Below are 143,455 nucleotides of genomic sequence, written 5' to 3'. Positions count from 1 at the left end.
ACCTTGGATCGACGCTCGGAAAAGATTCTTACCAGACCTGGATTCAACCCAGATTCATTCCGAAAAATACAAAATGATAATCAAAAACTAGATCAACCTCATTAAGAATATTTTTGCTTGCTCTTGGATGAAATTAGCATTGAAAAAGACTTGGTATACCGAGTAGGTACTGGCGATATAGTAGGGTATACACATCTTAACTCGGTTCAGGAAGATTTGAATGATTTGGAGGTGGAAAATTATAAAGAAAAGTCAGTGGCGACACACGTACTTCAATTCATGATACGGGGTATCACATCAGGGTTTAAATACCCTTTTGCTCATTTTGCAACCCATGCTCTTTCAGCTGAAAAGTTAGATTCGCTAATATGGGAAGCCATTATGAAATTAGAAATATGCGGTATTAAAGTTTTGTGCGTAGTTGGAGACGGTGCCGCAACGAATAGAAAATGTTTCGTGATGAATGCTGGAGAAGCTTCCTTTAAGTGTAAAAATCCCCTATTCTGGAAATTAAGAGAGATATTTATTTTTCCTTTTTGACGCACCTCATCTCTTGAAAACAGTTCGTAACTGCCTTGCCAATAGTTCGGTAGGTTGCAAGTATCGCTTAATGCAGCTGAATGACGAATACCTAGTTTGGGACACTATACGGTTATTATATAACAAAGACGTGGATGAGAGTGGAAATCTGAAAAAATTACACAAATTAACATCGAGTCACATTAATCTGCAAAATCGTATGAATGTTAAACTGGCCACACAAATGCTAAACCAGTCTGCAAATGCTCTCAGATGTAAGTTCGGAGACTCCTACCCTGAAACTGTGCGGTTCATTGAAATTTTTAATCGATGGTTTGACATTTTCAATGTTGGCCACCCATTTACTGGATTTTTTACTTCTAATCCAAATGTGGAACCTTTTCGTTCAACAGATGATTGGCGACTAACTGTAAGCTTAATGTGTTACTCATTCTGACTTGAAAATAATGTTTGTTTTCTTTCATAAGTGGCTAAAGGATGTTTTTCTCAAGTATTTGGATGAATGGGAAGCTTACGTAGAAGCAAAGCCAGGAAGGAGAGAAGATAAAAAAAAATGTTACTGAGTCAGAATCTCTTTAGATATTAAATTTCCAGGCAGTCCAGTGGTCATAAAGTTCCTATATTGTCTGTAATTTCATGAAATGTCCTATAATGTCCTGTAAATTTTAATTAGTTTGAGAAATATTTATTTAATTGAATTCGTGACATAATTATCCTATTCGTATGCTGACCACTCTCATTTCGTCTTACATCGGGCGCCTTTATTTTCTCAATATCTGTAGAACACGTCATCTGCTTGCACATCATCACATTTTTCTTAGCAGTTTGCCCAAATTTGCTCTAATATCCTATATTTCTTAAATTTTCGACTTATTATACTATACATTTTACAAAAGTGTTATTTTTCCTATAAGGAATTTACGTTTTTGACTGAGCTCCCCGAATTTTAGAGAAAGCATTCTTTAACATATTTCATTGTACTAACAGCGAAGGCGTTGCCGGAGATCATTGATCAAAAAGGAGCTTAGTTTGTACTAACTGTTCATGTGAACCAAGACCCACTTGAACAGCTGTTTAGTAAACATCGTCAAGCCTGTGAAGCTGGTCATCAACCCAAAGCTATCTCTTACGCATTTAATAACCAAAAAATTGCATCGCTAGATGAAGGAATAATCTTTTTAATACTTCCGCCACGGGTGTCCCCACCCCTGTCCCCACGTATCCCCCCGTTGGCGTGGCCGTTACACTTATCTCACCCTGATAAATCAGTTATTGTGTGCTGGTGTCTAAGGCCTCAGGTCGACACCGATTTGTGTATCTCAAAAAAAAATACGCGTGCCACGGGCCTCGCACCGGCTTTTGAAACTGTCAAATTCCACCGCTTTACCGAACCTTCGCTCACGTAAAGCCACATTGGAGTCCTCTTCAGTATCTGTTCGTCAACCAGGAAAACGAGAGATCGTTAAATCGAACCTTATCACATCGGCCAGCGACGTTAATGATCTACCCAATCCTCCTGGCGATTCTTCAGAACTTTTGGAGGTTTCAACTTTGAATAGTTCATTGATGAGGGTGATAATCATACCCTTAAGTTATGTTTGAGGGCACGGCGCCCATCTCCCGGCCTTTTGGGGTTCCACCGGGATATCCGGTGCCAGCTGTGCCGGGTTATGCGGTCTGCTGTGTGCCCGCCGTTCCCCTTTAGGCGCTCTTTCCCAAGGGCTTGGCTCTCTACCTTTCTAGGTAGGGTGTCGGCTGGCGTTGCCAGAGCATCCGCTCTTATTCCCACTGCTGTGTGCGAAGTGGCGAGTTGGTCGGCCCATTGCTGCACCTTCTGCTGGGTTGAGCGGCTTGCGTCAAAGGTGCGACCATCAGTAGTAGGGTTCTGCTACCCATGCTGGTTTTGTCACCTGTCCGGGCGTGTGGACGCTGGCGTAGGGCATTTGATGATGGACCTCCGGTGGTGTGGTTTCAATCTTACCGGTACACCGGGCTATAAATCTGATGCATGTCCAGACGGGAAAACCCTAAGTGTTTCTGGACTCAAGTGAACCATTTTCGTGCTGCTAGGGTCCCAGTCTCAGAGCTTAAAAAGCCTGGTGGTTCTGTTACTGCTTCGTTGTCCGAAGCGGCTTCAGTCCTTAACGATTTTTTTGCTTCAACTGTTTGTTCTACTGTTCCTTCTGTAGTTCCGAACCCTTCTCTCGTTGTGTTTACCCCCATTGGTTCTGTAGTCCCTATAGATACTCTTAGGACTTTCACGTGTGAGCCTGCCGATATTGTCTTCTTGTTGGGTAAACTTAAGACTTGTAAATCTCCCACGCCTGATGGAATTCACCCACTTTTGCTTAAATCTCTATCTAGCAGTGGTGGGCATTTTCTCTGTAACCTCACTTTCGAATATTCACTTCAAAAGAAGCAAACATTTATTAAGAACAATTTGACGTTACACTTCAGTAAGACATGCTAAAGGCGCCTTCTCCATCAAGTTTTTTCCCCTAAAAAATAGCGCTTTTGCCTCAAAAGCAAACGCACGAAGCTTCTTCTTCGGCTTTATCGCCCGTGCGAGAACCAGATCTCGAATGGATTTTAGATAGGCTTCTTTTGGTTCTAGAAGTGTGTTAAAAAAGCGAAAATGGAAAGTCCGAAAGAAGGTTTTTTTTACATTAGTCCCATTTAAGTTCGCGCCTGTGTTACAACGCGTTCGATGAGGTACAGTAATTAAATTAAAAACTACCTGTGTTTTATTGGAAAAAAAACTTCCATTCTTGCCATGAAAATATTTGCACTTTGTACAATGACATATTTCATTTACGTGAATTTGATTTCTGAGTACTCTTTAGGCGCGTCATGCTGAAATTAATCGCCAAGTGAAGCGCAAATAAAATCTTTAACCGAATGCTTCAGGCTCATGCGCTTCTGTAGACTTTATTAAAAAGTGAGTGTTTTGAAGAAAACACCTTTTAGAAGTACAAAAATCCGCTCGTTACTTATCGCCTAGTCGCCGAGAGGTAGCGCTTTGTCTCGTCGAAGTTGTTTATAGTATTATCATAAGTAACATAATACCAAAAACGGCGCCCCTGTCAGATCTGTGGCGGCAACGCAAAATATACAAATGCACCAACCAGAAACAAAATTTCGCGCGCCCACGATTCGATGAAACTACGAGTGTTTAACAATTTTTGTTCAGTCGAAATGATAAATATAAAATATTAACGATATAAAATTCAGACTCCAGCCTTTTCCTCTACAGGGTGCTGCGAGGCCCTTTTGCGCCAGCCTGTGCTTTACCGCAATGCTCTTACTACTCAGTCGTCGTTGGCATGATGCCAGCTAAGTCGCTCGCTTTACACTCACTATTGAATCGCAACACCCGGTATAATTTGAAAGTTTTTAACCCTTTTCTTCGAGGGATACCGGATTGGTAGAAATTTAAATTAGCAAAAAGAGACCTACAAAGAAAACCATTCCGGGTTGTGGAGTTTAAGTATGGCTGTGCATTATTTATTCGTACTTTTGAAATTGCGTATTTCAGAAATCTTATACGTTTTTTTTAAATATTAGGGTCTTTTTCATAATTTTTAAAATAAGAGGGGTCAAATTTGAAATGAAATTCTGAATAAAACCATTCTCCTATTTTATTTGTGTTTTTTTTCTGTATTTAAAGATTGCTTTATAAACAAGCAATCGTCTGATGTGTGATCTGTTTGTGATATCCAAGATGTAAGGCATGAAAATGTGAAAAACATTATTTCCGTGGAAAACAAATTTTTAAAGACAAACGTAATTTTTATTCAGCTAGATATTAAAAGACAATTACTTGACCTGAAATAAGGCCTGTGCATTATCTATGCATACTTTTGCTATTTTAAGCTTGTCAGCCTTCCTTTGAGATGAAGATTGTATATTTTCCTTAGTTGGTGGTGGTAAAATGCACAAAATACAATTCAAAGGAACGAAACATACGTCTTTTTGCGAAGGCCAATAAATTTCACCATTATTTTTGTTGCATGTCGAGAATCTTAAAAGGAAATCATTTTCTTCTTTGATCTTTTCCACTACTAAGCTGTGCCGTATTTCCGCCTAGGCCAACCTAGGCCGTGGCCTAGGGGGCCTCCAGTGACCGTTATTACTGTATTCGAAGGTACAAATCTATAATATCAATCGTAATTTATATTGGAGAAATTGCTAGATAGAAGATTTTTTTTTTAAATTACCAAAATTTCTGCCTGACAGTTTACGGACGCAGCCTTAAATCGCACTGTTCCATAATTAACGCATATTTAGTCGACATTTGTTAAGAGCTGTTATTAAGTAATATAACCGTAGTGCTCAGACTTCTGCACTGAATCAGGGAAATTCAGGCACAGCCTAGTTCCAGGGATAAGGGTAAATGCAGCGCGTTAAAAGGGGGCCAGACTCCTTATATGCCTATGGGCCCAGGATCTTTAAGTCCAGCCCTGCTACTAAGGCGACATACCAATCCTGACAGCCACATAATCACCAACTGATATTGTTTCAAATGTAAGTCTGTCCTCAGTTTCCGTGGTTCGATCCATGTATTGCGACCTCTACTTTGGTGCTGTAAAGATCTAATGATACTCTTAACATTTTTAAACTGAAAAATATTTATGGTGGCTTTGGGTGCCAGCAACTATGCAAGCTTTTGAAAGACGTGTTTCAAGAGAAATTAAGTGTGATTTAACACTCTCATTCTAAATGTAAATAAATTTAATTCCTTTAATGTTTTTGTCTGACCATTCTCAAAATACGAAAATCATTAAAATCGGAGAATGACCTTTTTCAGAATTTCCTTTCAAATTTGACCCCCAAGTTTTCACAATTTTGAAAATATCCTTATTTTTGAAAAACCGTTAAAGTTAGACAATTTTCGTGACCATTTCTGAAATCTGCACTTTGAAGTACTTTTGTTTTGAACCTTTCATTACATTAGTCATAGATGTATAAAATATATTGGCCATAATGCTTGGGGGTAAGATTATTGCACAATCGACACTCTAAAGACGTGGGGTATTTTCAAATGGCTCTAGTTTCGGAACCTCTTGATATTTTCAGCTGGCCCTCAAGGGGTCGGAGTGTGCAATAACTGGTGGCTTTACCGGGGAGTTAGGGTCCGGCTCATGTAACCCATACGGGCGGTGGCGCACTGGGAGATATTAGCTCCGTCCAAATGGTCATATCTCCAACCTCCGACTTCGGTCAGGTTTGGGCTGGATAAAGGGCTTCGGCTCGGGCTAATGGAGAGGGGCCGGGCAAACTGGCCGACTCGGAGGATTGAGTAGCCCGCTGTGGGGCTGCGTGCCTCCGTATGAGGGCACGGCGGACCCATCTCCCGGCCTTTTGAAGTTACACCGGGATATACGGTGCCAGCTGTGCCGGGTTATGTGGGCTGTCGGGTGCCCGCCGTTCCCCTTTAGGAGCTCTTTCCTAAGGGCTTGACTCTCTGCCTTTGTAGGTAGGGTGTCGGCTGGAGTTGCTATAGCATCCACTCTTACTCCCACTGCTGTGTGCGAAGTGGGAATTGGTCCGCCCGTTGCTGCACCTTCTGCTGGGTTGAGTGGCTCGCGTCAAAGGTGCGACCATCAGTAGTGGGGTTCTGCTACCCATGCTGGATTTGTCACCTGTCCGGGCTTGTGGACGATGGCGTAGGGCACTATGATGATAGACCTCCGGTGGTATGGTCTCTGTTACTAGGTACACCGGGCTATAAATTCTGATACACTGATATTTTCATCAAATAGCCACAATGTATAGTATGTAAAATTTTATTACAATCGGTTGACCCAGGGTGGCATGAGTATTCGAACCGAATATAGTAAAGGCTAGAAGTGCCATACTTAATATTAATTGAGTTAAATTTGGTAACAAGTTGTGAAAGGGAATTTAGTTCGTCAATTGCCTGAAATTTTGTTTAAATTCTGCACCGCAGTTATCATTACCCTCTACATATCAAAATAGAAGTAGCCGAAACAATGCTTGTCCCTTTTTTTTAAGAAACGCGCCCAAAATACCGATGACGGCCAAAGCATTGAAGTTCTATTACTCTATACACTAAGGTTAAGCGAAGCAAGGGATACTGAACAGAATGTAATATTCTAACGTAAATAAAAATATAGTTACCTTATGCACCTATAATATAGAAAAACTAGTTATTGCGTACGCTTCTTTTTTGGATTTTAGGTTCAAGTGTGCTAAGACTTAAAGTTTAACCCCACGTTCGTCGTCCCGAAGTTCTGACACGAATGAATGAAATATTAGGTCGGAAAAAATTAAGAAATTTTGTGTGTTTTTATTATTTGTGACAATTGTTCTTTCTTCATAAAAATACGTCATTAACTTAGCCTTTTTTTAAACTGAATTATATTTTAACTGTAATTGCTATTTTTTCGTCTTCTCAAATCCTTATAATTTAATCAAGCGTTACTGAACTAATACGCCTCTATTAAGCGCTATCGTGTTGGTAACGATAATAACTTGCTTCACTTTTTGGAAAATTTTTAGTGAACGTAATTAAAAATGGTTATGAAGTGTTTTAAAGGTCGTACATGGTGATCGAGTAGATATCTGACACGGATGGAGGTCCCCCAACGTTTTTTTATTTGAATAACCCAAATTGTTTTAGCGGAAGAACAAATCTTGCCTGTAACCGAGATGTGTTTTATTTAACGAAGCAGTTCTCAATTTCTGAACACGATCTGGTGATCAACCAGAGCGCTTTCCGTATTTTCCCTTCGCACTTCGCGAAGTGAAGAACTAAAAATGCTTCGCGTACACTTCGTTGTGAAGCATTGTGAAAAATGCCCACCACTGCTATCTAGTGTATTAGCTTTTCCCCTTTACCTCCTTATTTCTCGCTCTTTTTCCCTTTGTGCGCTTCCCCCCACCTGGAAGGAGGCGAACATAACGCCAATTCATAAGAAGGGTTCTCGCTTAGATCCTTCCACCTATAGCCCTATCAGCAATCTTAATCAGGTCCCTAAACTAAGCGAATATTTAATGTTTGACCAAATAACGTCCTTCATACATCGCACTAAGTTTTTCTCTAAATTTACTAAAAAAGTAATCCCGGTTGAATCCCGCCCAGTATAAAATTTTAATTTTAATTAAAATAATTGAGACGAAACAATCGAGTTTAATTTATTCAGAATAATATAAATTAAGTAGTTACAACAGTGAGTTAGACGTACTAAAACAATGCACAATTGAATTTAACACTCTTTACAAAACAAGTTTATCAGTTAAATATAATACGAAGCCAATTTTAATCAAAGAAATATCTACAGATGGTATTTGTATTTTTCTCGCTTACGAAATACTTGCCGCATATCTAACGCTCATTTTATTTCAACACTCGTAGACTTCCAGTTGACGTTGTGACACGTACCACATGAAAAAGACGAATACCATCCAATTTCCAATATCATATAATGACTGCGTTAGAAATCGTAGATATCCAAATATATTTACAAGAAGCAAAAACCTTACCATCAACAAAGCACAGAGAGCCACTTGACTAACCGACAGCTCTTAAAGCTACTACTCGGAAAATATAATTTTAATTAACATGCTGTTTTATATGTTAAATTAAAATTTTGTAAAAATACATAAGAAATTAAACGGTTAAAGGAGTTTGCAACTTTCTATGTAAGCTAATTCTCTTAATGAATTTATAAAACAGACATGTACTAAATTATATCTATCCAAGTCTGCACTTATTATTTTAAACTTCTGGTTTAAAGTAGAATTAAACATCAGAATATAAATTTGGCATGCATCATGAAAATCTGAAGATCCTCACAAGTCAAGTACCCGCTGGTAGTAAAAAAGAGTAACCAACGCTAAAATATCGGAATGACGGCGTTTAAGAAGGACCGCGTCCGACATTTTAATTTGGATTAATTAAGTTATGACGCAGTCAATCGGATTCAAATTAACGTCAATGATACTTCAATTAGTGTTCCATCGATTGCTATAAAATTTAGAAATGCACCTCCTACAGCAGAAGGGATATTAAGGTTCAAACCAACGCTAAAATATCGGAATGACGGCGTTTAAGAAGGACCGCGTCCGACATTTTAATTTGGATTAATTAAGTTATGACGCGGTGAATCTGATTCAAATTAACGTCAATGATATTTCAATAAGTGTTCCATCGATTGCTATAAAATTTAGAAATGCACCTCCTACAGCAGAAGGGATATTAAGGTTCAAACCAACGCTAAAATATCGGAATGACGGCGTTTAAGAAGGACCGCGTCCGACATTTTAATTTGGATTAATTAAGTTATGACGCGGTAAATCTGATTAAAAGGTACGTCAATGATACAACAATACGTGTTCCATCGATTGCTTTAAAATTTAGAAATGCACCTCCTACAGCAGAAGGGATATTAAGGTTCAAACCAACGCTAAAATATCGGAATGACGGCGTTTAAGAAGGACCGCGTCCGACATTTTAATTTGGATTAATTAAGTTATGACGCGGTGAATCTGATTCAAATTAACGTCAATGATATTTCAATAAGTGTTCCATCGATTGCTATAAAATTTAGAAATGCACCTCCTACAGCAGAAGGGATATTAAGGTTCAAACCAACGCTAAAATATCGGAATGACGGCGTTTAAGAAGGACCGCGTCCGACATTTTAATTTGGATTAATTAAGTTATGACGCGGTAAATCTGATTAAAAGGTACGTCAATGATACAACAATACGTGTTCCATCGATTGCTTTAAAATTTAGAAATGCACCTCCTACAGCAGAAGGGATATTAAGGTTCAAACCAACGCTAAAATATCGGAATGACGGCGTTTAAGAAGGACCGCGTCCGACATTTTAATTTGGATTAATTAAGTTATGACGCGGTAAATCTGATTAAAAGGTACGTCAATGATACAACAATACGTGTTCCATCGATTGCTTTAAAATTTAGAAATGCACCTCCTACAGCAGAAGGGATATTAAGGTTCAAACCAACGCTAAAATATCGGAATGACGGCGTTTAAGAAGGACCGCGTCCGACATTTTAATTTGGATTAATTAAGTTATGACGCGGTAAATCTGATTAAAAGGTACGTCAATGATACAACAATACGTGTTCCATCGATTGCTTTAAAATTTAGAAATGCACCTCCTACAGCAGAAGGGATATTAAGGTTCAAACCAACGCTAAAATATCGGAATGACGGCGTTTAAGAAGGACCGCGTCCGACATTTTAATTTGGATTAATTAAGTTATGACGCGGTAAATCTGATTAAAAGGTACGTCAATGATACAACAATACGTGTTCCATCGATTGCTTTAAAATTTAGAAATGCACCTCCTACAGCAGAAGGGATATTAAGGTTCAAACCAACGCTAAAATATCGGAATGACGGCGTTTAAGAAGGACCGCGTCCGACATTTTAATTTGGATTAATTAAGTTATGACGCGGTAAATCTGATTAAAAGGTACGTCAATGATACAACAATACGTGTTCCATCGATTGCTTTAAAATTTAGAAATGCACCTCCTACAGCAGAAGGGATATTAAGGTTCAAACCAACGCTAAAATATCGGAATGACGGCGTTTAAGAAGGACCGCGTCCGACATTTTAATTTGGATTAATTAAGTTATGACGCGGTAAATCTGATTAAAAGGTACGTCAATGATACAACAATACGTGTTCCATCGATTGCTTTAAAATTTAGAAATGCACCTCCTACAGCAGAAGGGATATTAAGGTTCAAACCAACGCTAAAATATCGGAATGACGGCGTTTAAGAAGGACCGCGTCCGACATTTTAATTTGGATTAATTAAGTTATGACGCGGTAAATCTGATTAAAAGGTACGTCAATGATACAACAATACGTGTTCCATCGATTGCTTTAAAATTTAGAAATGCACCTCCTACAGCAGAAGGGATATTAAGGTTCAAACCAACGCTAAAATATCGGAATGACGGCGTTTAAGAAGGACCGCGTCCGACATTTTAATTTGGATTAATTAAGTTATGACGCGGTAAATCTGATTAAAAGGTACGTCAATGATACAACAATACGTGTTCCATCGATTGCTTTAAAATTTAGAAATGCACCTCCTACAGCAGAAGGGATATTAAGGTTCAAACCAACGCTAAAATATCGGAATGACGGCGTTTAAGAAGGACCGCGTCCGACATTTTAATTTGGATTAATTAAGTTATGACGCGGTAAATCTGATTAAAAGGTACGTCAATGATACAACAATACGTGTTCCATCGATTGCTTTAAAATTTAGAAATGCACCTCCTACAGCAGAAGGGATATTAAGGTTCAAACCAACGCTAAAATATCGGAATGACGGCGTTTAAGAAGGACCGCGTCCGACATTTTAATTTGGATTAATTAAGTTATGACGCGGTAAATCTGATTAAAAGGTACGTCAATGATACAACAATACGTGTTCCATCGATTGCTTTAAAATTTAGAAATGCACCTCCTACAGCAGAAGGGATATTAAGGTTCAAACCAACGCTAAAATATCGGAATGACGGCGTTTAAGAAGGACCGCGTCCGACATTTTAATTTGGATTAATTAAGTTATGACGCGGTAAATCTGATTAAAAGGTACGTCAATGATACAACAATACGTGTTCCATCGATTGCTTTAAAATTTAGAAATGCACCTCCTACAGCAGAAGGGATATTAAGGTTCAAACCAACGCTAAAATATCGGAATGACGGCGTTTAAGAAGGACCGCGTCCGACATTTTAATTTGGATTAATTAAGTTATGACGCGGTAAATCTGATTAAAAGGTACGTCAATGATACAACAATACGTGTTCCATCGATTGCTTTAAAATTTAGAAATGCACCTCCTACAGCAGAAGGGATATTAAGGTTCAAACCAACGCTAAAATATCGGAATGACGGCGTTTAAGAAGGACCGCGTCCGACATTTTAATTTGGATTAATTAAGTTATGACGCGGTAAATCTGATTAAAAGGTACGTCAATGATACAACAATACGTGTTCCATCGATTGCTTTAAAATTTAGAAATGCACCTCCTACAGCAGAAGGGATATTAAGGTTCAAACCAACGCTAAAATATCGGAATGACGGCGTTTAAGAAGGACCGCGTCCGACATTTTAATTTGGATTAATTAAGTTATGACGCGGTAAATCTGATTAAAAGGTACGTCAATGATACAACAATACGTGTTCCATCGATTGCTTTAAAATTTAGAAATGCACCTCCTACAGCAGAAGGGATATTAAGGTTCAAACCAACGCTAAAAAAAAGTGGTTCTTGCTCAAGTAAGGAATGAAAATGAACGAAAAGTTCACGAAATGCCCATCTCTGTTTAAGGGTCGCTCTTGAACGGGAAATATCGTTTAAGGCTTATGATTATATTACCATTTAAATAATTTTATCGCCTTCTTGGCGAACTTGTTAAATTTAAGATAATTTTTAACTTTTCACTAGTTTTACCAATCATTTTGTAAAAATCATTTCCAAAAATGAGTAAACCTTGGATTAACTAAACACCTTGGATCGACGCTCGGAAAAGATTCTTACCAGACCTGGATTCAACCCAGATTCATTCCGAAAAATACAAAATGATAATCAAAAACTAGATCAACCTCATTAAGAATATTTTTGCTTGCTCTTGGATGAAATTAGCATTGAAAAAGACTTGGTATACCGAGTAGGTACTGGCGATATAGTAGGGTATACACATCTTAACTCGGTTCAGGAAGATTTGAATGATTTGGAGGTGGAAAATTATAAAGAAAAGTCAGTGGCGACACACGTACTTCAATTCATGATACGGGGTATCACATCAGGGTTTAAATACCCTTTTGCTCATTTTGCAACCCATGCTCTTTCAGCTGAAAAGTTAGATTCGCTAATATGGGAAGCCATTATGAAATTAGAAATATGCGGTATTAAAGTTTTGTGCGTAGTTGGAGACGGTGCCGCAACGAATAGAAAATGTTTCGTGATGAATGCTGGAGAAGCTTCCTTTAAGTGTAAAAATCCCCTATTCTGGAAATTAAGAGAGATATTTATTTTTCCTTTTTGACGCACCTCATCTCTTGAAAACAGTTCGTAACTGCCTTGCCAATAGTTCGGTAGGTTGCAAGTATCGCTTAATGCAGCTGAATGACGAATACCTAGTTTGGGACACTATACGGTTATTATATAACAAAGACGTGGATGAGAGTGGAAATCTGAAAAAATTACACAAATTAACATCGAGTCACATTAATCTGCAAAATCGTATGAATGTTAAACTGGCCACACAAATGCTAAACCAGTCTGCAAATGCTCTCAGATGTAAGTTCGGAGACTCCTACCCTGAAACTGTGCGGTTCATTGAAATTTTTAATCGATGGTTTGACATTTTCAATGTTGGCCACCCATTTACTGGATTTTTTACTTCTAATCCAAATGTGGAACCTTTTCGTTCAACAGATGATTGGCGACTAACTGTAAGCTTAATGTGTTACTCATTCTGACTTGAAAATAATGTTTGTTTTCTTTCATAAGTGGCTAAAGGATGTTTTTCTCAAGTATTTGGATGAATGGGAAGCTTACGTAGAAGCAAAGCCAGGAAGGAGAGAAGATAAAAAAAAATGTTACTGAGTCAGAATCTCTTTAGATATTAAATTTCCAGGCAGTCCAGTGGTCATAAAGTTCCTATATTGTCTGTAATTTCATGAAATGTCCTATAATGTCCTGTAAATTTTAATTAGTTTGAGAAATATTTATTTAATTGAATTCGTGACATAATTATCCTATTCGTATGCTGACCACTCTCATTTCGTCTTACATCGGGCGCCTTTATTTTCTCAATATCTGTAGAACACGTCATCTGCTTGCACATCATCACATTTTTCTTAGCAGTTTGCCCAAATTTGCTCTAATATCCTATATTTCTTAAATTTTCGACTTATTATACTATACATTTTACAAAAGTGTTATTTTTCCTATAAGGAATTTACGTTTTTGACTGAGCTCCCCGAATTTTAGAGAAAGCATTCTTTAACATATTTCATTGTACTAACAGCGAAGGCGTTGCCGGAGATCATTGATCAAAAAGGAGCTTAGTTTGTACTAACTGTTCATGTGAACCAAGACCCACTTGAACAGCTGTTTAGTAAACATCGTCAAGCCTGTGAAGCTGGTCATCAACCCAAAGCTATCTCTTACGCATTTAATAACCAAAAAATTGCATCGCTAGATGAAGGAATAATCTTTTTAATACTTCCGCCACGGGTGTCCCCACCCCTGTCCCCACGTATCCCCCCGTTGGCGTGGCCGTTACACTTATCTCACCCTGATAAATCAGTTATTGTGTGCTGGTGTCTAAGGCCTCAGGTCGACACCGATTTGTGTATCTCAAAAAAAAATACGCGTGCCACGGGCCTCGCACCGGCTTTTGAAACTGTCAAATTCCACCGCTTTACCGAACCTTCGCTCACGTAAAGCCACATTGGAGTCCTCTTCAGTATCTGTTCGTCAACCAGGAAAACGAGAGATCGTTAAATCGAACCTTATCACATCGGCCAGCGACGTTAATGATCTACCCAATCCTCCTGGCGATTCTTCAGAACTTTTGGAGGTTTCAACTTTGAATAGTTCATTGATGAGGGTGATAATCATACCCTTAAGTTATGTTTGAGGGCACGGCGCCCATCTCCCGGCCTTTTGGGGTTCCACCGGGATATCCGGTGCCAGCTGTGCCGGGTTATGCGGTCTGCTGTGTGCCCGCCGTTCCCCTTTAGGCGCTCTTTCCCAAGGGCTTGGCTCTCTACCTTTCTAGGTAGGGTGTCGGCTGGCGTTGCCAGAGCATCCGCTCTTATTCCCACTGCTGTGTGCGAAGTGGCGAGTTGGTCGGCCCATTGCTGCACCTTCTGCTGGGTTGAGCGGCTTGCGTCAAAGGTGCGACCATCAGTAGTAGGGTTCTGCTACCCATGCTGGTTTTGTCACCTGTCCGGGCGTGTGGACGCTGGCGTAGGGCATTTGATGATGGACCTCCGGTGGTGTGGTTTCAATCTTACCGGTACACCGGGCTATAAATCTGATGCATGTCCAGACGGGAAAACCCTAAGTGTTTCTGGACTCAAGTGAACCATTTTCGTGCTGCTAGGGTCCCAGTCTCAGAGCTTAAAAAGCCTGGTGGTTCTGTTACTGCTTCGTTGTCCGAAGCGGCTTCAGTCCTTAACGATTTTTTTGCTTCAACTGTTTGTTCTACTGTTCCTTCTGTAGTTCCGAACCCTTCTCTCGTTGTGTTTACCCCCATTGGTTCTGTAGTCCCTATAGATACTCTTAGGACTTTCACGTGTGAGCCTGCCGATATTGTCTTCTTGTTGGGTAAACTTAAGACTTGTAAATCTCCCACGCCTGATGGAATTCACCCACTTTTGCTTAAATCTCTATCTAGCAGTGGTGGGCATTTTCTCTGTAACCTCACTTTCGAATATTCACTTCAAAAGAAGCAAACATTTATTAAGAACAATTTGACGTTACACTTCAGTAAGACATGCTAAAGGCGCCTTCTCCATCAAGTTTTTTCCCCTAAAAAATAGCGCTTTTGCCTCAAAAGCAAACGCACGAAGCTTCTTCTTCGGCTTTATCGCCCGTGCGAGAACCAGATCTCGAATGGATTTTAGATAGGCTTCTTTTGGTTCTAGAAGTGTGTTAAAAAAGCGAAAATGGAAAGTCCGAAAGAAGGTTTTTTTTACATTAGTCCCATTTAAGTTCGCGCCTGTGTTACAACGCGTTCGATGAGGTACAGTAATTAAATTAAAAACTACCTGTGTTTTATTGGAAAAAAAACTTCCATTCTTGCCATGAAAATATTTGCACTTTGTACAATGACATATTTCATTTACGTGAATTTGATTTCTGAGTACTCTTTAGGCGCGTCATGCTGAAATTAATCGCCAAGTGAAGCGCAAATAAAATCTTTAACCGAATGCTTCAGGCTCATGCGCTTCTGTAGACTTTATTAAAAAGTGAGTGTTTTGAAGAAAACACCTTTTAGAAGTACAAAAATCCGCTCGTTACTTATCGCCTAGTCGCCGAGAGGTAGCGCTTTGTCTCGTCGAAGTTGTTTATAGTATTATCATAAGTAACATAATACCAAAAACGGCGCCCCTGTCAGATCTGTGGCGGCAACGCAAAATATACAAATGCACCAACCAGAAACAAAATTTCGCGCGCCCACGATTCGATGAAACTACGAGTGTTTAACAATTTTTGTTCAGTCGAAATGATAAATATAAAATATTAACGATATAAAATTCAGACTCCAGCCTTTTCCTCTACAGGGTGCTGCGAGGCCCTTTTGCGCCAGCCTGTGCTTTACCGCAATGCTCTTACTACTCAGTCGTCGTTGGCATGATGCCAGCTAAGTCGCTCGCTTTACACTCACTATTGAATCGCAACACCCGGTATAATTTGAAAGTTTTTAACCCTTTTCTTCGAGGGATACCGGATTGGTAGAAATTTAAATTAGCAAAAAGAGACCTACAAAGAAAACCATTCCGGGTTGTGGAGTTTAAGTATGGCTGTGCATTATTTATTCGTACTTTTGAAATTGCGTATTTCAGAAATCTTATACGTTTTTTTTAAATATTAGGGTCTTTTTCATAATTTTTAAAATAAGAGGGGTCAAATTTGAAATGAAATTCTGAATAAAACCATTCTCCTATTTTATTTGTGTTTTTTTTTCTGTATTTAAAGATTGCTTTATAAACAAGCAATCGTCTGATGTGTGATCTGTTTGTGATATCCAAGATGTAAGGCATGAAAATGTGAAAAACATTATTTCCGTGGAAAACAAATTTTTAAAGACAAACGTAATTTTTATTCAGCTAGATATTAAAAGACAATTACTTGACCTGAAATAAGGCCTGTGCATTATCTATGCATACTTTTGCTATTTTAAGCTTGTCAGCCTTCCTTTGAGATGAAGATTGTATATTTTCCTTAGTTGGTGGTGGTAAAATGCACAAAATACAATTCAAAGGAACGAAACATACGTCTTTTTGCGAAGGCCAATAAATTTCACCATTATTTTTGTTGCATGTCGAGAATCTTAAAAGGAAATCATTTTCTTCTTTGATCTTTTCCACTACTAAGCTGTGCCGTATTTCCGCCTAGGCCAACCTAGGCCGTGGCCTAGGGGGCCTCCAGTGACCGTTATTACTGTATTCGAAGGTACAAATCTATAATATCAATCGTAATTTATATTGGAGAAATTGCTAGATAGAAGATTTTTTTTTTAAATTACCAAAATTTCTGCCTGACAGTTTACGGACGCAGCCTTAAATCGCACTGTTCCATAATTAACGCATATTTAGTCGACATTTGTTAAGAGCTGTTATTAAGTAATATAACCGTAGTGCTCAGACTTCTGCACTGAATCAGGGAAATTCAGGCACAGCCTAGTTCCAGGGATAAGGGTAAATGCAGCGCGTTAAAAGGGGGCCAGACTCCTTATATGCCTATGGGCCCAGGATCTTTAAGTCCAGCCCTGCTACTAAGGCGACATACCAATCCTGACAGCCACATAATCACCAACTGATATTGTTTCAAATGTAAGTCTGTCCTCAGTTTCCGTGGTTCGATCCATGTATTGCGACCTCTACTTTGGTGCTGTAAAGATCTAATGATACTCTTAACATTTTTAAACTGAAAAATATTTATGGTGGCTTTGGGTGCCAGCAACTATGCAAGCTTTTGAAAGACGTGTTTCAAGAGAAATTAAGTGTGATTTAACACTCTCATTCTAAATGTAAATAAATTTAATTCCTTTAATGTTTTTGTCTGACCATTCTCAAAATACGAAAATCATTAAAATCGGAGAATGACCTTTTTCAGAATTTCCTTTCAAATTTGACCCCCAAGTTTTCACAATTTTGAAAATATCCTTATTTTTGAAAAACCGTTAAAGTTAGACAATTTTCGTGACCATTTCTGAAATCTGCACTTTGAAGTACTTTTGTTTTGAACCTTTCATTACATTAGTCATAGATGTATAAAATATATTGGCCATAATGCTTGGGGGTAAGATTATTGCACAATCGACACTCTAAAGACGTGGGGTATTTTCAAATGGCTCTAGTTTCGGAACCTCTTGATATTTTCAGCTGGCCCTCAAGGGGTCGGAGTGTGCAATAACTGGTGGCTTTACCGGGGAGTTAGGGTCCGGCTCATGTAACCCATACGGGCGGTGGCGCACTGGGAGATATTAGCTCCGTCCAAATGGTCATATCTCCAACCTCCGACTTCGGTCAGGTTTGGGCTGGATAAAGGGCTTCGGCTCGGGCTAATGGAGAGGGGCCGGGCAAACTGGCCGACTCGGAGGATTGAGTAGCCCGCTGTGGGGCTGCGTGCCTCCGTATGAGGGCACGGCGGACCCATCTCCCGGCCTTTTGAAGTTACACCGGGATATACGGTGCCAGCTGTGCCGGGTTATGTGGGCTGTCGGGTGCCCGCCGTTCCCCTTTAGGAGCTCTTTCCTAAGGGCTTGACTCTCTGCCTTTGTAGGTAGGGTGTCGGCTGGAGTTGCTATAGCATCCACTCTTACTCCCACTGCTGTGTGCGAAGTGGGAATTGGTCCGCCCGTTGCTGCACCTTCTGCTGGGTTGAGTGGCTCGCGTCAAAGGTGCGACCATCAGTAGTGGGGTTCTGCTACCCATGCTGGATTTGTCACCTGTCCGGGCTTGTGGACGATGGCGTAGGGCACTATGATGATAGACCTCCGGTGGTATGGTCTCTGTTACTAGGTACACCGGGCTATAAATTCTGATACACTGATATTTTCATCAAATAGCCACAATGTATAGTATGTAAAATTTTATTACAATCGGTTGACCCAGGGTGGCATGAGTATTCGAACCGAATATAGTAAAGGCTAGAAGTGCCATACTTAATATTAATTGAGTTAAATTTGGTAACAAGTTGTGAAAGGGAATTTAGTTCGTCAATTGCCTGAAATTTTGTTTAAATTCTGCACCGCAGTTATCATTACCCTCTACATATCAAAATAGAAGTAGCCGAAACAATGCTTGTCCCTTTTTTTTAAGAAACGCGCCCAAAATACCGATGACGGCCAAAGCATTGAAGTTCTATTACTCTATACACTAAGGTTAAGCGAAGCAAGGGATACTGAACAGAATGTAATATTCTAACGTAAATAAAAATATAGTTACCTTATGCACCTATAATATAGAAAAACTAGTTATTGCGTACGCTTCTTTTTTGGATTTTAGGTTCAAGTGTGCTAAGACTTAAAGTTTAACCCCACGTTCGTCGTCCCGAAGTTCTGACACGAATGAATGAAATATTAGGTCGGAAAAAATTAAGAAATTTTGTGTGTTTTTATTATTTGTGACAATTGTTCTTTCTTCATAAAAATACGTCATTAACTTAGCCTTTTTTTAAACTGAATTATATTTTAACTGTAATTGCTATTTTTTCGTCTTCTCAAATCCTTATAATTTAATCAAGCGTTACTGAACTAATACGCCTCTATTAAGCGCTATCGTGTTGGTAACGATAATAACTTGCTTCACTTTTTGGAAAATTTTTAGTGAACGTAATTAAAAATGGTTATGAAGTGTTTTAAAGGTCGTACATGGTGATCGAGTAGATATCTGACACGGATGGAGGTCCCCCAACGTTTTTTTATTTGAATAACCCAAATTGTTTTAGCGGAAGAACAAATCTTGCCTGTAACCGAGATGTGTTTTATTTAACGAAGCAGTTCTCAATTTCTGAACACGATCTGGTGATCAACCAGAGCGCTTTCCGTATTTTCCCTTCGCACTTCGCGAAGTGAAGAACTAAAAATGCTTCGCGTACACTTCGTTGTGAAGCATTGTGAAAAATGCCCACCACTGCTATCTAGTGTATTAGCTTTTCCCCTTTACCTCCTTATTTCTCGCTCTTTTTCCCTTTGTGCGCTTCCCCCCACCTGGAAGGAGGCGAACATAACGCCAATTCATAAGAAGGGTTCTCGCTTAGATCCTTCCACCTATAGCCCTATCAGCAATCTTAATCAGGTCCCTAAACTAAGCGAATATTTAATGTTTGACCAAATAACGTCCTTCATACATCGCACTAAGTTTTTCTCTAAATTTACTAAAAAAGTAATCCCGGTTGAATCCCGCCCAGTATAAAATTTTAATTTTAATTAAAATAATTGAGACGAAACAATCGAGTTTAATTTATTCAGAATAATATAAATTAAGTAGTTACAACAGTGAGTTAGACGTACTAAAACAATGCACAATTGAATTTAACACTCTTTACAAAACAAGTTTATCAGTTAAATATAATACGAAGCCAATTTTAATCAAAGAAATATCTACAGATGGTATTTGTATTTTTCTCGCTTACGAAATACTTGCCGCATATCTAACGCTCATTTTATTTCAACACTCGTAGACTTCCAGTTGACGTTGTGACACGTACCACATGAAAAAGACGAATACCATCCAATTTCCAATATCATATAATGACTGCGTTAGAAATCGTAGATATCCAAATATATTTACAAGAAGCAAAAACCTTACCATCAACAAAGCACAGAGAGCCACTTGACTAACCGACAGCTCTTAAAGCTACTACTCGGAAAATATAATTTTAATTAACATGCTGTTTTATATGTTAAATTAAAATTTTGTAAAAATACATAAGAAATTAAACGGTTAAAGGAGTTTGCAACTTTCTATGTAAGCTAATTCTCTTAATGAATTTATAAAACAGACATGTACTAAATTATATCTATCCAAGTCTGCACTTATTATTTTAAACTTCTGGTTTAAAGTAGAATTAAACATCAGAATATAAATTTGGCATGCATCATGAAAATCTGAAGATCCTCACAAGTCAAGTACCCGCTGGTAGTAAAAAAGAGTAACATTTAGAGTTACATTAAAATGACCACATTTATTTCTAGAAAGGACTGATAAAATGTGTGCAGTTACACTGCAGTAGCCTGTTTGAAATGTTTAAGGGACTTTCAAGAAAGACCTAGTCGAATTGAAATAAGTCATTCAGTCGTAACTTTGGGTTTACAATGTACGGAAACTGAATTACGAATTTTAAATTGACTAGAGGGTCTCTTGGAAGTCTTTTTAATAAAAGAAAATTCATGACTTATCTTTTCTAAGCTAAAGGACAAGACACATGGCTCTCCTTGCACTTGCATGCTCTCTCTATAGGAAGAGACTATCATCTGTTGTTCGTGAAAATAGAAGCTATAATTACATCAAAATTTCCTCTGTTAACTTGAACAGTCTTGATTAAATTTATTGCAAATCCCTTTTATTGATGACTTTTTTACTAGTTTAGTTTCTATAATGAGTTTCAGCAATTTAAATGTTGTAATTTTACACGTAATCCTTTACAATTTAAAATTTTCTCAGTTTACTGTTACAGTTTCAAGGCTCAAATTTAAGGAAAGGGTTTTAAAATCTATAAAAGGTGAGGAAAATCGATGGAAATTATTTTAGAAATATATTTTGCTTTTTAAAATAATTCCAAAAAATAACTCTTTAATTCTAAAACATTTCCAATATCTGTGCCTTCATAGATCCCAACTACCCCTTAAATCAACCTTCCAACTGCTTTGATTAAAGCATTTTTTATTTAATATCTGTCTCTTTGCTCTGCCTCAGGGCATATTTTTCCTAAAATTAATAATTTAAAATAAAAGCCATAAGTTCGAAAATAAATGGGTTTAATGTTAAATATATTTTGAACAGAAATTTTAATATTATTGAATGTAATTTAATATATTGAACATTATTTTAAATATTTTACTTAACATTGGGAAATAATGATGATAATTGGTTATGTTAAATTGAGTTTTAATTTCCCATTAAGACTTAGATAACAAGATAATAGGTGTATAACTGGTTCTAGTAAGCAAGTGCAATATGCTAATTTTGGTAAAACTTTCAATAAAAAACAGACCTTTGATGAGATAGTGTTTATTGGTAGCATAGCATGATTTGTGAAGAGCTTTTAATCGTTTACTTTTATCTCAATCATGTATCAAGAGTTTCCAACTCTGCCGAGCTTTCAAATTAAAAACCAACCATGATGAGTCTCCAGCCCTGTTCTGGCTGTACTACCTTACAACGGTATGGCTCGTACACTACTGATGATAACTGATCCTCCAGCCCTGTTCTGGCTGTACTACCTTACAACGGTATGGCTCGTACACTACTGATGATAACTGATCCTCAAATAACAATAATTTCAGTCTACTCACTTGTTAAGCTTCTGAATAATTAAGACGCCTTTACATAGAGGATTAAGTTGGAATGCCCAGAATGCTCATTGTTATGAAAAATTATTCAAATATTTACCATACTTCATTACTGTAATTAAAATTCCCAAAATTATTTTCACAATGCTAAATTAAAATTTAATTATTCTTTTTTTTGTAAAATCAGCTTGTTAAAAAAACTTATGGAAGAGATAAAACAAAATTAACTTTAAACTAAATTTCACTTTCCACAAAATTCTTTCTGGTACTACTAAATTATCTAAATACGTTATTTTTTACCTAGAATATATGATCGGGTAATTCGGGTTCTACGGGCTAATTTTCCCTACGAAGCAAAGGCTTAACGGTTAAATGTTAATTACTATTGCACTGCAATTAAATTAATTACGATAATGATAATTTTTAGTTAAAAAATACTTAATTACGTATAAATAATGAGATTTAAATAAAGTTCCCATAAGAAATGGTTTATTATTTCTTGAGTAAATTGCGAAAAACAACGTTAGCTCGAAGACGGCCAAAATTTGATTTTTGCATTTTTCCGGGAAACTGGATACGAGCTGATCAGTTGGCCTTCCATGTCAAAAATGAGACAGTACGAAGGTTCTTATCTACAGTCGACTACCTTTCGTTAAATGACGGGATTCCAATACGTTACTCGCTGAAGTTGACAGTAAGAATAACCCCGCTAGGCATCCACAATACTGAATCTTGGGCATGAAAATCGCTTAAAATAAAGTCTGAAAATTTTTAGCGACCAGACTATTGATTCTCCTGCGCTTGGCTGTAATAATTTTAGCCATAGGAAATCGCGCTGACCCCTTAAATAAGAATGGCCTACCGGCCATTCTTAAGACCTTTTCACACGAGCCAACTTTTTAAATCAAAATGCTGAGTCAGCAAAAATGGATCAGTGATCCATTTTTTTCTCACGTACATTTTTGGTGGATCAACTCTTCGAACTTTTATTCACACGAACCAACTAGTTGACTCAACTCAAAGTTGACTCATCTAGTTGGATCAAAAAGTTGGCTCGTGTGAAAAGGCCTTTAATATCTCCGCAATTTAGAGTTATTTGTTAAAAATGTTATCCCAGTTCTATCCCGCCCTGTTAAAATTTTAATTATAATTAAAATAATTGAGACGAAACGACCAATTTTAATTTATTCAGAATATCATTAGTTAAGTAGTTACAACAGTGAGTTAGACGTACTATAACAATGCACAATTGAATTAAACCTTTTTTTACAGTACAAGTTTGTCAGTTGAATATAATACAAAGTTAATGAAAGAAATATCTACAGAGAGTATTATAACGACCGTTCGCTTTTTGGTTTATAATTTTAACGGAATCGGGCCGATTTTAATTAAACGTTAGTTTATCTAAATTTTGTTAAAAGAATATTCTCTAAGGCCGCGCGATAAATTTACGATAATAATTACCCCTCGCCGTTATATCGAAAATTTAGTTGATTCGGGATTGCCAGAACTGTAATGTTGTGGGCGAGTGATTAGAAAACAAAATGGCAACCAGAATTATGCAAAATTATAAATGTTTATTTTATTCAGAACAGTCTATGGAACGTTCTAGATTTAACTTTCATCAATAACCCAACAATATATATCCCTCCTACGTAATTGTACAGAACTGGTACTCAAGTGTCTAAGACTAGATTTGTCTTAGTTCATCGTGATTGAAAAATAAACCAAAACATACTTACACTTAAGTAAATATCATAAATTATACTGAGTAATTTTAACTAAATTCAAACTACCTTACTATAAACTCTTGCCTTAATTAACAGCGGAGAGCTGTTCGCTACAAATTACTCCCAATCTACTTAATTAGCCTCACAGGTTGAGTTGATAATTTCAAGGGTATAATTAGGTTATTCCAATTCAAAAAATAAAAACAATCAATTTTATCTTACAGCTGACTTGAGTTAGTTCACAATTACTTTAACACTTTCAGTCTTAAACACGCACTGTTCATACACTTAAGTCCATTCGCTCACGTGTCAAACGCGAAACACAATTTAACTCTTTTCTTGACCGAAGACCGAACATACTAATTAAAACCGCAAAGTTACCTCATAACTTTTGACCGACACCAGGACCCTGTCCTGTAGTAGTTCGTCTGACAGCCAAGAACTAAGAAAGACTAAATCTTCTTTATTGCCGGCAACGGCTTTATATACGTTAATTTGGCGTTTTTTAGACCCGTCAAGATTTGACTAAAGTTCGAAAAATTGAAGAGATTATATTTTTTACCCGGTTTGATTGATAGTTCTCCACACGGTGGCGCTATATTATTACTTTGATATAGTTTTCGCGGGAGTTTTGAATAATTATCATTCAATAAACAATATATACAGATATTGTATTAATCCGTTTAGTTCATAATCATAATTGTTCCTTTACTTGAATATTTTCCCTAAGGAAGTCAAATACTAAATATTTAATTAAATATAAAATTAATATAATCTATAAATATTTAATTAAATATAAGATTAATATAATTTATAAATATTTAATTAAATATAAGATTAATATAATTTATAAATATTTAATTAAATATAAGATTAATATGATTTATAAATATTTAATTAAATATAAGATTAATATAATTTATAAATATTTAATTAAATATAAGATTAATATAATTTATAAATATTTAATTAAATATAAGATTAATATAATTTATAAATATTTAATTAAATATAAGATTATTATAATTTATAAATATTTAATTAAATATAAGATTATTATAATTTATAAATATTTAATTAAATATAAGATTATTATAATTTATAAATATTTAATTAAATATAAGATTATTATAATTTATAAATATTTAATTAAATATAAGATTATTGTAATTTATAAATATTTAATTAAATATAAGATTATTATAATTTATAAATATTTAAAATGATGTATAATAAATTATAGTACCTAACGTTATAACTTTGTAAAGGACATTCCCCAAAGCTGTTTTTTAGAAAAACATCTTAACTTAACAAGCGTTGGTGGCTGAGTGGTTAGAATAAATCTACTAAATCTCTTGCACGAGGCAGACCCGGGTTCGATTGCCGGCCGGCGCCAATTAATCGCAAATTGATACTAAGACTAATACCGTGTACAATTGGTGGAAACCCTGCCATTGGACGTTGAGAGGTTGCATAACACTCAGCACTCGATCCGTCCCAAAGTCATTAAGAAGAAGTTGGAGATAAAACGGCCGGTCAAACAAAACAGACTCAACATCCACAACCATTATAACACAACAAACTCAACACCCACAACCGTCATGACACGAACTCAACATCCACAACCATCATAACACAAACACAACAAACTCAACACCCACAACCATCATAACACGAACTCAACATTCACACCCTACACATAAACATTACAATAACGAAATACCCAATCAAACTGAGTTAAAACCGTCGCGACGGTGAGCGTTAACGAAAAAACACCATCCAAACCGAGGGGCAGTTCACTCCTTTGTAGAGTGCAGAAGTAATCAATGTTAAAAATTTAATTTGGATTAAATTTAATACAGCCAAAGCTACAGACATTAGATTTAATCGGATTAAATTTAATACAGCCTAAGCTACAGACATCAAATTTAATCAGATTTAATCAACCAAGAGTGCAGATTTAATCATGGGAGTGAACTGTCCCTCAATCCAAACCAAACCCAACCGCAAAATAATCCGTTAACGCTCACCGTCACACGGTGGTTTTGCCAACCCTACGAGAAACTGCGAATGCAGAGATTTCGAGAAATTGCGTACGCAATAATTAACCTTTGCACGGAAAATGCGAACGCGTTCGCTGGACAGACAGACAGACAGACACACAGACACGGTGATTGTATAACCCCTCCTAGGTTACTTTGTCCCCTCGGAAAGGTAATAAATTTATTGAAATTTTCTCAATTTTAACCAAACTTGATGAATTTCACCCAAAATAGTTCAAATTTAGCATTTTAGTTGAGATTTGATTTTTTTAAATTGTTTCACAGTACCCTGTGAAACCGAGAAAATCCCATACTTTTTTAAAATGTAGATTTTTTTATTTTAAGTTGTCAAAAACATTTTCGGTTGCCATAGCAAAACGGAAGCCCAAGTTTAATCAAAATCGGTGATTAACACCTCGGGTACACTCCTCCTAAGTGTTGCGAATTTCGTTAAAATATATTTATCTAAAAAGGAAATATTTCAAAGCCGACACCCTACCTACGTAAGTAAAGAGCCAAACCCTTTGGAGAGAGCTCCTAAAGGGGAACGACTTTCCGACTAGAGGTATGTCAGCTTCCGGAATTTTCAAGAGTAATTTGTGGTGGAACGGACCGACTTGGTTGAAATTGGGAAAAAACGTATTGGCCCAATAATATCGCCACTCCAAAGGACACCCATTAAAATGACATTCAAGTGAACTAAAAAAGACAGTTGTCAGAGTGAGAGTGGAAGATAAATAGAGATTTCAAGATTTAGTTAATCCAACCCGCTACAGTACAATGTACAAACTTCTAGCAGTCACTGCTTATATCTATCGATATATCGATCACGTCATGAAAAATAGTCGAACAGGACCACTCAGCGCTGAAGAACTACGTAATGCGGAAAAAATTTGGATGAAGGCAATTCAACTTTAAGATTACGAGAAGGAGATGTAGCTTTAAAAGAAAACACTGATGAAAATAACCCAGCGCCGAGATTGGAAATTCCAATGTTAATTAAGAAATATTCTAACATTGCTACCTTGAAACCATTTCTCGACGAAGAGGGAATTTTGCGTGCTGAAGGCAGATTGGAAAAACACCCGGACATGACATACGAAGAAATATTTCCCATCATTATTGGTAAAAAACGGAGTTTTGCGGAATTATTAGTGTTAGAAAGCCACGAGCGAGTATATCACGGAGGATTACTAGCTACATTCACCCAACTGAGATCAAGATTTTGGATTACTGCCGGAAGGCAATTAATACGGTCGCAACTGCAAAAATGTAGTTAATGCAAGAAGTTTAAAAGCAAACCTCTGGGATGTTCCCAGGGGCGGATCCATAGGGGGTGCGATGGGGGCGATCGCCCCCCCCCTTAGAATACTTGAAAAAACATAACAACTTTTGAAGTTATTGAAATATATTTATAGAGACTAGAGTATACTAGACTTTCTAGTTGTAGAAAGTACTTCGTTTAAGCAAACGAAAATGAGAGCTCCACGTTACATTTTCACGCTCCATATAGGCTTCGAGCTTAGAAACGATAGCGCCATCTACTTTAATACCTGCCAACTAAATTTGTGAAGAAATAGCAGACGACTTTTGAATGCCCATGATCGCCCCTCCTTACTTGATGGCCTGGATCCGCTCCTGGACGTTCCAAACTTCCAATGGCCCTCTACCTAAGGAGAGAATTACCGAAGTACCTCCCTTCCATTCGGTACCACTCTACCCAAGGGGAGCGCATTCGCTAGCTCTCTTTCTACCGCGCGAGTGACGTAGCTGGTTGACGGTTTTCCCGTAGACACGGAGAGTAGGGTGTCTTATAAGTACCGTGTAGTTTGTCTGTCATGGGTAAAAAAATCTTGGCAAAAATGTGGTGAAATTGCATAATCTTGGGATAATGTGAAAGAATATAAATACGTTGAAATTTTTTTTGAGATTTTCAATTATTGTGGTCGGACGTGGTCAGAAGAAAGAACTATATTTTTTAATAAAACTTTTATTAAAATAAAGAAATAGGAACATTTTAATATTGAAAAGCACATTTTGAAATTCATTAAAAAAGGAACATTTTGTTCCGTTTAAATCTGTCAACTGAACCACGGCCAACTTAGATCCACTGCTACTCGCACTAGAAGGCCCCCCAGCTTTATTTTCTTCCCATGTTAACTACCGTATGAGGAAAAGCCGATTTACGCGGGAAAATTCCGCTTGGCACGCTAGGAACCGGGACAACCCTTCTAATGTTATCCTACGGGGAAAATTTTTCGAAACAGTCCCACTTTTAGGAACCTTTTCCCTTATCTTTGCAATATTGTTCAACGCTGAGATTTTAATATGATTTGAAGTAAGGTTTTAGCTTTATTTTAAGACTATGTTTGTAATTTTCTGATCTTTGGTTCGCGTACAATCTTCTTTTAAAATCGACCAAAATTTTAAGGCGAGGAATTGACTCCGTATCGAAAATAAGCCTCGGCGTCATCTTGCGCGCCTAATTGAAAACTAAACATAAATTCCACTAGTAAGTATTTCAAACTCTGTATTAAATTTTAAAAACTTGTCTTATATTAAATTTCATAGTTTTACAAATTGAATTTCTTGTAACAAATTTCACGTGAAATATAAAAGTGTTTTAGATAAAATTTAAAGTTTCAAAACTTTTCGACTAACTGGTTTGTATTGTAGGTGTTTAACTTTTTAAAATTTTTGAGAAATATTGTGTATCAAATGGTCCAGAAGAGGAGGAACTAAGCGATTCTTAATGGTTTTATCCAATTTCTCAGTGTGTTGTTGATTGTCCCAATCACAAATTAATACAAAACACTGTATTAGCTTAGGTTGTATCAGAGACAGCAAACTTTAACCATTTGAAATAATGTTTTGAACAGTTTAATAATAATAAAACGTAAAAATTTAAGTAATAAAATATTAACTAAAGTAAAAAATAGAACCCAAGTTGTATTTCAGATAATCTGAGATATTTTATTTTGTGTTCTTAGCTTTACATTTTTTAATCTCGCGCCGCGCAAGAGGACGCCGAGGCTTATTTTCGATACGGAGTCAATTCCTCGCCTTAAAATTTTGGTCGATTTTAAAAGAAGATTGTACGCGAACCAAAGATCGGAAAATTACAAACATAGTCTTAAAATGAGGCTAAAACCTTACTTCAAATCATATTAAAATCTCAGCGTTGAACAATATTGCAAAGATAAGGGAAAAGGTTCCTAAAAGTGGGACTGTTTCGAAAAATTTTCCCCGTAGGATAACATTAGAAGGGTTGTCCCGGTTCCTAGCGTGCCAAGCGGAATTTTCCCGCGTAAATCGGCTTTTCCTCATACGGTCGTTAACATGGGAGGAATATAAAGCTGGGGGGCCTTCTAGTGCGAGTAGCAGTGGATCTAATAAGTTGGCCGTGACTGAACAAAAAGGCGGCTTATTTTTAAAACTAACTACTTATTTTTTTAGTTTTCTTATCTTTTTTCCTGTCTTGGGCCTCAGTAATAGTTTTTGAATTTAAATATTTAATTCTAGTTCTCATTTTTAAATAACAAAAAACAATCTCTCTTGGATATTTTGAAAATAATGGCATACGTTCATTAGTTAGGTTATAGATAAAAATTTAAATCTTAATTTCCTTTCCAACTTTACCTTAAAACTATCACTTTTACAATTTCACTATTAATTTAATAATTTATAATAATATTAGGCCTAGGCCCTATGCTAAGGCTTATGGAATCTAACTTATTAAATAAGCTTATAAAAGTTCTGGGTTTAAAGTCAGCTAATACTGGAAGTTTTAATAATTTAGAGAATATAATACTTACAGAAATTTATATGAAGTGCCAAAAACTAGTGTAAAATTGAAGCGAAAACGACCGCACGTATTTATTTTCTATACCGCATTTTTTCTGGTTTCTTTTATTAGGAATTCGACTGATTTCTCTAGTCTCTCTCTCTACGCGCTCTACTACCCTCCCCGCGGCTTGTTCCTGGTTTCCTGTCAACCAGCGACGTCACTCTACAGACCCCGTCGAAAGAGCTAACCTTATTATACGCAGTATTTTACCAAGAATGTATTTATTTATACTCAGGGAGAATGAATATGTCGAGATTATTTTTAGCGTTTCTCCAATTCTAGCCATTGGGCCCCCGGTATGCTCCTCCGCTTTAATAAAATCAAATAATACTGCAATCTCATTGGTTCTTAAAAATTACGTTTTTCGACGCGATTAACGCTGCTGCGAGGACGCAAAAAATAAGACCGCCTCCTTTTTTCCTCCCCCCCCCCCTTAGCGTGACGGGGTAGGGGCTCAACGTATCCGTCGATAGTCTCGACATATTCATTCTCCCTGAGTATAAATAAATACATTCTTGTTTTACCAACATTGCACTCTACCTAGAAGACAAAACCGCTCAAAAGGCTTAAGCCCCATTTTCATGCTCGCTGGTAGCGGGTAAAAATCGACAAAATCCGCTTCCGCTACACACTTTTTCACTTTCCGCGTCGATCTGTTTCAAACAGATATTTTAGCTTTATTTTCACCTAAGACCATGGTCTTAGCATTTATATATATATATACAGAGTTACAAGATAACGTTAAAGCTAAGACCATTTACCCCAACGCCACCATCGTTATTTAGAGGCAACTCTCGTCCACAAGGGACTGAAAAAACGCGTTCACTTCGCGCTCCTTTCGTTCATAGCGTCGCCCTCCTCTCCCGACATTTAACGGTCGCCCCGCGAGTCGTGACCAATTTTATTTACGGCGTCAAGGCTTAAAACACATGGTAAAGTTTATTGAAATTCCACCTAAAACGTTTTGGGAATTTATTGAAGGTATGTTTAATTATGAATTTTCGAATTTTTTAAGGAAATGTTTTTTAATCATTTTTATTATGGTGTTAGATTCAGTGATGGGCGCGCTCGTATCTTTGGATACTTTTAGGATACGAGATGATACTTTATCCGAAAAATAAAAATAAAAATATACGATTTTGATATGATCTTCTACATTGCAAAATGAATTTTGAAGAAAAAAACTCGGCAGCGAACTATATTTGAAAAGATTCTTCTCTTACCTAGCCTAGCGAAAAAAAGAACGGAATAGAGCTAGTGCTTCCATTTGTTGTATTAGAAATTACACGATAGATTTTTTCTGGTTTCTCTTCAATTTTGTTCGTATTTGAGAGGAAATATTTTAACGCCATCTAGATATGCCGATATACAATTATTTGAGCGGCGAACGTCTCTCACGTGATACCGAAATATAGCCAAACCCGAAACACTGTTAAGTGATAGAAGGGAGAGGTGCGGTCAACGGTCGCGCAGTTTTTCTGCTGGGGGAGAGGGGGATCATTCGCTGGAGACGCTGAATAACGTGGAAACTGAATAGCGTGGAAACTGAATAACGTGGAAACTGAATAACGTGGAAACTGAATAACGAGGAAACTGAATAACGTGGAAACTGAATAGCGTGGAAACTAAATAGCGTGGAAACTGAATAGCGTGGAAACTGAATAACGTGGAAACTGAATAACGTGGAAATGTTTCCCCTTGTCGTTGCTAAAAGTCGCCACTGACTGAATTTTAAAGGCGTCGTTTTCCATTTAAACAAGTTGGGCAAAATCATACAAATTGTTTCACTTGCTGAATTATTTAGTGAAAAATGTATTATTGCTTATTCTCTTTTCTCGAAATTCTTTTTATTCAATAAATATTTGGCCTATTTATGCATTGCACCGAAAAGACGATTTTGTATAAATAAAAGGGTGGCAGATTTTTTGGCGGCAAAAGTATAAAGACGGCCCTGACTATAGTTTTAAAACAAAAATAAATACATTTTATAAAATAGTAAGATTTTATAAAACGAAAATTTCTAAAAAAAGGTTAATTAACAAATAAATATAAATTAAATATTATTATTATATTAATTATCTAAGAACGAGTGACACTAAATTTTAGACTAGAAATGAAGTTTATGAGTAACCTGGTGGAACAATATTTATCGAAGGAAATTGCGTTATAGCCAATTAGATTTAAAAATTCACTATACGAGGTAAAATTTATGTAGTCGCAGATTTTTACCTCTCCGAGGGGACAAAGTCCCCTAGGAGGGGTTATACAACGACCGTGTCTGTCTGTGGGTCTGTGGGTGGGTCTGTCTGTCTGTCAGGACTGCGAACGCGTTCGCATTTTCGGTGCAAAGTGTAATCACTGCGTACGCAGTTTCTCAAAGGGTTGGCAAAACCACCGTGTGACGGTGAGCATTAACGGATGCATTTGCGGTTCGGTTTGGATGGTGTTTTTTCGCTCACCGTCGTGACGGTTTGGTGTATTACGTTTTTGTAATGTTTATGCGTAGGTTGTGAGTGTTGAATTTGTTGTGTTTGTGTTCTGATGGTTGTGCCTGTTGAGTCTGTTGTGTTTATATGGGCGTTTTCTCTCCAACTTCTTCTTAATGACTTTGGGACGGACCGAGTGCTGAGTGTAATGCTACCTCTCAACGTCCAATGGCAGGGTTTCCACCAGTTGTACACGGTATTCGTCTTAGTATCAATTTGCGATCGCATCGGGCGGGATTTGAACCCGAGACCTCCTGATTGACAGGCGGACGTTCTACCACAGAACCACCGACACTTGTTACGCCTTATTGAAAATTAGACCTTCAGCTTTATCGGAAGCGTATTTAATAGAGTAGGAAATTTTGGTTTAATTGAAATAGAATTGAAATTGAAATTATTGCATCGAAGAAATTCTAATTTAGCGTTTCTCTATTGATTAAAAACAAATGCGCCACCCAGGTTTCGAACCCAGACCATTCGGCTTGGCAGTCGAGCGCTCTACCACAGAACCACCGATAGCTGCTTAGATTCACGGAAATTAAGACAGGCATCGTAAGCATAATAGGTAATAAAGTCTTTTTTTATTAATGAATTTATGAAGGCCTAATCTGATATTTTTTAAAGGTTAAATCTTGTTTTAGCGCAGTCAGCCGAGATTAGAGGGTTAAAGGGTAGACCCTGTGGGTGGTCCACTTTCTTAACGACCTATATATAGTTCTGTTAATTCAAAGGAGACAATTTAACGTTAATTGCTTTAAAAGCTGGCGGTTAGTCAAGTGGCTCTCTGTGCTTTGTTGATGGTAAGGTTTTTGCTTCTTGTAAATACATTTGGTGTGGATATTTGGATATCTACGATTTCTAACGCAGTCAATGATTTCTTGGGTGTGCGAGTCATTATATGATATTGGAAATTGGACGGAATTGGTCTTTTTCATGTGGTATGCGTCACAACGTCAACAGGAAGTGAACGAGTCGTCCACTACCAGATATCTACGGTATCTTCATCAAGGGCGAGTGTTGAAATAAAATGAGCGTTAAAGATGCGGCAAGTATTTCGTAAGCGAGTAATTCCAAAAAGCCTCTGTAGATATTTCTTTCATTAAAATTTGCTTCGTATTATATTTAACTGATAAACTTGTTCTGTAAAAGGGTTTAATTCAATTGTGCATTGTTATAGTACGTCTAACTTACTGTTGTAACTACTTAACTTATGATATTCTGAATAAATTAAAATTGGTCGTTTCGTCTCAATTATTTTAATTATAATTAAAATTTTATACCGGGCGGGATAGAAATGGGTTAATATTTTTAACAAATAACTCTAAATTGCGGAGATATATCTTTAAGGGTTATCTCGAGAAATTAATACCACTAGGGACAATTCTTCCGAGGAGAGGTGTATTTTGGCTTGCCAACTTGTTTTAATGAAATTTAAAGAATTATAGTAAAGTTGGACTTGGAAAATCCATGACTTGAGCTATGGTCTGCAAGTGAGCGGGAGTGGTCAGCGAATGAGCGAAGAGTTCTGCATGTGTTTGGAAAATCATTTTGCATCTTACCAAAACTCAATCGCAAGATAACCTCACTGTTTTACCAAATAACTATGGTCTTTCTCTCGACAATATATAATTTTTAAAAAACAGATACTAAATTACTGAAATAAAAAAACAGTCTCACAATCATTAAAATAATATTTTATTTTATAAATCTGATCAGGAATTTGAGAAAAGTTCGAGGTCGGAACTCGTTGTAGAAGCGGCTTATTAGACTCGGAGTCGGACTTGTTCTCCCTCCCAAATAATATTTTATTATATAAATCTGATCAGGAATTTGAGAAAAGTTCGAGGTCGGAACTCGTTGTAGAAGCGGCTTATTAGACTCGGAGTCGGACTTGTTCTCCCTCCCAAATAATATTTTATTATATAAATCTGATCAGGAATTTGAGAAAAGTTCGGGGTCGGAAATTATAGCGTCGTGGCTGGACGGAAACGGTTGGCGGAGGAGGCTGCAGGACGGAAATAGCTGGCGGCGGCTGGACGGGAACGGTTGGCGGCGCTTTCGATGGACGGAAATGGTAGGCGGCGGTGCAGGCTGGACGGGAACAGATGGCGGTGGTGGCGGCTGGACGGAAATAGCTGGCGGTGGCGGGACGGGAACGGTTGGCGGCGGTGGCGGCTGGACGGGAACGGACCCGCTGGCGGCGGTTGCAGCTAGACGGGAGCGGCTGGCGGCATCAGAACTCGTTGTAGAAGCGGCTTATTAGACTCGGAGTCGGACTCGTTCTCCCTCCCAAATAATATTTTATTATATAATTCTGATCAGGAATTTGAGAAAAGTTCGGGGTCCGAAATTATAACGTCGTGGCTGGACGGGAACGGTTGGCGGTGGAGGCTGCAGGACGGAAATAGCTAGCGGCGGCTGGACGGGAACGGTTGGCGGCGCTTTCGATGGACGGAAATGGTAGGCGGCGGTGCAGGCTGGACGGGAACAGTTGGCGGTGGTGGAGGCTGGACGGAAATAGCTGGCGGTGGCTGGACGGGAACGGTTGGTGGTGGTGGCGGCTGGACGGAAATAGCTGGCGGCGGCAGAACTCGTTGTAGAAGCGGCTTATTAGACTCGGAGTCGGACTCGTTCTCCCTCCCAAATAATATTTTATTATATAAATCTGATCAGGAATTTGAGAAAAGTTCGGGGTCCGAAATTATAACGTCGTGGCTGGACGGGAACGGTTGGCGGTGGAGGCTGCAGGACGGAAATAGCTGGCGGCGGCTGGACGGGAACGGTTGGCGGCGCTTTCGATGGACGGAAATGGTAGGCGGCGGTGCAGGCTGGACGGGAACAGTTGGCGGTGGTGGAGGCTGGACGGAAATAGCTGGCGGTGGCTGGACGGGAACGGTTGGTGGTGGTGGCGGCTGGACGGAAATAGCTGGCGGCGGCAGAACTCGTTGTAGAAGCGGCTTATTAGACTCGGAGTCGGACTCGTTCTCCCTCCCAAATAATATTTTATTATATAAATCTGATCAGGAATTTGAGAAAAGTTCGGGGTCCGAAATTATAACGTCGTGGCTGGACGGGAACGGTTGGCGGTGGAGGCTGCAGGACGGAAATAGCTAGCGGCGGCTGGACGGGAACGGTTGGCGGCGCTTTCGATGGACGGAAATGGTAGGCGGCGGTGCAGGCTGGACGGGAACAGTTGGCGGTGGTGGAGGCTGGACGGAAATAGCTGGCGGTGGCTGGACGGGAACGGTTGGTGGTGGTGGCGGCTGGACGGAAATAGCTGGCGGCGGCAGAACTCGTTGTAGAAGCGGCTTATTAGACTCGGAGTCGGACTCGTTCTCCCTCCCAAATAATATTTTATTATATAAATCTGATCAGGAATTTGAGAAAAGTTCGGGGTCCGAAATTATAACGTCGTGGCTGGACGGGAACGGTTGGCGGTGGAGGCTGCAGGACGGAAATAGCTGGCGGCGGCTGGACGGGAACGGTTGGCGGCGCTTTCGATGGACGGAAATGGTAGGCGGCGGTGCAGGCTGGACGGGAACAGTTGGCGGTGGTGGAGGCTGGACGGAAATAGCTGGCGGTGGCTGGACGGGAACGGTTGGTGGTGGTGGCGGCTGGACGGAAATAGCTGGCGGCGGCAGAACTCGTTGTAGAAGCGGCTTATTAGACTCGGAGTCGGACTCGTTCTCCCTCCCAAATAATATTTTATTATATAAATCTGATCAGGAATTTGAGAAAAGTTCGGGGTCCGAAATTATAACGTCGTGGCTGGACGGGAACGGTTGGCGGTGGAGGCTGCAGGACGGAAATAGCTGGCGGCGGCTGGACGGGAACGGTTGGCGGCGCTTTCGATGGACGGAAATGGTAGGCGGCGGTGCAGGCTGGACGGGAACAGTTGGCGGTGGTGGAGGCTGGACGGAAATAGCTGGCGGTGGCTGGACGGGAACGGTTGGTGGTGGTGGCGGCTGGACGGAAATAGCTGGCGGCGGCAGAACTCGTTGTAGAAGCGGCTTATTAGACTCGGAGTCGGACTCGTTCTCCCTCCCAAATAATATTTTATTATATAAATCTGATCAGGAATTTGAGAAAAGTTCGGGGTCCGAAATTATAACGTCGTGGCTGGACGGGAACGGTTGGCGGTGGAGGCTGCAGGACGGAAATAGCTGGCGGCGGCTGGACGGGAACGGTTGGCGGCGCTTTCGATGGACGGAAATGGTAGGCGGCGGTGCAGGCTGGATGGGAACAGTTGGCGGTGGTGGAGGCTGGACGGAAATAGATGGCGGTGGCTGGACGGGAACGGTTGGCGGCGGTGGCGGCTGGACGGAAATAGCTGGTGGCGGCTGGACGGGAACGGTTGGCGGCGCTTTCGATGGACGGAAATGGTTGGCGGTGGTGCAGGCTGGACGGGAACAGTTGGCGGTGGTGGCGGCTGGACGGGAACAGTTGGCGGTGGTGGCGGCTGGACGGAAATAGCTGGCGGTGGCTGGACGGGAACGGTTTGCGGCGGTGGCGGCTGGACGGAAATAGCTGGTGGTGGCTGGACGGGAACGGAACAGTTGGCGGCGGTGGCGGCTGTACGGGAATGGCTGGCGGCGTCAGAACTCGTTGTAGAAGTGGCTTATTAGAATCGGAGTCGGACTCGTTCTCCCTCCCAAATAATATTTTATTATATAAATCTGATCAGGAATTTGAGAAGAGTTCGGGGTCGGAAATTATAGCGTCGTGGCTGGACGGAAACGGTTGGCGGAGGAGGCTGCAGGACGGGAACGGTTGGCGGCGCTTTCGATGGACGGAAATGGTAGGCGGCGGTGCAGGCTGGACGGGAACAGTTGGCGGTGGTGGAGGCTGGACGGAAATAGCTGGCGGTGGCTGGACGGGAACGGTTGGTGGTGGTGGCGGCTGGACGGAAATAGCTGGCGGCGGCAGAACTCGTTGTAGAAGCGGCTTATTAGACTCGGAGTCGGACTCGTTCTCCCTCCCAAATAATATTTTATTATATAAATCTGATCAGGAATTTGAGAAAAGTTCGGGGTCCGAAATTATAACGTCGTGGCTGGACGGGAACGGTTGGCGGTGGAGGCTGCAGGACGGAAATAGCTAGCGGCGGCTGGACGGGAACGGTTGGCGGCGCTTTCGATGGACGGAAATGGTAGGCGGCGGTGCAGGCTGGACGGGAACAGTTGGCGGTGGTGGAGGCTGGACGGAAATAGCTGGCGGTGGCTGGACGGGAACGGTTGGTGGTGGTGGCGGCTGGACGGAAATAGCTGGCGGCGGCAGAACTCGTTGTAGAAGCGGCTTATTAGACTCGGAGTCGGACTCGTTCTCCCTCCCAAATAATATTTTATTATATAAATCTGATCAGGAATTTGAGAAAAGTTCGGGGTCCGAAATTATAACGTCGTGGCTGGACGGGAACGGTTGGCGGTGGAGGCTGCAGGACGGAAATAGCTGGCGGCGGCTGGACGGGAACGGTTGGCGGCGCTTTCGATGGACGGAAATGGTAGGCGGCGGTGCAGGCTGGACGGGAACAGTTGGCGGTGGTGGAGGCTGGACGGAAATAGCTGGCGGTGGCTGGACGGGAACGGTTGGTGGTGGTGGCGGCTGGACGGAAATAGCTGGCGGCGGCAGAACTCGTTGTAGAAGCGGCTTATTAGACTCGGAGTCGGACTCGTTCTCCCTCCCAAATAATATTTTATTATATAAATCTGATCAGGAATTTGAGAAAAGTTCGGGGTCCGAAATTATAACGTCGTGGCTGGACGGGAACGGTTGGCGGTGGAGGCTGCAGGACGGAAATAGCTGGCGGCGGCTGGACGGGAACGGTTGGCGGCGCTTTCGATGGACGGAAATGGTAGGCGGCGGTGCAGGCTGGACGGGAACAGTTGGCGGTGGTGGAGGCTGGACGGAAATAGCTGGCGGTGGCTGGACGGGAACGGTTGGTGGTGGTGGCGGCTGGACGGAAATAGCTGGCGGCGGCAGAACTCGTTGTAGAAGCGGCTTATTAGACTCGGAGTCGGACTCGTTCTCCCTCCCAAATAATATTTTATTATATAAATCTGATCAGGAATTTGAGAAAAGTTCGGGGTCCGAAATTATAACGTCGTGGCTGGACGGGAACGGTTGGCGGTGGAGGCTGCAGGACGGAAATAGCTGGCGGCGGCTGGACGGGAACGGTTGGCGGCGCTTTCGATGGACGGAAATGGTAGGCGGCGGTGCAGGCTGGATGGGAACAGTTGGCGGTGGTGGAGGCTGGACGGAAATAGATGGCGGTGGCTGGACGGGAACGGTTGGCGGCGGTGGCGGCTGGACGGAAATAGCTGGTGGCGGCTGGACGGGAACGGTTGGCGGCGCTTTCGATGGACGGAAATGGTTGGCGGTGGTGCAGGCTGGACGGGAACAGTTGGCGGTGGTGGCGGCTGGACGGGAACAGTTGGCGGTGGTGGCGGCTGGACGGAAATAGCTGGCGGTGGCTGGACGGGAACGGTTTGCGGCGGTGGCGGCTGGACGGAAATAGCTGGTGGTGGCTGGACGGGAACGGAACAGTTGGCGGCGGTGGCGGCTGTACGGGAATGGCTGGCGGCGTCAGAACTCGTTGTAGAAGTGGCTTATTAGAATCGGAGTCGGACTCGTTCTCCCTCCCAAATAATATTTTATTATATAAATCTGATCAGGAATTTGAGAAGAGTTCGGGGTCGGAAATTATAGCGTCGTGGCTGGACGGAAACGGTTGGCGGAGGAGGCTGCAGGACGGGAACGGTTGGCGGCGCTTTCGATGGACGGAAATGGTAGGCGGCGGTGCAGGCTGGACGGGAACAGATGGCGGTGGTGGCGGCTGGACGGAAATAGCTGGCGGTGGTGGCGGCTGGACGGAAATTGCTGGCGGTGGCTGGACGGAAATAGCTGGCGGTGGCGGGACGGGAACGGTTGGCGGCGGTGGCGGCTGGACGGAAATAGGTGGTGGTGGCCGCTGGACAGAAATAGCTGGTGGGGGCTGGACGGGAACGGAACCGCTGGCGGCGGTTGCAGCTAGACGGGAGCGGCTGGCGGCATCAGAACTCGTTGTAGAAGCGGCTTATTAGACTCGGAGTCGAACTCGTTCTCCCTCCCAAATAATATTTTATTATATAAATTTGATCAGGAATTTGAGAAAAGTTCGGGGTCCGAAATTATAACGTCGTGGCTGGACGGGAACGGTTGGCGGTGGAGGCTGCAGGACGGAAATAGCTGGCGGCGGCTGGACGAGAACGGTTGGCGGCGCTTTCGATGGACAGAAATGGTAGGCGGCGGTGCAGGCTGGACGGGAACAGTTGGCGGTGGTGGAGGCTGGACGGAAATAGCTGGCGGTGGCTTGACGGGAACGGTTGGTGGTGGTGGCGGCTGGACGGAAATAGCTGGCGGTGGCTGGACGGGAACGGTTGGCGGCGGTGGCGGCTGGACGGAAATAGCTGGCGGTGGCTGGACGGGAACGGTTGGCGGCGCTTTCGATGGACGGAAATGGTTGGCGGCGGTGCAGGCTGGACGGAAATAGCTGGCGGTGGCTGGACGGGAACGGTTGGCGGTGGTGGTGGCTGGATGGAAATAGCTGGTGGCGGCTGGACGGGAACGGTTGGCGGCGCTTTCGATGGACGGAAATGGTTGGCGGCGGTGCAGGCTGGACGGGAACAGTTGGCGGTGGTGGCGGCTGGACGGAAATAGCTGGTGCTGGCTGGACGGGAACGGTTGGCGGCGGTGCAGGCTGGACGGGAACAGTTGGCGGTGGTGGCGGCTGGACGGAAATAGCTGGCGGCGGCAGAACTCGTTGTAGAAGTGGCTTATTAGACTCGGAGTCGGACTCGTTCTCCCTCCCAAATAATATTTTATTATAATAATCTGATCAGGAATTTGAGAAAAGTTCGGGGTCGGAAATTATAGCGTCGTGGCTGGACGGGAACGGTTGGCGGTGGAGGCTGCAGGACGGAAATAGCTGGCGGCGGCTGGACGGGAACGGTTGGCGGCGCTTTCGATGGACGGAAATGGTAGGCGGCGGTGCAGGCTGGACGGGAACAGTTGGCGGTGGTGGAGGCTGGACGGAAATAGCTGGCGGTGGCTGGACGGGAACGGTTGGCGGTGGTGGCAGCTGGACGGAAATAGCTGGCGGTGGCTGGACGGGAATGGTTGGTGGTGGTGGCGGCTGGACGGAAATAGCTGGCGGTGGCTGGACGGGAACGGTTGGCGGTGGTGGCGGCTGGACGGAAATAGCTGGCGGTGGCGGGACGGGGACGGTTGGTGGTGGTGGCGGCTGGACGGAAAAAGCTGGCGGTGGCTAGACGGGAACGGTTGGCGGCGGTGGCGGCTGGACGGAAATAGCTGGCGGTGGCTGGACGGGAACGGTTGGCGGAGGAGGCTGCAGGACGGAAATAGCTGGCGGCGGATGGACGGGAACGGTTGGCGGCGCTTTCGATGGACGGAAATGGTTGGCGGCGGTGCAGGCTGGACGGGAACAGTTGGCGGTGGTGGCGACTGTACGGCAACGGCTGGCGGCAACTGTGGACGGAACTCATTAATTCATGATGCTCAGTACGGCTTTTGCCACGGCAAGTTGACTACGCAGGCTATTAATATCATTCAAAACAGTGCCACCTGTGACGAGTACGTCTCGGTCATTTGTCTGGATATCAAAGGTGCGTTTGACCATGCTTGGGTGCCAGCGATCCTCCAAGCTCTCAAGCAATTCCACTGCCCGGCTAACATCTATGGGTGTTTTGCCAGCTTTTTGTCCCACCGTTCTGCCCAAATCACTACAGCTCAGGGCGTTGTTAAGCATAAGATATCAAAGGGTGTCCCTCAGGGATCGTGTGCTGGCCCTGTCTTATGGAATCTTATTATGGACTCCTTTCTTCGCCTCCAACTGCCGGCTGCTTGTGAGTCCCAGGCCTTTGCTGACGACTCGAGTTTAGTAGTGCGTGCCGTTTCCTGACGCCTTTTGGAAATTAAGGGTAACGAGGCCCTTGGTATTATTGACACTTTGAGCAAAGCCTATCTACAAACTGGGGGAGGTTCGCCTCTCTCATACCACCACGTTTAAGTACTTGGGTGTTGTTATCGACAACCACCTCAATTGGATTCCGTATTTGAATTCTGTCAGACATAAAGTTGCTGTCCTGTCCCAAAATATCGCCCAGTATGCTCACGAGACCTGGGACATTTAGGGGGCAGCCTTGCGTAACATCTACAAAAGGGGAATAGAGCGTATCATCGTCTATGCCGCCGGAGCCTGGTGGCGTGAATCAGGTAATGTCAAGATGGTTCAAAAACTCCGAAGTATCCAACGCATTTTTGCTCTCCGAATTACAAAGTCATACCGCACGGTGTCTACTGACGCCCTGCTTGTCTTGGCTCGTCTGACTCCTGTTGACCTTATTGCTAGTCAGGAGGCGGCTGTCTTTCGGCTGTTCTCTATTGGTATTCCCGCTACCCATCTGCACGACCGTCTACTACCAACCAATTTGTTGAGACCGCACTATATTTGGTACGAGCATCCTGCTTGCCGGTTTGCCTACCCATGCCCGACCACCGAGCCCAGGGGTCTGTGGTATGAAATTTTTACCGATGGTTCAAAGAATGCTGCCGGCACTGACTGTGCCTTCGTAGTGTTTTGGCAAGGACATGAGGTCCATCACGAACAATTTCATTTGAACCAAGAGGCCGACATTTTCCAGGCCAAGCTTCTGGCGATTTTTTACGCACTTCTCTGGGTCAGGGAGCAACAGGTTGCTTCCCCCACTATACTCTTTACGGATAGTCTGTCCTCAGTTCAGACTTTAAGAAATCCCAATGCCACTAATGCTACGGGCTTTCGTATAAAAACCCTACTATCCGACATTGGTCCGGATTTGATAAATGTATCGTGGGTCAGGGCCCACGCAGGTACTCCTGAAAACGAGCGCGCCGACGCTCTTGCAAAGGAAGCAGCACTTGGAGTTGGAAAGGTGCTCCGCTTGCCCATTACTAAGACTCACATTAAGAGTCGCCTTAGTACCTCTAGCTACAATTCGTGGCAAATTCAATGGACCACTTCAGATAAGGGTCGACACACGTTCTCCCTTATTCCCAATATAGGCAATTTTCACGCTGACGTAGATTATTTTTCCTCCCAAATGCTCTATGGCCACGGCAAGTTCCCGGCCTATCTTTTCCGGCTTGGTCACTGTACCGAGCCCTCTTGTATATGCAGCTCCCCTAATGCGGACGCCGCGCATTACTTGTCTGACTGCCCACTTACACAGAGATTTCGGCACTCTCTCTTGAACGACGCTGGCACCGTTGTAGTAAACACCACCAATATGGCTACCTTTTCTAAGTTAATGAAGTACTTAGTTTTTAATTTTGAGTATGTTGTGTCCATGCACTTGCGCCCTGCTGTTGATCACACTACCTTACCAAGCGACCAGGATGATTCGCTTGTGTAAGCTACTGCACTTTTTCTTGCGATAAGTATGCAGTCTAAATTTCCCACTCAACATCCGTTTCACTCGTGATTTTTTACTTGTTCTGCTTCTGTACACTCCAGTACCTTCGTATTTTGCACTACCTTTGCCCGTTGGGCTTCCGTCTGCTCACCCCTGGGGTCGCCTGTACTTGCGTACAGCCTCCCTTTTGTGACTTCGGTCACGTTGATTGATTCTCACTCACCACTTCTCCTATTATGGTAACAATCCAGCTTTCAATTTTTGCACTGCCTTCCTGCCCCATGCTTTTTGCTCTTCCCCGTTTGTACCTCCTCCAGTTGACGAGGACTTTCTTGTCGTATGTTTGCGCCCCTGTAGTATGAGCCTTGCTCGTGGAACAGGGGCTTTAATAAATATAACACAAACTGGCGGCGTAAAGACAGGGACGTACGACGGCGACAGAACTCGTTGTAATTATTTTTTGATTTCTTGTATACTTCTGGTAACAGTGTTTATATCATAGATAAATACTAGCTAAAGTATTTAAAATTAAAACTAACTTTTATTCTAAATAAATTTCGAGCGATACATAAGAATTAAATATAATTTATACAGATCATAGAATCAGTGCTTCCCTAGCTTTTTAAGTCCAAGTAGTAATTATTTTGAGAGTTTTAATTGTCACTTGGTGTAATTTATTTATAATGAACTAATAGTCATCCAGGGAAGTTCCCGGTGGGAAGGTGGCATTACCTCGTTGAACTACGACGGTGAAGCGCTGGATTAAGTAGGAAACTGATAGCGTTTTCCATTGGGAACCTCAGAGTGTGATCCGGATTTGATGAATGACGTCACTGCTCTCTGTAGGAGGCGCCCTAGTAGCTCCCAATGAAATACGAAACGTTTTCGGAACACTCTTTTGTTTCCCTCCGACTCTTGAGTTGGGGAAGCTGGGAGCACTCCGGGAGGGAGTACCTTGGTCAATGGAAGACGATCCTCCCTCTCGGAGTTGCCCCTTTTTTCCCAATGGAATACGATTTTGATTTTGGAGCACTCCGGGAGTGCTCGGAGGTTCCCAATGGAAAACGCTTTTAGTGACGGATCGAATCCTACGACCTATAGCGTTGGTCAGTTCCAAACCGAAGGAGCCAAGAGTTTCGATGGCCACTGCTTTAAACATATAGTGTTACTCAAGCACCAAGTATTTGGATCTCTTCTTCGTTTCAGCCTGGGTAGCGGCCCGGAAAGGGGCTGTTGAAAAATTAAGATTCCCACTGATTTAGATGAAGTCAGTTATATAATTATCTTAGTATTCATTAATTCCTTAAGAATATGTATTGGTAATTTATATTCCCTTTTATAACATATCCAAAACGAATTGAATTTAATAAAACTACGGCACGTTAAGTCAAGAAACTCTACAACATCTAAAAAGTGCTGAATGTATGAAGTATTTTGAAGAAGCAAAACTTCAAATAGAAACGTTTGCCCGAGAAAAGGAAGTGTTAAAAAATTAAGGCCGGAGGAACCGAGAGAAAATTTTGAAGAAAACTTAAATCTGAGGGGCAGGTCACTTCCTTGATTAACGACGCATCCCTCGAAAGATTAAATCCGATTTGTTGTAGATCAAAATAGATGTTTTGTTTATGTAGATAAAAAAACACTTTATCTCGTTAGATAAGATTAGAAGTTGTATATAAAGGGAAATCGTGATATGGGAGGCACATGGTTAAATAACCACGTATGATTGTAAATAAACCTTTTACCAAACAAATCCACCTTCTTGTCACTGCTGATTACCTACCTGGAGACACGACAAAATGGCGACGGGATATAACCAACGAACCCAGTGAAGTACTCGGCAATACTCAACCATCGCATCCGCATTCCTTGGCAACGACGATCCTGATAGACTACCAGCTTAGAGAATCATGACATCGCTTGGGAATATTGGGCCTTTCGATGAAACAACTGAATCATGGTCACAGTATGCCGAAAAGTTGGATCAGTACCTTTTGGCGAATGGAGTCAGAGAAGAAGTAAAACGACCTACTTTCTTGACGGTAATTGGCAAACAAACATATGGGTTATTAACGAACATTTTAAAACCAGGAAAACCAACCGACAAGTCGTATGAGGACTTGGTAAAAGCCTTGCAAGATCACTTGAGCCCGAAACCATCCGAGATCATGGAAACATACAGATTCCATAAACGTGATCAACAACAAGGGGAGTCCATAGCCACGTACATTGCAGAACTCCGCAAAATGTCCGAGCACTGCAATTTTAGTGAGTCACTAGAAAGAGCATTACGTGACAGATTTGTTTGCGGAATAAGATGTGACACCACACAGAAGCGCCTTCTCACTGAAGAAACGTTGACGTTGAAAACAGCTCTGTCTATAGCTCAGTCAATGGAGGCAGCTACAAGAAACGCAAATGACTTGAAAGATCAAGGCGTATCAGTATCAAACCCTGTGAACCAAATTCGTCATCACAGGCGTGGTGGAGCAAAGAAACCGGCAAAATCTGAGACGCAAAAAGACAGCTCAACAACCCAAAACGCCAGATGCTATAGATGTTCATCCACGGAACACAGGTCGGACGCTTGTAAATTTATTAAATCGGAGTGCCATTTCTGCAAGAAGTCGGGAGATATAGCCAAAGCCTGTAAACAAAGGGCTAGAACCACCAAAAATGTAAGCTCGAGACATAACACCGTTCATAACATCATTCCAGTTTCAAGTATTCCGACAGAAGGCGCAAACTTCCAGGCGGAATACGCGCTTTTTCACGTTCAGCACGGAGATCTTTTTCAGCAACGTGGAGGACTGGAACCAATCCACGTTCATATATCGATTGACGGACACGCAACACGTATGGAGTTAGACTCAGGTTCAGCGTTCTCTTTAATGCCGGCAGGAGCCTACTCAAGCATTGGGGATTTGACGTCCGTCAAACCGTTCGATAAAAACTTAACCTCTTTCTCTGGTCACCAAGTGAAAATTGTGGGATATGTACAAGTAACCGTAAAATTTAAAAACACTAAAGATACTCTTCCATTATTAGTTTATGACGGCAAAGGGCCGACTTTGTGCGGACGCCAGTGGATCTTCTCAAAACTGAAGCTCATGAGCAAATTCGGGAAATTCACCAACTTTCCGTACACTATGTGGAGAAAAACAGCAACTCCTTGGCGTCAATCTTGGAAAAGAACCGGGAATTGTTCACCCCCGGAATTGGCCTTCTCAAGGATGTAAAGGTTCACCTGCATGTGAAACCCGATGCAGTACCACGTTTCTGTAAGGCACGACCCGTACCATACGCCTTCAAAGACAAGGTTGACAAAGAGTTGAAGCGCTTACAAGACGCCGGAATTTTAACCAGCGTCCCACATTCAGAATATGCCGCATCGATTGTCACCGCAGCAAAACCAAATGGCGGAATACGTCTATGCGGGGATTTTTCCATTACGGCAAATCTCGCCATTGATGTCGAAAAGTATATAACTGCCGAAGACTGAAGATATCTTCGCCAATCTGGCCGGATGTCGATATTTTCCGAAAATCGATCTAAGAGAGGCTTATTCTCAACTCGAACTCGATGAGGAATCAAAAAAACTTGTCGTTATAAATACTCATAAAGGTCTTTTTAAACCTAACAGATTACCATACGGAGTATCGTCCGCTTCCGCTGTTTTCCAACGTCACATTGATATGGTCGTCCAAGGTATAGATGGTACAGCAGCTTTCCAAGACGATCTACTAATCGGTGGCAAAACCAGTAAAGAACATTTACAGCGATTGGATGAAGTACTTACGGCGCTTCGACGAGCGGGTTTAAAATTACGTAAGGAAAAGTGCGAATTCCTTAAAGAAGCACTGGAGTATCTGGGATACAAAATCGACGCTAAAGGACTTCACCCACTCCAAGATAAAATGCAAGCCATAACCAATGCTCCAGAACCGCAGAACCTAGACCAACTACGATCTTTCATTGGCCTGCTAAACTACTACGGACGTTTCCTTCCAAACAACTCAACTACGCTCGCACCTTTGTATCAGTTATTACAGAAGGAAAAGGCCTGGGAATGGACGGATGTACAGTGAACAGCGTTCAAAAAGGCGAAACTAGCGCTAAAAAACTCAAATTTGTTAGTACATTATGATCAGTTGAAACCTGTCACACTAGCATGCGACGCCTCACCTTACGGCATCGGAGCCGTACTGTCGCATGAAGGAGAGCAGGGAAACGAGCGGCCAATCGCGTTTGTATCTAGAACGCTCTTCAAAGCTGAAAAAAATTACCCACAGATTGAGCGAGAAGCGCTAGCCATCGTCTACGGAGTGACCGAATTCAGAAATTATCTGCTGGGCAGAAAATTCAAGTTAGTAACTGACCATAAACCACTAGTCACCATCTTTTCAGAAAATAAAGCCATTCCAGCTATGGCGGCATCCAGAATGCAGCGTTGGGCTTTAACGTTGTCTTCATACCAATATACCATTCATTACAAACAAGGCAGGCTACATTCAAATGCCGACGCCCTCAGCAGACTTCCGTTGACGTCGGACGACTTCGAAACTCCAGAACCGGAAGAGCACGTTTTCAGCATATCGGAGGTGCATTCGTCTTTCCACGTAACGTTAAAAATGTTACAACAAGAGACACAACAAGATCCAACCCTCCATAAGGTCCTGAAATTCACTGTGGACGGGTGGCCAACGTCAGATCCGAAGCGATACCTAACCACGACCTTACCATTCTTTCGACGCAAGAACGAATTATCAAGTACATGTAGTAGAGGCGTCATCTATGGAACAACATAGTCGTCGTACCCCTGAAGTTTCAAAGGAACATCCTCGATGAACTTCACAGTACGCACCAGGGGATGACTCAACTAAAAGCACTCGCTAGATCCAAGGTATGGTGGCCACGAATGGATGCCCAGATAGAAGAGAAAGTCCGAAGAGTAACGCACCCATGCCACGAAAAGACTATTCAACTTGGCCGGAATCAACAGCTCCGTGGTCGAGAATCCACATGGATTTCGCGGGACCCTTAGAAGGGAAGTATCTATTAATAATTGCTGATTCCTATTCTAAATGGCTAGAGGTCGAAGTCAAAAATACCACATCCACGGCAGCCGTTGTCACATCGCTGAGGCAGATCTTCGCACGATTTTTTTACCACAAACACTTGTCTCTGACAATGCAACTTGCTTCAGTAGCCAAGAATTCCAAAATTTCCTGTCCAACAACGATGTAAAACATCTCTTCGTCGCACCATATCATCCGGAGTCAAATGGGTTGGCCGAAAGGAACGTACAAACGGTGAAGAGTTCCCTCAAAAAGATCTCGGGAGGAATATCCAAATTAACGGAACTGGTCGATGGTGGTCTAAAAGAACACACTGGCGGATCTCTCGAGACGAGAATCGCACGGTTTCTCATCAACCATCGGCGTACTCCAAATTCTACTGGACAATCACCTAGCGAACGCATGCTGGGGAGATCTATCCGTACCAGGCTTGACATCTTTCATCCTGGCGATCACAACCCAGACTCCATAACACTTAATAAAGAAAGTAAGAACACGTTACATCAAATTAACGATTTTGTCTTTGCAAGAAATTTCGGCAAAGGACCCAAATGGTTCAAAGGAGGAATCACACAGCACATTGGAAACGCAATGTACACCGTACGGACTCTGGACGGTTCAACCATCAGGCGACACAGAGATCAAATTCGGAGGAGGAACAATAACAATGGAGAAGAAATGAACAAGAACAACGTAGAAGTATCAGACGATTGGTTTCCGAACTGTCCGAAAAATGCGGAAACTGTCAGCTCGAATATAAATCCTAAAACGTCAACAACAACGCCACACAGTGAATCAATAACGACGCCACACAGCGAAATCGTCCAACCTAGCACTTCCGCGACAAGCCAGCTGACGAGCAGCTCTGAACTACTTCCTTCAGTGGACACCCGGACGCAACCCGTTATATCAACAAAAAACTGTAGAGCCCAGCGAACCAACACGCAGATCAACGAGAAGTACCAAGGTACCAGAAAGACTCATTCTTCAATACCAAAGACCTATTTAGCATACCTAAGCCATCCAATTTAAACGGAAAGGTATTGTTGTAGATCAAAATAGATGTTTTGTTTATGTAGATAAAAAAACACTTTATCTCGTTAGATAAGATTAGAAGTTGTATATAAAGGGAAATCGTGATATGGAGAGGCACTTCTCTCCGAATGTTAAATAACCATGTATGACTGTAAATAAACCTTTTACCAAACAAATCCACCTTCTTGTCACTGCTGATTACCTACCTGGAGACACAACACGATTCAATCGTGATTATTTTGATTAAATTCAATTAAATCACGATTCTGTTGATTAAAACACGTTTAATCATGATTAGAATGTTTAAATCTTATTTAATCATGATTAAATGGAAAAATCTGCTTAAAATAATTAAATCCCGATTGAAACGATTTAATAATGATTAGTATGATTAAATCGCGATTAGAAATTTGATGGAGAATCAGAATGATTATATTGGTGAATGGAATGATTACAATTATGCGTGATTAGAACGAGCGGATCGGAATAATGTTACATGAAAAAAAGTCGTTTTATTACAATGTTACCTTAATTACTAAGCGGTGATAACTCGTGTAACAAAGCTGTGATGTTTTCGGATGTTTTAAATAAAATGCGATAAGTTATTTTTTATCATTTCAATCAAATACATTTACGAAAGAACCATCAATAATTAATATTAAATTATCGTACTTTAGTGTTGATTTTAATTATAAAATCTCGATTCGATCTGGTTAAATGATTTAATCCGGATTAAAAATTATATCCTGATTAGAATGATGAAATCTTGTTTAAATTATGATTAGATTTTCTAATCTTGATTACCCTGATTTAATCACGATTACCCTGATTTAATCATTATACTATGATTAAGACGCACCCAAAATGGAAGTGACCTGCCCCTCGTCTAAGCGTGGAAAAAGAGGAGCTACATGTAATTAACTTCAGAGTATGAGGAAAAAGAACGATGAAGGATTAAAGTGCAAGAATTGTTAAGACTGGATTTGTTTCACTTGTTTGAAACCAAGTGAAGGAAACTGTGAATAATTACCTAATGAAGTGCCGAAGTATTTCTGCAAATACTGTTTACCAGAAGAATAAATATTTCTATTTTATAAAATAACACTATAAACACTTATTAAAATTTTTCATATCTAAATATTTAGATTCTGTTTTTAATTGTTTCTATGATCTGATATATATCGCTCGAAATTTATATGGGGTTAAAGATTATTTAAATTTTTATTACTCTTAAACCACAAGGGCTAGTTTTTATCTATTAGGGGTTGAAATTTCAAGTCTGACGTATTGAACATTCGAATTACATGTAATTAATTATTACTAATGTGCTAAACATTACTCCTTATACGCGACAACAAGATGGTCAAGAGCAGGTTTTTCTATATGTCAGGGGAATTTATATATTATAATCGTTGGTGTAGGTCAAGAGTATATAATATTAACACTAATGGCAAAAGTATACAAGAAAAAAAAATTAGTACGTTCCTGTCTTGACAGCGCCAGCCGTTCCGTCCAGCCGCAGCCGTAGCCAGCCGTTCCTGTCCTGCCGCAGCCGTAAACAGCCGTTCCCGTCCAGCCACGACGCTCTAACTTCCGACCTCGAACTTTTCTCTAATTCCTGATCAGATTTATAAGAGAAATATTATTTGGGAGGGAGAATGAGTCCGACTTCGAGTCTAATAAGCCGCTTCTACAACGAGTTCTGACGCCGCCAGCCGCTCCCGTCCAGCCACCGCCAGCCATTTCCGTCCTCCCGCCACCGCCGTTCCCGTCCAGCTGCAGCCAAAGCTGCCGTTCCATCCAGCCACCGCCAGCTATTTCCGTCCTGCAGCCTCCTCCGCCAACCGTTCCCGTCCAGCCACGACGCTTTAACTTCCGACCCCGAACTATTCTCAAATTCCTGATCAGATTTATATAATAAAATATTATTTGGGAGGGAGAACGAGTCCGACTCCGAGTCTAATAAGCCGCTTCTACAACGAGTTCTGCCGCCGCCAGCCATTTCCGTCCTCCCGCCACCGCTGTCATGTTGTCAGAATTTATAGCCCGCTGTACCGGTAAAATCAAGAAACCACACCAGCGGAGGCCTATCATCAGAATGCCCTACGCCAGCGTCCACAAGCCCGGACAGGTGACAAAACCAGCACGGGTAGCAGAACCCCACTACTGATGGTCGCACCCTCGACGCAAGCCGCTCAACCCAGCAGAAGGCGCAACAATGGGACGACCAGCCCACCACCTCGCACACAGCAGTGGGATAGAGAACGGATGCTCTAGCAACTCCGGCCGACACCCCACCTACAAAGGCAGGGAGCCAAGCCCTTTGGAGAGAGCGCCTAAAGGGGAACGGCAGGCACGCAGCAGCCCGCATAACCCGGCACAGCTGGCACCGGAGATCCCGGTGGGATCCAAAAGGCCGGGAGATGGGTCCGCCGCGCCCTCATACGGAGGCCCGCAGCCCCACAGCAGGCAACCCAATCCGCCGAGGCGGCCAGTTTGCCCGGCCCCTCTCCATTAGCCTGGGCCGAAGCCCAGTATCCAGCCCACACCTGACCGAAGTCGGAGGTTGGAGATAGGACCCTTTGGACGGAGCTAACATCTCCCAGTGCGCCACCGCCCTTACGGGTTACAAGAGCCGGACCCCGACTCCCTGGTAAAGCCACCAGTTATTGCACACTCCGACCCCTTGAGGGCCCGCCACCGCCGTCAGCCGTCAGCCGTTCCCGTCCAGCCGCAGCCAAAGCTGCCGTTCCATCCAGCCACCGCCAGCTATTTCCGTCCTGCAGCCTCCTCCGCCAACCGTTCCCGTCCAGCCACCGCCAGCTATTTCCGTCCTGCCTGCCGCCTTCTCCGCCAACCGTTCCCGTCCAGTCACGACGCTATAACTTCCGACCTCGAACTTTTCTCTAATTCCTGATCAGATTTATAAGAGAAATATTATTTGGGAGGGATAGGGGGCTGTTCACAAATTACGTAACGTGGTAGGGGGGGTGGCAAGCGTTACGAAATGTTACGTGGGGGGAGGGAGGGTTAACTGAAATGTTATGTAACACATCTTATTTTTAATATCGTAAAATAAAATTTTCTCCATTTTCAGAAACAGTCACAATTATTAAAAACATTTGTATTTTCATTGGTTTACTCACGTTTAAAAGAATTTCATACCCATGGGTATAAAGCGTTGCGTAAATACAGTTGTAATTTCAAATGATAATTACAAACAATAAAATTTAGTACCTGATCTTATTGTACTTTATTACCAGCATATTAGTTGTTACGTACTATAATAATTTAAGGGGGGGGGGGGTTCGATATTTGTTACGTAATTTAAGAAGAGGGGTCTTTCCATTTGTTACTCTTTGTTACGAGGGGGGGGGAGTCCAAAAAGTGGTTTTTCTGCGTTACGTAATTTGTGAACAGCCCCTAATGAGTCCGACTTCGAGTCTAATAAGCCGCTTCTTCGACGAGTTCTGACGCCGCCAGCCATTCCCGTCCATCCGCAACCGCAGCCCGCCGTTCTATCCAGTCGCAGCCACCGCCAGCCGTAGTCACAGCCGGCCGTTGCCGTCCAGCTGCAGGCATGTGGTCAGAATTTATAGACCGGTTCTCCAAGCCGAAACCAGCCGTTCCGTCCAGCCGCAGCCGCAATCAGCCGTTCCCGTCCAGCCACAGCCAGGTAGTCAGTGTGTCATAATTTATAGCCCGGTGTACCTAGTAACAGAGACCATACCACCGGAGGCCTATCATCATAGTGGCCTACGCCAACGACCCCCTAGCCCGGACAGGTGACAAATCCAGCATGGGTAGCAGAACCCCACTACTGATGGTCGCACCTTTGACGCAAGCCACTCAACCAAGCAGAAGGTGCAGCAATGGGTGGACCAATCCCCACTTCGCACACAGCAGTGGGATTAAGAATGGATGCTGTAGCAACTCCAGCCGACACCCTACCTACACAGGTAAGGAGTCAAACCCTTTGGAGAGAGCTCCTAAAGGGGAACGACGAGCACACAGCAGTCCAAGTAACCCGGCACAGCCGGCACCGGAGATCCCAGTGTTGTTCCAAAAGGCCGGGAAACAGGACCGCCGTGCCCGCATATGGAGGCCCGCCGCCCCACAGCAGACTACCCAATCCGCCGAGGCGGCCAGTTTGCACGGACCCTCTCCGTTAGCCCTCTCATTCTCTACATACCCAGTGTGTGACTTTATCCAAGTAAACGTGACCGGCGTCACCATCCGTTGCAACATCTTACGCATTTTATGGCATAAGCCATGATTGTTTTTATGATTGCTTATTGCGTTAATAGCAAAAATACAATCCGTAAAAACCGTTTTAACATCACCTGGACGTTGACCTTGCGTCCTTAACCAGCAAATACTTTCATGTATTGCTAAGAACTCCAGATAAAACGCATCTACATTTTCATTAATGCAACTGACCACGTTATAGACCTCTACACCGTTCTTTTACACAACAAAAGCCCCGCTGGCACCCCTTCTGGACAACGAACCGTCATTAAACACCTCTACCCTATTGGTAGTTGCTCTTTGATGTTTATAATTCCCTTGACCGCTGGGTGGTCCTCCCGTGGGTCACCTGGGTAGAGGTAGTTACCACCTTGTAACTCCATCTTGCTGTCTTCTCTGAAACATAAGGACCTGAATACAGCAGCTTCCTGACTCACCAGCAGGTCTAACGTTTGTATACCAGCAAGGGCCCTTAGCGCATCGCTCGAGACAGTCCAATAAACACAAGTTATACGTAGGGCAGCAATTCTCTGTCGGCAGCCGTTCCCGTCCAGCCATGACTAAAGTTTTTGTCTGCTAGTGACCGGAAGTGGCTCACGACTATTTGAAAGTCAACTGCGTAGGGGGGGGGGGGGTAGTGTCTGAGAAACAGAGTTGCAGACATGAGATACGCTCCAAAAATTCCAAATTTGGCTACGTTAGGACAAGTGAAATACAAGTTTTCACTAAATTTCACGATGGTAGGGTGCACGAGTCAATCTCTCGTGGAAATACCCATAATATAGAGTTGATCAATACCTATCTAACGAAGTATCAATTGAAATTTCTTTATACACAGTTGATGAGATATTTCCCTTTCGCGGCACGTTTTAAAACCGTCAATAGCGGCGTGAAGTGATCACCACCACCGCGAACATCATCTTAGAAAATAACAGCCTCTACAAAAGCCGATAAAAGAGAGGAATAAATATTTAATGTTACACTGAAGAAATCAGCGAGTGAAATTATGGGTACGATTCGACCAAATTGTTTATATGGAGAAAGACGCCTTCAAAATTCAGTTAGTGGCGACTTCTAGCAACGCCAAAAGGAATCTTTTCCACGCTATTCAGTTTCCACGATATTCAGTTTCCACGCTATTCAGTTTCCACGTTATTCAGTTTCCACGCTATTCAGTTTCCACGTTATTCAGTTTCCACGTTATTCAGTTTCCACGCTATTCAGTTTCCACGTTATTCAGTTTCCACGTTATTCAGTTTCCACGTTATTCAGTTTCCACGTTATTCAGGTTTTACTAACTTTTCCACGTAAATCCGGATGCACGTTATTCAGTTTCCACGTTATTCAGTCGGGCCCATTCGCTCTATCCCTAGGCAGACAGAGGAGGGAAAGCAAAGACTGATTCTAGCAATAAAAAGCTGCGCCGCGCAGCCTGAAAGGCGATTTCAAAACTAAAACCAAAACTCTCAAAAGTTATTGTTCCCACCGTCCCAACTCCCACGCAGTTAGAGTGTCACGTGTGTTGCAAACTGGCAGTGTGGGCTGTGGCGATGCAATAGCTTTATTTATTTTCCATAATCAAAATTAAAATCGATTCTAATCCATAAAATTAAAATCAAATGTTGGAGGGTTTACTACTAAATTAATAATCAAAAGATAAAAATTGAAATATTCATTTTAATACTTCGAACTTTTGATATGAAAAATTTTTATTCTACTTTCTCGTGAAACGTACTTGAATATTTTTAAATATACTTTTCAAAATAATGAAAACTAAAGAAGTATTTGAAATGATACTTATCTAAATCTTTAAAGATTTCTATTGATATTTTTCAGGCAAGGGCAAAAAAGAATTGAAAATAATTGAAACTCTCATATCTTAAAAAGAAATTTGAAAGATCGTGAAAAATCAAAGGGCCAAAACTAAATAAAATGAAAGATTGTGAATGATTTTGTCGCCATCTATGCTCAAAAATATCAAAAATAAAATGATATTTTATAGAAATTTCAAAGGGAAAAAATTGATAGTATAGTATAGCTGCTGCCATCTATGTAAAAAGATACGAAAAAGATAGATATAATTTTTTTTGTGCAACAAGATTAGAGCTTGGCGAAACAGATAAATTAACCGCTAAAGTTTTGATTAACCATAAAAATTACGGTTAACTGGTTATCCATGGATATTATCCACGGCTATATAGCAATTTAATAATTAACGATAATTTTCGTTTGTGGATAAAAATAAATAAAGTGATTATTTCTTATCCAAACGCCGAGCTCTGTGTTAAATACTCGTCCACCCGCTAGAAATGAAGAGGAGCAGTGTTGCCAATGTTTTCAATTGAAAATTCCCTCTCTCGGTTTTAAAAATTCCCGCCTGATTTAAAAAATTCCCGCAATCATGTTTTTAGTGGAAATCAGGCCTGTAGCCTGGATTTTTCAGTTGAGGGGACCCGACCAATTCCTAAGGGGGCACGCACAGTGGTGTACCGAGGGTTTGTGCCGAAAGGCTCCCACAATCCGTAAAAAGTGGTGCAACGGGGTAGCTAGGCGGGTTTTCTTTTCTCAACGGGTTGTTAAATTTTGGAATGATCTCCCGGCTGCAGTTAAGACCAAATCATCCGCATCGGCATTCAAGTGTCGATTAAAAAACTGGGTCTGAACTGTTGTTCATTTCAGCATTACTTACAATTATCCTTTTTTTAAAATTTTATTACTGTCGCTTCATATGTATCTTATTTTTTGTGAAATTCTGTTTTTTATTTTCGTTTTTCGGGCACTATCATTGTATCAATTAATATTAATAGTTTCTTTTGTTTCAAGCGTTATAGTATCTTTTGTATCGCGTATCAGGGCCTAATAAGTGTACAGCTATTTTTGTATCCTTAATTAAAAACATTATTATTATTAAATATTTTTATAGCACCCCCAATGTATGTAGTAAAAGGAGAGCGGGTTTTATTAAAGCGTTTATTCAATCTCTTAAGAATACAAAATTTATTTATTTTCGGCGGGAAATTTTCGGAAAAATGGCGGCAAGTTGATGGCCGCTACGCTACGTGCTGCCACCATTTTTCCGAAATTTTCAATCCGAGAGCCCGTTATACTATCAGTCATAGCTATGGTAAAAACAGCTTGTCTTTAAAATAGTAAGTAATGTGTTTCGTCTTTGAAAACGTAGTTCCCAGCCCCTTTAACCGACTTTAGCATTTGAAATTGGGTCGGGGAAAAATATTCGTAAAAGTGAAAATTCCCGCCAAATCGAAGTATTTCGACAAAAATTCTCTTTTTCCCTCCTAGCTAAATTATGGGCAAAAATTCCCGCAAAACGGGAAATTTCCCACTCATTGGCAACACTGAAGAGGAGCCCCGTCCCGAGTTCGAGAAAAACAGCGGAAGAGAGCGCGAATCGTGCGCCGCCTAAAGAAGGGGGGTTGCTGCATGTTTGTAGATTACTTTCGCGGATTTTCTCCACTTGGTGGTGTTTTGTAGCGGACACTCTGAAATCGGAGTTATAACGTTGGCATTGTAGTCCAGGGGTAAATGGTCTTAGGTTAAAGTTAGAACTGTACTACCGAAACGAGCGAAGCTAATGAGACAAGTTACAATAATAAAGCAGTTATTACATACGCATTAATAAACAAGTTGGCAAGCCAAAATATACCTCTCCTCGCAAAAGATTTTTTAATTTTCAGTGAAGCGTAACTGTATTTGGGTTCTGCGGTAAGACGCTCCCCTGTCGTTCAAGGAGGCTCGGGTTCGAATCCCGGCCGATTAAAAAATTATACTACACCCAATGACAAAAAGAGGGCGCTTTTGGAAAAACCTTTTCCGTTAACGCTCACCGTCACACGGTGGTTTTGCCAACCCTTCGAGAAACTGCGTACGCAGTGATTACCCTTTGCCCCGAAAATGCGAACGCGTTCGCAGGCCTGACAGACAGACACGGTGGTTGTATTACCCGTCCTAGGGTACAAAGTCCCCTCGGAGAGGTAAAAACATGATTATCGGGTTATTTAGTAAAAAAGGCGTTTCCCGATAATCTATCAGGGTAAATGCATTGCGGGTCGAGAGTCCTCATCGCATTATCTCCAACAAGTATATTAATGGTTTTTAAAGTCTACATTTTTTAAGTATGAATTTTAGCGCAGTCAGCAGAGATAAGAGGGTTAAAGGGTAGAACCTGTGCGTTAGTTTTTTTATTTATTTACGGGTTTTCTTATCGACTAAAATTTAGTTGTATTAATGCAAAGGCGTTTATTTAACGTTTATTGATATACGAGCTGTCGTTTAGGCGAGTGGCTCTCTGTGCTTTGTTGATGGTAAGGTTTTTTCTTCTTGTTAATACATTTGGTGTGGATATTTGGATATATATACGATTCCTAATGCAGTCATTGATTTGCAGGGTGTGCGAGTCATTATATGATATTGGAAATTGGACGACATTGGTCTTTTTCATGCGGTATGTGTCACAACGTCAACTAGAAGTCTACGAGTCGTCCACTACCAGATGTCGAATATAGCTATTCTACGGTATCTTCATCAAGGGCGAGTGTTGAAATAAAATGAGCGTTAAAGATGCGGCAAGTATTTCGTAAGCGAGAAAAATACAAATACCCTCTGTAGATATTTCTTTCGTTAAAATAGCTTCGTATTATATTCAACTGATAAACTTGTACTGTAAAAAGGGTTAAATTCAATTGTGCATTGTTTTAGTACGTCTAACTCCCTGTTGTAACTATTTAATTTATAATATTCTGAATAAATTAAAATCGGTTGTTTCGTCTCAATTATTTTAATTATAATTAAAATTTTATACCGGGAGGGATAGAACTGGGATAACATTTTTAGCAAATAACTCTGAATTGCGGAGATATATATTTAAGGGTCAGCTCGAGAAATTAATACCACTAGGGACAATTCTTCCGAGGAGAGGTATATTTTGGCTTGCCAACTTGTTCATTCCTTGTTACCCAAAGAACACGCCTGCAAAATGTGTGCCAGACTTCACTTAAACACCCTGTATATCAAATATAAAATTTTAAGTAAGACCGTACCAACGATGATGTTAAACTAACGGTGAAAGGTAGCATAGTCTAGACTAAAATCACGGTCTTTAAAAAAATACAAAGCTATTTTAAATTTTTTGGTAGACAGGGGAGCGCCATTTTGAAACTTATACCCTCGGTACGCCATTGGATCATAGACTAAATATACCGTTGCTAGTACTATTCATAATAGTAGGCTATGTAGTCTATTGTGAGACTAGCTCTCAGTAAATATTTTAAAGGGCACAAAGGTAGAGTTGACACACTTTTGGGTCACTTTTGGGGGGACCAAATACTCGAAGGCGAATGTACACGCGGCACCGGAATTTAAATGAGGAAACGCTAAAATGAGAGAATGATCTCCGCAGCATATAAAATGCACTCATACCTCGCGAAGAGGCTACTTTGCTGTGGGTATCCCGGTATCCCCTAACATGACTAGAATGCATGATCCCCAGGTCCCGAACTCCGGCATGTGTCGCTATCCCTTTACCAGAATTAAAATACGAATTAATTATCACTTTGAGTTACACGACTTTGGCCGATCACAATTTTTTAAATAAAATGGAATTGATAAATTTATGATACGTCATATTCGCCATTATTTATGAATATTTAGGTAAATTTTTCACTAGTCAAATTGACTAGTGAGTCCCCAGATTTCGATTAATTTTAGTAGTCAGAGGCTCAGAGCATTTATTTCAGTAGTGACTACTGACTAGTGCCTTATGTCCAGCCACGGCCAACTTTGACACTCTCGCAATACTGCCCTACATTTCAGAAACGCATTATCGATCAATTTTGAGATTTTGAGTTTCACTACCTTTTATACTAATTTTAAGTCACTGATTCCTAATTTCAAATCCATTTATTTTTATATCTCCTAGATTTCAAGATATTGTAATTGACAAAACGCATTTTTAAGAAAAATTTTCAAAATTACCGAGCAGAAACGCATTATCGTGCAGGAGATAAGCATCTGCTTAGGACGTAACGTTGGAATTGGTCCGATAAATTTTTCAAACGCGATAGCATTGTCTGCTAGACTTTCTCGATTAGTTTTAGGGCCCACTGGGGCCCCTACTAAAAAGCATACCAGCCAATGAGAGGCCGTAGAGTGGTTCCGCCAAGGAGGATAATAATCCTCCTTGGATCCGCTACTATAGCGGGAGATAGGTGACGTCATTCTCTCTGGTGACATTAAATTCTTGGCAGAACCACTCTTTGAGCTCTGATTGGCTGAGATCTGGCTATCGTCTGCCACGGCGTTTGGCCCATTTGCCAGTTACACGGCAGCATTCTAGTTACCTGTGAGATTTCTATGGGAATACCATTAGCCAAGATAAGAGCGAACTTGGCCAGCTTATACAAAGCGTTTTAGCTTCATTTTCGCGCAAGGTTTTGAATGTTTATCCATTTTACCGACATTTTTATTCAGTTTAAATTTCTTATAACTTCATTTTCACACAAGGGTTTGAATGTTTATCCATTTTACAGACATCTTTATTCAGTTAAAATTACTTTAAAATGATTTAATTTAATTTCAATAATAAAACTTGATAATAAATTGTTTTAACTTCATTTCCGAGTACTTTTCAATGGGCATACCTGCGCTTAGAGGGGCATACTTGGGCCAAAGGGATGGAACTTCATGCAAACGTCATATTTAAATGTTTTTCCTTCATTTCCGACTACTTTTCAATGGGCAATTAATCCTTCCAAGAAAGCTAAACTAATTGAGGAAATTATTTGTCGAATCCCCGTGATTCATAGATTATTTTGGATGGAGCTGCCAGAAAACAACAAAAGCGATGACTTACTAAAGAGTCGTGGATTGGCCGAAGAATAGAACGTTATATAGAATGTTATGTTATAATGTAAATTAGTTATAATAGTTTTTATGCTGTGAACAAAATGTTCCTTATTTTAGAATATTTATTTTAACAAATAAAATATTTACATTTTTTTATTTTAATACTAAGCTTATTTATAATTAACTTATGATAAAATCATTAAATAATTTTTTAATTAAGTTATGATAATATATAATGTTAAGATAATAGTTACTTTACTCCAGTTATTCTTTACTGCTTATTTAACTTATGATAATATATTTATAATGTTAAGATAGTGACTTTACTTAAGTTATTCTTTACTAATTATTTTGATTATTTTCCTTTAAAATTAACTTACAACTAGGTACTCTGACAAACGATTTTTGTGGAATCGTCCGATTATAATTAGAAATGCAACAAATTGCATTTAATGCGTTTCTGTTTTGACTCAGAAGTTCAGGGGCGTAGGAACGTTCTACAAGTTGGAGGGGGCAAAGAGAAACCAAAAGGGGTACTGGAGAATTGTTTTGAATTTTTAATGGAGCGTAGCTTCCCCAAATGCACGTGTACATTTTACTACTATGTAAATTGGCGGGAAAAGACTGAAATTTAAACACAGTTGAGGTTCTATAAGTTTTTTATGCTTTTAAAATGAGAATTTGAGCATTTTGAAACCAAAAAGTTGGAGGGGGCAATAACTCTAGTTGCCCCTCCCAGCAAAATTCTAGGGAGGGGCATTGCCCCCCCTGGTTCCTACGCCGCTGCAGAAGTTGGAATTTACTGCGCAGAAACGCATTATTAGTTTATAATGCGTTTCTGCGCAGTATTTTGTTCTTTTGGGGACGTTCAAAACGCATTATGTCGCATTATTCAAACATCCAAGTAATTCATTGGTAATGTCATATTCGGAATCTTCGTTAAAAAATACCCCAAATCAATTAATTTCCTCATTTCTAGTTAGTTTAATTTTCTTATTTTTTTTAAAAATCACAAAAAGCGATTTTTCTCGAAAACAGCTTTTTGGAGATAATGCGTTTCTGAAATGTAGGATAGCCCGGGCCAACCCATTTGCCGAAATTCCATGAACGTGGGTTTTCCCGCTATAAACTATCGGCGTTTAGCGCCACGTTCGTTTTTATATTGGCTTCAACGCAAAAACTATTCCAAAAATAATTTTCCGGTAGGGTCGCTCAACACCGAGAATCCGAGATATATTTTTGTTCGTAGGTTAACCAAGGATTCTATATTTTTAGATATAGAATCCTTGGGTTAACATAGAAACTTCAACGAATAGGTTGGCCGCTATTGCGCGAGTGTCAAAGTTGGCCGTGGTCCAGCCCTGATCTTAAAAGTAGGCGGTAAGTATCCAGAGAATGGACGGATTTTTAAAGGACGTTTTAGCGCGCGACACTACAGGTACATGTCTTGGGCACACAGCCTTCTTTGCGTGCTTTTTTGACCATTACATGTAGAAGTATTTTCACGCGCAAAATGAATTTTAAAAGCCGTCAATTAGAGGTAGAAACGGTAACCTAGTAAACCAAATATTTGTTAACGGATATTTGACTGGAAGTCAAAAACTCATTTTCTGACAAGAGCGGAAATATTTCATTCGAGAGAAAAATTAATAACAAGATTATTATGTATTCGAGTATTTTAATTGAGGAAGATGTCCAACCAGATGATACGATTGTATGTCGTAATAAACACATAACCGATAAATATCGTGTTCATAGAAACCAAAAAGAAGACGCGATTGATCAAGTTAGCAGCACTGAAGTAGCACAATCATTTCCATTAGGTAAATACAAGAGACTGGATTTTCAGGAAATTAGCAAGGCTTTAAGCGAAACCCCTGGTATACCAAAAGATTTCATATCAAAAAACAGACCATTAAAGAAAGAAGCTAAGAAGATAATTAAGAAATCCACTAAAGATAAACCTGCATACATACAAGCCGTATGCCTAGAATGTCCGGATTTGCTCAAAATGGTGATTTCTTTGAAACCCAATCTGGTAAATGAAACGGACCAAAATGGGGACACTGCCTTGCACTTGGCCATACGCAAAGGCTACTTTGAAATGGCCCACACTCTACTCAAGTTCGCACCCATACCGAATCTTGAGGTAATGAACAAAAAAGAACGAAGGCCCCTACACGAAGCTGCTTTGGTCAACCAACCCGACCTGGCTAAACGTTTATTAGAGTTGGGTGCCTATCCTCATGCTGCCGATCGGTGCTTGGTAACTCCACTAATCCTGGCAGCTGAAAAGGGTTCACTAGGTGTCGTCCAAGTGCTTCTGCAATACGGAGCTGAACCCGTACTGATGGACAGCACATTCAGGAGCGCCATAGTCTACGCAAAGAATATGCACTACGACCCAATAGTGGATCTTATAAGTCAAAGAAATGCAACAATTACAAAGACTTTTAGCAGAGAAACCCTATCTTTCAATAACACAATGGAATCCAAATCAGACCAACAAATTATAGTTAGTTCAAAACACTCACTTGCTCCAAAATTGTCATTTTGGAAAAAGATATCGGCACCATTTAGAAGTGCGAAATCAATTTCGCGTGAGTCAAGTGCCTACACAATCAGCGAGCCTAGTGACTTAAGTGTCAACGTGCCAAGTGACGTAACTGTGCACATGCCAAGTGACATAAATCTAGAAATGCCAACATCAACGACACCAAGTCATCAAATAGCTCAAGACATTTCCAATGATGACAACACTTTTTCAATTATGAAAACATTACGTAGAATATGGTCTTCCGATGTTCAGGAAATTCCGGAAGATTTTAACACCTCCATGCAACCATTCGATAACCGATCAATAGTATCCATGAAATCATCCGGTAACCCATCAATGATAACCATGAAACCATCCAGTAACCCATCAATGGTAAGCATGAAACCTTCAATTGTATCCATCATACCATCCAGTAACACATCAATGGTATCCATTAAACCATAAAAAATACTGGCAAGAGAGGCATTGTCAGGGAACTCCTCCCCTTTGTAAACACCACTTACCAATATTGTTAACATTTTAGCCTTTTGAATTTTTATAAAAATTATTTTAATTTGTATTTAGACTTTTGTTTAAAACATTCAAAATTTCAGGGGGTTGACAAGGTGTAAAAATTTAGAAGAGTCAAAAATATGGGTAATGTGGGAATTGTCATTGCTTTCTTGCGATTCTAGTCCATTTGTATTAACAGATGTCTTTAATAAAGTTTTATATTTTGGAAAAAAAAATAATGTAAGAAATTAACTCTACTGATCTACTCATCTCTCCTACAAACTTACTGAAATTATTTACAACAAAAATTATAATTTCCTCCTTTCTTTACATTAAAAGAATACACATGTAGCCCTCTTTCCAAAATCAAAATCAAAAAGAACTATAACTTCGAAAGTGGTCTATTGGAGTGGTATGAAATTCCAATTTAGATATTAACTTCTGCTCAGACTAAATAGAAGTGTTTAGAAAATGTTTAAAAAAATCTTAAGCAAATATGAAATGTATTTTTAACTCCTATTAATGGTATTTACATAAAAAAATCAGGCAAATAACAATCCTACTGTTTTTACAAAGTTTATTTCTTCTTACCCCGATTAGAACTTTTTCCTCTTCCTTTCCCCTTAGATGTAGATGGTTTATCATCAATGGCTTTTGCATCCACTTTACTCTTTTTTTGCTGTAAATTTTCACATTTAATAATAGATCGTATTTATGTTAAAACTATTCCCTTCCCTACCCCATTGGAAATACAACACTACCACCTTTTTATATGGTTAAGTCAAAACCAAAGTAGCTCGAAATTGGCTGTAGTGCTTTTTGTGATTGAGGAAAGAATAAGGCGAGTCAACTATGGTATGAGTTTAAAGGTATAAAAAGTGAATTTTGAAAAGAAACACTAGCGCCTTCTACCCCTCTCATTGTTGTTTTCAATATGTTGATATATATATGATGATAGCTATTAGTTATGGGCAGAGTTGGCTGTCCTTTTCTTTCCTCCATAATTTAAAAAAAAACAGGTTTCCTAATTTTTCCATACACAAATGGAGCTACATTTGGATTTTAAGATTGTCTATTCTAAAAAGTATAAGAACATTGCTAAATATTCTTAAGGACTTACACGTGTTCTTTCTAAAACAAGGAATCTAGTAGCATTTTCCATTTGACTGCTCTCGAGTTTCGAGTTGCATTTGCGAGTTTGGATTTGCTCTGATCAATATTATCATTTTCTATGCATTGCTATTGAGTTACCAAAGATTGATCAAAACCAATCTGCCAATTTCGACTAATCAAAATTTGAAACATATTCTATTTATCCCTGAATCGAAGACAGATTCGGAGTGTCAAATGGAAAACGCATTAAAAAACAACTCTTACCTTAACCATGGCATCTGCACTCAAGTCATCATCACTTTCTTCAGCTTCACTAACAACACTCTCCCCTTCCAATTCTTCCATGTCACTGGCAGTTGGTTTCTTCGACTTTTTCACAACATTCATAGAGTAAGGTATTAAGAAGCCTTCTTTGTTGAATGTTCTGGTTAGGGCGGCTTTTACCTATTTGTCAAAAAGGCGGTAAAATGTTACTACTAGATATGAGAAATTTAAAAGAAACTTACTTTGGGTTGGACTTTGGACATGGGATCTGTTTTACCACTCCAGAGGGCAAGCTCTGTTACGCTTTCAATATCTTCTCTCAAGAGGAAATAATGTTCCATCACATCAATAACTTCTTTGACGCCTTCCGCTTCCTTTTCCACTAGAGGACTCGTTATTTTATGATGTAAAAGAGGAATATACTGCATATTGAGCTCGGTTTTATTTCCGGACATCCTTTAAATATGGATAAATAATTAAATATTAAAATATGTTTAATTTGCAAAAAATATAATACTTATTAAATAGATACCTAAGTCTCATATGCATTTGAAGTTGTTGCAACACTCTATCCATGTGGTTCTTGTTTGAATTTTTCCCCAACCAACTTGGAAAGTTGATCATTTGATTTAAATGCCCTCTCATGATATCACCAGGTATAACACTAGAAAATATCGCCTAAATGAAAAAAAATTATTAATACGAATACACTCATTAATTACATCAAAACACAAACCTGAGTGGGCAAAAGACTCCAGTTATTACTAGACCTTATAATTTTATCAACTAAATCACCATCCGCAATACTATCAGCTGCCTTACTTAACAAATTCAGGTGTTCTAGTTTATTACCTCTGCAAATAAAAAATTTGTTTAGTAAAAAACAATTTTGATAAATATATACAGGGTGTCCATTAAAAAACGAAAAATAATAAATAATTGAAAACCTTTTTTTTAAATCTTAAAATTTCTATGGAACATTATTCATGCAGGGGGGCATTTACTAGTGTTAAATAGAATGACCTTGAACTATGTCTTCAAGGTCATTCAAAAACTATCTCAAGAACCGTTGTGTATACGTATTTGGTTCCAATTAGAAAGTTCTTGCTCGCCATATTATTAGTTCTAATATCTTTGATTTGACCAATCAGAAGACGAGAAATTGAAGTTTTGTGAGAAAGAAAAATTAATGCCTTTCGCGACATTTCAATTGAAATGTTGAACAACACTATGAACTCCGTCGTAGCCGACTGTGGCATAATTGAACTGTTGTAAACTATTAAGTATTTATGTGATTTAGTCACGTTAAAACTAATCAGTTTATTTTATTATCAAACAATGAATTCATTAACCTTTAATTTCTTGGCTTCTGATTGGTCAAATCAAAGTTATTTGAACTAATAATATGGTGAACAACAAATTTCTAATGGGAACCAAATCCTTAAACCCAACGGTTCTAGAGATTAATTTTTGAATGACCTTGAAGACATGGTTCAAGGTCATTCAATTTTACACTGGTAAATGTCCCCCTGCAATGGGGAATGTTCCATAAAAATTTGAAATATTAAAAAAAAAGAAGTCTTTCAGTTATTTATCATTTTTTGTTTTTAACTGGACACTCTGTATATGCAACTCACTTAGCATTTTTAGGATTAACATGAATGTAGTTCTCTTGAACAAATAAAGGGGATAATGAATAATCATGGAAAAATAAACTGGATTTCTCGTGGATGTTGCTCTTTTCTTCTTCGGTGGCAAAGACTTTTCTCAGAACTTCAAACGGTCCCTGTTATATATAAGTATAATTATATTTTCTCTTTGAATTATAGTAAAAATATTAAATACCAGTTTTATATCTTTGGTTTGCCCATACTTCTTTGTATCTTCTGTACCAGAAATAGGGGCTTTGGCACTCCAAAGAAATACATTGTGTAACACTTGTCGAATATCTTGACAGGAGCCAACAATTATTTCATTGAGAGTGTCCGAAGGAATTTTTATTCCTTCTTTACAGCAAATAGTGAGAACTGAAGCTTTTATTTGCTCCAAACGAGGTTTCTGGAATCTCAGATCGAAGCAATAATTGCTAAGAGACCTAATTTTAGGATGAGCTCGGTCATTGCAAATGCAAATGATAGGAATTTTTGTAGATTTGATCAAAGCTATGAGTTCCTTAAGGATAAGAAAAAAAAATTTATTTCAGTTAAAAAAGTAGTCATTAATTTTCAGACCTGGGTTCCTCCTCTATCTTCATTTCCAGACATGCCATCAACTTCATCCATTATTATTATGTGTTTATTAGAATTTAAGATTTTTCCGTCTAAAATAACAACAATTTTCACCATAGCTTTGCAAAATAACAGTAAAATTTTTAGACATTTACCAGAAGACACTCCAGTTATAGTGCGGCTTTGAAGGGTTTGAGAAAGTTCCTCGTGTAAACTTCTCTTTGACCTTGTATCAGAAGCATTCAATTCAATGAAACTAAGCCCCAACTCTTTACAGGCCAGCTGGGCAGTTGTTGTTTTCCCAATTCCAGGGCTCCCCGATAATAAGGCAGCTTTGTAGGAGGCACCATCATCAGCTCCACCCCACCGTGCTAAGCAAAAATTAGTTAAGTGTTACAGCTTCAATGGATGAATTACTTACAAGGTGCTTTTTTTGGTAAAGTGCGGTTCTTGTGCCAATTGTTGAGCCATATTACAAGTTTTTTCGCATTGCTTTTATCACCCTGTTGACCTATAACTTGTTTCAGCATTTGAGGCTTGTGCTTATCAACCCACATGAGACCATCACAGAGTTTGAGTTTAGTTGGAGATGAAACAGTTTTCTTCAATTCTGATGTTGGAGTATCTTCTATCTGAATTAGTAAGAAAAGATCTACTTTTCATAAAATATAATATAATTATATATTATATTTCATTTTTTTTTTAAATAACAAAGACATTCACCAATCCAGTATTTTCTGGCAGATTAACCTCCTTCTCCTTTAAAGAATCCTTAAGATTTACTTTTCTTTTTTCTGATACACTTTCACACTTTGAAGCAGATAACTTGCTTGTTGGTGTTTCTTCAAGATTTTTACTCAATCTATTGCCTTTAGCACTCTTCCCAACATTAGAATTTCGTATTAAGTCAAGTAAACCATCTTCATTCAACTGCTTGGTGCCCAATTTCTCTGCCTAATCATTACAATTTATTATTACAAGTATTATATATAAAATTCGAAAAGAGTAGTCACTTTTTCAAGTTTGGCAGGTCCCGCGTCTCTCCCTACAATAATGTAACTAGTGTTTTTACTGAGAGTCGATACAACTTTCCCACCATATTTTTCAATTAACTGTTTAGCATCATCTCTTTCAAGTGACTCTAAGACTCCAGTTAGGATGAATGTTTTTCTCCCTAAGCAGCTTTCAGCTCCTTGAGGAATTTCTTTCGACCCCAATGCAGAAGGTCCATCTCTTTGGAGGTAACGTTGATAGTTGAGAAAGTTATCCTTTTTCTTGCTGCTGTCAGGTGTCCCGGAAGTGCTACAATCCAAATTAAGAGATTCAATACTTGTACTAGGCTCTTTACAAGTTATATTTTTGGTTTGTTCTTTATATTTGGAAGGCGTTTTGGATTTTTTAAAGTTTTCTAATTTAACTTCTGTATCTGGTTCATTTTCTCGCTTCTTTGATTCAAATTTATTACTACAAGTTTTGGCTTTTTCATTGCCATTGCTCAAAACTTCTAGAGATGAATGGGTAGATTCCTTAAATATTAAAAAAAAAAATAAACCACTATTTTTGTTTTGAGAATCAAATAAAAATCATACAACTATAACAGAGCTCGCGGATGAACTGGGCATGTCAAGTAATGCCAAAGTCTTTTCAAAATCTTCATCATCTTCAATAACAAATTCATCATCCAAACTGTCAGACTTCTCAGTTTTGGGCTTTTTTGGTTTAATCTATAAAATATTAAATTACCATTTCAACCAGTTATAAGATTTTGAAAGAGGGATTACTTTAGTTTTTTCAACGATGTGTTTAGATGACCTGTCTATAGGAGTTTTACCAAAAAAATTTGAAGGTAAAACTGGACTTTCATTCTTTTTCTCGACTACAATGTTTGATTTATTTTTTCTTGGACTCATCCGTCGTTTCGGACTCTCTGAGATTTTAGACACATTTGTTTTATTTTTATTTAAATTTGGAGATTTTGTTTTCTTAGGGGTAGTTGGGGCATTCTTTCTGGGACTTGTACGAAGTTTAATTTTTGATTCAATGTTTTTTGTTTTCTTAACATCTAGTACTTCCAAGTCATCATCATCATCATTTATTAGATTATGTCTTTTGCTTGATTTTGAAACTGGTAATGGAGACTCATCCGAATCTAACAAAATATATTTGACAATGATTAAGCTGGTCAATTTAATATTGTAAGATGAACTTACCAGAATCAGAAAAAGTCAATGGACGTTTCCTTGTATTTACTTTATTTTTTGTAACAGGAGGAGAAGAAACTTTCTGTAAAGAGCGTAACCATGGCATAACCAATTTAACTACTATACTCCCAAGTACTCATATTTTGAAATTTGAATGTCACCCTACTTTCTGTTTTTTATTCCTCTCTTGACTTATATTTCTTACTGAATTTCCATTTTTAACTGGAAAGAAGTTTCTTATATCCTAAAAAACAAAATTTATAAACAAATACGGTCTCAAAAAGTTACTTGTGTAACATTTGGCTTACCATTTTAGTCAACTATACATATATTTTCAAATACTTAGCTTATAGTGGGTGTCAAAATTCGAACTCTCAAAAATATAACCAACAGCTAATATCTTAAACAAATTAAACCAGCATGTGGTTAACTTAAAATTTATATATTAAAGAAACAAAGATAGAAATGGAAATAGTACAAAAAACATGCACAGCATGCCTCCTTGGATTAATAATAGAAGCTAATCCAAGATGCCTCCCAGCTCCCGCCGAAACGTATTCCAGGGTGCGCGCTCGTTTTCATTGTTTCCAGTACGTAAAGAAGTAACCAATAATAAGCAAGTTCTTTCGTCAACGTCACAATTTAATTAGAATTTTGTCCAATCATAAGTATACCAAATAACCAATCAAAAGCGCACAAGAAAATTTAAAACGTCAACAAAAGGATAATCGTAATAATAACCGCCAATTTTAAATGTTGAACGGAATTTTCTTGTTAATAAAACGATAAACTGAGGTTTATTCTTTTGACAAGTACAGGTAGGATTGAATTTTTAAACTTAATTTTTTTTAACCAGATTAATAATTTTATTAGCCGATAAATGGTCATTCCTCCCAATCCTCCGTGCCCGGGTTGTCTAGCCTAGGCCTAGTAATCTAATAAGTTTTTTAACCGTAGTGTAACCATGGTGTAACTCAACGTATCAAGTAAAGTAAACATGTCTGTTTCAGATATGGAATTTATGGATATTAATAAAGCATCCACGATTTCGCCAATGAAATACACGTGTAATAAAATCAACGGTTTGCAATCAAAGAGAGTACTGGAACTTTCCAAATCCTCGCCGTTAAAGGTATTCCCGATTTTTTGGATCTTATTAAAAACTAATGAAGTTGGTAAGTAAGTAAATCTTACGTCTTGCGAAAGGGCTAAATACGTGAAGGGAGGAGGTGGTTCGGAGCTTCATAGCTTTGTTGTAGCGAGCCACTGGCCGTTGGTAGTGTAAATTACGTGAAATATTGATCCGACGGAGATTGGGTGAAGGGAGGCGGGTGACTCCCGCAGGATTGTTTGCCTCGACTGCGTCCGCTGACAACGAATCCTTCTCACAATGTTGTCAAGACTACTGTAATGCCATAATCTCCTGTGACTGATAAAATCGAGGAAACGCGAAACCATCTTAGGGTTAATTTTCTAGGTCAAGGTTTGAATGAACCGATAATTAACGTAAAACCCTCTAAATCCTCTTCCAATGATGTAGTTATAGGTGAGTAACCTATTTCGCAGACCTATTCCTATCTCCTCGTTTCCTCTTATGTTACTTATGTATATCGATTTGAAACACCGGCGGATAACGTAATTTTAATTTTATTTCTAACGCTTCGAGTGTTATTTTACCAATTTTTATATAGCCCCGTTTTGTTCGTGTTCCTCAAGTCTTTCTAAAATAAATACATTTGTTTGACTTTCATCCGAAATAATCGCGCTTCCTTGAGAATATTATCAATTGAAATGGGTTTGGGGGAAATGCGATAACCATAACTTTAAAGGCCTTTCTTTCAGAATCGGAAATGGAATCGCCATCAACTTGTCAACAATCGCTCAGTAAATCCCAAGCAGAACTATTCCAGTTGGTCGCCTCTTCTGGCTTCTCCCTTGACTCTCATAACTGGTGGTCGCCGAGAAAGGGCCATTCAGTTAGGATTGACACCTTCAAATCAAAAGAAGCAACCTTTTGAACTGAACCAATCGTTTCCGGACTGCGGTACCAGAAGAAAGCTGCGTCATGACAACGTGGATATGGGGGATTCTAGCACACTAACCAAAAAATGTACACTTTCCAAGTTTAAAGGTACGTAAACGCCTTTATACTTTCACTTTGATTTATGGGTAGTGGTCGAAGGACAGACAAAATTACCGTAAATCATAAACAACTTAAAATTTGACGTCAATATAAGCTTGCCCTCCAACTGTCCAACAAAATTTACCCAAACAAAACAAAAATAGTCGCTACGCGTTATTTAAATAATACTAGAGAGGAAGTGGTGTAGTTTTAAAATCGAAATAATTATATAAATATTTCGTTTTATGTGGCCTTTATCAGATATATTTTGAAGAAACGTCAATTGTCTTTTACGGGAACTTACAAAATCTTACCCGTTTTTTGATTGAAAAATCAATATCTTAACGAAATCGGCCGGGCTTATAGTCCATTTTTTGGTTATCGTCATTTTGCTAATTTATATTATAGTAAAATAAGGTGGTTGTCTTTTATAACGATATCGGAAGCAATAGAATATTGATTAAAAATAGGCCAAACGTTATTTTTATGCTGGAACTAATATAACATTTTGGGGATAAGCGAAATTTTAAAGATCAGAAAAATATTTGTTTAGGGGTGTTTGTTGATTCGCTTACGTCAGCAATGATATTTCACCATAGACGAAAATAATTCCCCCGCAATGGCGCTCCTATTCAAGCTACAACTTAGGAGTCGCGCGAATATAAAAATGCAATGAATTTAAATTTCATAACATGTTTAACAAACTAAACAAGTACAATTTTAGCAATTCGAAGAATCAAATAAAAAATAGGTGACAGGGGTTGGCACTTTTTTATTTTTGTAATAAAAAATCAAATTGTTTTAAATTTTTTTTGTAATTTAGAATTTTTTGAGAAATGTATTGCTCTTTTCCAATGTAATTGATGGATACTTTGCTTATATTGGTTATATAACTTAAAATTAAAATTTAATTACTATTTAGTGTTTTAATTTTATCAGATTCTCTTTGTTTTTCAATTGTCATAGAACATATTTTTTCCATTTTTTATCCCTCAATAAAAATCATGGATTTAAATCAAACAAAATTCCAAGGGCTTTTTTGGTGGGGGTTGGCAGTATGAAACTCTTTGACGCCTTCTTAAAACAACTAAATAAATCTGTTTTGAAAAATTTTAATCTCTAGAGTAGATCAATATAGGAATGTTTAAAATAATTATGAAATACCATTGATTTTTAATTTTTTTTAACCAATATGGAAAGTTTCATTGAGTGCATACATTTATCATATCCTTTACTGTTCTAATTGTAATAAAATATTTAGGTGATGCTCTAAATTCATTCAGTTTCTCTCCATCTTATCCGCTGAAGAGAACTTCGGCTCATTTAAACGCGGACGGCTTCCAACGCCACTCCAAATCTTTAAGCAGCAGCTGGGCTTTTTATAATTTTGTTGGATGCAGTTCCCAGCCAGGCTCAATTTTCCCTACAATAGTCCATAATCCAAATAAAGCAGTCGTCACGATAAATGCTAAAACCACCGAGGTTAGACTTCTTAAATAGTCTTTGGTAAAATTACAGCTATGAATCTAAATAAAAATTTATTTCAGATTCTTGTAACAAACAAAATGGCTTGCGCTTTACTAGGATTAAGTCAATCTAAAATGGCTGGAAAGAGACTATGCGATTACTTATTAGCCAAAAAGTATTATACAGCTTTAACCGAAACTCAGCTAGATTCTAATGGTCAGGTTGTGCTCATATCAGGCAAAGTTGTAAGTTCAGCATTTATTTTCCAGAATTTAATCAGAGACCGAATACTTAGCTAAATATCTTTAAATAGATGGACTTAATTAACAAAGCCCAAGACACTATACCAGTCTCAGTATGGATGCGTAGTGTAGTTATAGATAATGAACCTAGGTGTATAGTTGTAATGGAACCGGTGGAACGCACTGTGGGGCTGTTCTCTTTTGATGAACAGGTATTTATTTGATTTTAAAATGCAAATATGCATAATGGCTCTATAATATTGTATGCCTATAGGGAAAATTTTTGTACGCTGATAAATCAATGTGCGCTTTACATGGCTATGAATCATTTGATGAAATCAGCAAATTACTTTTAAGAGATTTGATGCCTTCCATTATTCTTCCAACACTTGGCAATGAGTTAACTAAGGTATGCATAACAAATTTATATATATTATATATTTCTGTCAACAACTATGGAAAATTCCCATTTTTTAATTAGGATATGAAAAAACAAAATATCACTGGTCGCACACGCGACGGATATCCCTTCCCTGTCAGTGTTCGAATAGATGTACTGCCTGATTACCCCACGGATTGTAAAACTCCCACTGAGGAACTTAATGGTAACATTACTATACTGATAACATTATTGTTTATTGTAATATTTTAGATAATCACTCGCATATTTTATCATTGTAGATGACAATACGAAAGCCATTCAATATCAAGGGGTAGCTTGGGTTTTTGCTAATATCAGTGGATTAATAACCATTTTCCCTGATGGAACGATTCACAGCTGTAATGATAACTTCTCATCTATGCTTTTTGGCTACAGCCAAACCCAACTAGTTGGCAAAGTAAGTATCTTAAGGGAGTTCGGTACTCGCGCAGATTTCTTATATATTTGACAAGATATTTCCATTTTCAGAACATTTTGCAGCTGATACCTTCATTTTACGAAGACATTGACTTTTTGGACACTGATTCCATGCCTCTTCCGCCATTAGACGATGATGACAATGAAGACGAAATGGATGGAATGTCTTTGGCTTGTTCAGCTGGCAATCGTTATGTTAGGCCAACTTCTGAAGAGTTGGTAAATCCACCAAGGTACTATATTTCTACGATATAGCTATTGAAATTATTTCATGTTGTAATTACTTCAATTAATTTCATAGGCCAATGAATCCTATTGGAAAAGAAATAGATCTTACAATAGCGGGAATGCACAGTTTAAGTCTCTCATCTCCAAAAGTTGGAAATGGAATTTCCTTCCTTAGAAATTCTTCCGCCAGTGAACCCCCAACACGTTCTCCATCAGCTGATTGTTTACTCGGTGGTTCTTCTTCTTCAGCAATGGTTTTGCCATCAGGAAGCTGTCATGCTCAATTAAATGAAGCTAGCAGCGAATCCGAAATCAACTGGTCAGACCAAACTCCTCAAAAGAAATCAGATTTAAATGGGAATAGTTTCACCCGTAAGAGCGTTGTTTGTTTAAAGTGTTTAGCTAAACAAACTGAAAGTTTCCAATTTTCAATAGGAGATGAAATAGAAGAAAGGTTAGACGCTGCAGCTTGCGGGTTAACGATGAAACTGGATTTGGAAGCTAATCAGCCTGGAACTTCAGGATTTCACAACCCCGCTCTCTTCAGATCACCATCTACAGATTCCACATCAAGCACAGTTCACAGCAGCAGTTGCGGTGGAAGTACTGATCCGACTGAACCTTTATTGCCCCCATTGATCGAAGATCAGACTCTAGATATAAATTGTTCAACACCAAATGTGGCTAATTCTCATAATGAAAAAGTTCCTAGGTTAAAAATTAAAAAACATTTTAACCGCATTAAATTTTAAATAAACCAATGATATAATAATAATACCTTTTTTTTTTAATTCAGATTTGTTTTGAATCGTTATGGTAGCCTTGATTCTATTCATACTATTCCAGAAGGGAGCTATTTTGGTTTGGGAATGCATAGAGATGGAACTGATCTTGGTAAATCTTACTCCCATTTTTAACTCTTTGAAGAGGCAGGTTTTTAATTTTAGCGTTGAAAATTCCATTTTAGCCATTGTTTATCAAATAAAGAAAATGGAACTTGATGATGGTCAGACCATTTATTGCTTGTGGGTTTCGAGGGACCCTGATGAACCCGCAATAAAGTCTAATTGTTTTAAAAATATAACTCTGTCATCTAGCTTTGTAGAAAATGGTTCCATGGTAAGTGTTTTTACACCAATAATTGTTTATACTGGATATATTTAACCTAAAATACTGTTCCCCAGAGCCAATCTCTAAATGATAAGACTACTATAAATACCAACGATAGTGATTGTAGTTTTGAGAGTACGAGTTTCAATAGCAAAGAAGAAAGCGATTACATAGAAGGTGAATATTCAACTAAGTACACCACACTACACGAAATAGGCAAAGGAGCATTCGGTTGCGTTAAAGTTGGTTATAGGAACACTGACAAGCTTATGGTAAAATTTTTTAAATTAATTTCAAGAAGTTATATAGGGTTGCTTATAATTTAATTTTCATACAGGTTGTGACAAAATTCATTAGAAAAAGTCAAGTTTATGAAGAACTCTGGGTGTTCGATTCAGTTATGTCCAAAAAAGTGCCTTTAGAAGTTAGTTTACTATCAACACTAAAACATCCAAATATAGTTCAGGTATTAATAAAGTCATGATGGGTGTCTAATTGTAAATTACATGGGCCTAAAATTTAAAACCTACAGGTATTGGATGTGTTTGAAAACCATAATTTTTTTCAAATGGTGATGGAAAAGCACGGTTCAGGGATGGATCTCTTTGAATTCATTGATCGTTCACCCAAATTAGACGAACCTTTAGCTAGTTATATTTTTCGACAAGTGGTTGCTGCTTTAGAATATCTACACAGTTTCAATATAATTCATCGAGACATAAAAGATGAAAATATCATTTTGGACGAGAAATTTCATGTGAAATTAATTGATTTTGGATCCGCTACTTTCATGTCCCCAGAATGGTGCTTTTCAACATTTTGCGGAACCACCGAATATTGCAGTCCCGAAGTGCTCGAAGGAAACAAGTATATTCTTTTTTTTTAAAACTTCACTGATGACCATATAATCAAATAATTGAATGTGCCTGTTATTCTCAATTAGGTACAGAGGGCCAGAATTAGAAATGTGGGCTTTAGGTGTCACTCTGTACACACTTATCTATGGAGAAAATCCATTTTTGGATGTAGATGAGATCATTGAGGCGGAGTTAGTCCCACCTTTTCTTGTATCGCAAAGTTAGTCCCTATGGTTAATGCTTTAAAATTGGTCATTTAATTATATTTATTTTTATAGACTTGATGCTTTTGATATCATGGCTATTGCATCGAGACCCCATGAAAAGGTGTACTTTAAGTGAAGCAGCCAATCACGAGTGGACTAAACAACTTGTTCAAGTGGAAAATTACAAGTTCAAAGACGTAGTCAGGGCTGGTAAATAAATAAAGATATTTACTGATTATTTGCATGAAACTTATGCGCTGTCTTTCCCAGCACCGGAAGAGATTAGTCCAATTAAATATTACAAAGGGGAAAAACTAAAAATTTCCAACTCTATTCATGACGAATTGCTAACAGCGCATGAAAAGATTGGTTTTATCGAGGGTCAGCATTTCACACGCTGTCATTCTGCGGACCTTTGTAGCCAATCAAGCATTAAGAGTGATACTGATAGTTGCAGCTGGTTAGAAGAGAAGGATAGCTACTCTTAAAAACCTCAACATTCCCCTCAAGATATCAGATTTAAGCTAAGCCTAATAAACAGACATTCGTACTTACATACATTAAAATTCTAAGTAGTTCTTATGATAAACTTAGGCAAAAACCTACTTTTGCTATACAACAAAATTATATCTCATCTAAAGATGTATCTATATTTCTTCACCTATTCTAAACTAAATCGCATTATGAGGCGTAAAATGTACAGAAAGTGCAAATTTGACATTGTAATACTTGTATAATTTGTGTAGATAAGTGATCTAAGATTATTTAAACTGCTACTCAAAATTGAGAGCTTTTACAACTTGAAAGTTGTGGAGAAGAGACAATGTACAGTTTTATTTTGCCATAAGACAAATGGGTGCATTTACTTTTTTTTTTTAAATCATCATTGTTCGCTCTTTTAATTTTTTAAATAAAGCTAATTTCCATTTTCATGCTCATACAAGGTTTTAGTTATTCTGGACTTAAGCCATTTTTCTTTAGGCTGCTCCAAAAACTCAACTCCCTTTCTGGTCAAGTAAATTTAATATGCCAGGTTCCCATAAAACCTTCCCCCTGTAATACTGCACTTTTCATAATATTTCACTGAAAGCCCAATGGGGTGGAGATATAATTACTTTTGGAGCAGCCCAATGAAGAACAACATACATTAACGCCAACCATAAATAACACCCTAATAAAGTTATTGAACTTAATCATGTTCTACAACTTTTAGAAAATGTGCAATTTGAAATGCCACACAGTAATTTCCAATAACAATTAAATTGGAAAATAAGTGAATATTCATAGTCACATTTTTCATGGTGGTGAATTTACATACATGGAAACCTGCCTCGAGCCTTTTTTAGCATAGATGGACATTCCTCTCGTGACAATTTTTTTACTTATATTATCACTTATATTGATTTAAATAGATGGATAGATAATGGCAGTTTCATTTTTCAAATAGTACTTTAATAATTTGTAGTATGGTATATATTTACAATACTGACCCCAATATTATTTCTCGCAACTTAAAAATACACAAAAGCTTAAGACTCAATCTTTTTCCAAATAATTTTGGTTTAAATTATTTTTAAATAACTACTTACATTTTGTTTTTAAGACATTTGGAAATATTTTTCGTCAGGGTCCGGTTGAACTATAATACTTTCTAGTCTGTATGTATCACTTTCATTCCAGCAACTTTTTTCACAAGTAAAAACCACAGCTGTACCAAATTCAACAGGATGACCTGAAATGTTATTAAAGTTACGCAAGTTCCATAACTAGAAAAAATTAAACAATATACCATACCATAATTATTATTGTTGTTTAGTTTAAGTCCTTCAACCAAAGCTGGCAAGAGCTGTAACTCGAACACCTTATTCGCTCCGCAATATTGGCATTTGGACAAGTTTTTCAATTCATCTGTTGCGTCACTCATGAATAGCGGTTCTCCATTCCAACAGTACCTTATAATCTGACTAGGTAGTCGTGAGATGCGCTTGTAAAATTTGAAGAATGAAGTATCTCCATGAGTAGGGGTTTCTTTTTCATACGATTCTTGTTCCATTTTGGTATCACTGTACACATAAATATGAAAAATAGTAAAAAACTTCACCCATTTCAAGAGGGAGTTTTTTTAACTAAAAAAAGAAAAAATATTCTTACTTTTTCCCTAAGTTACTAAAAGGGTTTCCATTATGCTTTTCGTATTCACTTAAAAGTTCCTTAGCATGATCTTGATCATCTTCATCGATAGAACCTTCGGGTTCTTCGCAAACTTCAATGTAATATGGCTTAAAAACTGGAGTTTCATCACAGCTAAGGGCCTCCTTGGGTAGATCGCAAAGAAAGTCTGGAGTATTTTTTGGACAATCAAATGATTCTGGTATAACATTTGGATTAGCTTCATTCATAATTTCATCATCTTCATATTTTTCAGACTTTTCACTATTGGGTGTGGACTGTTGCAATGCTATATTTTCAACAGCAGAAGACAATTCCGTATCTACAAGATTCATAGACTCATCGTTACTTTCACCCCATACACTTTCGTCAGCTAACCACTGAGTAACATTTGAAGTAGTAGGAACTTGACTAGAGCTTAATTCTTTCCTTTGACATCTTAATACTGTCCAGCTAAACATTAAACGTGAATTATTAAGAAATTTGGCAAAATTGCACTACAGCGGCCTCATGTAATTTCGTGTTTTTTTTTGGTGGAGAATGTAGCACTTGACGCGTAGATTACGAAACTAATTTTTTTTGGGGCCGCAAATGATAATTAAATTAATTAACTTAATGTTAAAAATGTACTAATTTTAGGGAATTACCGTGTTTTTGTATTTTTGGGTGGCGGAGAATGTAGCACTTGACGCGTAGATGACGAAACTAATTTTTTTGGGCCGCAAATGATAATTAAATTAATTAACTTAATGTTAAAAATGTACTAATTTTAGGGAATTACCGTGTTTTTGTATTTTTGGGTGGCGGAGAATGTAGCAGTTGACGCGTAGATTACGAAACTAATTTTTTTGGGCCGCAAATGATAATTAAATTAATTAACTTAATGTTAAAAATGTACTAATTTTAGGGAATTACCGTGGTTTTGTATTTTTGGGTGGCGGAGAATGTAGCACTTGACGCGTTGATTACGAAACTTTTGTTTTTGGGTCGAAAATGATAATTAAATTAACTAACTTAATGTTAAAAGTTAGTAGAGTGGAAACCTAAACAAACAGTAACAAGCCGTGGTGTAGGCGACAACCCGACGAAGATAATTACTTCCAAAACACGTAAAAGACGTTACTAAACTCCCCGTATTGGCGCCTGACGGCGCCGCGCACTCGCTTCGCTCAAGCGCTGGGGGCGCGCAGCGCCTCCCCAACCCCATACTAAAAAAAGCGATGGGCCATCTATAACGCGACCTAGAGGACAGTACCAAGCCTTACGCATCAAGTATATACTTTTAATCTCAACCAGAAACAAAGTGGCCCAATAATAGAAAACATCAAGAAAATGAACAAAAACTGTAAAAGATTTGATAAAGTACGGGAATATCACTTTGTGGCCCAAAAATACAAAACGCCGAGAAAATGAACAAAAACTGTAACTGATTTTATACAAAAAGGGAATATCACGTGGAATTCATTAGGACACCGAAACTGTGTTCCCGGCGAACACACGACGGAAATAAGTACAACAAAACACGTGCAAATGCCCAAAAATTAGAAATTTAAAATTACATTAAAAAATTAAATGATCATTTGCGGCCAAAATAAAAATTACCCTCGGCATCTACGTGACAAGGTCTATCAGGCGCAACCAAAATTAATATAAAATTCAATGAAAATGAGAAATTTTTAAAATTAAAAAAATTAAGTTAAACAATTAAATAATCATTTGCGGCCAAAATAAAAATTACCCTCGACATCTACGTGACAATGTCTATCAGGCGCAACCAAAATTAATATAAAATTCAATGAAAATGAGAAATTTTTAAATTAAAAAAATTAAATTAAACAATTAAATACTCATTTGCGGCCAAAATAAAAAATACCCTCGGCATCTACGTGACAAGGTCTATCAGGCGCAACCAAAATTAATATTAAATTCAATGAAAATGAGAAATTTTTAAAATTAAAAAAATTAAGTTAAACAATTAAATAATCATTTGCGGCCAAAATAAAAAATACCCTCGACATCTACGTGACAAGGTCTATCAGGCGCAACCAAAATTAATATCAAATTCGATGAGGCCGCTGTACTACACTTCACCCAGAAATTTTACTATGAAAGTTATAATTCCAATTAGTATACCTGCTACTCTTGTTCCAACATTTTGGATTAATACAACAACAGATAACAAGTACTCTGTGATACTGCGAATTTCCCAATGGACAATAGATTTGCGACACTAAAGCTAGCTTTTTCTTGCAAACTGAACAAATTATATCTTCCATGTTACAGCTGCGATCATTCCCTTCAAACTGCCAGTTCTAAGAAACAAAATGACAATTATTTACTACTATCTGTTTTTGGATAAAGTTTTAAAACTTACTAGTTCTCCACCTATTTTATTCACATCCCAATGTAAAACTTTGGTAGAACAAATTTCCTTTTCCAATGTACCTAAAATGAATAAATTTTACGAAATAAAACAAAATAACCAAAGAATTTATTCCCATCATATTTATTTACCTATTAAAACAGGATTTACTTTTGATGCCATTTTCAACTTGGAAAAGACATACACACACACACACACGTTATTTGATACTTTTAGCAATAATGACAGGTGCTGGAGTAAATCCTGTACTGTCACAATTTCTTAATAACTTTCCAGTTAGTGAAAATTAAAATATTTATTTTGTTTTATGTTTGTTGATTGCCACTAAAATGTTTTCATTTTTGTGAGAAATTTTTCGAGCTTGAATGGCTGGGTGTTTTGGAACGGTTAACACTCGCTGAATGTTTAGGAGTTGTAGCAGCCGAAGCGCTACCACCCAAAGAACCAGCAGTTAATGACCCCCTTCTACTGGACGGTGAACTAGAAACCGAAGAAGCACGAGCTCTTCTGGGAGAAGGACCCAATTTCGTATTTGATGGGATAACGTTTATAAAGCTGCCACTGGCAGATGTTGATGAACTAATTGGTGCAGTGTTTGGTAGAAACGAAGAATGCAAGTCGAAAGATCCGGAGAAACGTTGATACATAGAAAGTGGAGTTTTCTTTTCACGAGATGCGCTTTGAGATTCTTCGTAAGTTAATTGTTGTTTAGTAAAAATTGCAGATTTAATTAACTCTTGAGTAGTTTTGAAACTTTTTTGGCTGCTTTCAATTGACTTAACAGCACTTCAAAAAGAAAAACTTGATTAAAATTAATTTCCATATTTATTTTAAAAATCGAAATGATGAAGACTATGCTGAAGATGACGCTACACAACATTAAGGGCTTTATCAATCTTTTTAATAACCGCACTCTGTGTAACGTGACACCAAGATGATGTTATTAAAAAAAGGAATAAAGCCCATAATCTTATGTAGCGCCATCTTCAGCATAGTCAGAGTAAAAATTTCCACATTGGCTTAATCTATCACTATTACCTTATAGAATATTCCAAATCATAGCACTTCCCTTGCAATTGTTTTTGTACTTGATTAACCTCAAGCTAAACATTTTAAAAACAATAAATTTAAGTGCAATTATAAATTGTAAATTGAATATTAAGCAAACCCTAACCCGTTTTTCAACAATCTGTGGTAATGTTTTTCGGATGTGTTCCTGTAGTCTGTAGCAAGCCAGAGAAGGTTCATTAGATACAATATGAATATTTTCCGAGGTTTTCTCACACGCTGTAAAATAAAAACAATTTGGTGGTTATTATTTATGGGTCAGAAAACTCAGAATATACTAGTTGCCCTTCAATTTACAATAAAAATGCACATATATATGCTTAAGAACAATAAATCAATTTTGGCATAAGTCTTAATAACTGGATAGTGCTTTACATTGCTCAAAGCACTTGTGGATCACCCAAAACAAGGTTTTTCTTTTATGAAAAGAGAGCTGCTCCAAGACGTTTCATGTCATCCCTGTTGCTCCTTCGCTTATAAGAGTTGCTCCCATAGATCACTAGGATCGTCAATAGAATATGAACTTAATACATTTTTGCTTGATTTTCAGAAGATAGCATATGATCAGCTGCTTTGTAAGAATTTAGAATTTCACTACGAGCGGCTCTACTTAACACCCCTGCCAACTCAGAGCTACAACCATGATATCAAAATGAAATCTGGATCAATCTTTAAGCACTCCCAATGGAAAATGCTATTGAAGGTCTAATAATTTTAACAGCCTGATTCTATTGCAATGTTATGAATTACTATATGATAAATACATTCTGGTACAAAAAGTATACAAAAAAAACCATAATACACCTTTTTTAACTTTTTTCTCCAATTCTATATCTTGATATGGACTTTGCACTCTATCTAAAGCAAAAACAGAAAAAAATTACAGACCAAGGCTTATTTAGGAAACGCTTCATCTTACCATTGTTTGTTGAGTGCATTTTAAAATATATAAACCTTAATTTTAAATAAACTTATTAGTTTTGAATAACACACTTGAAGTACTACAGGTTGAAACATTTTTTAATTCGAAAATTTAAAAGGGATTTTTCAATTCAAAACACGATAGGCACTGCCAGTCCCATATAGAGAAATTCGAGACTCGAGAGCAGGCTTGGAAATAAGGTTTATTTCCAAACTGGTCTATTTGGCCAGTGACTCCCAACTCTTGAATTACGTAGACCAGTTGGTTAATAATACGGTAGATAATTTTGAATTAATAAACTGAACACTGGACCAGTGAAGCCCTAGCTTTTGAATAAAAAAACTATTCCGAGCAATTAATAAACTGGTCTTTGACCCAGTGACCACCGCTTATTTCCAAGCCTGCTCGAGAGGGCGGCATTACGGTTTTCTGAAATCCAACAGATGGCGGTAATATGGGGAAAATAAGAAGCGGGAATTTTCAAAGTCAAAATTTTGTTTCACCCTAAGCCTTAAAATTATGAAATTATAACAAAGTACTTTATCACTTAAAACATTTTTATTCTGAAAATATCACAAAATACTTTATCAGTTAATATATTTGATCTTAAAAATATTAAACAAGTGTATAAAGTGAGTAATATTACAATATACAGGGTGTTAACTAAAAAATGGACCAGGGGGCCTATTCTGTAAATATTCGAAATCCAGTTTTCGATCGAAAACTAGATTTCGAACTTCAAGATCTCGACGAATGGTATTCGGTAAAGATTTCGAATAAGCATAAATCAATGCAAATTGTCGAAGTCGATTTCAACATGGTATAGGATATCGAGATCGAATTCCCAGTCTTTTTTTTACAGAATTGCCCCCCAGGGGGCCTATTCTGTAAATATTCGAAATCCAATTTTCGATCGAAAACTACATTTCGAACTTCGAGATCTCGACGAATGGTATTCGGTAAAGATTTCGAATAAGCATAAATCAATGAAAATTGTCGAAGTCGATCTCGACATGGTATAGGGTATCGAGATCGAATTCCCATTCGATTTCTTACAGAATCGCCCCCCTGGACGAATATCTCAAAATGTGTTTTAGCTACGATTTTGAAATTTTAGGTTGTTATAGAGCGCTCAGGGGATCAATCAACTATGAAAATTCCAATGACCTTGAACCATGTCTTCAAGGTCGTTCGAAAATTAACTTGAGAACCGTAAGAGTTACGAATTTGGTTCCAATTAGAAAAGTGTTCCCCGTCTCATTTTATGGCTACCTAGCTTTGACTCGATCTGATTTACGAAATATTAAGTTGATAAATGTTAGGCCGTTAAGTTGATAACGTGTGGAAGACGAGTTTTGGGAGCTGAAATTTTCAAACTATAGACCCTCAACCACGATGAGGTTGTCTTACAAATTTCAGTACTCTAACAAGAGTACTTTTAAAGTTATCAGTTGAACATCGTCTTTAACACGTTATCAACTTAACGACCTTCTTGATTTTGGCCTAACATTGCTCATCTTCCTATTTCGCAAATCAGATCGAGTCAAAGCTAGGTAGCCATAAAATGTGACGGGGAACACCTTTCTAATTGGAACCAACTTTGTAGCTCTTACGGTTCTCAAGTTAATTTTCAAACGACCTTGAAGACTTGATTCAAGGTCATTGACATTTTCATAGTTGGTTGACCCCCGGAGCGCTCTATAACACCCTAAAATTTCAAAATCGTAGCTAAAACACATTTTGAGATATTCGCCCTGGTCCATTTTTTAGCTAACACCCTGTATCACAGCGCATGTTTGTACAAAATTTTAATTAGGAAATGCTTACTGCAAATACGCTGATTTTCGTCGAAGTTCAAGGTAACTGGTTTATTTTCATTGTAATTAGAAATCTTCTCTAAAATTATCTGTTCCCATTTCTGTCGACGTTTTTCATATTGAGGAAATTGTGAAAACTAACTTTAGTTAAAGCAGCTTCAGTTTGCTTTTTAGTCGACAATAAACTTTTGATCAAACAATAATTAACCATTGGGAATAGCCTAAAAGCAGACAATTCTTTTATGTCAATTGCATTACATGTGTAACGTTATCATAGAAAGTAAACAAATAAGCCTAAGCTTGATGTATTATTAAAACGTTTGAAAAATCACACGCGCCACCGTTTAAATGCAGCAGTCAACTAGCAATCTGACGTCACACGGGTGGTTTTTATTTCGTGAATGAATGATAGAATGAATAGTTTATTTGATTTGCGTACAATACGCACCCTTTAAGATCAGGGCGGCTCCGCTTTGGGGAGCACAACCAGTTATCAGGAATATACAAAATATTATTACATATTATTTAAAAATATATAGTTATAGAATTCACACAATAAAAATTTTAAGTGGTCACAAAAGAGTAAAGAAGAAATTCTGGATTTTGTCACTTCCCCTGCAAGATCTCACGTTTCTTCCAGTGCCATTTATTCAGTAGATGCTTTAGAAGTGATGGGTTCCAGTTAGTTATCGTGAAACCAAGAAGGGCTTCCATGGGCAAATGAAAAGACGACTCTCTCCAATCTTGAATTTCCTCAAAAACCTCCATGGCCGGACATTGAAGTAAAACGTGTTCAAGGGTCTCCTTATCCGCTCCACACTTACATATTTCGGCGAACAGCCAAATAGTTGTTCGCAACGTTCGCCTGTCAATAGAGCGCCCGTCCGAGCTTGAAATAGGAGTCCACTGCAGAAGCTGCCGTCGTAGAAATCTTCCGGACTAGGTTTAGCTTTGGCTTTATAAATCTGTAGGGACCTGTGTCCCGCTACTCTATTCTGTAATTTAGACTGCGCGTGTCTGCGTCAACATAACTATTCCATTGGACCTCCGTTGTCGCTTTATGTCTCTCCGTATCAACTCCGTAGCCTCGATCAAGAACCGCTACTTTTCTCGTGAAACGGGTGCTAAAATTATTCAAATTGCGTGTTACTTCGTACACCTTCTTCGCGAGACGACTTTGGGCCATGAATTTCCAACGACCAATATATTTCAATTTGCTAGACGCCTCTCTCTCGATCATCAGGCTCCAACCCATTTCACCCTTAATAGTCGCGTGCGCCGCCATTTGTCCCGCGCTCAAAGCGTAACGTCCCACTTCGCATTGGGCATATTCCAAAGAATTCATCACGGATTTCGGAACATCTAAAATTTAATTGGCATAAGTTAGCGCAGCAACAACAACCATCTTCCACAGTGTACGCTCAACCGAATAGGAATTATAGGAGGTTTCAGCCAAGTTACTTACCATCCACCGAAGTTTATTTGCCTTAGCCACCAATGCGTTTTCCCACTTTTTAAGGTAGTTCTGACTTGAACATAACTCAATACCAAGGTATTTATAAGAGTTAACAACGTCCATTTTACTTTCCTGAAGAAAAAAAATCGCAATTCAAAGCGGGCGATTCCATCAATATAGGCATTACGTTCAACTTTTCCGAACTAAAGTAAAGGCCTTTTTCTTCGGCGAATTTCGTGCATTCGTCCAGAAGCGACTGAAGATCCTGGCCCGAATTCGCTAACAGAACTATATCATCAGCATACATCAAACACGGTATAAACGAATTACGCAACACAGTCATTCCGCCGTCCACCGGCCTGTCCACTTCATCATAATTTGGAATTCTAGCACCGACTTTAAGGGTGGATAACTTTAACGCAAGCTCGTCAAGAAACACTACAAACAGTAAAGGAGACAAAGGGCATCCTTGACGAAGCCCTATTCTACTCTTGACGGTTCTGTGGTACTATCATCCAGGGTATTATGTATAGGTGCAACTACTGTACAAACTCTGGATTAGTTCTAAGCTGTCCTTAGTTACACCTTTAGTTTCGAGGCTCTTCCATAGTCGATTTCTATCGACACTATCATAGGCCTTGGTGATATCCAGAAATGCCAAATAAAGATTAAGTTTCCTGTGTCGGCTAATTTCTATTAGTTGAGTCAGAACGAATAAGTTGTCGGCTATCCGACGATATTTTCGAAAACCGCCCCGCGCTTCGTGCAAAGAATGATACTATTTTCAAGTTCCGCATTCAGCCACTCTCGTACCAACATTGCGTAAATCTTGTACAGCACGGATGTAACTGCTATTGGCCTGTACGAGTTCAGTTCATCTTCTGGCTTATCTTTACCTTTATAGATCAACGTCACGCGCGCTTCGGTCCAAACTTCTGGAATAACCCGATCTCTACGGAAGGCATTAAGGATTCGCAACAAGCAGCGTCTAGCATTAGGACCCAGTGTTTTCAGGCATTCCGCGTAAATTTCGTCAGAACCGACTGCCTTTCCCGAACGCAAATTTTGCAATACCAATTCCAATTCCTCCTTTGAGAAAGGTCCTTCCACGATATCAATCGAAATCAGGCTTCGATCAACTTCGGCACATTCTAAGTGACCAGTCGGCGCCGATTTCGTCAATAACTCGCTTTCGAGGTCCTGGACGTAGTCGCGGATGCGATTGACAATTTCCTCCCGCTCCGATAAGATAGAACCCTTTTCACCTTTAATACTCGTAGGCGTCTTCGATTTACGTACTGCCTTTCGTAGCCTTTTTAAGTATTTCCAAAACGTTTTACCGCGATCTTTTCCAGCAGACATAATGTCTTTCTCGACCATTTTATTAATAACCCGTGTTTTTCTCTCAATCAACATCTTGCACTCAAGTTTAGCCTTCATATATGATTCCCATTTCACCTTCGTGCTTGCCATATCTTCCTTTTGAGCCAACGCCTTACGATGAATTCTACACGCGGTCTTTCGCTTAAGTATCGCCAACTTAACCTCAGAATCCCACCAGCTTTTAAGACACGCATCTTGTCTATTATGACACTCTTTACTTCTCCGGCGAGGTAACGTTTCGGACATGACCGATCTAACTGCGTCAACGAATTCGTTATACGAACACTGATCACCTGACGATGAGGCCCAATTTTCCATTTTACACATATATTCAGCCATCTTCTCCAAATCGGAGAAGTCCCAAAAAAATCTCGTCTTTATAGCGGAAGTCATATTCTCACAACTACCTAAGTTTTCTCTTTCGGCTCCCTTCAGCTTTACACAGGTCCTTATAAGATTATGATCACTCCCTAGCAGTGGTGTAGTCGGGCCAGGGCGGGGCAGGGCGTCGCCCCGGTGCTTTTTTCAAAGGCAGGACCCCGCCCCGCCTTGGTTTTTCCATTTTGCCAGGGCGGGCCCTGCCTCTTTTTTTCAACTTGCCAGGGCGCCCCTTGCTTCTATTTCGTATATCATTTTTCTGGAATAAAGGGTGTGTGAATTTATAATAAATTTTGCCCGTAGAAAAATACCAGAACAATTTCAAATCGTTACCTCGGCGCGGCCAGCTTCAATCACGCTAAAAATCGAAGTTGGACGTACTTTTATAGCGGCCGGTACAGCCAACTTCGATTTCGCGCGTAATCGAAGTTGGCTGTACCCAGGTAAAGCCCCGGTTCTTTTTATTTTACGACTACACCACTGCTCCCTAGGGCCTAGACTATATGAGCCATCTTCGTCAACAACTATCGATACAATGTCAGGCACAAGACTTTCGCTGAGTAACACATAGTCAATAGTAGAACTTGATCCACGGTTTTTCCACGTTACCTTTCCAGTACATACGGTCATGAGATTTCCGATGATCATGTCATTAGAAGCACTAAACGCCTTCAAAATATTGCCATTTACATCACACTTTCCATCAAATTCAACAATATGGCCATTCATATCTCCCATTACAAATTTTGAGTTTACTCAATAGTGGAACAAATAGATTGTTAGCTAGTAGTGCCCGTAAAGGCGGGAAAGAACCGTTCGACATTGTAGAGAGGTCTACGGGTAATCTCTCTGAAAGAGAAGTGGCGGAGAAAACTGTAAATCACTCACCTCGTAATGGTCACAAAGGCGCGCTTACTGCTCCAAGTCCCGAAGAGCAGTATCGGTTAACATATAAAAAAGTTCTCCGGAGAAAACGGAGAAAGATAATAAGGTTAGCTGGTAGTGCTCGTAATGGCTCGAGGAAGGTGAATTTTCAGTTTGAAATTCTAGAGAGTCCAACGAAGTAAACTCTAAATGAAAAGGTGCGGCAAAAAAGAAAAAGGGAAACAGTTACCTAGTAGTGGTGACAAAGTCGCACTTCCAGGTTCAAATCACGCAGAGCAGTATCGGCTAACTTGAATTTGACAACACGGAACGAGAGAGAAAAGAGAGCTTTAGCGCCTGCTGCCGTCGGAAGGGGAAAATTCGAAAATTGTCTTACTCCTTCCCGTAAAACGTTCAGAGTAAAGGTGCGTCCAATGAAATGTGTACACAACACAGACTGCGATAGTATGGCGTGTTTAAAGGCCTGGTGTGGCCCTTACTTATATAAACCGTGCATGGTCAGAAGTAATAAATAAGTGTGGCACTTACTTATCGAAACCGTGTTTGACCAGAAGTAATAAATAAGTGTGGCACTTACTTATCGAAACCGTGTATGTCCAGAAGTAATAAATAAGTGTGGCCCTTACTTATATAAACCGTGCATGGTCAGAAGTAATAAATAAGTGTGGCACTTACTTATCGAAGCCGTGTTTGACCAGAAGTAATAAATAAGTGTTTCACTTTCTTATCGAAGTCGTGTATGGTCAGAAGTAATAAATAAGTGTTTCACTTTCTTATCGAAGTCGTGTATGGTCAGAAGTAATAAATAAGTGTGGCACTTTCTTATCGAAGTCGTGTATGGTCAGAAGTAATAAATAAGTGTGGCACTTACTTATCGAAGCCGTGTATGGCCAGAAGTAATAAATAAGTGTGGCACTTACTTATCGAAGCCGTGTATGGTCAGAAGTAATAAATAAGTGTGGCACTTTCTTATCGAAGCCGTGTATGGTCAGAAGTAACAAATAAGTGTGGCACTTACTTATCGAAGCCGTGTATGTCCAGAAGTAACAAATAAGTGTGGCACTTTCTTATCGAAGCCGTGTATGGCCAGAAGTAATATTTCACTCAAATTTAAGGTTTAATACCAATTCATGATTTTCTGCTACCTGCTTAAAGGGAATACGGGCAGGAAATAATATTATCGCCTTCTCGGCGAACTTGTTTTTCTCCAAATTACCAAGAATATATATATCGCTTGGGCCATGATTTAATCGGTTTCAGAATAACTCCGCCCTAAAATCCGCGTGCAGCGCGCGCTTGAACTAGAAACGGTTTTAACCTTTAGCGCGTGCTGCACGTGGTTTTTTCGGCGGAGTTATAATAATAATACTAATAATAATAATAATAAATTTTTATTTATAGTCACATGGCATTATAATACAGAAATTGTGCAGGGCTAAGTCAGCATTTGACTTTTAGCCCATGCCATTAGAGGTTAATCCTATCTTTTATCTATAACAATTTGTATATATTTCCCCTTTTTTTCCTTTTTTTTTTGAAAAGAGAGGTTATTTTACAACCGCACCAATTTTTAAGAAGCACGTACGTATCATGAATTAGGAAAAAAAAATTAACATAGTTAATTTTTTTAAATGCTATAAAGGTATTTGCTTGGCTAGAGTCTAACGAATGATACAGGTTAACACCACTGTAGAAGATTGAGTTGAGACGAATATTTAAGCGTGGTTTTTCAAGGGCTAAAGTATTTTTTTACGAAGATTGTATCTAGACGCGTTTTTAAATGTAAATAAATTATGAATGGGGCTCTGAGTTGATTTGTATATAAAATTAAGGCAACAATAATTATAAACTTGGTTAACATAAAGTACGTTTAAATTTTGGAATAGAGGCGCTGTATGTTCATAAAACGATTTGTGGGCGATAATCCTTATAGCACGTTTTTGTAGGGTTTGAATTCTGTTTCTGTTGTATTGTGACGTATTACCCCAGAAAATTATACAAAACGAACTCGCCGGATGTATAAAACAATAGTATAGCTTTAATTTTAGGTTTTTAATGTTTTTAACTTTTTATCGATATGAAATGTGTAATATCAGTAAACTCTCTACAAAACATTAATAGTGTTACATTGTTAATCAGTTTAAACTAGTCTAGAGGTTTAGTTTTACCAAGAATGTATTTATTTATACCTAGGGAGAATGTCTATGTCGAGACGGTTTTTAGCCTTTCTCTCAATCCACCCGTTGGTCCCCCCAGTAAGCTCCTCCACTTATAGTCTCGGTATTTCATTGGCTGCTTAAAATTTACGTCACCTAACGCGATGGTGTGGAAATCAAAAGCCGGTGACGTTTTGTCTTTCCCCCCGCGTGAGACGGAAAAGAGGTCTCGGTCATTTTCCGGAAAGTTTTCCGACTTACAAGTTACAACACTAGGTTTAGGTAATGGCGAACGCGTGGCGTGGTAGTAAATACAACCAATCCTATTCTCGAAATTAGCGGGTAAAACGGGTCAAATTGAAACGCCGGTGTGGCCCTTTAAGCGTGCTTTCGCTTTGACTGCTGAAGAAAACATGTACAGTTACAATATAATTTTAATACATTTTACAAATATTTGCTAAACCCGGATAAATTACGAAAATAAGAACGTGTTTAACCAATACTAAAACGTGCCTTATGTATGGCTGTGAGCATTGTCTAAACACAAACATGTTTTCGTGTACCCTGCTTACTTTAAATGTGTCTCCGATTTCGCCTATAATATACAAGACTTAGGAGCATTTCAATTTAAACCAGTATTTACGATTGCTAAAACGCACGTTGCTAGAAAAGGAACAACCCGCCATAATTATCTCTCGATTTGTTGAGCAAGAAAATTGTAAAATTCAGAATTTTTATTTAAAAGCTTTATATATTATACCAAATGTCACATTAGCTCGACAGAAATATGGCGTCGTCTTCAAGTTATAAAAGGTTCCGACTCCCAAGCATAGATACAGGGTGTTAACTAAAAAACGATACAACGCCAATAACTCCAAATGTATTTTAGCTAGGAATTTGAAACTTTCAGGACACATAACACGTGCGGGGGGTCACTTGAAAACGGAAATTTCCATGAAATTTATCTCGAGAACCATTAAAGATACAAAGTTGGTTTCAATGAGAAAAGAGTTCCCCTGCACGTGTTATGTGTCCTGAAAGTTTCTAATTCCTAGCTAAATTACATTGGCTAAGTTATTGGCCTTGTATCGTTTAGTTAACACCCAGTATATGAAAAAGTGGTATTTCGTATGCTCCCAATTAAACGAAAACCGTGGAGAATGATCACGTGACTCTTAACGTTCATACTTTTAGAGCGCTCTGCTTAACCACGGCCAACTTAGATATACTCGCGTACTCGCACATAGAGGCCAGCTAGCTTTATTTAGCGCCCATGTTAACTAGCGTATAAAAAATTTACGATTTACCTCGCTTATCGCCGCTTGGAGCGCTAGTAAGAGGGAATGCCTCTCCAATGCTATTCTATGGGGAAATATTTTTTAAAGTGGCTTACCTATTAAATAACTTTTTGTAATTTTCGCGTTGTTTTCCGAAGCTGAATTTTAAATATAATTAAAAGTGATTTTCAAAGATTATTTTAAAACCAATTTCATAATTTCAGACCGGTTTGTTCACTCAGAATCTTTTTCTAAAATCGGTACAAATTTTAAGGCGGAGAAATTCACCAGAAGAGAGTTAAGCCTAATATCTGTATTTTAGCGCGAATAATGATGCGATCTTGGATTAATAATAATAGTCATATTATTAATCCAAGATGCGATATTTGAAACTGTAAAACTGAAAACCAAAGGGACTTATTAAAACAAATTTAAACAAGTTTAAATTAACAACTTCAACACTTACAGAAGTTTTTTTTAATTCCAGTTCGGAATAGCCTTGGATTCATAATATGTTATTATTAATCCAAGATTTCTGCAAGTTGACGACATTCATGGATTTTTTGACTCCCCTTACAAGGCTTAACCAGAGATACTGACAATATCTGTCAGTATCTCTGGCTTAACTCTCTTCTGGTGAATTTCTCCGCCTTAAAATTTGTACCGATTTTAGAAAAAGATTGTGAGTGAACAAACCGGTCTAAAATTATGAAATTGGTTTTAAAATAATCTTTGAAACTCACTTTTAATTATATTTAAAATTCAGCTTCGGAAAACAACGCGAAAATTACAAAAAGTTATTTAATAGGTAAGTCACTTTAAAAAATATTTCCCCATAGAATAGCATTGGAGAGGCATTCCCTCTTACTAGCGCTCCAAGCGGCGATAAGCGAGGTAAATCGTAAATTTTTTATACGCTCGTTAACATGGGCGCTAAATAAAGCTGGCTGGCCTCTATGTGCGAGTACGCGAGTATATCTAAGTTGGCCGTGGCTTAACCTCTATTATTTTGTTCCCCCGTCATTCATGTAGGCAGTAACATTAAGGTGAAATAGACAGCAAATTGAATCCTTAGGGATATCTACGGTAAAAGATAGCTCGAAGCCTTCACCACATGTGCTTTATTTAAAATGCTGAACTGAACCAATAATAAATTACAATAATTACTTTATTGACTTAAATAAAAACATAACATATATACAGAGCATTTTGTACACACTTAGTATCTTACTAAACAATCAGTTCATAATCTTCACTTATTTCACAGTCAATTATAGATACTGTTGTATTAAATAATTCTTTCATATTTAAAAAATTTCTTATTCTTGTTACAGTACTTTTTAGCTGAAGAAAATTTTTGGTCTTACAAAATCATAAATACTTTATGTTAAAACAATTAGTTCCCATTAAAAGATACCCAAGGCTGCTACAAAATGGATACCAAACAAGAACAAAAAATTTTGCAATAGAAGAAACCTGTTAATTCACTTCTACCATTCAATCGTGCTCAAGGTAACATCAATTTATCACAAAAAACTTCTACTAAAATAGAACTTCTATTTTTAGTTTAAATATATATTAACAAAAGTAACATTTGTTACTTATGATATTAGTTTCACCTAGTATCACTTGACTTCTCCTTTTAATTATATTTAAAAAATGGTAGAAAAATATATTTTTTTAAACCTTGGATGAAATTACTCTACAATAGCAAAAGAATTTCTTCGTTGAAGGTCTATATTTTCTTTTGATTTTTCACTCGATAACTGGCTCAAGAAATCTTGCGAATTGTCTTCTCTATCATTTGAACTTTCAAAATCTGCGCCTAGATCTTCGTCTAAGAAAGAGTCGCTCCTTAAAGAAGAGAGGCTGAGTTGCGACCCAAAACTGGCATTCCATTGTCCAGCAAAGCGTCTCACTTTGGTGGGTTGTTGACGAAGGACATGGTCTGAATTCTCTAAACTCTTCCTTCTTCTAGAGTTGTGGCTCTGTGGCAGTTGAACACTTCCTATTGTTGGATTAATTTATTTATAAAATGATAAATTTTGAAACTCAAGTTGATTTTTTACCTGTTACAACTTGTTCATCATTGAAATTAAAACCAAGATCTTGCGAATTCCAATCTTCGTCCCATTCCAAGTTGTTATTAGTTTCTCTCTCTTCAGGAGCAAGAACCGCGCTGGTGTCAGCATCCGTCACATTATATATTTCAGTAACAGTAACATGTTTGCTGTCTTGCGAATAATAAAAAGCCATTAAGGCATCGTGTTTGTTGGTAACTTCCAAGATATTCTCAAAAGTATCAGCTCCATTCAGCATATCTGCGAAGTCTGGTTGAGAAGAATGAACATATTCCTTTTCCCAGTTTAGAGCCTTGTCAGCTAAGTTAGCTACGTCAAGACCCTTATTTCCTCTGTCTAAGGACTCCAAGGCTTTTATCATGGCTTGACGTTTAGTCTTCGTTTTACCCGCAGTAGCAGCAGTCTCGTGGTTGCGTTCCCCAACACCCATCGTGAAACCAAAATTGACAGTTTTTAGAACACGTTCTGGACCTGCCGTAGGTGCCAGGGGCATTTCTAACTTCTCAAACATGGACACCCTTCTCATTGAAAGTTGAGAACTAGACAAGCTAGGAGAACCAGCGTAAGACCTCCTTTGAGCGAATGAAAGAGCTCTAATTTCTTCCAAAGACTGACTCTTATCTTCCAATGATAATTTCTTGGAAGAGGGTGCAGGGGCAGTGTAAGACTGTTTCGGAGAATTCACACATTTTTTTTTTAAAGAGGATTTTTCATCTTTGGGAACGTAGTTATACTCTGTGATGGCGAGCTGACATGAAAATCTATACAATGTATTATGAAATGAAATATAAGTTTGTTTGAAAAGGGCCAAACAAATATTACATACTTGGCACTATACAGGTGTCTTCCTTTATCAAATTTACTTATAAGTGTTTTAGCAAACGACAATAAGTTGAAAAAGCTGCTAGTCATTTCTTTCCTCAGTTTTGGCAATAACTCTAAAATCCTGAAATTAAAAGTTTACTATAGCATCGGAAATCCATTTTGTTATTTAATCAAAATTACCTGGAAATCATGACGATTGTAATGTCTATTGGCAATACGTAAGGCACAGACAAGTATGATAGAATTTTCATATATTTATGTTTGAATAACCAATTAATAACTCCTTTATTCAAATGGTCACAGGCCTCCTGAATCGCATTAACTACAGCCTCAGGCAAGCTATCGTAACAAGCCATCTGTCTCCGTTGTCGACAGTCTGAGCAATCATCGTACTCATGTTTTGGATTGACTGATGGAAGAGCTTCCTTATATTCATTAACAATGTTTTTTATTTCCAATTCTACTAAATCTTCCTCCACTTGAGTGTCATCTGTTAATGTGAAACTGGACTGAACAGCCAAGCACCTCATACATGATATTAACTCTTAAATTTAAGAATATTGAATTAAAATCTAAAATCAATTGTTTGACACTACTACTTACGATTTCTCTGCAGATATCTTAAAGCATCATCAAAACCTTGCTGGCACATTTTAGTTAATATTTCTGGTGGAGGTGGAAACAAAATGCGAGCCAATCTGTAGAGATTATTCGGCGATATCGCAATACTGGTGTTCTTCAAATTAATTTGTAGAAAATTGAAATAATTGTCCTGAGGACAGATATCACTCTCCCCGCTGAAAGGGGAAACTGTCACAGTTTTCTCATCTAAAACTGGCAAATTATCACTCATTCCTCCATCCATATATGCCTTTAAAAACAAACAAATTAGAAACTATACCATGGTAAAAATAATTAAATATGGTGATAATATTAAGGTTTTATCAAATCACTTTACTTAAATATAGTTTTAAATATGACATCAAAAATAGTATATGAAGTAGAAATCTGACTGCGGGACTTTCCCTCAAGTAGCAGTTTACCTCGGTTTAAAATGTCGAAATAAAACAAAAGGCGTACAGGCTTTGAAAATCACCAACAAAAGAGGAGTAATTTATTACATCAAGGATAATTACTATTGCATGAAATTTTTATTGTGTAATATCATTCAACTACATGTATATAAGTGTATTTGATAAACTAAATTCTTAATTATTATCTTGAGTTAAATAAAGAGATGTCCTTACCGTTCCTTGAAATCTTGGAGGCATGATTCCGGAATAAAATGGAATAAAACAACTACACATGAGAGCCTGAAAGGCAAATGAATTACATTAAATTGCGATACATTAAAATAATAATAAAATATTATAATTAAAATTTGTTCAAAAATTCTGTGAATGTCTACATATTTCAAAATAAATTATTATAAATGTTCAAGGATCTTTAATCAATAAGGAAATAATGTCATTATAAAATTTCCCATCTCAATGAAAAAAAGATGACATTTATGACTACGTGCAAATCATTTAAGAAGCAACATAAAACTTCCTTGCAAATGTAAATTGAGGGAAAACTGCATAAAATCCTTCATCCTATATAACCAGTTTATGAAATCAGTTTGCGCCATGCAGGTGATTAAAGGTAGTGAAAGTTTGGGCAACTTTCACTTTCCAAATTCAATGACCCAATAATAATATTTAAAAAGTCTCGGCTGTTGAGTATGCCCTATTTTCTTAAGTTACAAAGGGGACTAGCAAAATAACTTTTAAGAACCAATTGATTTAAACCCTTTGAATAGTTTTTAAGTGTCAAGAACTGTTGCTATAAAACTATCAGAAAATTTAAATTTTTTTCGAGGTCACATAGTAAAAGTTATCATCACCCCTGCAATTTCAAATAAGAGGGAAAGTAAGTTCTAGGATAACGCCTCAATAGTGAAGTGTCAATCAGCGAAAAAATTCAAAAATAAGATGGGGTGATCTTATATTATCAGATGAGGCTATCATTGAGTGTTGTTCTTTATCTTTTTCTTCTGGGATTCCAAAGTTATTAGGTCGTAAAAAGTTACTTTAGTGGACAAAAAAAATCATACCACCTTTTTCTTCCTCTAATCTATACTATTGCTCATTGTTAGATTTCTGACATCCCTCTTAAGAAAGTCAATGGGTACACATAATAGTAAAGTATTCCAAGATATCTTGAAACCCAATAAATATTCCTAATGTATCTTAAAAGTAACCCAATAGCAACGTTTTCTATGATACCTTGTTGTAACAATGTAGACAATTTTTCGCAAATATTTTTGTTCTATCTACTTTTAAAAAGTGTTAAAAAAACAAAAAGTTGCTTAACGAAATGGAGGTCAACTCATTTTAGGGATAAAATTTGGTTAACCTTTATAAAACGTGTCTAATAGAAGTTTCTTATTATTACTCGATTTAAATAATAAATGATACTAATGAAAACATTTTTGAAACGTAAGCCAAACAATAGGTTAACTTAGAAATGGTAGGTAGTCTTAAAATTTGATCATAAAAATGCGTAATAACATATTTAAAGGAAGTATTTTTCATTCCGAAAAGAAGGTAAAATATATATCCCAGCTAGAAAACAAGGAAACTTCATACGTTTTTTTAAATTTAAGTTACTCACGTTTTCATATTATCTATGACGCATAAACAGAATAGCCTGAAGAGAGGACTCTTAAATCTATGACGCACAAACGGAGGAAAGAACTATAATTACCTGTATTAACTCTTCTCTGGTGGCAAACTCGCTGAGTAGAACATTTTGTCCATCACACACTCTGGTGCAAGATATATGAAGGGTGCCTGTACATCGAATATGGGCATCAGCTGGAAGCATTTTATTTAAGCCATCGTAAAGGATTTTTCCCAAATCAAATCCAGGGTGGAACGGTCCCAAAGCTCTAGAGCGGGCCTTCATTACTACTCTTAATACATCACTCGTACTTTCACCTACAAAATATAACAGACTAAACTTTAAATACGTGCACAACTTTTTACATCAATAAGATACTCGATTCCTAACACACAAACAAACAATTCTTTCAGTTTAGAAAATAATGGTTACACTCCATTTGGAAGAGTATAAGCAAATTATTTAATTTACCAATAATTATAATTTCAAAATCAATCTAACCTAAAACAATTATAGTACCATTACAATTTTCTTGGGAGGCCAATGCTATTCTTATAATTACTTATGAATGCAATAGATAAATTATCATGAAAATGCCATAGGGTACTCCAATTGTTTTGGAATTACATAATATATAAAAGGATGGGCTGCAACATTTTTTTAATGTTTGAATGACTGTCAGTTCTTAGTTCCTTTTGTATATTTAAAGTAAATAAAAAATTTTAGCGTGTTCAATTAACATTATGAGCTGTTTTAAGACAATTTTTGATAAATGAATACTGAACCCCCGTAAATAATAATAATAATAATAAAAAGCTTATTAACAAAAGTGTCTCCGATATTAAATTAAACACCCAACACAAATTCAAGCATCACTAGAATATACCAATATTTTAAAACTATTTCGTTAAAACTGTGTAAAGTAGGACAATTTTAATCTTATTCAGGATAGTTTGTCATAAAGTTATTCCATTTTCTTTCACACTCTTGCCATTTAAAGTTTTCTTAGAATTTTGCGCAATTGGATAAAGGCTATTTTGACTACTATGAGTGTTGTGATTTTGCACAATGAAATCAATTGAAATAATGTTCAAGGGATTTCTTTTTGAATGTAGATATTCAAAATGGTTACAAATTCACATAAACCCAAATATAAATAAAATAAATTTTATTTAATTTAAAAAATGTTACAATCTGAAGCCAAAACATGAAAAAATAATTTATTTTTGGTTAAAAATCATTTGAATGAAACATGCAAATTCACCATTCATTGTCTTGATAAAAGACAATTGATCAACAAACATTTTCAAAAAGTAAAATTTTTGCATTATCTCTATGGGATTCTGTAACACCAGTATATATAAAATAAATGATAAAACATTAATTTAGTATGATAATAAAACTGCAAGATAGGGATTTGGTAGTTTTAATAATAATAATGTTTGAATCATCTGATTAAATTATATTTACCATTTTCAAATATTTACTATAAAATGGAGAATAAAAAATTTACAATGTCTATGCCCAAAAAAATGGGGAAGTCACTAGCTTGAACTAAATTGTATGATAAAACATTTGGCTAGATTAGTTATGAAAAAATTATCAATTTTCCATGAAATCACTTCATATCAAACAGCGTCAACTGGCTAAAAAAAAGATTGCAGTTCTAAGTTTCTAACAGTGACACTTGAAAATTAATTGGTTAAATGCCTTTATAATTAGGCAATAGCATAAAATTTAATCATTACGAAATAATGATCTAACAATAATTTAGTGACTCATTATCTAAAATGTAACTTATAAAACTAGTTTTTACAAAACAGGGAAATAGCTCTAAGTGTATGTAGAGGTATAAACTTAAACTACCTTTAATTTTCAAAAAGGCCAGATTTTCTTGAAATTTACATAATTACACTAAAAAATAGAAAATGAAAGTACGGTAGCATTTAAGGTTAATAGGGTGAAATTACATTATTTATTTTCTTATAATAGGTCCTAAAAAACTGATTAATGGTTATATTGATAGCCCACACATTTTTTAAAAAGAATTATACTTATAGTGCACTAATTGGTATATTGATAAATCAGATTGAAATACAACAACTAAAAATATAGATCTCTTATATGCACTTACCAAGTGGGACTCCGCATATTAATGCTGACGCAGCTAAGGCACCAGCTGAACATCCAGCTATTTTGTTAATAAGAGCATGAGGTGCATATTCACGAAAGCAACTTGCAACTCCCACATGATAAATTCCCAAAAAACCACATCCAGCAAATGAAAGATTCATTTTAGGCAAATTTTCCAAGAGCCTGTAAAAAGAGAACTTAATAAGGCAAACGCTCTTTCCCACTTGAGAGCTGAGGTTAGAAAGAATCTAATCCATATCTCGCGATACCTATTTTTAGGGCAGCTCTTTATAAGATTTACAGCAGAAACTGAAGCCAAGAGATCAAAGTCTAAACATTGACTTGGATAGACTCATTAAGTTAAGAACCAGAACTCGTTATCAAATATGACTGATAAAGTCTGAGTAACAGCTGCCTTTAATGTGAAAAGCCACAAGTTTATTGTACTCTGAGTATGCTTGAACTACACTGGAAACTGTACTGGGAAAAAAATCTTATAAGACTGATAACCTGAAGAATGAACTTAACAAAGGCAATTGTTTGAATAAAGAATATAGAAGTTATAACGAAAGAAATGGGAATTATGAATAGTTGTTAACAATAATTAAATTAAAGTAGCTAGTAATGCTTATTTAGTTTATCAAAATTAGTATAAAGTGTGTTTACTTTTGTATAAATAAATAGATATAAATCAAGCCAAAATGAAGGAGGCATTGTGCTATCATATTGAATTTCTGATTATTAAAGTGTGGGGCACATATAATGAAAGAAATATATAATTTACTTTTTATTCCAAAGGGTTCCTTAGTCCTTTTTGTCTTTGCGACTAACGAATTCCGGTTTCAAAATGTCGTTACAGCCATGGACGAATTAACCAACTTAGCAGGTGACTGAACGTCCTATATATAATGTGACAAAAATGTTTTTCAGGAAACCGAGAAGCCCCGCTTTTGACACCACCTATTTCCGAAGTGCGTTTTGTTTTTATTATTCCTCCGTTGTCAATAGTTTTAATCAAGAAATAAAACAATTTTTAACCGGAAACGTTTACTAACAATACAGAGCGAATAATTGCCTAACCTTACGCATTCACCGCACTTCTTCCAGGTGCAATCAAACGCGGGATAACCCGTCCATTCGCAGCAGCTGCTCGCGTCTTTTTGAAAGAGAAGGCAGGTTTCGACTACGCAATACCCCGCTAAAAAAAGTCATTGGAACGAAATTATGGCGCCATAACAAACCAACCAATCAAAATTGTTCGTGTGGAGTCGCGCCCCCAATTTCTTTTACGTAGGAGATAAAAAAATTGTTTTTATGTAAATACCGTGTAAGACCCGTCCAATTTCTACCAAGGTCACCATTCCCCTTTCTCCGTCAATTACGTCCTTGGACCGAAATGTGTTTCAAGGACCATTAATACGCATTACGAATTGTACTTAAAATATGCATATATCTTGCAAGAAACATTAAAGGAAGTGTACAATCGGAAAAACGGCTGTATTTTTCTTTACAAATATTAAACAAATAATTATCATTAGTCAGTTTATATTACATTAACATTATCAATCATATTTATTAAAAGTTACTTGGTACTGTCCAAAACTAAGAAATAAACAAGTTTTCTTTACTCTCTTGAATTTCACTGATAAATTCAGAAATATCAGATTCTGTCATAACTGTAAAGCTGTTTTCCCCTCTGTTTGACATCAGAAGGGACTGGTCCAAATCCTCTATGGTATCATCTTCATCATCTTCCACATCCATTTCAAACAACCTCACACGTCTACAGGAAGCAAATAACACACACGCAACCTTCCTCTGACCACTAACAGCTAAAGAGGCGGCTCTCATGTTTTCTAATCTCCGACAATTCAACTTTTCCACCAACCGAGCTCCGTCAATTTGAGTAAACAGATCATTAGACGATTCAGTGTTAAAATCTTGATTGGCAAAACCACTCCACAATAACTGGAATGGAAACTGAATAAGAAGGGGGACACTTTTGTACTCGAGACCTTCTGTTTTCTCAACCAATAAAATGGTTAGAGTTTCTTCATTATAAAATTTTACATCCAACACAAAATGTTGTTTATTTTCTCCTGAATCATCAGTTGAAAGCTTCAATTTATCAAAATATATTTTGACAGCGCGCAAGTCTGAGCTATTAACTAAATGCTGTCGAACTAGATGCACAAACCGACAAGGGGTAGATTCTAACGTGAAGGCGGAATATAAATATTCAGTTTTATGACCACTAAAATGAGATAATTTCATAGGAAAAGGTTTTTCAACAGAGTCTTTCATGAGAGAAAATTCACAATTTTTCTTAAAAGAATGCGAAAGAATTGTCGACGGGCCATCGAAAGCTAATTTTAACACTTTTTTCAATTCAACATGTTGTCTAATTAAAGATTTCTCAGGGTAATAAGGGTATAGAGAAGGACACTCTTTTACAATCTCATTGGCGTGTAGAAACTCCAGCCAAGGACTTTGAACACCTCCATTAGCCGAAAATGTTAAATTTTCCATTTTTAAATACTGTCCCACTCTTTCCAAGCTAAATGTTGACTTCTTCTCCTTATCCCATACAGTGGCAAAGTTTTCTTTCAAAAACTCAGCTACAAAGTTTAAGTCTTGCTGGGTAACTTTAGTTATTTCCGGTGGAACAGTCTCGTCAGATAATCGGAGGATAACTGCGTAAAGCCATCGGAAGAACGCTTTGAAATTCTTCATGCTAGAATCAATGACTTGTTGAATTTCAGTAGCTTTCAACAAAAATGAAGCTGTGTATGTAACTGCTTCAGAAATTGCTTTTTCTTCTAAACATATTGGACCAAACTTTTCTTCCCAGCGAGCCATTCCTCTCAAATCACACAAGTGGTAAAAAAGGGCTTGCGTCACGGTTTGCAAATGCTTCAAAACTAATTTCTGGATATTTGTGTAGGACAGTTCTATAGAATGACCCAGTTTCTTAAGCCCTTTTTCAGTCAATTCTAGCAAAAGAAAGTTTTCTAGGCTCTCCGAAGGAGTTCCAAACATTAATAGTTCTAGAAAATCGTCACTGACTGTCCCAGACTTGCTACGAAATTTGGCTTCAGCGTAATTCATAAGCTTCGAATCTATTTCTAGTAGAATATCTTCCCAGGCTTCGGATATAGCTTTGATAGTAGCGGATAAGTAGCAAAGGAGCGATGTTATTTCAGCATATTTTTGAGATACTACTTTCATTTCTTCGTGCTTTTTCTTCAGAATTAATACAGAGTAGGACAGGAGAGAGTAATTGAATTTATTTTCATCAGTTTTGGTTTCTGTTATAACATTCAACAAGGATAGATCACTTGACAATGCTATGGAAATAATTTTAGGTGGATTTTCTGATGCCATATTATTGTCTATTTCAATCTGAAACTATAAAATAAAAAAATAAATACACATTTCATTTTTTCCTCCAAAAATAAACATTACCTCTCCAGCTTGAAATACCCCAAAACAGTAAAGTTGTAGACAGCCTTTACTATTTCCCACCACTAGTAAATTAAGATTATATTGATTTTTAAGTTTCTTAATATCTTCAGCATTTTCTTCAGCTTGTTTAGCAGAACCATAGGTTTTGCTCAAAGATGGAATTTTTGGTAGAAAAACTGAGGATAAGTCTTCGTAAAACGGTTTAGAATCTCTTTGGTGACATAATTTTTCAAATTTAGGGTCCCAAGTCAGAGCTGTTATGGACGAACCACTTTCAAAAGAATGCAAAACATTCCCCTTTTCAATATCACACAGGACAACTCTTCCTATTATGATTATAGTACTTTAAGAATCTGTTACCATAACTGAAAAAGAATGTATATACCAGAATCATATCCAACTGCTAATATTTTTCCATCAGGCCTCCAGGCTAAAGCTGTAACTTTTATTTCATTTTTCTTCCCTCCTGGCGACTGCAGTGTCCACACTTTCTGCCAAGAAAGGAAGCGATGAAGGAACACTTCTCCTTGAATGGTTGCAAGGGCTATTAAATCCATGGTGGGTGACCAATCCATCATACAAACTTCGGCAGAAACATGTCTCTCATCAAGTTGACGAAAAGAAGACATGGTAGATAGGTAATCTGGTAAATACTAAATTCAAATAGAGGGCCTTGGTCTATAATTTTAAAATAAAATCATGGATGTTATATACATAGTCGATAGTTAACAAAGTAAAATTAACTGTTTATTTCTTCAAATCTTACGTTATAAAATAGACAGTGATAATTTCAAAGTATATAAACATATATTACGAATGTGCCAAAACATTTAACTTGAAATTGAATAAAATTTCTTGAATCCCGTTGGGCAGGGGCTACTGCCTAAAATGCATAGGTGGCATAGTTCCGGCATAGGGCGAAACTGGGCGATTTCCTACCGTAAACGTTGCTACCATAGCAAGTAAACCAAGGAGCGGAGACACTATTTATAAGGCAATGTTGTTTTGTATCAGGCATAGCTCTTTTCGAGATTCGTAGGGATAGAATACATTCCATGCCCGACTTTACCTGGTGCGTAAGGCTTGGTGCTGTCCTCTAGGTTGCGTTATAGATGGCCTATAGCATTTTTTTGTATGGGGTTGGGGGGCACCGTGCGCCCCGGCACTCAACCGAAGTGAGTGTGCGTTGCCGTCAGGTGACATTACTCGGCGAAGACTTCGATCCCCCCCTCGGAATCGCGCGCTAAGTCCGGCATATCCAAACCGCCACGTTTCTCGTGGGCCGATGTCGCGTCGGTCGATTTTAAGGGGTCGAGCTATGCCAGAGAATACATATATAAAGATATATAATACGAAAAGTTATGTCAGAGCAATGCCGATCTGCAAAAAGAGCTTGATACAAAACAACAATGTCTTATAAATAGTGATTCCGCTAATTGGTTTACTTTCTATGGTAGAAATGTTTACGGTAGAAAATCGAACTATGCCGGAACTATGCCAACTATGCCACCTATGCATTTTAGCTGATTTTAGGGAGTATCTCTAGTTGGCGCGAGCGTTGAAACGTGTTTCCTGAGTGGAAAAAGTCAAGCCAGTGTAAAAACCCAATTTTAGAAAAAGGAGCCTTTTTGGTTCCATATCTAAAACCTAGGAGGGATCCTCCTAGCTAAAACAGCAACGGTAATCTAATACTGGAAATACACCTAAAAATTAACCAGTTCCCAAAATGGCTATTTTTAAGAAAAGCACCTGTTGTTTTTTTTCGTTTTTGTTTATTTTTTAGGTGTATTATTTGTCAAGGATTACAGTAATGCCAAAAGTTTTAAGTGCAATTTATTATTTAGAAAGATATGATAAATATAAAATTGTTACTTACCCCAATATTTACCTCGGAAAATACATAATATTTCGACATATTTCGAGATTTTTGTACGTATTGGATGAGGTAGGACTGATGAAGAATTAGATTTAACGGCAAGATATTACTACATTTTTAAAAAGTGCTAAGTGATATGTGTTTTTTACGGCGAATTCAATTCGCTAGATACTAGGTACGTTTTCACTGGATACGATGTCCGTAGGTGGAGTTAATATATGCACCCAGAAGGAGGGAAAACTCCTTCGTGTGGGATCGATTCATCTCTCAGTCGCTCTCCCTTGTTTAATTCGCACCACAAGAGCCTATACTAGGCACTGTCCTTTAGGTTACGTTATAGATGGCACAGCTTGATTAGCAAGAATGGGGCTGGGGTGGCGCCGCGCGCCCCCAGCGCTCAAGCGAAGTGAGTGCGCGGCGCCAATACTTCGTTTACGAGTCCATTTTCACTTTTAGTTTGGAACTGCGCCAAAAGAATAATGCCCATTTTTCACATTTTCCAATTTTTTCCTTCATCAGCCCTACTTTACCCAAAAGCTTTGTATAATGCATTACCATTAAAAAGCCCATTTTTTCAAGTTTCCAATTTTTTGGCTTATTTTTCTTTCTTGTAAAAACATGTTTCCGCAAAATAATTTTATTTTTTTTAGATTCCTTGACCACTTATTAACAATTAGAAAAAAAATTAACAAAAAAAACAAAAGGTGCTATTCTTAAAAATTCCCTGAAAAATAATAAGTAATAAGGCAATCTAACTCGAGGATCATTATTTTGAATTTCTACCAAAAGTCTCGACTTGCTTGACCTTTTTCTCAGATAGATCTATGTGCGTAAAGCAGGCAATAATAGACCACGGACATCCACGTCTCAGCGGATCAGTGTGAGAAATAGGGCACTGTCACAGGCCAATCGCCAGTTTAAAAATTAGCGGGGCCCAAGGGCGTATCCAGGATTTCATTTCAGGGGGGGTTTTGAGGGAAAATTTCAAGGAAGGGGGTGCTGACGTAAGTTTCACTGATTTTTATTAGGCTCCCCTCCCCCCAGTCATCAGCATTTCGGGGGGGGGGGGTTGAACCCCCAACCCCCCCTTAGATACGCCCTTGGCTGGGCCAGTTTAAAAATTAAATGCTTGGGGTGTTAGTGGCTCTGGTGACCACTTAATTAACTCTTAAGTTGTTCCCTTCAAGACTTATAGTTCTTTATTTAACACTCCAAAATTTTGAAATACCCTTAATAATAAACCTAGCACATATTGTCAAGGATTGTAGACCATTGGACAGAAATCCCATTTGTCCGAATGTACATATTTATATATCGTAGGTTACGTGACGATAGTATATCTAATTTGGACTAAACTATGGCTTAAATACTTATTATTTCGTACCGACGTGTATTTTTAGACCTTTTTCCCTTGAAATTTGATATTTTCCGGGTTTAATTTTGGAAAATAACCTTGATAAGACCCGACGTGAAATAGTTGCCTACCATATCTAACCTAACCCAACCCAACCCAACCTGAACTAACCTAACCTAACCTAACCCAACTTGAACTAACCTACCCGAAGTGAAAACGAACCAATTTAAATTTCCCATTCAACTGAATCCCGCCATGTTGGGCTATAAACGAAAATACTTTTCGGTTCAATGGGATTCGGTCAAACGGGATTCGGTCCAATAGTATACAACCATTGTCAAGAGTAGATAATTTGACCATAAATTATGAAAGCCTGATTTTGAAGGTTAAAAATGGTAAGTGGCCAGTGGCCAGTTTTTTAATTAAACTACCTAGGCTCTACTGGCCACAGGACCAGTTTAAAAAAATTCCTTATTTCTCAGCCTGCAGCGGATAGTTTTCGCGCAAAGAGAGTCGATGTCAGATTGGAACTCAGAAGTTTCCATTATTTCCAAAAGCACTATTTAAACAATAACTTGCTGGTCCTGGCTCTCGGAAATATTACTTCTTGGCGATTTCCTTGGAGGATGATTTATTTAAGCACCTATTAACTCTGCCTCCATCTGTGGCGCCGATCCCATGGGGGCGGCGGGGCCGAAGCCCCCATTGGGATAAATCAATGGGGGCTCTGCCCCCATTGGTAAAACCGCCGATGTTAAAGGCCATTTACTTTTAAGCATCCGTAGCAAGAACGTGTTGCCAGCAAACTCATTCCAAGTTTATTAGTGAGCTTCGGCCCCCATTGGGAAAAAAAAGCGATCGGCGCCACTGGCCTCCATGAGAAGCCTTAAAATTGCCCGGTTATATAAAAATATTCCGTATAATTTTAATTATTTATACAATAAGAGGATGATAATAATAATAAATATTATCCTCTTATACTTAGTTTTAGTAACATTATATATTTTACCTTAAAATATATTATCGAAAATTAACATGAGTATGTTCCTTATACACGTGAGCCGACGCATTTCTTATCTGACGCAAAATTCTCATGAGGGCAAAAACGCGTCTCCAATTGAATTAAATATGACATTTTGGCTAGCCATTCTAACCGTTTAACCGACCGACCGGAAATAGTTCCTTCCCAGATGAATTTGGAGAGGGGAGTAAAAACGGAGTATCTTTTATTGAAGCGTCCATTCATTTCGTATAAAATTATCTTTCGGAAAAAGATGAAAACTAATTCCTTTAGAACTAAACGTATTACTTTTGCAGTACGGTATGCAACAAGTGTTTCCTTTTAACCAGGTAACTTTTTGGCATGTTAAGGCTTAGCAAAAAACCGATGTTATGTTCGAGAAACGTTTCCAGCTTTCTAATATTTCAACATCAGATTATTTATTTGTATATCCCAGTTCCGCGAGGCATTACTGTGGTGTAGAAATATTTTATAGTGTTTCATACATGTACACTGGTAAAAACGAGCCACAGCCAAGAAAGCATGTCCTGAGAATACGGTTATGATTAGTGATTAGTTAGGTTAGTAACTAAAAAACAGCTAAGGCCGAAGCCTAAGTCAAACTGACCTCAGCGCATAGGTCCTCAAAGTTATTTATTATATGTCTCATAAGGACATCGAGGTAACCTAGTTCGTCAATAGTTGACATACTGTCAAACTTAGCCCTAGGGACGAGATGACTAGTTTGTGGACAATCCAAGATATAGTGACTAGGCGTGCCTGCATCTGACCCACAGACACAGGCAGCACTAGCAACATGTCCTAACTTATGCAGATATTCAGGGAATTTACCATGTCCACTGAGCATCTGAGTAGTATAGTAATTCGGGTTGAGCGCATTATCGCCAACCTTAGGAACATAGTTCCTGGTAACTTCACCTTTGGTGCTATTGCACCAATCTTCTTGCCAACGTTCCATGGTAATGTGGCGAAGATGTGTTTTAACACTACCCTTATAGGGTCTAAGTGTTATCTGATCTAAATTGATATTTAAGGATGCCTCCTTGGCTAAGGCATCCGCTCTCTCGTTACCTCTTGTGCCACTATGGGCTTTAACCCAAGAGAAAGTGATCCTCCCTTTCAGATCCGAGTATTTAACTCTTCTTATATTGGCACATAGGCCATTTAAGGTAGAGTTATTCTGAATAGCTCTAATTGCAGTCAGACTGTCGCAGAACAAAGTTGCCTTTTCCCATGGGGATAAGTCTCCGCAAACCAACGTATACCTTCATAGATGGCGTAAAGCTCGGTATAGTAGCTACTTAGGGGGAAATTAGAGCCCAAGCGGGAGGCGCTATAAAAAATTTCCACTCCCTCAGAGTATACTGCAAAAGCAGACCCTGCAAAGTTGTTTCGAAGGGAACCATCAGTAAAAATCTCAATACCCTGATTTGTGGGCAGGCCATTCCTAGAGGGACATTCAAAATGAGTGGCCGGATGTTGACCCCAAGGGTCACCAGGGTAGAGATAGTCCCCTCCAACCACGTTAAAACCACAGTGGTTAGCTCCCATTTTCTGGGAGAAACTCCTGAAGATTGCCGCTTCTTCACTAATTACATACTCAATTGGAGTAATGTTACCTATCACCAGTAGAGCATCAGTCGAGACTGTGCGATAGGCGCAGCAAATACGAAGCGCAGCCACGCGCTGTATGGACCTCAGCTTTTTAATCATAAGAGAGTTATCTTTCTCTTTATACCAGGCACCACAACCGTAGGCGATAATTCGCTAAATACAGCCCTTGTAGATAACCTTGAGGGACCTGTGTCCGAGGCCCCAATTTGCTTTAGCAAAACATGCAATGCTCTGGGTAATCTTAGTTACCCTAGTTTTCACGTCCTCCAAATGAGGAAGAAAACTAAGGGTCTGATCCAGAATGACACCCAGGATCTTCACAGTAGTGACACTGCTTATCTTTTCACCATTTAGAGTGAAAATAGGAAGACGGCTCATTACCATTGTCTTAGCAAAAGTAATGGCTACCGTCTTTCTTGGACAAAACTTCAACTTATATCTCCTGCTCCAGGCAAAAAGTATCTCGAGAATTTCATTGCCTTTTTGCTCTAGACCACGTCTAGAGGTACTACAGAAGAGAGCCTGGATGCCATCAGCAAAGGCTTGAATCCTACTTCCAATCGGAAAGATCTGATTCAAAGCCCCGTCCATCACAAGATTAAAAAGGAGAGGCGCACTGCAGGATCCCTGCGGGCATCCTTTTGAAAGCTTCTTGCTTAGACTCTCCCCCCCCCCCCCACATTTAAGTGGGCGAGTCTTCCACTAAGGAAGCTTTTGTATATATAAAATATATTACGTGGACAAGCCACCTCTCTTAGCCTTGAAAGGACTCCAGGGACCCAAACATTATCGAAAGCACCCTCGATATCAAGAGAGATCAGGCTGGTGTGTTGGCCAGCCTCTTTGTTAAACCTAACCTCCTCTATTATATTATAGAGGGCGTTGGTCGTTGAATGCCCATGCTTGAACCCAAACTGAGCTGGGTTCATAAGCCCCCTGCAATAGAGGAAGTGATACAGACGCCTGGACAGCAATTTATCCAGGATCTTACCTACTACTGAAAGGAGAGATATAGGACGGTAAGACCTAGGACTCCGCCTATCTCTACCCTCCTTAAAAATGAGCGCAATTTTGGCCTCCTTCCACAGCTGTGGAAAGTGGCCTAAGAGCAAACAGGCATTGAATAGCCGAACAAAGACGAGGGGACAGATCAGAAACATTATCTTGAGTATCTCAATCGTTATACCATCAGATCCTGGAGACTTACCCTTCTTAAAGGAGTTGATGGTATCAAGTACTTCGGTTTCATTGAAAGGAAGATCATCTTCTGCGAAGTAATCCGTTTCGACTGACTCACGAGTGGCTTTGTGCTCCTCAAGGTCATCGTCTGTTGAGTCATTGGTGAACAGAGCGTCTAAGATAGTCTGATACGTGTCTGTCAGTCCCTCTGTCATTGAACCATCTGCCCGCTCCACAGCAGAGATCGCCACACGCCGCTTGCACTTTCCAGTAGCAAGCTTGTAAGGAAGAGAGTAGGGATCTTCCCTTGACACCGAAGTGCAGAACTCCTGCCAAGACTGAAGTTTGGACGAGCTAATGAGCTGCTTATACTCCTTTTGGAGCTTGATGAAAGAACCCTTTAGTCCGACCCTGACTAATGGGTCAGAGCAGTGCTGAAACTGCTTTCTTGCATTGCTTACGCTTCTCAGAAAGGCGCTCATTTAGAGTTCTTAAATTACCGTAATTTAGGAAATCAGTAAATTACGCGGTAATTTACCGCGTAATTTACCGTATTGCGGTAAATTACCGTAATTTTATTTTTTTTAAAAAAGGTTTTTTTTTACAATTAAAACAAGGAATACAAAGAAGAATCGCTTTTGTTGGGTATTATACATTTTATAAATTACCATAATAGGTTATAAATGCCCAAAAAATATCAATTATCTTCATTTTGAGATGCATTATCAGTATCATCAATTCATCATATTCGTCAGGGTACTCACTATCGTTTTCATCCTCGTCAGATTCATCGATAGTTAATTGAACAGGTATAAACAGGGCTAGACATAAGTATTCTTCCTATTAAACGTATCAAACTATTCTAACACGACCTTCGACTCCTTGGAAATTCGCAACCAAAACGAATCTAGCTGGCGCAGCGGTGCCTAGCTCTTCGAGTTAGAGCGTTACGCGGCTTACGCCTATGATCTAGTGTTTGCTGGAGTGAAACTACATTATTAAACGATGCAAAAATACACTAAAACGCGAATAATGTTAGGTTTTGAGTTTTGTAATCTTGCGCGACGTATTTTAGGTACATTTTAGCCCGAAAGATCAAAGAAAATTGAGTAACAGTGAAACACGAATACGATGGTAATTTACCCTGGTAATTTAGCATGGTAATTTACCACAGTAAATTACCCTGGTAATTACCAGGGTAATTACCATTTTCGTATTTTACCTGAGAAAATTGTAAATTACTGTTACCAGGGTAATTTACCGCGTAAATTACCAGGGTAAATTACCGATTCGTATCTCTACGCTCATTCCACCATGGGGCTGCCTTATAGTTCCTAGCATTGACCTTGCACCTAGAGCAATTTTTGCTAGCTTCTTTAAAAATATCTTCAATAGTAGAAGAATAGTGATCAATTTGATCAGTAGTATCTAATGGATAATACTTTAGAGCATTGAAGCTAGCTTCAACCTGGTCGCGGAAACGTTCCAGGTTGAGATCGGAAGGCTTCATGATCCTTTCCGTCTGCAGAGCAGCATTGGATGCAGTGGAGAAAATGATAAAATTATGATCACTATTCGTGATCTCATCACTGACTCGCCAGTCGGTGATTTTATCAAAAACATTAGTGGATGAGATTGTTAGATCTATCCAGCTATTGCCATTGCTGCTCGAGAAGGTCGAGCTGGAACCTGGATCGTTTAAAACAACCAGGTCCAGTGACCCCAGCCAATCCACACAAGCATTGCCTCTGGGACAGCTAGCCCTTGAACCCCAGAGGGCATGGTGGGAGTTAAATGTTCTGCCCAGTGAACTTGCTAACAAGGGCCGCAATATTATCTAAGTGTTCATCCAGTACCTCAGTAGGGGGAGGAGGTATATAGACGGAGAACACAACAGCAGTAAGAGTCCCCATACTTATGCTTACAACGGTAATGTAGTCTTCAATTAGAAGACTAACTACGTCAATATTGCGATCTTTAATCGCAATGGCGACTTTGGGGTTTTCGCTGGAGCAAACCACTCTGGACGAAAGAGGGAGCCCAGCTACCTCGGAACCCATGACGTAGGGCTCTTGCATAATAGCTATATCGATTTGATTTTCGTGGCAAAACTGCCGTAAAGTGGCCGTTGCCACTTTACCTTTCCCTAGATTAATTTGCACAAAATTGAAAGTCTCAGCCATTTTTAGGCTTAGGGTTAGGTTTAAAATCAATCCTTGCCCTCAAAAACGCAAGCTCTTTTGCGTAGATAGGACAGCTATTATCCAGGGAGGAATGCTCCGAGTCATAGGATGTCTTAGACTCCTTGTTACTGCGAACGCAGTTAACGCAACTTCTTGGCACCGTCGAACATGCGTCGAAGGTGTGTTCTTCCGAACCACAGAGAGAACAGAGCTGCTTCTTCTCAGCATCACATATGGCGATTACATGGCCAACAGCCATACATTTAAAGCATCTGGGGAGGAAAAGATATTCTTTCCAGCCTAGGACTTGCCAGCCCAGCTTAAGATTACGCTTATCCTTCTTAAGCTCGTTAAGGGTTTCATTAGAAACCTCTATTACCCAGCTGCACCCTTTCTGGGCCTCTTTCATCTTTTTAGTGTGAATAGAGAATTTCGGAGTTATATCCTTCTCTTCACAAGATAGCTTATTACTCTTTATGAGTTTATTGGCCAGATCTTCTTTAGGAAGATCTTGATCAACATTGAAGATTAAAATTCTAGGTAAGCCCAGGGCTGGGACTTTGATCTCCACATGGTCCCTTAAGCTGTCAGAGCTCGCTACACTCTGTTTGAACTTATTTAGATCCTTAGCGGGGGCCTATTCTGTAAATATTCGAAATCCAATTTTCGATCGAAAACTAGATTTCGAACTTCGAGATCTCGACGAATGGTATTCGGTAAAGATTTCGAATAAGCATAAATCAATGCAAATTGTCGAAGTCGATCTCGATGCCCTATACCATGTCGAGATCGACTTCGACAATTTCCCATTCGATTTTTACAGTGTTGCCCCCCAGGTACGTATACTCGATAATCCTCGCCATTCTCCTCGTATCCAACAAGAAGTCCCTTGTTAATAAGCTTTCCTTGACAATTTTCTTCTCTTCTCCTTTGGAATATGTACGTAACATTCGGTGCCGAAGACTCGAAGATGCTTTATCGATGGCTGTGTCTTACCAGTCCAGAGTTCAATAGGCGATTTCCCTTTAACTCGAGTAGATGCTGTTCTATTCAAGACGTACGTCGCAGTGTTGACGGCTTCAGCTCAAAGTTTCGGCGGTAAATCCGGCTTCGAAAACATCATCGCTCTGACGGCTTCCATTATTGTCCGATTCTCTCGCTCCACCACTCCATTCTGCTCAGGCGTATAAGGCATCGACGTTCGATGATTGAGACCTACTTCTCGTGTCACTTGACGGAATTCTTGATAAACATACTCAGTTCCATTGTCAGTGACTAGTTCTTTAACTGTATGCTCATAGTTCTTGAACTTCGCAAGGAAGTCCTTCAGTCGATCGACGGTTTCTGACTTCTGTTTCAGAAAGTATGCGACTCGAATGGTCCAGAGATGTCACTCTTGTCCAAAAGTTTCGACGCGCGTTTTTTTGTTTGAATATTTCATCATGGACACTATCTCTAACCGGACGGGAAAAGCTGTAGCTTCCACCTAGGAGGATTCAAGTGTACCTGGAGAAGAAATTTGTATTCCCCCGACCAATGCCTCGCGGCTCGGCTACAGCTGTCACCTGGTGTGTCAAATACTTGGACATTACGTTTTTAGCGCCACCTACAAAGCTTCAAAGTAACCTAGGAGTTACCAAAACATTCGTCTGCTAGACAGTATTTCGAACTTTAACGGTTTTTAGCTTAGGCCACGTCGAAGAAATTTGCGCGAAAACTATAAAATTTCAAAGAAAGTTGCAATGAATGTTAAGTTTAAAATTTAATTATGGGGAAATATTGTTGCTTTGACAACTGTCGTAGCGATTCTAGGTGCCATAAAAATATAATTTTTTATCCAATTCCTAAACCAAACACGTGGTCATAGTTCACATTTTCCCCACTAGATGGCTCCGTTGTAGTTTTATGTCCAAGGGTTTGAGGCTTTGAGCAGTCTCTCCCGTGGCCCCCCGAATTCTTCTCCAGGTACACTTGAATCCTCCTAGCTTCCACCATACAAAATCACCTGTCGCCCCCACCGTCTCTCTGTAAAGGGGGGGGGGGGGAGGATCTAGAATTTTGAAAGTTTCGGGCTGTCAAGGCCATATAATTCGTCACGTGGTCGACGAAACGTTCCGTTTGAAATGGGGGTTTACATTCTTTCGAATGACCTTGACGGCCCTGCGAATCGAGTACGGCCGACTATTTCAGCTAATACGAAGTAGGACGCAAACGGACAGTGAGGGGGTACCTCTTTTAGGCTGCTTTTCCCGTCCGGTTAGAGATACAGTGTCCATGATTTCATTGAGCAGTTAGTTTGGCGGGAAGTTGGAATTAAACTTTGGTCTCTCTTTTTTCCGCCCCCTCCGACCATGGAGGAATAGTAGAGGAGGGGAAAGGAAAGAAGGCGCTAAATCCGACAGCGTAGTGCCAGTTCGAGGTGGGGTGAAAATAAGGGGGGAAAGTCGAGGTAGACTTTTTTGGAATGTATGAATAGATAAAAGTCTACCTCGACATAGCCCCCCGTTTCTACATCCCCCTTTACGCGATTTCTGAAGAGGAATGTCAGTGCTTAGCCCAATCAGAACTATCAATACCACTCCAGGGCTATTCCTCTATGCTCCGACCAACCCCGACCAATCCCCTTAAAAGTTGGTCTCATTCGATAGAACTCTTTAACGCGCACGCAGTGCCGTCAATTTCCGCCCCCGCCGACCAACCCCCTTAAAAGTTGGTCTCATTCGATAAAACTCTTTAACGCGCACGCAGTGCCATTAATTTCCGCCCCCTCCGACCAACCCCCTTAAAAGTTGGTCTCATTCGATAGAACTCTTTGATGCGCACGCAGTGCCATTAATTTCCGCCCCCTCCAACCAACCCCCTTAAAGGGAGAGTCACCGAATGGTACGATATCGTACGCCACGAAAATTGTAATACGCCCTAAAAATTGCGATGAAATCATCGCACTGACGCGTCTTCAACTGATTTCCTATTTCCTATAAAACAAATCCGTCGCCAGTATGGTGCTAATTAAAGTGTTTCCTCTTTGTGACCCAGTCCAAAGCACATTTGCCTCCGCTTATAGCCAATGTTAAGGGCAGTTTTATCCCCGGATGTTTCCTCCAAAACGAAACTAAAAGGGGACAAAAAAACTCTGACCCCCCGCAAACACGTGGAGCCAACGAAAGGCGACCTTTCTGACGTGTGAATCTCGTCATCATAGCTTCCACAGGTTGGACACCTTCTTTCCTCCAAGGGTCAAGTCTCAATTTTCACGCCCAAAAAATTACTACTTCTATACCTCTAAACTGTGTACAAGTCTCAGCTCTGTCAGGTAAACATGGCTAGGGCTTTTGCAACAGGCCCTTAAGCTGCAAAGTATGCGACCATGGGGACAGCATAGAAATCTCATAGGTAACTAGAATGCTGCCGTGTAACTGGCAAATGAGCCAAACGCCGTGGCAGATGATAGCCAGATCTCAGCCAATCAGAGCTCAAAGAGTGGTTCTGCCAAGAATTTAATGTCACCAGAGAGAATGACGTCACCTATCTCCCGCTATAGTAGCGGATCCAAGGAGGATTATTATCCTCCTTGGCGGAACCACTCTACGGCCTCTCATTGGCTGAAGGTTCAAGGCGAACTGGCGTTAAGCTCGGCCGTAGGCGGCAGCATTCTAGTTACCTATGAGATTTCTATGGGGGACAGAATCTCCGTCTTGCCATATTCTTAGTACATAAATACATTCTTGCAATATGATTTATGCAGCTGTTGATAATCCATATTAAATATCTGATCTAAGAAAATATCGATTTAATTACAGAGATAATGTAAAATTCGAGAATGATATATTCTTTTAATTTCTGTTCTGTAAAATTACATTCATGGGTATTTTTTTACGAATTTGCGAATTTACATGACTTTTGGTGCCTGAACTACCCAAATGTTTGATATAAACACATTTGAATCCCAGTTTAAGAATTTCTTGAAATCATATTTTCACTAATTTCAATAATTTAAAAGAATTATGTTCGTCGTGTTTTGCTTACCTATTTCACCTTTGATACTTTCCGTTTACCAAACGATAGGAAATCACATGGCCTCAACAGTTTTTGTATTGCTTTGCCCACCCGGGTCTCCTGAGAGTGGGTTGCGCCCAAGTTTTAATCCTTCAACTTAGGATGGTATTTTATATATCTAACGATAGGAAATCACATGGCCTCAACAGTTTTTGTATTGGTCTGCCCACCCGCGTATCCTGAGGGTGGGCGGTGCCCACTCTTTAACATATTATGGCAATTTATATATCAAACGATAAGAAATCACGTAGCCTCAACAGCTTTTGTATTAGTTGGCCTACCTGTGTATACTAAGGGTGTATGGGTTTGCCCACCCGAGTACACCGCTGTGGAACTAATATTACGGCCTGGGCCGACTTGTTATAATATAGATTAGCTTACATGATTATCTCATTTATAAACATACAAATACCTGAAATTAGGTATCACTACACGAAGAACGTTGTAATTACTTCAAAATATTAAGTACTATAACAAATTGAGTTTTTTAAATCCATTACTTTATAAGCCTTTTTTGCGTGGGAAGATCGCCTATTTGTTACCATGACGACGCATTCTTTTCGCGTCAAACCTCAAGCCAATGAATTTGAAATGTCATGTTATGTCTTACACCATGACGCGCCTTCGTATCACCGTCCCGACATTCCAAGTGTATACCTCTATAGTTTCCTGGTTTGAACAATACTATAACGTAAAACGCGTTGAGACAATACTATGGCACAAAATGATTTTCAGCAATGAAAAATTGAAATATCTTGTCTATCAAAATTTAAACATAATATTATATCCTCTCTAAGGCCTACCAAGGTCTTAAAAGAGCTTTTCAAGTCACAGCTCCCATTATATATTTATGTGGTGTTGCAGGGGGGATGAATGAATCACATTTTCATGACTTGCATTGACTGTTGCCCTTTAGCAGTGCCAGTGCAGTTTACAAACTTTGGCCCTTAAATCTCTGACGTTCATCCTACCTGTTCAGAAGCCTACGCACAAGCTGGAGACCGGCAACGGCCGGTTTATTCAAATTTCCGAGGAAGAACTTGAACAAACGTTTACCTAGATTCATTATCCTATAAGCTAACCTTTCTCACTTTTAGGTAACACCCTAGACTAAAATTGTGGCAGAAATGAAATTCATGTATTTCTGCCAGGTTCATACAGCTATTGGCAACAAGATTTTCCTGATATATCCAGGTTTCCCCACAAATATTTTCCCGATTTTTCCAGGTCGGTATGAACCCTGTTCTGGCTGTAGTGCTATTTATGAGCACATTTTTTAATCTAAGTAGTCACTAACAATTGTAAGTTACTGTGGGATAATTGCAGAAAAATATACACCGCCATCTGCATTGGTGCTTCAAATTAGTTGCTTGGCTAACTTCAGTTTCTAGTGGTTCAGGTATGAAGGTTTTGCAGGGTTGCCACAAAAATTTTAATTTAAAATTCCCTGACTATTTTAAGAGATTTTCCCTAATTTTTGGGGCCTAAATTTTTTATTTTACTGTTATCAGAAGATAAACTTAAATGGACTTATTGCAGTAAAAAGATTATTGCAATGTTAAAAAAATTAGCCAAACTTTCAATGAAATAAATGATAATCAAAGAATTGTCATAGATTTAGAGTAAAATTACCTTCAAAAAGTGTCAAGAGAAAATCGGATTCCCTGACTTATCCTTATTCTTTAACAAATTCTTAAAATTCCCAGACTTTTCAGGCCCATTATTAAATTCCCTGTTTTCCCTGACGTGTGACAGGCAACCCTGTTTTGGGAATGACTAGAATGAGCAGATCCACTTGTTAAATGTTTCGCCACTAGTGTGATCAAAAAATTAAGCTACACATTGGGAATATAGGAATTCATTATTGGAAATCACTACCTCCAATTGTTGTTGACCCTGCAATTTTATTTTAAATTCTGACTTGAACATGCTTGGAACAATATAAATACAGACATTTTTATGAAATGTTAAGTAATGAAAAAGTGAGAAAGATGATATACCTTAAAATATTGGGGAGGGGAGGCATAATTCAACCATATGAGTGTACTTCTACAGAAGCGCCTTACGGTCAAGCCCCAAAAGAAAAACTTTCGAAGACTTCATTTAAGATGAACTTTAGTTATATCATCAACATTTAAAATTATTTTGTTTTAACTTTGTTTACGCATGACCCAAAGGATCTGGGGAAACGTTTCCACATTTTTAAATTGAAAAAGTTTAAAAAAAAAAAGACTAAAAAAAGACAGGAATTTCATAAGAGAAACGAAAACGTAGATCGAATTTTTTTCAAGCTGCCTGTCTTTAACAATAAATCAGGGTTTCGTTATATATTTGTTTTCAGTTATTAAGAGAGGAAATGTTTTACTGTTAGATTCGTAATCAAAATTAGAAAAGAAAATTTTTATACCTAATGGGTTAACAACGCAACGCGTCTACTGAGATGAAAACTTTCAGTACCCGGACAGCTTTTTTATCGCATATGATAATTAAAACTTTCGCACAGTTCTGTCAGATCACCCTTAAAATCCAAATCAATGGAGAAGTCTAAATCTCGCTGTAATGACACAAAGTAAAAAGAAAATTAATAAAATTAAACAGCGGGATAAATTTGGCAAAATACCTTATTTTTGGCATTAGGTTTCATGCTGAAGACTCCAAAGATTTCTTCCCCTTTCTTAACGGTTAAATACTCGTCAAAATAAAAGACAGTTTGTTTCCAATGGGTATAAGGGGCTTCAGGCGCGGTGGAAAATCCGGTTCGTTTGTGGCACTTTGTGAATTCTATGTTGAAGAAAGTCACGAATGCCTGAATGTAATCATCCCTCTTCACTTGTAAATGAAAAGGAGCTTGAAATGATAAGTCCTCCGTTTTCACAGTGTAGAGATCAACTTCCTGCAAAAATTTCAAAATATTTTACCATTAAAAGGATTTTTAAATTTAATTACGAGTTGGATAATACCTTCAAAAGACAAGAGTTGGTTACAACTTGCTTCGGATCGACTACATCTACCAAAGGCTCAGAAATGGCAACTTTTCTAATACAGCTCATGTTAAAACCATAAACATTGTCCCACCCTAAAAACACAAGGAATAAAAATAAAATAAAAGATAAAAGCTATTACTTGTAATTTTTCTCACAGTTTATTTTTTCATCTTTGTACTGCCTATCTTCAATTGAACAAATAAATAAGGTTGCTCTGTCAGGGAACATCAGTCCATCCGGTTTCTTAAAATAATATTTTTATGCCTTAAAACCATATCATAATCCATTTACAAAATTAGCATCAGAAAAAAATGAGTTTTCCAAGTACCCAAAAGATAATTACACTGAAATTAATTATCTTTTGGAACTGATAACCAAAATTTTTAATAGAAGTTAACTTATGATCAAGTCACCAGCCATTTATCCCGCGCAAAGAGAACAGTGTCAAGCATCGATTCGTAGAAGAGACAATAGCCCATCCATTCTGAAATAATGATGTCCACTTTTTCAATTCCATCAGGAAGGGTCACTTCTTCCACTTTCCCCTTGACCACCGACACAACTGAAAATAATTATTAATTTCAACACTCTGAAAATTTTCAAATAAACCACTTTTCACTTACTGTCATCTAAATGATTCTCTTTCAATATTTTTTCAGCGTGTTCCACAATACTAGAGCACTCAATCTATATTATAAATATGTGTTTAAGAAACAGAAACCTGAAAATGTTGAGTTATGACCGTAAAACCTACTCCAATGACTCTACTGGCACCAGCCTTGGCAGCAAACATACAAAGGATTCCAGTGCCACATCCGATATCTAATACTACTTTTCCTCTGAATAGGTGTTTGTTGTGATACATTGCATTTCTGTATGTCAATGTCCTAACTTCATCTTTAAGCATTTCTTCGTGAATACCAAAATGAGCGTAGGAATCAAAATAGTAATCTTTGGAAGTCATTTCTTCAGGCATGTGCGTTGTTAAACCATCCATTTCTTTCTGACACTTCCAACATAGCTTCTTTCCCTCTGGATCTTTACTCGCAGATTCAACAAGTGGTCCATTCTCAACCGCCGGTTCGAGCAATACTGTACCATCTGTAGTGGAAACCTTAAAGGCATGTATATAAAATTAAATACAGGGACATTCCAGCCCCACTGATTTTCCTAAGAAGTGCCCAAATACTTATTCCTATCCCTTTATTTCTAAAAAAATGTGCAACACTAGAACTATATCTGCACATTTACAAAGGTGTCATAAGGAGTGGCCATGTTTAAAAACAAATGAACCGATTGCTCCTACCCGATGCATTGATATAACTAAATTTTACCTAGCAGAGGGATATGAATTCATATGGTTTAAGAAAGCCTTTGTCTCTTTTCATTAATTAGTTCAAGTTTAAAGCCACATTGAAACATGGTACCTAGATTTAATATTAATCCTTTTGACAAAATACGTAACAAAGACAAAGCCTTTGTGAAAAGCATGGCAAATTTTGTAATATATTTCTACATAAATTACTTAAAAATAAAACTTTATTGAATTTTGCAGGCAGCTAAACTACATAAGTTAAAACATATTTTGACCATAAGGATAGTCAAGTCCACAAGAACGTCTTCTTAGTACTTGCCGGTCTCGTTTCGGCTAGCCGCCATCCTTTTTCTTACAGCGGCATTTTAGGCCTACCGCATTGCCATTAACAATGACAATGGGAATCACAGTAAGCCCGAGTTCAAATACTAAGAAGTAATAGTTTCTTTAACGTAAATCATAAAAATCACTATATAACGCTACATCAAGATACTACTGTATCGTTTACTGATAATTTTTAGCTTAAACAATTAACATTAATGAAGTAAAAAGATAATATATTCTCACCTCCATTTGTTCGGCCATGATGTCAGATTGAAATATTTCACAAGGACGAACGAAGCCGTGTTTTGATGTTTTCTACCCACTTTAAAGGACTAGCAACATATTCTCTAGGCTGCGTTCAACAACTCTAAAATAGCTCAGCGCTGAGCTCAACGGTCAGCGGTTTTTTGTTGAACAGGTTTTTTGACTTCCGGTTTTGACGTCACGTTGATCATCGGAGACTCAGCGGAAACATCGGCTGGGCGAGATGGTTTTTCTGTTGCTCATCGGTGTCGTGACGTCATTCGACAAAGTTAAAGGAGGGGTAGCAGACGATATTTTGTTCGTTAAGTCAGCGAACTATATAAATCGTACAACAACTTTAGATTTTTGTGACCTAGCGTTGATTAAAAGAACTCAACGATAACTCAACGGTTTTTCTCCGTTGATAGTTGTTGAACGCAGCCCTAGTCCAGTGTGAGAAATAAGGTACTATCACAGGCCAATCGCCAGTTTAAAAATTAGCTGGGCCAGTTTAAAATTAAATGCTTGGGGTGTTAGTGGCCCTGGTGACCACTTAATTAATTCAAGATTTTAGTTCATTAAAAATATAGTATATTAATCCCTAAAATTGTTTGGTCTTTGTTTCTATGCTGTGTGCTTGGCCAAAAACGATTATTGTATTTACCAGGAATCCATAACGCTACTTGGAATGAGTATCTCCCCATATACCCTGTGGTATTTTGTGGCGGAACATTGTGGGAGGGGCCTTAAATGACGTCAAATTCAGTGACAAACAAAGGCTTATTAACTCCGCCACAACGGCGGGTACTAATATACAGATAAATAGATTTTTAATGGGAGAGGTTGACGGTATTTCCCGAGGTATTCGCGGCTGAAAACTATCTCTACGGCTTCTTTGGTTCGCCATTGAAACCTAGATAGGTAGCTGCTAAAGCAGACCCTATTAGTTTTTCCTCGTCGTTATTTGGTAAATTTGACTGTTTAAATAATTATATTTGTATTTTAATATAATTTTTGCAACGTTTGCACATATTTTTATAAGATTATCTAAGAAAAAACGTTCTTATGACCTTTCAATTTGTAAGTAGCAGACGCTAGATCATACTAGTGCCGTTACGCCACCTAGACTCGTTTCGGTCGCGAATATCCTTATGTTTCATATATGTTTCCATAAAATCCCCATTAAAGTCAGAGTTTGTGCTACCGCTACTCACTTACAACTGCTTTTCTTTATATTGCCAAAGATGTTGACAAACCTCTGGCAGCAATACCCGGCAGGGGAGCAAGATGGTCATCTAGGATTTTATCGAAAGGAGTAAATAGACTGGCGTGTTCAATGGCTCATGGACCAAATATTAACGGGACTCCCAGTTTTGACTTGAAAAAGTGCGTATCAAAGCTGAGATTTGGAAATCACGGGTAAAGTTTAGTTCAAAGTGGTCAAACTTGGCGTCACTTCAGTCGATTTCAGCGAGCTTCCGCTGCAAAGTTCGCACTTAAAATGGCATCATTGTTCTTGACGCCTAAATGACCAGTTTTAGAGAAGTTTAGGTCTTATTTATTTAATATTTCGCTGCTGTAGGAGGATAAAGGTGTACTTTGAGTCTACTTACTCTTAGTTTAAATATTAATGGCTAAATAATGGTAGTTAATCATTGTTTTTATGGATTATGCAAAAATGATAGTCGCCACATTGGCAAGCCTCATATGGCTGGAGTATTTTTTGTAAAATTTAACTGCCCAAAGCTCGAACCTCAATGTTACAAATTATGGATGGAAAAGGGTGGTAGAATTTCAGAACTCAGCTACAATATAGACTCCCATGATAAATTGTGAAAAAATGGCCACCGATTTTTATGTAGTATGCCAACGGGGGTGTATTGGGAGCAAACGCTGGCCAAAATTCGCATAAAGCGATGAACACTCCTCTCTCGCGCCAGTGACGTCATTGGGTTAGAAATTCCCGTGTAGTCGAGATAAAAAGGGGGTTTATACTGTTTATAGTTTTGGCCGTCTTTCATCATATTTGAATAACATGTATTTGCTTTTAATATGGCAGTATCAAGTTACATTTTTCTTTGAAACATTATATTATATTATATTATATTATATTACAACAACAAACATGTTTATATGCAGGTAATAAACTCGAATTGAATTGAATTGAATTATAGTATATTACAAATATTATAGTATATTACAAATATTATAGTATATTACAAATATTATAGTATATTACAAATATTATAGTATATTGAATTATAGTATAGTATATTGTATTATATTATAGTATAGTATATTGTATTATATTATATTATATTATATTATAAATATGAAATATAATATATTGTATTATATTATATTATATTATAAATATGAAATATAATATATTGTATTATATTATATTATATTATAAATATGAAATATAATATATTGTATTATATTATAAATATGAAATATAATATATTGTATTATATTTTAAATATGAAATATAATATATTGTATTATATTATAAATATGAAATATAATATATTGTATTATATTATAAATATGAAATATAATATATTGTATTATATTATAAATATGAATTATAATATATTGTATTATATTATAATATATTGTATTATATTATAAATATGAAATATAATATATTGTATTATATTATAAATATGAAATATAATATATTGTATTATATTATAAATATGAAATACAATTTTTTTTCAACAGTTTATACCTTTCATTTAATCTAGTATAAGAATTATTGAAGACAATTTAATATGAAGAACAAATTTTATTTTCGATTAAAAAAAATTGTGAAATCATAATGTTAATAGTTAAACGTTTGAGTATTAATATCAAAATAATTTTATAGCAAAGGTCTTATTGCAGTTGTAGCCCGACATTTAGGGCAGCTTTCAAATTAGAAAACCAAAGACGGAAAATTTATTTATTCAAAACAATATTTATAAATAATATTTTAAACGCAAGGCTTAAGGACGAAAACTGGGAGCGGGCTAGTCTCTCCTCTCTTTATTATCACGGGACGCGTTTCTTCTAACCCACTGACGTCACTTAGAAGGGGAACCCACTCTTTACCCCCCCCCCCGACTATCACCTGCAAATTTTCCCTCCGAAAACCGGGTCTATCAGCCAACCTAGTAGTGCATGCACGATTTTCAAAAACCTTGGTAGTATGCATTTCTCAGGTTAAAGGGGCTCTAAAGTTCGGTGGCAAAATGTGTGTAAAGTCAGTAAAGTGCGAAATTTACGATTAACTCTGCCCGCCTCTGCCAAGGCCGAGTGAGGGGTTGGGGGGGGGGAGGAAAAGCATGCTCAATTTTATTTTTTTCGCCACTGAACTTTGGAGCCCCTTTAATATTTGGTCTATGAATGGCTCAACCTTGGAAGAGGGAAGTATTATACTTCTCTCCTCCAAGGCTCAACTTGCATACGATAGCAGATACTGGTCAAAAATTTCCCCGCGATTCAGCAGGGCTACTAGTGGCGCCTCTAACGGCTGGTCAAAGGCTTCTCCCGTGTTTCAAAAGTGTGTGTGTGTGTTTTTTTTTGTATGGAGACGCCTATCTAGTTTGTGATTAATAGAAGAACTTATTTCCCTCGAGCCATCGAAGACGCAAGCTGAGTTTTGGGCTCTCCTCGAAAATGGTAGTCCGGTTTTCAAGTATTTGGAAAACAGGGTTGCCATTGATTATGGATGTGGTGAACAGGGTTGGACATAAGAATATATTTTTTAGTAGTCAGCCTGACTAGTGCGCCTCCTACCTTAATTTATTTTAATAGTCTCTGACTAGGGGGGGGGTAAAAATGGGGGTATAAAAACAAAAAGGACAAGCAACATTTTGCTATATCACTTGAGTTACATTATGTGATTTTTTAAAATAAAATGGGATTGATGAATGATGAATTTATGATACGTCATATTCGACATTAAATTTTTCACTAGTCAAATTGACTAGTGAGCCCCCATATTTCGATTCAAGTAGTCAGAGCATTTATTTTAGTAGTAAATGCAGTTACTAGTGCCTTATGTCCATGGTCCAACGCTGGTGGCGAATACTTCGAAAGTAAAATCATCTTCCGAAAATCGCTACCTGTAGCCATTTTAAAAAAATTGTGAAATCATAATGTTAATAGTTAAACGTTTGAGTATTAATATCAAAATAATTTTATAGCAAAGGTCTTATTGCAGTTGTAGCCCGACATTTAGGGCAGCTTTCAAATTAGAAAACCAAAGACGGAAAATTTATTTATTCAAAACAATATTTATAAATAATATTTTAAACGCAAGGCTTAAGGACGAAAACTGGGAGCGGGCTAGTCTCTCCTCTCTTTATTATCACGGGACGCGTTTCTTCTAACCCACTGACGTCACTTAGAAGGGGAACCCACTCTTTACCCCCCCCCCGACTATCACCTGCAAATTTTCCCTCCAAAAACCGGGTCTATCAGCCAACCTAGTAGTGCATGCACGATTTTTAAAAACCTTGGTAGTATGCATTTCTCAGGTTAAAGGGGCTCCAAAGTTCGGTGGCAAAATGTGTGTAAAGTCAGTAAAGTGCGAAATTTACGGTTAACTCTGCCCGCCTCTGCCAAGGCCGAGTGAGGGGTTGGGGGGGAGGAAAAGCATGCTCAATTTTATTTTTTTCGCCACTGAACTTTGGAGCCCCTTTAATATTTGGTCTATGAATGGCTCAACCTTGGAGGAGAGAAGTATTATACTTCTCTCCTCCAAGGCTCAACTTGCATACGATAGCAGATACTGGTCCTACCTTAATTTATTTTAATAGTCTCTGACTAGGGGGGGGGGGTAAAAATGGGGGTATAAAAACAAAAAGGACAAGCAACATTTTGCTATATCACTTGAGTTACATTATGTGATTTTTAAAAAAAAAATGGGATTGATGAATGATGAATTTATGATACGTCATATTCGACATTAAATTTTTCACTAGTCAAATTGTTTAGTGAGCCCCCATATTTCGATTCAAGTAGTCAGAGCATTGATTTTAGTAGTAAATGCAGTTACTAGTGCCTTATGTCCATGGTCCAACGCTGTTGGCGAATACTTCGAAAGTAAAATCATCTTCCGAAAATCGCTACCTGTAGCCATTTTACTAGATAAATTCTAGATAAGCAGATGAATTTATCAGTTTACTCTCTTTACTCCTGCTTGACGAATTATAGTTGACTGTGTTGAGTAATTATCCACACCAGAAGAAGCGAAATATTAAAGTATCCACCTAATCTTGGAGGAGGGAAGTATTCTGGAATGGAAAATCCCATAGCGGTAATAAGAACGTCCTTTCCCGCCTATTGCTGTTATAATTACCCAGACTACCCCGGTTAAACCGGTTTTTGGTCGGACGTCAGCTTTATCTGCCATCATTCTGGATTGATGACGTCCGACCAAAAAGAGCATGATGGAAATTTTACAAAGCCGCAGGTGGCGCTCGACTTTTCCACTCCAGAATACTTCTCTCCTCCAAGACCTAATCGTCAGCTTCCACCAATGAGGTAGAATAAATAGAGAACCAAACAAATCTGGGATTCGCGGGACACGTTTTATTTGAGTAGGAGAATTAGGCTTAAGTTTCAACTTTATCCAATCGTTTTGGCGCCATCTGTTTCTATAAGCAGACACTTTTGCAACATATATTAAGGTTTAGTTTTCCAATAACACGATAGATGGCGCCAACACAATTTGATTAAGTTCATTTACTAGGCCTAACTCAACGGGGTCTCTATCGAGAAACGGCTTGAAAGAATTTTTGGATTGCCTCCAAAATTCGTCTGTTGCTGACGTCACCAAGATGAGCAGGGCCGTGCAGAGGTATCCTGGGGCCCGGGGCAAACTTACTCTCGCGGGCCCCTTCGATCCCCCCCCTTGAGCCCTGAAAACCTCTCCCAAGTTATCTTGATTTGCACCCCCCCCCCTTGAGCTTCTTCGATGGGCCCTACAGCTACGGGCCCAACTCGTGGGCCCTTTTCACCCGGGCCCCGGGGATTTTGCCCCCCCCCCCCTGCCCCCCTCTGCACGGCCCTGAAGATGAAATCCCATTGATTTTCAATAGGATCTCATCTCAGTGACATCACGATGTTCGTTAGCAACGAAGTTACCAACCTTAACCCTTAGCGTATCGAGGCAACCTTTTATAGCCTAAAATCGCTAAAATTTACTAACTTTGGGACTAACTCTCCAACTCAACAAATACTGTCCCGCGAAACGGTAGGTCCTGGAAGGCGGATTTGGATCTCTGTTTATTCTACCTCATTGGCTTCCACAAACCGCCGCTCGATAAAGAATTGAAAAGCGGCGGTTTGGGGAAGCTGACGATTAGGTGGATACTTTAAAATTTCGCTTATCTCCCTGAGAATATTAACAGTAAGCGAGATTTTTTTCGACAACCAAGAGAACATAATTTTTTAACAACAAAATCTCCAGCTATTTCACCTCAAGAAATTGTTGCCTTGAGAGTCGACGTCTCAAAGCGACCGCAAATTGAATAACTGTAGATCATTGCAGAAAAGCGCCAGGTATTTAAAAAAAAAAAAAAAAAAACAATTATTTGTTATTAAAACAATATTAAAAATATACTATGCGACGGCCGGGAATCGAACCCGGGTCAACTGCTTGGAAGGCAGCTATGCTAACCACTATACCACCGTCGCTTATAACAACTGTGGAAATTTATCAAAACAATACCCAAGAACCTAAGACTAATATTATTTATATAATATTTATAATAATAACGATAACAATATAATCAAGAATGGTTAGGTTTAAAAAAAACCGTGTCACAAAATCTTTTCTATATTATTTTTTCTAGAGTCATAAAATAGTTCTTTGAAAGATGGCAGGCCTACCGTTAAAGAAATAGTTTATCGAATCGAGCGCGAAATTCAAATTACAGTTATTTCAAAATGTTTATATTATTTAATATTATATCCATAAATACCTATGGCCCATTTCCCTTTTCGTTATAAGATACATGTTTGACCTAGAAATAACAAATATAATAACATAAGTATAAGTAACATAATTCTCATAAGTCTGGCACGGATATGTTTTACTGCATTTTTCGTTAACAGTGAAGTCAAAAATATAAAAATAAAACCGACTAATCAATAGCGTTAATAGCTTATATAACAATCTTCCATATTTTAAAAAGTGTGTTAAAGATTTAATTTACAGAAAATGATTTGATCGTGGGTTTTTATTTATTTGTGTTTTCTGAATTTTTGTTTTTTGTAGAGTTTTCTATGGTATTAGGCGGGTATTTTTATTTTTTTCTACTAATGGACTGTATTTTAGTTGTTAGTTTGTCTAAAATTTTGTTAATTTAATAGCCCGGGCTTACAAGTCACACTGTGACTTAGCCCGTTGTGTGTATAATGTTTTTTTTTTTTCAAAAGGTTTACTAAAATAAATTGAATTGAATTGAATTATGCAAAGCGCTCTAGAAGTTTGAACGACTAAATCGTGTTTCGCTCGTCATATATCCTGTTTTAGCAAATTTTTCTAAAATATGCTAAACTTTATTAGAACCGTAATTGTTTGCGTTAGTCGTGGAACTGAAAGCAGACATTAAAAAAAATTAATTTCTAAGAGCTGCCAACAGGGGCGTTGCCAAGATTTTATTTCGGGGGGGGGGGTGCAAACTAAAAAATTGGAAAATGTTTGTTACGAAAAAAATCGACGAAGAAAGAAAGCATAAACTTTTTAGAGATAGATACTTATAGAATATAATTAAGTTTCACACTTAGGGCTATACTGTTACTTATGGCAATGAAATAATAAGATAAACTGTAAATACGTCTTGTTTTAATTAAAATGAAAAACCTTCACGATCCTAATTAGAAAGTGTCTTTTAGTATGAAGGTCACCAAAAAAATCGGCTTTACAATTTTAATTTTCAAAAGGCCAATATTATATTCGACTCCAAAAAGTATATTATTAAAATAACCGAAAAAAACATCTCGTTATAAATCAGCCATTTAGCGAAAATTGATATTTTCAACGCACTTCGGATTGCGCACGAGCGAAACGATTAAAAAAAAATAAAGCCATTGTTTTATTAAAATACTCGACCGGACCGAAATTGCCGCTGCCCGCAAATTAAAAGATTTCGCAGAAATTAAATACCGCAATGAGAAAAGGATTATATTCATGTGGTTATAGGGAGTATTCTCGTGACGTCAACATCACTATAATCATCTACCCTTTTTCCTATCACACCCTGCCTTAGAACCATGGCCGCCTTGTTGTCTAAATTTCTCGGGAATACATCAATACATGAGTATACAACAGGGTTAGCAGTTTTTTTACTTTTTTAATAAACTCGTATTTTTTGACTTTATTGAATTTATTGATTTTTATACAATTTATGGCTCTTTTGCTGTATAATTAACGGATATTTTACTTTTATCAGTTAGCTAATATTGAATTAAATGAAATATTAATTAAATTTAATTACTGTTTAACATTTTAGTTTGCTCAGATTTTCTGTATTTTTATATTTTAAGAGCCTATTTTTTTCTATTTTTTATTCCTCCATTGTGTGATTTAAATCAATGATTATCAACGAATTGATTTACAGAGTTCTTGCGCGATCAACATTTAATTCGGTACAGAGCCCACTAGTGTCTAAATTTTCCCAAGGCGAAATATACTACAGCCAAGGACGATAATAAACAACTCAGTTCGGTTGTAGGTCCATGTCGAAAAAAGGTTTGGTCAAAAATGTGAATTATTACCTTAGTAAGTGTCATACTTATTGTGATATGTTCCATCATACTTATTGTGATATGTTCCAGCATACTTATTGTGATATAATACAGCATACGTATTGTGATATGTTACATCATACTAATTGTGATATGTTCCATTATACTTATTGTGAAATGTTCCATCATACTTATTGTGATATGTTCCATCATACTTATTGTGATATGTTCCAGCATACGTATTGTGATATGTTGCAGCATACGTATTGTGATATAATACAGCATACGTATTGTGATATGTTACATCATACTAATTGTGATATGTTCCATCATACTTATTATGATATGTTCCATCATACTTATTATGATATGTTCCATCATACTTATTATGATATGTTCCATCATACTTATTGTGATATGTTCCATCATACTTATTGTGATATGTTCCATCATAATTATTGTGATATGTTCCATCATACTTATTGTGATATGTTCCATCATACTTATTGTGATATGTTCCATCATACTTATTGTGATATGTTCCATCATGCTTATTATGATATGTTCCATCATACTTATTGTGATATGTTCCATCATGCTTATTGTGATATGTTCCATCATACTTATTGTGATATGTTCCATCATGCTTATTGTGATATGTTCCATCATACTTATTGTGATATGTTCCATCATGCTTATTGTGATATGTTCCATCATACTTATTGTGATATGTTCCATCATACTTATTGTGATATGTTCCATCATGCTTATTGTGATATGTTCCATCATACTTATTATGATATGTTCCATCATACTTATTGTGATATGTTCCATCATACTTATTGTGATATGTTCCATCATACTTATTGTGATATGTTCCATCATACTTATTGTGATATGTTCCATCATACTTATTGTGATATGTTCCATCATGCTTATTGTGATATGTTCCATCATACTTATTGTGATATGTTCCATCATGCTTATTATGATATGTTCCATCATACTTATTGTGATATGTTCCATCATACTTATTGTGATATGTTCCATCATACTTATTGTGATATGTTACTTCTGATAAAACCCAATAGGTCGATTCCAAATGTTTGTGGTTTTAAAGACACCGGAACAGACGACGTTATGACGTAAGGGAAGTGAAATAGGGGGGGGGGGCAGGGAATTTTCACCCACTGACTTTCGGAATCGATTCATGATGTTTCTTTAACTTAATAGGGGTTCCGTTAAGGTCCTCGCCTGGATAACCGCTGGCCGAGTAAACAAGCAAACAGGAAACGGGGTCTATACGCATTGGAAACCACCGTATGGTCCGGTTAGCTAGGTGCTCCCAGACTGACTCTCGGTCACTCCTCCAACCATGGGTAATTTGGATGGTAAACAAGATACGTATAACAATTTTGTTTCCATTAATGACACCGATTAGTAATAGAATATGTGAAATATAAGATTTTTCGTGGGTAGGCGCAAGTTTTGAGGCGCTATAAGGTCTAGGAATGCTGTTACCGATACCCACTGTGTGGATATTAATTATGGAGTCCGTCCATTTAAACAACACATTTTGCAATTATTACTAGGACTTTATTTTAAATATCGCTTCGCATCAGTAAAGCTGATGACGCGTTTTTCCTCACGGAGTTGGAAGTGAAGTAATTTATTTAATATCTCGTGAACAAGGTTTCATTAAAGAAAATTCTTTTAGGACAATGGTTTCTTAAAGGGCTCAGAATCGTTGGCATTTTTAAGGGTGGAGCTACCTAATGGTATGTCTTATTTCATTTTTTTATGTCACGAATGTGATGCGACTTTTTTAAAAACGCGCCATCTCACGGCAAGTAGAGGCAGTTTTAAAGGTACAAAGACGAGCACGCGCGACAATAAAAAATGTATAGTAGACAGGGTTTAAACATAATCTTAGGGTACGAGCACGCGCGACAATAAAAAATGTATTGTAGACAGGGTTTAAACATAAGGATATTTTCTTTTAGTAGTCAGCCTGACTAGTGCGCCTCCTATCTTAATTTATTTTAGTAGTCACTGACTAGGGGGGGGGGGTAAAAAGGGTGGTATAAAAGGGTGGTATAAAAACAAGAAGGAAAGCCAACATTTTGCTTTACCCGTCAGAATTAATATGAGTTACATGATGTGATTTTTTTAAATGCATGGGATTGATGAATGCTAAATTTATAATACGTGATATTCGCCATTATTTATGAATATTTAGGTAAATTTTTCACTAGTCAAATTGCCGCACTTTTGAGACACCTTTTTTCGAGGTAGATGTAAGTCCTTCTCGAGGTAGATGGTCTCTGGCTTTAGTTAGAACTTTTTTAAATTTAAAAATGATTTGATTTAATTTGTAATATTAGGCTATATTTTGACTTTAATAATTTTACCATGATCTTGCTTATTAAAACCACGAAGCAATCTGTTGGGCCCCTTTTTTTATGAAGCCATTTTTCAGCTGCGCAAAAGAAGAGAGAGTGAAATCCGTCGACTTATTTACAAACTCGTAATCGACGTCTGGATTGAGCGAGGGGGGGGGGGGAGCGAAGTGTCGGCGAAAGGGGGTGCAGGGGGGGAGTAAAGGTCGCCGAGGTCAGGATCCCGCTGCTGGAAGAGACCAGAGCCAGCGACGCTGAATAATAATGAGGAGAAAGGGAATCGTTTTGGGGAATTTCCTCTTCGTTTTTGCCACTTTTTTTGGGCAGCCTGCTGGTCCTCCCCCGAATCGGGGCTTTGTTGTTAATCCCATCCGCCCTCGACACGCGCCTGGGACCTTTCTGGAACACCAACACCAACTGAAATCTGGGGGGCCCAATATACCCCCTATTTTGATCAGCCACTGTAGAAGTTCGTTTTTAAATCTTTTAATTCCACAATATGAAGGGAATAAATAATTACTTATAACACTTATATTAGGCGGTGCTTTACGTTAAAACTATAAATAAAAGTTCGCCTCAGGAAATTTGAAAAGAAACGCGAAAAAATTCACGTTTTTCGCTAATTTAGCAGACTGCTGGCGCCATCTGGGTATTTAAATATTGACCTCTAATGGTGTTACTCTTGTGAAGGGATCTTCTCCGAGATGAAATATTTATCGAGGAGCGCCAAATTAAAGGGCAACTTGATTCCCGAAATTAAAACGATTCTGTGGCACTTTTAATTTTTTTCATCGCGTATTCGAGTCGAGTGATATTTTTAACGAGTCGTGTTATCGAGTACTTGATTAGGAGAGCTATTTTATTCAAGTAATTAGGAAATTAAATTTAAAAAGAGTATAAACTAACTTTCAATGCTGAAAAATATTCCTTTAATTTTAATGAACCACAGTTTCTACAACTTTAGTAACCTTATAGTGACTGGTGGGATATAAAAGACTAGTATACTAGCCTAATTATAGTAAAATAACAATACAATATACATTATTTTAAATTATGAATGTACCTTCTGTCCGAATATTGCTTAGGAAGTTAAGACGCCTGAGTCCTAACGCCGGCCAACATCCGAACTCGTGAAGTGACACAAACCAAAACTAAAACTTAATAATATTGTTTGAAGAAAAACCGCGCAGGCGCACTACGTATTAAAAACCGTGATCCATCCCCAAGGTCATTCATAGCATTTATTGTTTGTACGACTTGTAGGTACCCTTTATTATTTCCACCCCAAAAAGTTGAAAAAACCTCTCTTTGAACTTAGAGCAGCTTATTCGAGTAATCGAGTACCCGACTATGCAATTTTTTGGTACTCGATAATCGACGAGTATTTTCCAATTACTTTTTCGAGTACTCGACCTCAAAAAATAATGCCGAGCAATAGATGATGTTCGCGTACTCGCACAGCCCTAGTCGATGCTCTCCGTCGAGTTAGAGCTCGGCGAAACAGATAAATTAACCGCTAAAGTTTTGATTAACCATAAAAATTACGATTAACTGTTTATCCATGGATATTATCCACGGCTATATAGCAATTTAACATGTAAAATAATAATTTTTTTCTGGATAATTTTCGTTTGTGGATAAAAATAAATAAAGTGATTATTTCTTATCCAAACGCCGAGCTCTACCTGTAGTGAAACCGTTCATAAAGCGTAAGGCGTGGTCTAAAGTTCAAATTAATTATTGTTATATCACAATACTAAGCTATACGTCTATATTAAAAGGTGGGTAAACATTTTGGCGGTGCTTCCTCCATGTTTTGTTCTTGACGGAACCTAAAGACGGATTCTCTATCGCCCATGACCCACCGACGGCGCTGACATTTTTCGTCCCTCGCCTCATATCCTTCTAACATATAGAATCCTTGGAAAGATCAGTGGCGTCGCCAGACCCTTTTTGGGGAGGCCATGGCCCCTTCAAATTCAAAATTGCCCCCCCCCCAATTGTGCTAACTTGCGCATAGTTATAACAACTAATCACAGCACTGTTGCACAAAAATACAATTATTAATAAATAAACGTTTTATTGTGCAACGTAAGCATTACTAAAATCGCAATTTTTTAGGGAATCAGGTTGCTTAAGTGTGTTTTTGCAAAACTGAAGGGAAAATATACAGGGTCTTTTTTTTTGCTCGGAAAAGTGTTTTTTTTCAAAAACTATTTATAGTACCGATTTCAAATTTGGAAGGTCAATTCTCTATACCGGGGGACATCAGTTTGAGAAATTTGAGCGTTTTCGGTAATGTTTTTCACCAATTTTGAAAAATTATTTTTCGGCCACTAGGTGCGAGATAAAAAATTTCTATTATAAAGTTGTAGGCCGTCATCGAAAACCCTTAAAAATTGTTCACTCGACGAAAAACAATTTATTTATCAGTGAAAATTCGAGCTTGAAAAATTTACAAGTTGGTGAAGCCAAATTACGATTGTTTGAAACGATAATTGAAACCGAATTACCTAATCCAGTTGAAACTTTGGTTAAAAAAACGACCGGATTTAAAAAACACGAGGCTATAGGTCAATCCTAAACATGCATTGGGTATTTAAAGGAAAACTTTGGGAGATTATTATCAGTGTTTGATAATATTTCGAACAATGCCTCGTTATTCAGTAGCTGAGCGTACCGAGATAGTTGCCATTTACTATGGAGAAGCAGCGCAAAACCTTAGAAGAGTGACTGAAATCTTCGCAGAAAGACATCCAAATGGAGCACCATCTGTAAATACAGTAAGACGAGCAATTCACGATTTCAATCAATTTGGTAACTTGCAACCTAGGTTTCGCGGATTGGGTCAACCGGATTTAGACTTCGAGAACAATGTACTCGCGTACTTTGTGGCATATCCTCGTCACAGTTGCGCTAACGCCGCTGCTGATTTGGGTTGTTCTGCAAATCGTGTGTGGAAAATTCTTCGTAAGAATCGCTATCACCCATACAGAGCTACGCTCCACCAAGGACTAATTGACGGAGACCATCAAAGACGTTATGAATTTAGCAACTGGTTACTAAATGCTGTCCAAGAAGATAGACAATTTTTGCGCCATGTTTTGTTCTCCGACGAAGCGTCATTTTCTAGAGATGGGCCCTTTAATCATCAAAACAGCCATCTTTGGTCTGACATCAACCCACATTGGGGTTTTGAATATCATCACCAGGTTCAATTTGAACGGGTCAATGTTTGGGTTGGACTTGTTGGAAACCGTTTGATTGGTCCCTTTTTCCTGCCGACGAACCTCAACGGCCAAAGGTATTTACATTTTCTACAGAACGAACTGAGTGACGCAATCGACGACCTTCCATTGGCTGAAAGACGTCAGTTGTGGTTTCAGCAAGATGGCGCCCCTCCGCATTTTCCCCGGCAAGTAACTGAGCACCTCAACAACGAGTTTCCTGAAAGGTGGATAGGGAGAAATGGTCCAGTGCATTGGCCAGCAAGGTCACCTGACCTAACACCGCTGGATTATTTTCTCTGGGGATTCGTTAAAGCAAAGGTATACGCCACGCCCATTGAAACTAGGGAGGAACTCATTAGACGAATATTCAGTGCTTGCCGAGACGTCACACCAGAAATGGTAGAGAAAGCGTTTGATAACTTAATTGTCCGCGCACAAACCTGTGTTGCAGCCAATGGTGATATTATTGAAAATGTTTTGTAAAAATTTATGTGAATAAAATATCTGCATTTAAAAACCAAACGTGTACATTTTTTTAAGTGTGAAAACTCTACTACGTTTGTATTAGACTTGTTCCCTTTTCAATTATCGTTTCAAACAATCGTAATTTGGCTTCACCAACTTGTAAATTTTTCAAGCTCGAATTTTCACTGATAAATAAGTTGTTTTTCGTCGAGTGAACAATTTTTAAGGGTTTTCGATGACGGCCTACAACTTTATAATAGAAATTTTTTATCTCGCACCTAGTGGTCGAAAAATAATTTTTCAAAATTGGTGAAAAACATTACCGAAAACGCTCAAATTTCTCAAACTGATGTCCCCCGGTATAGAGAATTGACCTTCCAAATTTGAAATCGGTACTATAAATAGTTTTTGAAAAAAAACACTTTTCCGAGCAAAAAAAAAAGACCCTGTATATTCGGCATTTCATCCTATCTAAGTTCTACTAGAAATAGTTGGCCCAGATTCCCCCCCCCCCCAAAATGAAATCCCTCGCGACGCCACTAGGAAAGAAGTAGCGTAGATTTTGTTTCGGGGGGGGGGGGGGCACACCATTGAAAAAAATAAAAATATATGTACGTACGACCATACGTTTCGGGGGGGCATTTGCCCCCTGTGCCCCCCTGACTACGCCACTGTAGGAAAGACCAATGATAAACTGCTATTTCGTTACACGTCGTCTGAACCGCGGACGATTTTAAACCGAAAACACGAAACAGGAAATTCGTTTTCATATAAATTCAAATTTTTTTTCAGGGTGGGTTGACATTTTAACCCACTTTTTAATATTTAGATTTAGATAATAATTTATTAATGCTATCAATATTACATAAATTTTTTCAAGTTATTTTATTACATCATATCCCGGTGCCACATCAGCAATAGTTGCTTGCGCGTGGCTGGGATTAATAAGCCAGCGAATGAATATAAATGATACCTTTGGAGTGAGCCTAATATGCAAAATACATAATAATTCTAATTTATAAATAACATAAAGTTAACAAAGAAAGAAAGCAAACAAAAAGAAAAAACAAGAGAAAAACATCCGCCTAGAAATCTAGTTTTGTATACAATAGAGTAATATCGGCGTGACGTATGTCGACGTCACCCATGTTTTTTCCTATAGATAAAAAAACTGCCCTCAAAATGGCGGCCATAGTCCAAAGCTACCGAGCGATACTACTCTATTCATATAGGCGTATATTCTAATTTTAATTAAAAAAAAACCATCTTGGTTTCTAAACGACATAATTTGTAGAGTCAACTCAAAGTTGATTTAAAAGAAACTTGTAATCAATAGTTGATTTTATAAAATAAAAAGTGGTCTTGCCCAACTTGTTAAAATGTTGCTCTTACGTCACAAGACCCAGCTTTATTAGTATATTCTTCGCACGAGCTATTTGCACGCGCTCTAGAAAAAGCTATATTCCTCGCGACTGTAGCGCGCGCTAGTAGGCTTGTCAAAGTAAGAGACTATGACGTAAGAGCAACATTTCAACAAGAAGGCCACGTTAGTTTATAAAAAGAACTATTTATCCTCCCCCGATAAATAATAATGGCTGCCGAGCCGATGCTCTCTCCCGATGACGGCATTTTTCAGCTGCGCAAAAGAAGAGAGAGTGAGTGAAATCAGTCGACATATTTACAAAATCGTAATCGACGTCTGGACGGAGCACGGGGGAGAAGTGTCGACGAATGGGGAGGGGGGCAAGGTCGCCGAGGTCAGGATCCCGCTGCTGGAAGAGACCAGAGCCAGCGACGCTGAATAATAATGAGGAGAAAGGGAACCGTTTTGGGGAATTTCCTCTTCGTTTTTGCCACTTTTTTTGGGCAGCCTGCTGGTCCTCCCCCGAATCGGGGCTTTGTTGTCGGAGCCATCCGCCCTCGACCTTTCTAGATCAGCAACTAACGGAAATAAAAGTGAGAACAAATACCAGAAGCGGAATATTTCTGGCCTTTCACGGGTAACGGTGAGAGATCAAAGTCACACCGTTCGCACTGGCACCATTCGAAACTCGATTAAGGTCAGACCATTCGAACGAGATAGAATTTGAAAAAATAACGGTATTTTTAAATTTTCGGTTATTCCTAGACATATCGTTGTAAATTAACCCGTAAAAATATTAATTGAATTATATATTAATAATTAATAATTCTCCGAAATAATTTCAATTAATATTAATATTAAGGTCTTGAGAAATTACTTTGAATAGGGACTTGGCAGTACTACGTCACAGTTTTTTTTTCCATAGTTTTTATTGAGGGGAGAAAAATGTTACCACAATGGCGGCCATGGCCAAAGCTGCGGAGAGATGATTCTGGACCATTGCTACGTTTAGTCAAACGTAAATTAATACCAATCAAATATTTCAACGGCCACGCTGGCGTTTGAAAAATTAGTTGAAAAACGAGATTCACCTCATTTTTCGCGATATCAAATCATATTGCATGATGTCTCAATCCTTATTTGATGATCTTAATAATAATTAGTTATTATTATCGAAGTGCGAACAGGACGTGTCATAAAGTGTTTGTCGAAAGTTGGGGGAGTCCCTCGGAGGGAGGCGAGGGGATGACGTTCCTTTTCATTTTTATCCGGGACCAGACGTCTCTTCCCCCATTATATTTATCCCCCTCTTTGATGAATTTCACCGGCTGCCATTCGCCCCCCCTCTAGATCTATAAGCATATCGAGTGGTCGTACCATACCATCGCTGTTAGCGAGACATCGATTCAAACGGAATGAAATCGAAATTGTATTGAACGCGGGGTGGCGAATGGGGGAATAGATGTTATTTCGTTCTGTTCCGAGGGTTCGATTCAATTGCCGGGGTCCCCCCCCCCTTATCTATTGTATTAAATTCCCGGGCAAGGGTGATTGTAACGGAGTGTCTCCCCCCTCAAGAAAAGGGGGGATTACGCGAGGAAAGGTGGAGGGGTGTGGTTTTTACACACAATCCCTACGAGGTTTGTGTGTACTGGCCTCAAGTATAGTGTAGCCGATGCCGCCGCCGTCGCCGCCGCCGTATTCTACGTAACTCTCCAACAATTAGGCTTAGAAGGGCCAGGGATATCTCAATCGAAAGGGAATATCACGCCTTCGGTAGCCCGTTATGAATTTTGGAGATCGGGGGCCCACAACTGGGCCATTTGTCCATTTTAATGGTTTTAGGTGAGATTCCTTATGATTTTAGGTGAGATTCGACTTTAAATCTACATATTGTTCTTTAAATTAAGACTACGTATTCGATTGTATTATGAATTTTTTATTTTAAGTGAGATTTTAGGTTAATTTGCGGGACCAAACCGACCCACGTACGCGCTATTGTGATATTTGAATTTCATACCAATTAATACAAGCGCCATCTAACTCGTTCGCGTTTCGCTACCTTATTTCCAAAACCAGTTAACTTGAAAATTCATTTTTGATAAAATTATCTTGGGTTTATTAAGTTAATGTACAAGATAATTGAAAATTTGTTCAAATTTAAATTTAATATTTCAAATATATAATAAAAATAATCAGCTAGGCTAATACCCAATACTTACTTACATGTGTGGGGTTCTGTATTGTGTTGCTCCTAACTAGCACTCTATTAAGACCTTTTGCGACATAGCGATTAATAAATAGCATTTCTAAAGTAATGTTCGATTTATAAAAGAAGTGTTTGGGTTTTAATAGGTGTTTCTATAAAATACGGGAGGTCACGTGTAAATTTTTTTCTACGTCACTAGCTATAGTTATTGTAGATAGAGAGCGGGCGCTAAAGTCGATCAAGATTTCGCAATTTGAAGTCCACGTGCGAAACGCGCGTGCCTATAAAGTACTAAAAAGCTTAAGATCATGAGAAAAACATTTTAAACTTAATTTTTATATTATTTTATTTAATTTAAACGCACTCTCGCCAGCTGAATTTTCTCACATAGGTAGGCTAAGGTAGCTTTTAGTTCTTTTATGAAAAAGAGATGGCGATGGAGTCTATCGCGACGCGTGCTACGAGCTATTCCAATCTCACTTCAATCTTTATTGCGAAAGTCGAACCTTAGAATAAAAGTATATGTGGGAAGGAATTAACTATATGGCCCAAAGAGTTAGAAATCAGTCACTCCAGGGGGCTGAAAATCCTCTCTCCGCTACCTTTGGCTGTACAGCGTAGTTAGAGAAACCTCCGCTACTCTCATTGCCGCTACTATCTAATGGGAAAAATTGCGTTTAAACACCTATTGAAGTAAAAATAGGTTCTTAAAATCGATATTACCATATCTATATTCGGAATCAAAATAATTTTTCTCCATTGTTGAGAGGCAAAAAAATTGTAGATACAACTGTGTAAATTAGCTATTCTTATTTGTAATTGGATATAATGTAACTTTATTAATGATTAAAGGAACTTTCAAAAAAAGTTTAGTTTTTAGCCCTTAAACTTGTATTTTTTATCTTCTTTTTCAAAAACGTTTAGTTTCCGAATTTTTTCGGTTTATGATGTACATTTGAATACGGAAATAAATGCTCTGACTACTAAAATTAATCGAAATCTGGGGGCTTACTAGTCAATTTGACTAGTGAAAAATTTACCTAAATATTCATAAATAATGGCGAATATGGCGTATCATAAATTCAACATTCATCAATCCCATTTCAAAAATCACATCATGTATCTCAAGTGATAATTAACTCTCATTTTAATGTTGGCTATCCTGCTTGTTTTTATACCCCATTTTTACCCCCACTATTCAGTGACTATTAAAATAAATTAAGGTAGGAGGCGCACTAGTCAGGCTAACTACTAAAAGAAAATATCCTTATGTTTAAACCCTGTCTACAATACATTTTTTATTGTCGCGCGTGCTCGTACCCTACGAAAAGCCCTGGACGTAAGAGTAAATTCGACGAGGCACCTTGTTTTTAAGCATAAACTGAACTGAACTTCTAAGTATTTCGAGTTGAATGAGCTACATAAAAACAAGTTCAGCAAGCGTAGCTGATTTTATGCCTATTGAAAAATCAAAGAAGTGCATGTTTCAAGCGAATAACATTTGCGATATAACGAGATGAACACTTCTTTCTAAGATATATATATTATATACTTTTGACAATACCAATATGGAATTTGGACGAATTGATACCCTTAAATTTCCGTTTAAATAATAGGAAAATAAATATTATTATTATATTATGTATAATTATAGGCCAAAATGTGATTTATGAAATGTTTGGAAGGATAATTGGGGGGTAAGGTACAAATACATTGATTGTATCTCTGCCTGAAATCTAGGAGGGTATCCCCTATTCCGCCACTACTACCTTCGCAAATTCAACCACTTAAGTCAATGAACTAACATTCAATTAACCCGCATGTAGAACATGAAAAAAAGGGTTTTGTAAAAAGGGGCGCGATAAAACCCTTAAAGATACTTCAAAATATACCCCTATATGAATGACTCGAAACGTGTTTTTCCTTATTTTTATCGTTGGATAAGAAATGAAATCGTTGGCGTGGGGGGCCCTTCAAATAAAATCCAACGATTGTCGAGAAGTACAATTAGGAGAAGAGCAGCTGCACCCCTCCAGTACCACTGGCGCGCACCAGTCCTACCAAAGACACAGGCCCCGTATCACCGGAGCCCGGAGCCAACGGCGCGTGGGCTCTCCAACGGGACAGGGCCAAAAAAAGAGAGGACCTAGTGAGGGGAGGGCAGATTTTTCGAATTCGATACGTAATCCTCCCGATATCGATGGCGAAATTCTTATCAGGGGGCGTTGGGAACCCCGACGTGGAGCGACACTTCGAAACGCGAGGCCGGAGAGCGCGAATCGAAAGCCGGGCGACTCCGTTACGAAGTGGCACCCGAAGAAATTTTTGCGAATGTTACAATAAAAGATTTGGCGCGTGTCGCGGGTTGCATCTGCTTTGAGGGCGACAATCGAGAGTTCTTCGGCGGCCACGATAAAAACGACCCGCCGCAGCTGAAATATTTTTCATGCGCGGCGGTAGGGAGGGAGGGAGGCCCCTCTTTTGATCTTCGCGCTGATCCGCCTATAGGCCCGTGACTCTAACTATGCCCACGACCAAAGCCCAACGATAATAAAAAAGAGTGACTATCCGAAGGGCTGATGTCGACACGGCGCTTTTTTAAACTCGGATCCCCCTTTCAAACTGGCCCGGCTGGGCGCTAATTGCTATTTATAGCTCATTAGATCGGTTCTGGTTCCGCATCAGGTCTGTTAGGAAACGAGCCACGCGCCACTTCGGTGCAAAACGAAGAAGAGCGCGCCCGAAACACCTGGGTCTAGCCTGTTGTTTCCTCTCTCACATTACTCGTCACCTGCGAACCAATTAGTAAAATCAATTGGCTAATTTCGTATTTGCTTAGACGCAAAGAGAGTGTAGACTACGTTTATTTTAACAACCACTTCTCCTTACGCGATATCTGTAGTCTAATGACGGCGAATCCGGCGGGGGCTCTGGGGCTCCAGCCCCCACAAGAGAAAATATACGGTTGCAGAACCCCCACGAAAATAAAATATGAGGGAAAACCTATACCCTCTTTGCCTTTTACAGAAGTTATTTTGATATTGAAGAGGAAATAAGTCTACAGGGTTCGTACAAAATTTCCGGTATTAAATTCCCTGACATTTCCAGGTTTTCCCTGACTAAATTGCCAAAATTCCCTGACCATTTTTGTAGAATAAATTTATGTTTTGATGTAAAATCTTGAAAAATGTTAATTATGTATTTTTAATACATTTTTCCAAATATTATTTGTCGGATTTGTTTTTGGGGTCATTTTAAAATTCCCTTACTATTTTGGACCATTTTAAATTTCCCTGACTATTCCCTGACCATTGGGAATCATTTTCAAATTCCCTGACTTTTCCCGGACCTTTTGGAAACATTTTAAAATTCCCTGACTTTTCCAGGTTTTCCAGATATTCCAGGTCGTGTACGAACCCTGGTCTAATATTGATTTCAATAGATTCGTCCAAACAGAAAAAACGCGTCGTCGTGTACCCTGTTTTACCAAATTATCTTAAATTATAATAGTTAGCTTAAAATACCCAATGAGGTAGAATACATAGAGATCCAAACAAATCTTTGATTCGCGGGACGCGTTTTATTTGAGTTTGAGAATTAGGCTTAAGTTTTAACTTTATCCAATCGTGTTGGCGCCATTTGTTTCTATACGCAGACACTTTTGCAAAATATATTAAGGTTTAGTTTTCCATTAACACGATAGATGGCGCCTACACGATTTGATCGAGTTCATTTACCAGGCCTAACTTTCCAACTCAAAAAATACTGTCCCGCGAAACGGTGGGTCCTGGAAGGCGGTTTTGGATCTCTATTTATTCTACCTCATTGAAAATACCCATAGATATAAGAAATGTATATAAAGGTCTAGATAAATTTCGGGGCGTCTAAGCCTAATATAAAATACGGAATTGACACCTAGCAGACACCGAGGAAGGCACGTGACCAAGAGCGCGAGGTCTCTTAGCATTTTAGTACTAAGTGCTTGACCTTTCCGCAGGCCGTAGTCTTTAGACACCATCTGTTGGTGACTTTTAGTATAATTTTTAAGCGGGAGACAATGGCTCTCGCGACGATAGCACGAGCTTTCTTATCGATAGATAGCGCCTTATAAGGATAGCCTGCAGAAATTACGCGTTTCTGCTAGCTGTCACCTCCGTATTCACTCCCTTTGAAATATTTTATCTAGACCTTTATATATGTTTCCTATATCTATGGAAAATACCTTCGTAATGGGTGGTAAAGAAAGGCTTAATGATCTAGATTTGATCCATGTATACAGAGATCTTTC

The 143,455-nt window shown here is 38.5% G+C and overlaps 10 protein-coding genes and 1 non-coding gene across 14 annotated transcripts; 3 read left to right on the top strand and 8 right to left on the bottom strand.

Annotated features, from left to right (window-relative positions):
• The first annotated feature begins 41,210 nt into the window (after positions 1–41,210).
• Positions 41,211–42,377, top strand: LOC149934942 (uncharacterized). Its single transcript, XM_090153482.1, has one exon. It carries the CDS (start codon positions 41,211–41,213, stop codon positions 42,375–42,377), a length of 1,167 nt encoding a protein of 388 aa, XP_090009608.1.
• Positions 42,378–44,287: 1,910 nt separating this feature from the next.
• LOC149934941 (uncharacterized) lies at positions 44,288–47,185 on the top strand. Its single transcript, XM_090153481.1, has 3 exons — positions 44,288–45,612; positions 46,021–46,456; positions 46,529–47,185. Exons 1-3 carry the CDS (start codon positions 44,288–44,290, stop codon positions 47,183–47,185), a joined length of 2,418 nt encoding a protein of 805 aa, XP_090009607.1.
• A 15,954-nt stretch (positions 47,186–63,139) lies between these two features.
• Gnf1 (germ line transcription factor 1) lies at positions 63,140–69,065 on the bottom strand. Of its 2 annotated transcripts, XM_090154347.1 has the most exons (17): positions 68,763–69,064; positions 68,621–68,698; positions 68,464–68,536; positions 68,035–68,402; positions 67,843–67,977; positions 67,267–67,779; positions 66,977–67,207; positions 66,675–66,885; positions 66,409–66,624; positions 66,257–66,345; positions 65,871–66,197; positions 65,663–65,811; positions 64,762–64,879; positions 64,558–64,703; positions 64,268–64,481; positions 64,026–64,205; positions 63,140–63,327 (listed from the first exon to the last, which is right to left on the bottom strand). In XM_090154347.1, exons 1-17 carry the CDS (start codon positions 68,763–68,765, stop codon positions 63,226–63,228), a joined length of 3,153 nt encoding a protein of 1,050 aa, XP_090010473.1. In that variant the 5' UTR covers positions 68,766–69,064; the 3' UTR covers positions 63,140–63,225. The 2 variants fall into 2 exon arrangements, with proteins under 2 accessions (XP_090010473.1, XP_090010472.1); XM_090154346.1 differs by having other exon boundaries at positions 66,257–66,624; positions 68,763–69,065.
• A 140-nt stretch (positions 69,066–69,205) lies between these two features.
• Pask (PAS domain containing serine/threonine kinase) lies at positions 69,206–76,418 on the top strand. Of its 3 annotated transcripts, none has more exons than XM_090154344.1 (20): positions 69,206–69,272; positions 69,465–69,586; positions 70,297–70,585; positions 71,838–72,058; positions 72,124–72,288; positions 72,357–72,497; positions 72,560–72,694; positions 72,767–72,890; positions 72,967–73,124; positions 73,196–73,377; positions 73,446–73,744; positions 73,808–74,084; positions 74,169–74,266; positions 74,340–74,491; positions 74,557–74,754; positions 74,820–74,948; positions 75,015–75,349; positions 75,426–75,559; positions 75,618–75,755; positions 75,816–76,418. In XM_090154344.1, the coding sequence occupies exons 2-20, from the start codon at positions 69,467–69,469 to the stop codon at positions 76,031–76,033; spliced, it is 3,513 nt and encodes a 1,170-aa protein (XP_090010470.1). In that variant the 5' UTR covers positions 69,206–69,272; positions 69,465–69,466; the 3' UTR covers positions 76,034–76,418. The 3 variants fall into 3 exon arrangements, with proteins under 3 accessions (XP_090010470.1, XP_090010469.1, XP_090010471.1); XM_090154345.1 differs by lacking the exon at positions 69,206–69,272 and adding an exon at positions 69,368–69,384; XM_090154343.1 differs by lacking the exon at positions 69,206–69,272 and having other exon boundaries at positions 69,334–69,586.
• Positions 76,419–76,975: 557 nt separating this feature from the next.
• Positions 76,976–80,414, bottom strand: trus (programmed cell death 2 like trus). The gene is made up of 6 exons (XM_090153110.1): positions 80,229–80,414; positions 80,089–80,159; positions 79,848–80,026; positions 77,697–78,167; positions 77,340–77,608; positions 76,976–77,277 (listed from the first exon to the last, which is right to left on the bottom strand). The coding sequence occupies exons 1-6, from the start codon at positions 80,257–80,259 to the stop codon at positions 77,144–77,146; spliced, it is 1,155 nt and encodes a 384-aa protein (XP_090009236.1). The 5' UTR covers positions 80,260–80,414; the 3' UTR covers positions 76,976–77,143.
• Positions 80,415–80,431: 17 nt separating this feature from the next.
• On the bottom strand, positions 80,432–82,231 carry LOC149934937 (BLOC-1-related complex subunit 8 homolog). The gene is made up of 5 exons (XM_090153111.1): positions 82,085–82,231; positions 81,970–82,023; positions 81,272–81,384; positions 81,136–81,200; positions 80,432–80,883 (listed from the first exon to the last, which is right to left on the bottom strand). The coding sequence occupies exons 1-5, from the start codon at positions 82,101–82,103 to the stop codon at positions 80,433–80,435; spliced, it is 702 nt and encodes a 233-aa protein (XP_090009237.1). The 5' UTR covers positions 82,104–82,231; the 3' UTR covers position 80,432.
• A 10,394-nt stretch (positions 82,232–92,625) lies between these two features.
• On the bottom strand, positions 92,626–100,272 carry LOC149934936 (patatin-like phospholipase domain-containing protein 2). The gene is made up of 9 exons (XM_090154648.1): positions 99,927–100,272; positions 99,144–99,325; positions 97,094–97,326; positions 95,593–95,658; positions 94,949–95,216; positions 94,526–94,889; positions 94,347–94,466; positions 93,509–94,281; positions 92,626–93,447 (listed from the first exon to the last, which is right to left on the bottom strand). Exons 2-9 carry the CDS (start codon positions 99,301–99,303, stop codon positions 93,137–93,139), a joined length of 2,295 nt encoding a protein of 764 aa, XP_090010774.1. The 5' UTR covers positions 99,304–99,325; positions 99,927–100,272; the 3' UTR covers positions 92,626–93,136.
• A 156-nt stretch (positions 100,273–100,428) lies between these two features.
• Positions 100,429–103,476, bottom strand: APC4 (anaphase-promoting complex subunit 4). The gene is made up of 4 exons (XM_090154646.1): positions 103,374–103,476; positions 102,993–103,285; positions 102,608–102,933; positions 100,429–102,550 (listed from the first exon to the last, which is right to left on the bottom strand). Exons 2-4 carry the CDS (start codon positions 103,234–103,236, stop codon positions 100,745–100,747), a joined length of 2,376 nt encoding a protein of 791 aa, XP_090010772.1. The 5' UTR covers positions 103,237–103,285; positions 103,374–103,476; the 3' UTR covers positions 100,429–100,744.
• A 3,974-nt stretch (positions 103,477–107,450) lies between these two features.
• LOC149934934 (uncharacterized) lies at positions 107,451–108,856 on the bottom strand. The gene is made up of 3 exons (XM_090153480.1): positions 108,722–108,856; positions 108,237–108,625; positions 107,451–108,123 (listed from the first exon to the last, which is right to left on the bottom strand). The coding sequence occupies exons 1-3, from the start codon at positions 108,854–108,856 to the stop codon at positions 107,451–107,453; spliced, it is 1,197 nt and encodes a 398-aa protein (XP_090009606.1).
• Positions 108,857–117,774: 8,918 nt separating this feature from the next.
• On the bottom strand, positions 117,775–120,848 carry Art1 (arginine methyltransferase 1). The gene is made up of 8 exons (XM_090181114.1): positions 120,757–120,848; positions 119,629–119,988; positions 119,498–119,561; positions 119,288–119,436; positions 119,030–119,117; positions 118,851–118,966; positions 118,511–118,783; positions 117,775–118,444 (listed from the first exon to the last, which is right to left on the bottom strand). Exons 1-8 carry the CDS (start codon positions 120,772–120,774, stop codon positions 118,361–118,363), a joined length of 1,152 nt encoding a protein of 383 aa, XP_090037240.1. The 5' UTR covers positions 120,775–120,848; the 3' UTR covers positions 117,775–118,360.
• A 6,526-nt stretch (positions 120,849–127,374) lies between these two features.
• Positions 127,375–127,446, bottom strand: TRNAG-UCC (transfer RNA glycine (anticodon UCC)). The gene has a single exon. It is a non-coding gene; the product is annotated as a tRNA-Gly (tRNA).
• Positions 127,447–143,455: the final 16,009 nt, after the last annotated feature.

Source organism: Leiobunum rupestre, chromosome 7 (assembly GCF_980474605.1).
Source record: "Leiobunum rupestre chromosome 7, qqLeiRupe1.1.hap1, whole genome shotgun sequence".
Lineage (NCBI taxonomy): Eukaryota > Metazoa > Arthropoda > Arachnida > Opiliones > Sclerosomatidae > Leiobunum > Leiobunum rupestre.
The sequence above is the reverse complement of the archived record's forward strand: the minus strand, read 5'-3'. Positions and strand labels throughout refer to the sequence as shown.

Coding starts and splice junctions, on each gene's coding strand:
- LOC149934942 (XM_090153482.1), top strand. CDS start 41,211: ATGGTTCAAAAACTCCGAAGTATCCAACGCATTTTTGCTCTCCGAATT.
- LOC149934941 (XM_090153481.1), top strand. CDS start 44,288: ATGACATCGCTTGGGAATATTGGGCCTTTCGATGAAACAACTGAATCA. Junction 45,613..46,020: donor GAATTGGCCTTCTCAAGGAT/GTAAAGGTTCAC, acceptor TAAACCTAACAG/ATTACCATACGGAGTATCGT. Junction 46,457..46,528: donor AGGCCTGGGAATGGACGGAT/GTACAGTGAACA, acceptor CATTATGATCAG/TTGAAACCTGTCACACTAGC.
- Gnf1 (XM_090154346.1), bottom strand. Junction 66,198..66,256: donor AAGATAGAGGAGGAACCCAG/GTCTGAAAATTA, acceptor CTTATCCTTAAG/GAACTCATAGCTTTGATCAA. Junction 65,812..65,870: donor AAACCAAAGATATAAAACTG/GTATTTAATATT, acceptor TATATATAACAG/GGACCGTTTGAAGTTCTGAG.
- Pask (XM_090154343.1), top strand. CDS start 69,452: ATGTCTGTTTCAGATATGGAATTTATGGATATTAATAAAGCATCCACG. Junction 74,492..74,556: donor TTGTAGAAAATGGTTCCATG/GTAAGTGTTTTT, acceptor ACTGTTCCCCAG/AGCCAATCTCTAAATGATAA. Junction 75,560..75,617: donor ACCTTTTCTTGTATCGCAAA/GTTAGTCCCTAT, acceptor TTATTTTTATAG/ACTTGATGCTTTTGATATCA.
- trus (XM_090153110.1), bottom strand. CDS start 80,259: ATGGCATCAAAAGTAAATCCTGTTTTAATAG. Junction 78,168..79,847: donor TGTTGGAACAAGAGTAGCAG/GTATACTAATTG, acceptor TTTAATGTTTAG/CTGGACAGTATTAAGATGTC. Junction 77,609..77,696: donor TTTAGTAACTTAGGGAAAAA/GTAAGAATATTT, acceptor TTATGTGTACAG/TGATACCAAAATGGAACAAG.
- LOC149934937 (XM_090153111.1), bottom strand. Junction 81,201..81,271: donor CACAGATTGTTGAAAAACGG/GTTAGGGTTTGC, acceptor TAAAATGTTTAG/CTTGAGGTTAATCAAGTACA. Junction 80,884..81,135: donor GATTTGGAATATTCTATAAG/GTAATAGTGATA, acceptor TTCTTTTTGAAG/TGCTGTTAAGTCAATTGAAA.
- LOC149934936 (XM_090154648.1), bottom strand. CDS start 99,303: ATGAATCTTTCATTTGCTGGATGTGGTTTTTTGGGAATTTATCATGTG. Junction 95,659..97,093: donor CCAGAGAAGAGTTAATACAG/GTAATTATAGTT, acceptor TTTGCCTTTCAG/GCTCTCATGTGTAGTTGTTT. Junction 94,282..94,346: donor AGACACCTGTATAGTGCCAA/GTATGTAATATT, acceptor TACATTGTATAG/ATTTTCATGTCAGCTCGCCA.
- APC4 (XM_090154646.1), bottom strand. CDS start 103,236: ATGTCTTCTTTTCGTCAACTTGATGAGAGACATGTTTCTGCCGAAGTT. Junction 102,934..102,992: donor AGCAGTTGGATATGATTCTG/GTATATACATTC, acceptor TAATCATAATAG/GAAGAGTTGTCCTGTGTGAT. Junction 102,551..102,607: donor GGGTATTTCAAGCTGGAGAG/GTAATGTTTATT, acceptor TTTATTTTATAG/TTTCAGATTGAAATAGACAA.
- LOC149934934 (XM_090153480.1), bottom strand. CDS start 108,856: ATGGTAATGAGCCGTCTTCCTATTTTCACTCTAAATGGTGAAAAGATA. Junction 108,626..108,721: donor TGGAGGACGTGAAAACTAGG/GTAACTAAGATT, acceptor GGCTGTATTTAG/CGAATTATCGCCTACGGTTG. Junction 108,124..108,236: donor CTTCGAAACAACTTTGCAGG/GTCTGCTTTTGC, acceptor CCATCTATGAAG/GTATACGTTGGTTTGCGGAG.
- Art1 (XM_090181114.1), bottom strand. Junction 118,967..119,029: donor CAAAGATGAAAAAATAAACT/GTGAGAAAAATT, acceptor TTGTGTTTTTAG/GGTGGGACAATGTTTATGGT. Junction 118,784..118,850: donor CCAACTCTTGTCTTTTGAAG/GTATTATCCAAC, acceptor AAATTTTTGCAG/GAAGTTGATCTCTACACTGT.